We start from the raw sequence: 144,179 nt of genomic DNA on the forward strand, positions 1-144,179 counted from the left end.
ACCTTGAATACCATTCAAACTTCTCCTCAACACTGTGACATTACATAGTGTGACTGAAAGTCTAAAATGCCTCCAGCTTATCAGTTATTTCAGGTAAAGCAACCACCACAACTCCCTCAAAATAAATATGGGGTTGACTAAGTTGATATGCCTCCACTGCATTTTAAATATTTCCCCCAAATAATATCTATTCATAAGGCGATGCAACATAATTGGGTGATTTAAGACTTTTTCAAACCACTGGAGCGATTAACCAAAGACATCCTTCAAAGCTGTCAATCAAACTGACTGTTCACATGGAAACGGAACACCATAAAGCCAATGAGGGAGCCAGTTTACTTGTGAATGATGCTGTAAAGAAGCTTTCACTCAAATAGCCCACTTCAGGACTGTCAGTTACATCGTTATTGTGTTAAAATAAGTTCTTTTTCACCAGGAAGCTGTGCTGCCAGGTAATAGAAAGAACTCAAAGATGCAAATGTTTACATCTCAAAAGTGACAAGGTTTCCACCTGATGCTAGCGTTATGATGTCACTCAGTTGCTGTTCACAGACAACGGATATGTTCACAGTTTAATGGTACATCTGGGGCACATCTTCACATAAAGCTATCATTACCTCCAATTTAATGATCTGGCATAGTGATTTGTCTTTATTGGCATTCATAGACACACACATACATACCTGCATCTCCAGAGCATTCCTTGAGTAATAACACCGGCAAGAACAACTTGACACAAATTGGCTCATCATGTCAAGAGTGTTCATTCATACAGCGCATCTTATGAAGCTTAAAAAAAGTCCCAGTTTTGGAAAATGATGACACTGGAAAGCATCGCTGCCTGGATAACATTGAAAAATCTTTAGTGAATTTGTTTTTATTCATTTTATGAAGTAATGCCTATTTTATCTTCACTGTGACCCACCAATGCTGTTGAAAAAGCATTTCATGTGAAAAGTATTCTTGCAACACATCCTTGAACATTTTTTAAAAAATTGTCAAATTCTCTGTCAAATAAATTTATTTAAGAGTTGTTTGCATTTCTCATTCTTTTAGGTCAAATCCGAGCAATTTGCATTACATCAGTTCTATTTACTTATCGGGGGCCTTTTACCCTCCTTTGGTCCTAAGGGTTTGCTCGGCTCGCAGTCTAATTACCAGAGATAATGGAGGGTGAAGCTAAATGGTGCTGATGGGGTCCAGCAGAAGGTTATTAGGTGTCCTCATTAGTGCCCAACTGAAGTGACAGGAGCTTTAAGGTCTTATTCTGATCCTGATGGATGGTGCTCTTCCAAGTACGTCTTCACAGGGTGTTATTTGATAGCTAAAGGGTGGAGTGGTGCAGATTGGTATAAATTAATGAGTAGATAAGTAATTGCAAAAATTCTCAATGCATTGACAAATTTGCGATTCGGATTTTTGATTTGAACTTCATTCCTCTGTACACAAGTGAAAGAATAGAAAAAGTAACACAATGATCAAAGCAATGTATTTCTGTTTATTGTATTACTCATAGTTGCTCAGACACGTTTATATACAAATACAGATAAATTTTTGTCAGATTTTTTGTTCTTTATATACTGTAAAAGAGCAGGTTGGAAATACTTGCCACTGATGGCAAAGTGAGAGCAGGGTTCAAAGGTGAGCGCAGGACAGCGGTTGGTGTGATGGAGGTTTCACAAGCATGAAAAGAAAGGAGCGGGACATGTGCACAAAACAAACTCATCAGCAACAGGGCGGAGCTGACGAAGGGAGAGGCTTTGGCCCTCTACGCACAGAACTTGGATCGATGATGGGCTTTAACCTGCTAACAATCCACTTTAGGTTTGAGATGGAGGAGGTGCACTAATCCTTGAACTGTGCCCGGGACCTAAGTCTACCAAGACAAGATACTTAGGGTTGTTAAAAAGGGTAAGAAAGTGAAGGGCACCAGTTGTAGTCTTTTTAGCACCAGCAGCCATTCTATGTAAAAGCACAATGGCAGAAAACCTCTTGTACACAGATGGGGCTGCTGGGGCCGGGGCTGGAGGGCTAAGGCATGGGAAACACTCTTTGTTGCCAAAGAGGGTCGCCACTTCCCATTCACTGCTGCAACAGCAAATGAGTTGCACACACACACACGCACACGCACACACAAACTTCTCACACATTTTTCAGACTGAAAAAGTCACACACTAATGTTTCTACTCTTTAACACCTTTTCTTAGGAAAGTAGAAAGAGGACGTATAGTCAGAAGAGACAGGCTGCAACTACATGGGACGAATCCAATAGATGGATACATAAAGAGTCTTTCTTCTGAAAAACAGTAGCTTTTGAAGTACAAAATGACCCCCTCCTTTCTCACTGTAACTTCACAACAATGGCTTGTGTTATGTACATTTGTCATCTGTCACAGCACAGCATCATGACATTACTCAAATGGGATGCAAAAACACACAACATGAAAGTGACCCAGAAATCTAACACGTCTTAAAAGAAAAATAGGAACAAAATGAAAATCTTTTTCAAACATTTTTTTCTTTGTTTGGGTTTTTTTTTTTTTTTTTTTGCATGTCATCAAGTTCATGCGCATGCCACATAATGAAACAGGTGAGATCCCTCCATGAAAAGGCAAACAGTCCGCTTTCGACAGATCTGAGAGCTGACCGACATGCTTTCCAACACTGAAGGCAAAAAAGTAAAAGGAAGCCATTAAGCCTCAAGTTTTTCTTTCCAAGGCAGGATCTGGACTGTATTTGAAGAGATGAGGAAGGCTGGTTTGAAGCATGAAGTAGGTGAGCCACTGAAATGCCTTATGTCCAGCCTTCTGTACACTGGTGTACAGCTCCTATACCAGCTCAAAGTGTTAAACACACAATGCATTGTTTGAGGACGGTACATACTCCGCAAAACCCAGAGATAATACCGTGTTAATTTTTTAGAAAAGACATAACCAAATTAATACTTTAATATCAAACACTATTTACAGCAAGAAGTGTTCCTAATAATAATAATAGCCATAATCACCATCATCATCATCATAACAATAATAATAATAATTATACAGTTTTAACAATTATGTATCTCGTTTTTCTTTTGTCCTCCAGAAAGGTACAAAACAGATACTAACCTGACACTACATGTTTTGTGGTTGACTACCTCAGGATACACAGTATCCAGTTTATAAATTGATCCTTGTTCCCAGATTAAGGTGTGTACAGAATAAACCATGGTGATCAAAACAATAATGCCAAAGAGTAGTAGTGGAAATTATAAGAGTAAAATTAAAGCTGGTTTCTGATAAATGTCTAGCGTTAATCCGACGAGTGCTGCCTTCTGAGTCACATACAGCGCTCATTCCCACTGGTGTTCTCCTGAAAATTAGTACCTCCACCATGACTTCTATTATCGCCCATAACTGCTACTATTCCAGGGTAATAGCTTTGTTACTGTAGCACAGAAATCAAATGGCAAAGGGCAGCAATCATTTTTGGGGTGGGAAATCATAAAATGGCAGCCATAAAAATGACAAAACAGTACATACCTTTTCAGACAGACAGAACGACACCACTGTGAGTTTGTCATTGATTCAGATGGATTTGTTTCCCAGCGTTGCATTCATTTTCAGTTGTATTGTCTCGTTTTGTTAGGCACTCTAGTCAGATTATCTTCAGTTACCTCTCATATCTTTGCAATCTGTTCCTTTGTGTGCATCCCTCCCTTTATTTCACTTTGTCGCCTTCACTCACAAATTCTCTCAAATTGCGCAAGGTCATTGGTGCTTTAAAATCCCCCAGTGAAAATGTGCTCCCATCCTTCCTAGACCCCATGAGCCATCCACCACCTATTATTAAAACCAAAGAATAACGTCCCTTGCCACAACACGGAGTCTAAATGCTTGTCATTTTGAACGTAATTAAAGAGTCACTTAAACCAGTAATATTAGGAGCTGTGGGTGGACAAATAATTGCTTCTATACTCCTATTTACTCGCTCAATTTCTAACATCACTTTCTTTCGATTTCAGTTGGTGGTGTATTTTTTTATTATTCAGAAATCTGACTGAAAGGAAGTCAGCTCTGGCAGAGTCAATTTCTATATCTGTCCATACTTCTTTGAAAGCTGAGAAACAAGCCTCCAATGTGTGAGAAAAAAAGACATAATAGCGTTCATTATGATAACTCATCATGTGCATCCGTGGGAGCTGAAGAAGATGAATGCCATTAAAACAAATTGAATTTGTTTGAAGGTAAGTGCTAATATAAGGCTGGGTATAGCAAACAGAACTTTGCATTGCCTTGAGTTAAAAGGATGGTTTCTCTATTTGGGCAGTGTTTTCTCAAGAAATTAGTGCCATTCATCAGTCCTGTAAATGCTCCAGTAACTGGATGTGAGTACCAAAGTTGAATGTAATAATTAATGTGGATGCCAGAAAATACCAAAATGCAACGCTCACACTGCTTATAATGTTAAAGACAACATTCGAAGGCTCCATTGGCAACAAAAAAAAACAGAGAATGCAAATATTTATCGGAGTGCTAATATTGACTACTGTATTACTCAAATGGAACAGAGAGAAACAGTTGCTGTTCAGTTCAGTTAACATTGCATAAAATTACTCTGACTCTTGTCGTGAAATTGTAAAATCAGCATTCAAAAGATATTGATCTTCAATCACAATATGCCTGGAGAGAAAGTTTCAGTTTGTCAGTCAGATTGAACAAAATGCTTTTGAGAGATGTTTTATTGGGCAGACTGGCATGCTCTACACAAATAAGGACAAGGAAAGATTGCCTGATGGTTCCATGGGTTTTCCACTCACTCACTCAAGCTTTAAGTAGCTTATCCACCAATGAATGCATGCTCGCTGTATTCAGCAGAGAATTGGATGCTGTCTTTAAACCTGGAAAGTCTGGAGATCAGCTGGCTAAGGTGCATGCCGTGTAAGTATTTCTCAGTGCTGTGGTTTCCAGTCTGACCTCTGCCTAAAACCATTCCTCTTCTTTTCCTGCTACTTAATCCTTAACCCTTACTCCCAATAAAGTGGAGAAAGCAAAAAACATTTGCTGGTTATGATCCAGCAGAACATTATCTAAACGTATTCTGAAATATTTCTGGGGTGTTTTAATATCCTGGGAATTCCACTTCCATACCAAGTAAAGCTGGAAAGCTGCTATTTTATTCAACTAAAAATCCTACTGCCATTGACTGCTAGTGTGGAGACATTTCCATATTTGACTCTCTAAGCATGTGCATGTGTTTGTGAATAAAAACTAGTGCTCCAAGGACACGGACATGATGTAAAAGGGTGTTACAAAAAAAATTATGGGAAAATAGGAATTGCTCAATGTCAAAAAAATTGGGTTTTGGCATCTCTGTTGAAAGTTTGGCTGTCTCTCTCACTTCCAACATCAACTTTTTTTTAACTGACAGACAGAAAAAGACCACTTAAATATATTTCTGGAAAAAAAATAGAGGGTTCCTTGAGAAGCCTGCTCTGATGCCCAAGCAACAAGAAAACACACTCCACCCAAATCCAGCCCCTTCCCTGCAGCCATGGGCAGACTCAGGCAACGCTAGGTGTAAATGCCCTCCAGGCCAGAGGCGCTATAAAGTGAAGAGTGCTGGAAGGCAGACCAGCAAAAATGCCAGGAGTGGACTTGATTTTTGCAGGTCCATTGCAGCATTTGTTTCATCACTTCGGGAAGGCTCAGCTGGTTCATGGCTGGTATCGTCTGAATGACAAAAAAAGGAAATACGATCAATTATTTTTATATTTTATTTTGAAACTGAACCAAAAATGTTAGACAACATCATGCAATTAGTGCATTACCACATCATTAAGTTGAAATATGGTGATTGTACATTGAACAACTGGAGATTATTGAGAGTGAATCTGAGTTGCCATATAAACTTCGGTTGCTATATCATACTTTGACTGTTATCAGAAACATTTAAAATAAATTTATATATCTCTGGTAGTGACATCTCTATCTGTTAGCAGCCTCATTTCCACTGCAACATGGGAAAGTAGCTGAGACATGCATAGCAAAGGAACAGAACAGAGGTTTGAAAGTAAAATTTCGACTAATGATACAGGGAAATCTAAAAAAATTGGAACATGAAATAGCTCAATATTTCTATTATATTTTTATTACAGAAAGTGATTTTATTTTAGACATATTATATGAAAACTAAAAATATTTCAAGCATTTCTAAGACCACTCAGCCACCTGAGATTCCACAACAACTCAGACGTGCCACAGGCTGATTCCCTCCATGCGACACCATACTAATGCAGTAACGCATACAAAAAGAGCACCTAACAAATAATAAGTGCGCATATTTTATAGAAGTCTCTTTTTTTGACTGATGTAATTAAATATTGTAATATTTTGAGACACAAGAGTTTTTTTTATTTTCATAAGTAGTAAGCCATAATGATCTAAATTAAATCATACAAAAGGTTTAATAATAGTAAAACACACAAGTTTCTCACTGTAGCACCCACATACTTAAGCTGCTACACTGTAAATAGATTTTGCTGTTCAGACACTTTTCAATTTACACTTTACACTTTATACCGTATATCTAGCATTCTTAACTTTTCTCTGTTCTATTATTTATCTTACATTTTTAACCTATCTTTACTTAACTTATCCTATTTATCTTATTCTATCTTATTTATCTTATTTATCGACTGGGCTTACTGGGACCTTCAGAGACATATTTCGTACTGTCATATGTAAATGTGTGTCAGCATGACAAATAAAGACTCTGATTCTCTGTTCAAAATGTCGGACAAAAAAAACAACCTCTTCAAGTATATAGAAATTTTTTGAGATACACCAGTACAAGTCGTGTGTGTGTGTGTGTGTGTGTGTGTGTGTGTGTGTGTGTGTGTGTGTGTGTGTGTGTGTGTGTGTGTGTGTGTGTGTGTGTGTGTGGTTGTGTGTGTGTGTGTGTGTGTGTGTGTGTGTGTGTGTGTGTGTGTGCGTGCGTGCGTGCGTGTGTGTGTGGCAGTTGTGGTGATGTGTTGTTGTTTAAATTTCCCACCTTAAGAGAGTAGATCTAGGATGAGTCAAAGGAAAAGATGAGTCAAAGGAAGGAGGTAATAAGTGCCAATCAAACAGGGATGCAGGACAGCAATGTAGGAATATGGGCAGATAGATAGATAAGTGTTGGTGCGATGCTGTTCCTGCTATTTAAGTTACATACACTTTGGATTCATGCTTATTATTGTATTTTTAAAAAGTTTTTATACTGGTTGTATCATTTTATTTTGTTGTATCTATTCACCACACCTGAAAGGCCGGTTCGTGAAAATGCTGTCTAACGTTAAACCGGTCCATGGTATGAAAAAGGATGGAGACGACTGGTGTATGTAACTATAAGTCCCATTTATATTGAAGTGCTTTCTTTTTTTAAAAGAACAAATGTAACTTCTTTATTTAGAACTTAATAAACCTGGTTGTCAAAGTATTAATGTATTGATGAATGTTTTTACGTGACTCACGTCCTATGCGTGACTGGATTTCCTGGATTTCCAGAGGGGCAGTGTTTGTGTGGTTTTTCACTTCAGTGAATTAGACTGATGTAAGAAGATGAACAAAATAATTTTTTTCTGAACACAAAAAATAATTAATGCTGTATTACAGAGCCAAACAGCAGCTAACTGAGGAATGAAATAGAATAAATAACATTTTCCAAATGTATTATTTATTGATATTTATTTATATTGTCTAATGATGTATATAATGTTATATTGCCTATAAAGTATGATATTGATTGATTTTTTTGGATTTTGATGTATTAGTGCAGAATTATTTTTGCAAAATAATAAAATCAAGACAACATGCAGGTGAGGAACAGGTACATATGTACCGCGAAATGACACATTCAAGAACTGAATACGTATACTATGTGTATGTATAAGTATTACATGGACTACATGTAGTGTAGTGTGTATACAAGTATATACCAACATGCAATATACAGTATCCATTAGCATGGCAATGCATCAGAAAGGGATGCGGGTGGAAATTTCAGCCTCCAGACAAACAGCATAAAGAGGCATGGAGCAAGAGACAAATGCACAGATGTAAGGAGGTCATACTGAAGACAATCAAAAAAGCAGGAAGCCATACTAACCTCGTGGTTCTAATGTATTGTCTACTTTGTCGTTAACATCAAAAACACGGTCATGTACGCCTATAGTTTTCACACAGCTGTCTATAACAGAAAATAGGGAGAATGAGAGATCATTAGAGGCATATGCCAAATAGGTTAGTGACATTTGAAGCTCCCCTCAAGGCCCTGAAATTAAACATCCCAAGCAACAAAGCTCATGGCAACATTCAGATGAGAAATGAAGTGACCTGGAATTCACTTGATGTGATTTAAAAGAATCCTTCAAAAATAATACAAGTACAATTAAACAGGTACACTGGACTGTCAGTAAGATGTAATCGAGGAGGAAGTGATGTAACCAGAGAAGCAGGCATAAACTGTTTTGATTTTCAATCCAAACGTACACATCAATAAGCTCCATTACAAAGCCTTGTGTTTAGTGCAAACACTTACTTGATGGTCGGACGAAAACTTTGAGCTTCAGGCATGTTTTCCTCCCATTCTCAGCAATTGTGGAAGCTTAAAAAGACATAGGTAAATGACATGTTAATGTAATAATGTACATTCCATCACAAGTGGGTTAAGCAAGAAAAATACAGTTTCCAAGATTATTTTCCTTCATATAAAGGTTTGTATAATACATTTTTAATGCACACATTCTCCTAATTGAATATAAGGCAAATTTTTAAAAAGAAAATATAATGTGCAGATCATCAGTGTTGACTCTCAGTTGGATTTTGTAGGCTTAGTCAGGGTTCTTGTAAAATTATAGCCAGAAAGTATTTACAGATGTTGCACAAAGTGGAGTGCTTTGCTCACGGTTTGATTGTGGCCTTTTAGATTCTACAACTGCAGCAGCAGCTTAGTGAGGATAAAGGCACTTCAGTCATTTTGGTTCTTTGAAAAGCACTCAAACCTGGAAGAAATCATGTTGTACTAACTCTTAGTAGGTGTACACACATGTATTTGCCTGTTGAAAAGGCCTTACAAGGGACATAAAGTTCAGATGCAGAGGATACATGTGCTGAATGTGTGGATGGTTTGCGGTTGCTGTCAGGAAATGGATCCTTTCCTGTTAAGTCCACGGGGTGTGAATCTCTGAGCGTTAGCTACCATGGTGGTTGCATCACATGCCCTATAAATATAGCATGTGTGTGTGTGTGTGTGTGTGTGTGTGTGTGTGTGTGCGTGCGTGCGTGCGTGCGTGTGTGTGTGTGTATGTACGCTTGCCCGCTCATGGTGCCGCCGTGAGGAACAGGGTGCTCTCTCTCTTGGACAAGGGTCAAACATTTGTTTCTCGGCACTTGGTCTGTGTTCACTGCACACATCCATCATGACAGGAAATGTATAGTTTAAAAAATAATATGGTGTTTGTTACGTCAAGACCTCATATCAAATGGCAAATATTGCAGGCCTGTCCACATTATTGTGATATATTAATACTATTTACTATGAACCAGTTTTCATTTGTACTTTCCTCTACAGCTCCGGAGAGACCATTTTGTCTACGGAGATGTCTTTCGGGCATCGTTTTATGTCTACTATGGATCATTCCACAGTTGATGCAATGAAGCCAAGCTTTTCCAAAGGCTTCCATTTGGGATCTGTCAACCCCTTCTCCAGTGAACCTTTCCCTAACCCCTCCCTTCCTTCTCTCCCAGTCATGTCACCGTCTCTCCTCATCTGTTGACGTGGCCATATCCACTCATCAAAGATCAGCTGACTTCCGCAGAACAGAGCAAACATCTATAAATGTGCAAAAATGTAAATATGAAACACATTCATCTCAAAATGTTGCTATTGCTTTACCTAAAGTAAAATTATTACCTTTTTGTAATTTCTTCTCGCATTCAAAATTGTCTATATATCTGCATCTATTTTATGTCAAGTCTGAGAGAGAGACGGTAAACTTCCTCTGCAGCATAACGTCTGATGTGTTCATTGCAGACAAATAATCATGGGAAAAGGTCACTGATGGAAATCTACTCCTTTCTTGCATTTTGCATGTTTCAGCTCTTGATTACTCCTCAGATAAAGACAGCAGCTTTTATCGTATGCATGTTACTCACTCGGTTCACAAAAGCCTTCTCTGAAGCTCATGAAGCTCTCCCTCTGCTTCTCACCTCTCCACCTTGCTGTTACTCCTTGATATTGTCACTACATCAGCTGCTATCTATTTCTTAGTCATGTGTCAGTGTGCAAGAGATCAGATTCCCCTTTTTTTTTTTTACAGCTAAGCTAATATTCAGAAGCTGCAGAAAGATGAAGGAAGATTGAGATAAGGACAGGGCCTTGTTATCTCATTGTGGAGGCAGCCAATGACACCTGAATGAACCTTGACCACAACTACTCACCCACTCAATCATATATACATAATAGTACCCACACAATTTACGCCACTTATTGTTCTACTTCTGTTTCCCACCATGCTTCCCTTTCAAACCTAAGCGAATACACGTCCAAGTACAAGCACACATTCACACGTCTCGAGATACCTGATTTTCATCATTGTTGTGGGCAGAGATGAGGCACAGCCACCGACACCAGCCACTTAGCAAAGGCAAACTGACTGTGAGAGAAGTAGGGCCCTGATGAAAACGATAAAAGGTATGTGGGAGTGAAGTTGGTGCAATGTTTATAGATTTGGCCTTAACGCGTTATCTGCCTCCTACTCAAGGAGAATCACACACATAAGGTGCAAGAGTGAACAGACATCATGGTTATGGCTATCAAAGTAGCTTCTGCCACAACTAAATAGCAGAATTAATTTTCATCAATTTTTTAAAATTTTCTAGCTTACTAGAATTAGAATAAAGTAAAAATGGTCGATCTGTGCTTTTTATAAATACAAGTAATGACAGTAACTGAAGCCGAGTAATGGATGCGAACAAGTGTGTATATATCCACTGTGTTGTTATACTGCAGATGACAGGTATGTTGCTGTACATTCTTTACAAGAAAGGAAAGATTAAGCTTTAATCCTATTGATGATGATCTGTCCACCCAGGCCCAGGCCATCCATGCCAGTGCCTGTTTCCTTGGGTAAAAAATGGTGCTGAGAGTTCATTGTTCTTTTAGGCCCTAACATCAACACCTGCTATTCTGGTTCCCATCAGAACCCACAGCCACAGCAATCAATCTATCCAGACAGAGCAAGTGGCTGCTTTGAAGGACAGAGGCCCTGAAAAGATGTCCCACAGAGGAAGGGGGGAGAGTATAGCAGGGGAGGTCAGGTTACTCCTCCAAGCCCTGTCCCCTGGCTAGTAATGGCTGGTCCCCTCAGTACACTGCATTATGCATCAGCATTAAAGCAAATGGAATGAAGCAGAATCCAATTACGGAAGAACAAACAGGTGGGCTCAGTGCGGCTTAGGCGCAGTATTGTTCCAATCACAGCCCAAGCCAAGCTTTATTGCAACTGTAATGTTATCTGGAAAACACATTTCCTTTGCCTTTCAGTGAAAGAGTCAGCAGCACATTTCAGACATTTGGGCATAAAACCATGTGTCTGTGCTGATAGGAAGCTGGAAGGGAAGTTTACGCTGCCTAAATACAGTAGATAATATTATGTTAGGATGCTGATTTCTTATTCATCACTTCTGAGGAGGTGTAAAGTCCGAACTGGAAAAGAATAATGCAGAATGAGACAATCAAATTGCCACATGTGGCTTTGTTTACTTGTTTGTTTCTCGCATGAAATCAGGCATTATGTCATGCCTGCTCATAGCCACTGAACCATAACCAAAATGTGAATATTAGGGTATCAATGTGATCACAAATACATGGCACACATTGTCTCGTATAGCATAGTGTTAACAGGTATCATGAATAGCACCCTTTCAGTTTGTCGGGCTTCCAGCTGGTTTTAATAATAGGGATCTAATCCTTTTATCTGCTAGTACAGGACAGGTTAAACAGAATACCCTGTAATATTTTATCCAACACTAAACATTCCCTACTAACTAGTTCTGCCTCTGGTTCAGTTTTATGGTACTGCGGTACTCATGTGATCTACCCTGTACAAAACTAGTTTTTGTTGAGTCCAGGTATCATAATTTACATAAATCGAAAATGGACAAACACAGACAGGAACACACACACCATTACTTTGTAGAATCTTTGTGCCATCTTCTTCCCACATCCCCATCTAGCTAATTAGACAGTTTGCAGCCTGAATACATTTCCTCTATTTAACGTACATGAATCACTGTTCGGATTCATTAACATTTGTCCTTCAGTTTCAGTGTGTGGAATCAGTCGACAGAGATCTGTGTTGAACTAAACAAATGGAAGAAAACTGGGAATTCAAAATTAAGAGTAGCCAGAGTGTCATACAGACAATATTTATGTGACTTCTCCAAAAAGTAAGATCAACTGCAGCTGAAGAAGCACTTCAGTCCCTACAATACCACACACTGAATGCAGTATATGCAATAAAATGGAACACTAGTATAGGGACAAAAATATAAAAGGCATCCTACACTCACCAGCTTTCCAACATTCTAAAGCTAGCATGGTTTTGTATTAAAAGATGTAGTAAGTTTAAAAAAACAACTTAGAAATAACTGTAGAAATGATTTATTTTTATTTGCACATCTGCACAAACGGAACACGTAAGAAGACAGGAGGACACTTCAGAAAAACCAAAGAACCAATGTAAGGATAAATCAAGGAATTCAAGCAACAAAGGAGGAGGACATGGATTCTGGTAGCCAATTGAAAAGAAGTTCTACAAAACCCTCACCCCTCACCTTTTTTGTTCTTTCTTAGTGTCTTTCCAGCTCGACCAAAATCCAAAGTTAGTCTTCGTGCCGCTTGCTCTGAGGCGGTGAGTTCATGAGCAACAAGGACTAATTTTCTCACACTGTTCTGTAGCAGCCACATTTGAAAAGAAGTTCATGCTTCAACAAATGGATTTTCAGTGCAGCTAAACCTAAAAATGGAATGAGCCCATTCCAAAAAAATGACGAGAAGGTAGAACACCTAAATGTCAAACATTGGAATGTGATCATTATTCAGCAGTGTGATATAGTTATTTCCCTTTAATGTGAGATTTTTGTATAACAAGCTTCATCCTTTTGTGAGAGATCACATAATGTTCATCTGACTAATTACTGTCTTCTTGAAAAATGACAAGCAAGTGATTAAAAGTCTAAAAACCCTCAAATTTAATCAACTCATTCATGTCTTCATGAATGAGTTGATTCATGACACTTACAGGACACACTTAAAGGACAATAAACATGATGATTTATTAATCTAAAGGGGCATTGAGCTTTTAAAACTGCCAAAGAACAATAAAAATTACATAATAATGCTTCATTACAGCACTTAGTGCATTCCAAAGCATCCCAGAGAATCACAATATTACTGATACAGGCTATATACCTATCCCTCTGAATAATAAATGCGTGCGTGTGTGTGTGTGTGTGTGTGTGTGTGTGTGTGTGTGTGTGTGTGTGTGTGTGTGTGTGTGTGTGTGTGTGTGTGTGTGTGTGTGTGTGTGATACAATTGAGGAAGACTAAAACAGAATAAATAAATCAACAATAGCCAATTAAACATAATGACTAATGCATTGGGTTAATAATATATGTGTTAATGGTTTAATGGCTAAGGATAAAATGTCCTCCTGAAGATGGCTTTTAGATGCATGAATCATAATAGTCTGAGAGGAACCTTGTGAACTATAAATCACAGCTTTCGCCCACCCAACATTTTCTAGAATATCTTGAGTTCTCACAGCCTTTAATTTTTTTTTCCCATCAGATAAAGCGATGACTTTTTTACACTAGTGTCACACACAACTTATCTGGTACAATTCAAATAACTCAATTTTCTCTCTCACCTTTCTTTTCTCTGTGATGTCAACAAGTGCTCCATGGCTTAATTTACAGTCTATTATTAGGTTGATCTGGCCAGTGGACTAGGTCTCTGGTTGAAAAAGGACTCAGAACTTCAAGGAGTTTCTTATGGTCTGATCTTAAATACTTCACTCTTACCTGACCAGATATAGTCTTCTAAGAAACCTTCCCCTCATTTAGCATTTTAATGATATTTGTGAAGGCTGCTCTTGAATATGTAAACCAAATCTTCACATAAGCTGATATTTTCTGTTTGCGAAGATCGATGCATTTCCATTTGTTCTCTCTATTGCATTTATTTTCTCCAGCATGGAGGTGACTTCTTTTAGCTTGATTTGTGTGGCTGTCTCTCTATTGCCTCCCCAATTTCCATGAAACTTTGGTGGAAGGCTATAGCATTAGGCCAAGGAAGAACCCATTAAATCCTGAGTGCCTTTAAATCACAGGTGGGTAAGCAAATTATCTTTCACTTTGGTAAGCCTTGCAAGAGAACGGGTGAGTAAATGCTGTACAATCTGGGAGAGAAGTAGCAAAGCTGATTCATGACAAAACAACCAGTTTTAGAAATACTGGACATCATAGTCCATGTTCACAGATACTAGAAAAGCTCTGTCTATAGATGTAAATGCAGTCATGAAAGATCAGAAACAGTAGCAGTGGTTAAATTTAAATCCAAAAATGTTAGCGTACAGAAGAAGGAAATATTTATTTTTTCACAGACTTAATTCAAACACTACTGACTAAAAGTATTTTATTTACCATTATAAAAGCAGAGCTAAAATGATTAAGCTTGACATGACCATTTACTCAAGTAGTTTGGAAAAACATCCAAAGGTAGTAGTCTAATCTGTACATGTCCAGCACGCCTTTTTCTCTATAACTTGCTCTTTGGACAGGGAAAAATGTCTAGCTGATAGATATGCGGTGCAAAAGGGAGAGGTTTGGTTAATGTAGGTACTATCCCAAAAGAGAGATAAGATTAAAAGGAGAGACAAGAAACATTGTAGTAACAAGGGGAGACAGCGGTGGTGGAATGTCGATCCATCTATCAGGATTATAATAATGCACTCCAGACCTCTGTGTGGCTTTTCTTGATGTTTGCTCATGTGTATCTCTGTGAGTACACATGTATTTGTGCGAGTGTGTGTGTGTGTGTCTGTGTGTCTTTCACATTAGTCCATGTTGCCAGATAATTTCTGAATGCTGATGACAAGTCTCATTTTTCATGGAAATTAATGAAAGAGGCTGAGTTATGATGATGTCTACGTGTAGTTTTCCACCCTGTACAAGAAATGAAACAGGGCCAGGCTACCTACACCGTCTCCTGACTCTATCTAAATTGCCAATTAAAAATAATTTTCCTGTTGCTCTTCCTGCTCTGCAATCTCTGCCCCTCACTCTTTTTAAAAGGAGCTTGAAAGAACATGCTCGCATTATAGACTTTATTTTCAGACAAGACAGCCGTAGTATTAGAATTTGTCTTTGAGCTCTGCATGCATGTAGTCCAGCACAGATGAATTAGGCCATTGGAGAGGGAAAAAGTCTTTTCATCTATGTTTGATTGATGGTGATGATCCTCTTTAGTATTTTGCACAAAAATTTAACCTTTGTCAAATTATTTTCATTTCCTAATTTAAATCTTCATCTGTTCTCTGGATTTTCTTTGCTGCTTAGCATGTCTTCATTTTATATGACCCTCATTTTCCAATTTAATATTTGTGTAACGTTAAAGGTCCAGTACAAAACCCTCTACATAAATTATACAATTTAAAAATAGACCTGAACTCCCCCAAAATACTTGGAGTTTCTTGGCTAAAATACAACTCGATTATACAATATACATCTGTGTGTGTATGTGTGTGTGTGTGTGTGTGTGTGTGTGTGTGTGTGTGTGTGTGTGTGTGTGTGTGTGTGTGTGTGTGTGTGTGTGTGTGTGAGAGTGATAAAATGTAAATCAGTAGAGGCAAGCTGCTCCCTTTTCTAGAAGTGGGTGTGGCTTGGGCTTTCTGCTGCTTTGCTTCAAAGATTGTGTGGGCAGAGCAAACTCCGAGCATCTGTACTGTTTCCTACTGGGAGGAGATGTGATTGGTGGAACAAGAAAAAGAGAAGATAGTTCATCTCATGAGTGGGGCGAAACAGGCCAGGGATAGGAATTTTTGCTGAAAATTTGTTTATAAAATATACTTCTATAAAATAACTCTATCCGTGAGTGGGATGCAAAAAGCTACCATCCCACATAGGTGAACAAAACACCAAGAAAATGATATATTTCATGTCACAGCATGATCACACCAAGTGGCTTCTTATTTGTCACACATCTTCAAAACCACAATAGCTTGGCTCAGTCATCTTTTGCAGTGAGCTGTGCTTTCCAGATAAAAATCACTCAAATGTGAGATTGTGGATTGTATCCATATTAGAAAAATGTGCTTGCATCAGCAATCTATGAGATGGGTTTCACTTAAACCATGAATGCACTGTGAACTTTGACATGAAAAGTGGTCGAACTGTCCACTTATCTCCTCTGTCTGTCTGTCACTGACACATCTAAGCTGTAACTCAGTCACCGCTAATACATATTTTTTGCTGAACATGTAGTCTTTCCCTGCACTCCGTAAAGTTTCATATTTTATGTATCCTCCGTGAATTATTTCTGTCTAATGTTGACCTGTAGACAAAACTAAGATGAATGCCGTCTACCAAAGGATCAAGCTCCTGAATCCTTCTAGCTTTTGTCTTATCTCTAATTACCTGCCTCAGACAGAGAGGAGAAGCTGACACTGACAAAAATGAAAAATTATGACCTCCATTTGAGTAAATTCCCTCTGTTGTACCGGCATTGATTAAGCTGTTTCTGTTTCTGAAGCAGATGACAGTAGAACCCTGTCTCCTCTCTCTAATTTTATCAGAGATGCAACAAATCAACCCTCAACCTGCATCAGACTCATAGGGCGAAAATGCCATTAACAGGAATTTTCTCAGCAGAAACATGATTTGACAGCTTAATTTTCATCTACAAACAAGAAAGCTAATCAATCACATTGCTGAGGGCAGATTTTTCATCCCCCATTCTCTCAAGTCATTTGGTTACAGAAAGTTATTAGAGATGTGGAAATGTGTATATGTGACAATCTATAAATGAGTGAAACATTGAGGTGCTAAATGAATACAGAAGTGGAATCAGTGAAATATTGAGTGGGCATAAGTGCAGTAGTAATAATATATCTTATGAATTTTCATGAATACACTGTTTCAAGTACATGAGCCCATTCAGAGTTCACTGTTGCTAACCTCTGCCTGAGGTGGTCATGGATTGTGACCAATGCCTCAAGGCACATTGACATTTCAGATTAGTGCAGGTGTGCAAAATAGCCAGCTTCAGTGCATAATGATGTGTAAGATTTTCTCTGTTAGTTATGCCAGACGATCCATTCACACAACAGAGGCAAACGGCCTGTAAGGCAAAGTCTCACTTTGTGCTGGAAAGCAGACATTATAATTCTTTGAGTGGAAATGCTTCTACAGTGTTAAATGTTCACATTGATAGGCACATGAATTTTTAAACTTGACCTATGACAGACCTCATGTTGATAAAAAAAGTTACCAATATTACTCATATTCAATAGTTTGGATGTATTATGTATACAGTTTTCTTTTTACATTTTTTCCATTTCTGTGCATATAGGATAACAATATATGCATCCCTGTGGAAGACTTGCTTGAAATCTCGCCATGCACCAGGGCATGGAAGGCCACAGTGAGCATTTGTGTCACAATTTAAATGAGTTTTGTTTGTTTTTTTCATTTAAATTGAAGGCGATATCTTCCTTTGAATAAGCCCTATCGCATGAGTTCACATCTTTGTTGAAGTAATTACAATTTCAAGTAAGAGACATTGAGAACATTATGTTCATGCTAATGTTTTACTCAAGATATAGCAGAGTCACCAGTGTTCGCAGCCATGTAAAAACTGACAGATACCCCAGACTGGCCTATGTTGTGGCCTATGTTGTTAGATAAATAGGCATGCATCTCTCAAATTAACCTTTGCATTTAAGCTCTGAATTGTCATTAAAAAAAGAGTGTAGAACTGCCTGCACTTCATGAATCAGGTGCAGTCTTATTAGACAGAGGCAAACTACAGGTACTGTATCAATGAAAATGTTACAGCAGGAATAATTGCAGTTTCTTGTGCAAGTCTGTAAGCAGAGAACTGTCCTCCCCTTGTCGTTGGTGCTGCAAAACATCCGAAAACTACATTTATCTAACATTTATCTAATGATTCTGACAAATGACACTGAAATGAAAAGTACTGTATTCAATTTTTTTTTCTGTGTAACTCTTGTTTGTACTTAAGCAAAATTTAAACGAAACAAAGGTAACATAAGTAAACAAAAAATTAATGTCTTATTTGCATATTGCATCAGTTTTTTCTACAAGGCAAAAAAGTTATCCAAAACCAAAGTCAGTGTGGCCTCAAGAGGTTTTGCCTCTTGTCAGACCACAGTGGTAAATAAAAATTTTGTTCTTAACCTATTTTGCCTGGCTAAAGAAAGGTTAAATAAAATAAAATAATATAAAATTAAATTTAAATTAAATTAAATTAAATTAAATCTCAAATGTGTCAAAAGGTATTTGCTCAGGAGAAACTAAATCCAAAAAACTACCAGACTGAATTAATAACTTGCAGATGGGTGAGCCACACCCAGGCCTAATCACTAACAGTCCCTTTCAGTAAAATCCTTGTTTAAATAGACATTTTTCAGATGATTAAAATGAGAAAGTCTCATGATAGAGGCAAAGTAAAAGAAAAATATTTCTTAAGAGATGAGTATGAAGGTGATTGAAATAAATTAGTCTAAGAAGAGTCATAGATCTAAATCTTAGACTCTTAGATTCCACAGACACACAGTTGAGACCTAAAGAAAATCATCCAAAGGAAGCATTGAGGTCTCATTCAGTGAGTCACAAAAGATCCAAAGAAAGCATCCTAGAGAAGTCAGAAGGAATGTAATTCTGGGAGCTGAGGCTCAGGTGCAACTGGGTCATGCAGCAAGACAATAATCTTAGTAACACCTATTCTGAATATCTCAAAATGAATAAAATTAAGGCTGTTGAGTGGCTATGTCACAGTCCACACCCAAACCTGAAAAGAACTGTCTGAATTAATTACAAATTGTAGTGTACTGTGGCACAGTGGGTAGAGCTGTCGCTTCACTGCAATGAGGTTCCGGGTTTGAATCCTTTCTGTACAAAGTTTGTGTGTTCTCCCCTTGTCTGTGGGGGCTCTCTCAGGGTTCTCTCCCACCTCGAAGAGCATGGATTAATTAATTACTGATAATTTTAGAATCATGTATGGTACTTTGGGGTACGCTAATGGGAGCAAAAATCCTGTTTTAAATATTTAGTCCAATTCAGAGAATTACAACTCATTACAACTGATGCTGAACTAATGATATTCCGGAGTAGTGCGGTATTAATTTTGCCCTTTTAAAAGAAGATTAGAGATATTTTTTTAAACTCCTGAACATCTATAATAACAGTGTTTTAAGACTCAATGTAAGTCCGGAGAAAATTACTGAAATTATGTTACATTTGAACAATTATCTCTTTGTTTCTCAGTCATAAATATGTATTTATGGCAGCTCTTGACATATTGTTGCAACTGAATACAAACTGAAAAGTTTCATGCATTTCTTGTGCTACTGCTGAGCTATAAGGAAGACTTCCCTGTGCTTTTGATGATGATGGCAGTGATAGAAACTGATATTGCAGATGAAATGACAGGTCTTCCTCAGTCTTCCTCCTTCTAGTGGACACTATCTGTCCACTAGATGAATTCTTGCTTATCAATCAGGAGACATCTCTCCTGCTACTTATGGTCATTCAGGCTGGACAAAATCGTAGTAGAAAATCACATGTCAGATGACTTCATGGTAGATGACTTTAATATCTACCACAGTAGCCAGAAAGGCTATACACTAGAATCATTTCAAAGCCAATGAAGCCGCGGGCCACTAAACCAATATGGCGTGCTATGGCAGAATGGATGTGGTCCATGGAAGCCCTGTCGGTCGGTGTAATTTAATCCAGCCCTTAGGACAAGCATCTCTCAAAAGAAATGGGAAAGAAAATGTTGGAAAAAGAGACTTGAGGGAGTGGATGAATTGTAAAACCCTTTCCTAACCTCCATCTGTGCCCCCAGCTTTAGAGACTTAAATTTTTCCCTCATCTCATTTGGTATGAATGTCAATATAATATGGTTGTAAAAGCAAATTAAAATCTGGTTACTTTTTAAATTACAAATACCTTAATGTTGAAATGTCTGTAGAGAGCATTTCAGGCTATCTGTTGAGTGGACAAGCTTGAACATCCAATGAACATCCATTCAACACAGAAATTACGTCTAACATTAGGAAGGAATACTTTCATTTCATTTTTTAAACCCCACTCCTTAATTTTAAAGAGCAGAGTATGGAAGGATAGAAACAAAGTGAAATATGTGAAATGGTTAATGGACACAAAACTCAACAGGTAGTTGGGTTAATCACTTCAGGAAAGTTCAGGAAACAGATCACACCATTTGGAGCTCACCTCAACTTAATTTCTAACTCTTTGCCATCTCTGAGAGAGTAGAAAAGTAAGAATAATGTATCAACTCTATTGAATTAAAATCTGCTCTGGCTTACCCAAAGGGTGCTAATGAAGAAGTCCTAACTGAATGAGAGAGAATGGAGCTAAACGGCTACAAAATGGTCCAAATTGTGTTTTAGTTAATGGATGTATAGCATGGATAATATATCAGAATTGGTATAAAAACATACTAATATCCTTTAATTTAATTTTTTTTAAATGTTTATTACAAAGGAAGCAATTTTACCCATAAACCCCAATCCTGTTAAAAGGTGCAGATTGATGAGTAAAGAATTAATGAATGATTGCAAACCTTCTGTCACCTTCTGTCATTGTGTGAATTTTGCTTGTTTCCTGGGTTTTGCCTGTTTGCCCTTCTCTGCCTGATCTTCTCATTATCTGTTGTAGGATTTTGATTATTGAAACTATGAATGTGGGCTTCTCTTCTGGTGTATTTTATTTCGGTCCAAACTACACCTTACTTAAAGTCACTGAGAATCTGCACGTTTCTGAAACACAATTTAAGGCAAGTTAAGAATGACTCATTTATTTATAGACAGATGTAGGTCTTTCTTCTGTAATACCAAGGATATTCCGTATATATGAAATGTATATTGTCTCTATCTCCTTACCACCAAGTTTGTTTTTTTTCTGCACAAATATTACATTTGAGGACTTCACTTTCATAGAGTTCCATTCATTTTGGATTTTACATAACATTAAGTTCCAAGAGGGGTTTGTTTACTAAAAAGCTAAAATGTCTCTGGCTCAAATAAAGACATGGTGTACTGGAATGGTATAGCCAGCAGCATTTAGCATGAAGGTCTACCTTTAACTGCCAAAATCACCCCTCAGTGTGAAGTAATTTATCCATTTGCCTCATAGATTACACCACAAAGTGCATAAATCTTTTAATTTTCACCAACAGCTGATACACTCACCTATATGAGAACACAACCCTTTCTATTTTGTAATATCAGCGGATCCCTGTGACAAATGTGTTTGGAGTGAGAGGCGGCGACTGCGCAAACTGACAGCGACTCCTCCACCAACCATGTGCAGAATAGTCTGTGGTGGGAGGACAAATCCAATTCCAGTCTATCGCCTTGCTTTGATAAAAGCTAATTTCCCATGGGCTTTAACTTCAGATGAACTTGGTTTCTATGCCAAGAAGCAGACAACTTAACAACTAATGTAAGCTGAATGGGAGCATAACATAACACAGAGAGGAGGGTACTCCTCTGGAAGGATAGAGTAAGCAGGGGTTGTGAGCTATAACTTCCAAACTGTCTCAATTTAACTCCCCTGTGAATACCATTGCCATTTTAGGGAAGAGTTCGCCGCAAGTGATGAGAGCAGTGAGAAAAGCTTGGCTGAAAGTAGAGAATAAGAGCGCCTTTTTGGATCAATGTAATATAACTCTCAAAGATGTGCGAAGAACTTAAGAAAACACGAGTGAGAGAGAGTGTATGTGTGGGTGAATGTGTGGGTGTGTTTGTCTCCCTCTCTCTTATGGTCTGTTGTATTAAAAAAGAAAAACATTTAGTTGTCTAGGTTTTGAAATTCATGTCAAGTGAGGTCATCTTGTTTTCTGAAAGCATTGGATAAGTTTAGAAAATATATCAAACCACATAGAGACTAGCTGCAGTGTCTCTTGTGTATCACTGCGGCTCTTTCCTGCTAGGTTATTCTAGTACAGCCGTGTTTTACATTAACAAACACGTGATTGGGTTAGAGCCATCTGGTCTTGATCAATCAAAAGGAGTCAGTAATACACATTTATTGTCCTCTCACTAATGTTCTCCTTCACATCATTTTTGTGGATAAATTAAGCTGGGTTTTGTGAAAAAACTAATAAGAGTGATGTCTGATAGAGTGATTTTCTCTTCCTCCTATTTAATATGAAGCTTTCCTCTTTTCCTCTCATATAAATTAACATGTGGTGTGAATGATGCGCTTCCACCACATTTTATTAACACCAGTTTATAAAACCATTTATCCAAAAAAAGAGTAAATTGGAGTTGTGTTTTGATCACTCAACAATGGCATTTTTGGGTAAGGAAAATGCAAAAATTGACGTCCTCCACCACAACTGAAAAGTGGAAGTTTGAAAACGATGACATGAGCGCCCCACTATACATGCCTAATACATCTCCAGCTTATTTGCTCATGCAGAGAGCATGCTATGGCCCAAACAACAACTGTTAAGACTTGTTTAAAATTAAATTCAGTCACATACATGTGGCCTTGCAATGTTGAAGGGGTTTTTTTTCATCCATTTTATATCATTTCAAGTCCAGCTGTAGTCTGTTGTGAAATTAAAAAAGCAAAGCAAACAAAAAAACCTGATCGAAAACGTGGATCCTGATTCCCTTCAAAGAAATTGCAATATTTCTTTTTGAACCTCTCAGTGATGAAAAAGATCAAATAAATGAGAGGAAAAACATGACAAATGCAGATGTTTGGATACACAAAAGAGCCTTCTGGCAATGGTTTGCTGGCATCACTGCAAATCAATGCAGCATTATTATAAGTTGTCTGAATTAATGAGTACTAAACTGGTTTGAATCCTTTTCTACTTCCTTCCCCAAATTTCAGCAGCTTATGGTAGATTTTTGTGGAAATTGTGTTTGACAGTGAACCCCACTGTATAAACAACAAATGAGGCAACATCTTTTGAAGGAATGGTTTCCATCCCTCGAGCAGAGAATTGGTGCCAAACAAACTTGAAGCAGCTTTTTTTGTTCACCAGGCCTCAACACCTCACCAAGACTTTTTTTCCTTTTAATTTATCAAGTGATTGTGTGTTAAGTGCAAAGCAAACTCACAGATATAGTAGTATTCTCTTCCTGGTCTGAACTCAAAGCCCAAGGAGAAAGGAGTGAAGAGCTGGAACTTCTCTGAAAACTTAAGCGGCCCGTTTGGTGAGTGCGGCCGGTTGCACTCCCAGCGTTTGAATCCCTTGGCGGTGTGGTCGCACGTGCTGTAGCCATCGTAGTTCACCATGTAGAGGACGTAGCGTTCTGTCCTCTCCTCAGGCACTGAGTCTTCGTAATGAGGACAGTAGACATCCAGGTAGTCGTTTATGCACACATCGATGTGATAGTCCCCACGATGGAACCTGGTTACAAAACACAAGAGACGAACGATGGATAAAGGTTAGGCTTTCTCTGCAAAGAAGTATGAAAAATTACAAGAAACACTTAATTTAAGGCAAAAATGGCCCAATAGACAGAACTCTCTGTCTGTGAAATTCTATTGACTAGAAATCTTTAGAAGGGATTAGTTGCTGAGTCCAGAAATAAATAGGTTACGGTTTATTTTAAACATTATTATTAATCTAAAAACATGGCAAGTATTTATAAAATTAAAATTGAATAATGACTCCTACTTCAAATGTCATTTTAGTTTATGCATAGTAGATGGATGTGCCAATGCATCAACATCGCTTCAGTTATTATCATAACATTGTGTTTGAATTCAGAATCCATGCAGAGAATGCTGGTTTGATCTCTCAGCACTCCTTCAGTGTTGCATTGAAATTTACAAGCACCGGCACTCTCATCTCCTGGCTTTAATAAATTTGGTTGGGTTAGTTTATCTATAAATCTGTCATTGCAAGAGATATTTACTCACACATACACACATATGCCATCAGAATGATTGCATGAAAATACCCAAATCTGACAGTCTACTTAAGAGAAAACAGTCACTGAAGAAAAGACAGGCATTTCCCACCCAACCAAAAAGAGAGAGAGAGAGAGAGACAGATGACCTCAGGCTAAGTGGAAAGTAGATCTGATCACGGGGATATATGATACAGACAGTAAATGTCACGATAGGAAAATACAGAGCCAGGCTGTCTCTGAGAGCCGTATAGTAAGAAATCTTTACAACTGCAATAATCTGGAAAAGGTAACATGGGGTCAGAAGGCTTCAATACAGGCAAGTAAATTCATCAAGATACCATGCAATGTCACAACCTGTGTTTACGAATACACACATTGCTTCTGTTGTCCAAAAAATAGGTCTTTCAGCTAAATTTAGAGAACAATTCCTGTGCTATTAGTTTTAGTTTGGATCTGGTGTGGTATGACCCCAACCTTGGGATCACATGGGGGGGGTCACAGAGAAAACACTGGCCACCTGTAAACTTGGTAGGGTTGCCCTCAATTTAGCGCTCACACTTGAAGTACAGACACACGCAGCTGGTGCCACTGACACTTTTCAGCCACATGCCAGGTGGTGCAGGTTTATAATTGATACTGAGTCTTTAAAGTTGTAAGAGCACAAGATCTTTTGACAAAACTTTTAATTGAAACCTGCTACTGCTGTCTTCAAAAGGGACTACCGAAGACACAGAACTCACAGTGGGTACGGTGTATAACAGGCTAATATCAATTAATCCTGGGGATTTTTTTTTTCCCATGAACCCCTCTGTTTTGTGTAGATGTGTTTGGGTGAATCATGTCTGTCACCTGAAATGTGTGTCTTCCTGGATCCATATTTATTACACATGTTAATAAAAAAAAAATCTGAAAATCTGGATTAGATTTTGTATCAGATGCTCTTCCTGGGGTTTTTATTCTTATGAAGTTTCCGAATGTAGAGTTCGTAGAGGATGACTCCTGAGTTAATTCCAAATTAAAATAAATTTGTCAATTAGTCTAGATTTGCCTGTGTTGTTATTCATAACTAAATGTTTCAAACATGTAAAAAATTATATTAAAAACTATGTAGAATAATGTCTGTCTCTTTGTCACCCTTACCCCATATTTTTCTTTTGACTGACTTATTTCCTTTCTCTTTTCAAAAGTGCGTCCCTGCTTGTCATTCCTGTGAGATTTCCTGACTCGAAAGAATGGATTTTGTGAACTCAAATTGCTGTATATGCATGAAAATGCTCATCCTTCTTTGCTGTGTTTACTTCAATCTGCGGTATGTCTCGACAAATTACACAGAATTACAATCACAATGCAAACCAGACCCCTTGTTTCGGAGATCAAACAGCAATTCATACAAAAATCTGGTTTTGTTGCCTCCACTTGTCACTGAATTCATGTTGGGATAATGGAATGATTAATATAACAATCAAGCAACAAATTGAATCACAGTCATTTCTCATTTGTGATTGTGTGTGTGTGTGAGAGAGAGAGAGAGCGTGAGCTAGCATGAAATGCCGGTTTTCTGTGTTTACTGGTGTAGGGTAAATATCAATGTGAGGGTGTTTACAACCAAGGCATAGAGTAACTCATCTGTAACATCTCATTTAAACCATGTCTGTGGAGGTTCTAGAGGAGCCATGCATCTCCCTCACTGCTTTAAAATGTCACTGACTTAATGGTCACATCCTTCCATCCGCTCGTCCCAGCCTCTATGTGTGTGCGCGTGAGGGCACGCGCATGTGTGTGTCTGTGTGTGTGTGTACTGTACATACGGTGTGTGCGAGAGAGAGTGAGACAGAGGATGAGTGTGTGAATGCTTGTGCACGGCCCTATGTGTGTTTCTGTGATGTTTCAGCTGCCCTTCTCTCCCGGCCTCAGCAGTCAGAATAGCAGCTTGTGGCCCTGACTGCAAATGAAGCAGAGGATGTTTGGATGAGTGAGCCCATAAAAAGGGACAGGACAGGCATTTGTAAAATGTAACAGACCCACTCACACACAGGCATATGCAACAAAGTGCACCCGATGCACACCTCCGTTCGCATAAACACCCACGCACATACATTAGGTTTGTGTTATCAGTTCAGTGAGCTGCCTGGCATATTGTCAAAAGAACAGCAGTGAGATCGCCAGAAGCTGCTAATAATACCAAGTGAGAGAGTGAGGATGAGGAACATACAGAGTAGGAAAGAGTAGGGACCTTGTTCCAAAAAGAATGTGAGGTAATCAAAAATGAGAGACAGCAAGACCAGAAATTTCCTCAACCAATTTTGAGTGTGTTGGGTGGTTGATATGCATCTAAATATAAATAACTAAGAAGAAAAAGTAATAGAAGCACTTATTTAGTTAAAATCAATGCACAGTTAGTAATAATCGTCATATGCAATCTGACAATGATTTCACTCGATCTCATCTAAAACTGGTCAAAAACTGTCTTTTCATAACATTCTTTCTAGCTATCAAAATGCCCATACAACTCAGGAAAGTCCCAAATGTAGCAACCTGTTTCAGCTTTTAACTCTGTCTGTATGTTAGGGTATAAAAAACACAAATAAGATTACATCTTGTTAAAATGAGATATAATATGTCGAATTTTTTTTTATTTCTTATGAGACCATTCTTTTAGTTTGTGAGGAATTTTCACTTTTTTAATGACTTTCTGTTTTTTTGTTTGTTTGTTTGTACGTTAGGCATCAAGAATAATGCAGATATCATTTCCAGGTTACAAGTTACTCAGAGTATTTGCAGGGGTCATTGAGTGATGCTTTTATCATAAAAAGAAGGTCCATCAGAGCTGCATGTGCATGACATAACTGTTCAGACAAAGCTGTCAATATTTCTTCAAATTTATTCAATGGGGGATTATCATCACATTTCTCTAAAAACTTCTCATATGTTAAAAAACTGTTGCATCCTTGTTAAATGTTCCATCCTAATAGAAACCCACTTTTCCAGGGGCCTATTTTCAGAGTAACCAATCTAGTTGGGAGCTTTAATTGCTCGCTAATGTCTTATAAAGAGTCCTCACTTTGCAGAGAGAGGGAAAACATCACCTTGAAATGAACACGTGTTGTCCAACCCCTGTATAGGACACACAATCACCAAGAGATTGGCCAAATGGGATGTAAATCAAGGCCATGATCCTGTAGAATCCCCAGAGAATGAAATAAAATGCGCCCTCGTTCCTCATGGGTAATGCGTTCCAAGAACCGCACGCGATTAATGAATTCCATGATAGAACGACAAACTATTTATCTTATTATGTACGGTAATTTTAACGTTTATGAATCCTCCCCATACTGATGTTAAACCATTTCCTATCTGTTTTACCTTTTCCTACACTCTTATCGACTGTTTAAAGCACTTTTGTGTCTCACGTAAGTCCGAGACTCACTGAACATAGCACATTCCTGATGCAGTCAACCAACAGAATGTGTGTATGGTATCACGTGACTGCCTACCAAAAGTCTGCGATGAGGTGAAGTCGCGAACGTTGGTGCGTGAATGCGCGAGGGCGCACTGTACTGGCTAAAGAGACGGAGCAATAACATTGGGGTCGATAGAAGAGAGCAATTACAAAGATACTGCCAGATCAACTGATCCAGTGGGAAAAGAGGACATGGAAATTACGGCTGAATCAGAATTCTCTGTTTTTATGCATGCGTGTGTCAGCGCTGTCGTATGTTTGGAGAATGTTAACTAAATAATTATAGATTTTCACCGTGTTTGTAAATAACCAGTTAACAGATTGATTTCAATATGCAGTTATATGTTGATTGGTATGTAAATGAAAAATTAAAAATGATCTAATGTGTTTTGATTTATTTTTTGGTGAAAAGGACGAAGATTTTAAGCAATAATCCTTAAAAATTGCATCTATGTTTTTTTCCTCATCAAATATTAGAAAATATGTAAATGTAAAAAAATAAATAGCGAGACACAAAATATCTGCTGCGCAACTGTTATAATAGCTCTTAGTGTGTGTGCATGTGAGAACTGTACATGTACACTTGATGTTTCCATTCCACATTTGTGCAGATGAAATATTGGGCCAGGCTTTTACTAAGAATCGCAGTACTATATTTATAAGTACAAGTATTTATGTGTGTAACTTGACACACACATGCATGCTTTCTACCACATCTACAATTCCCTATTCTACAACACAGTGTTTTCAATACAAATAGCGGCGTCTTCTCCATCTTAATAAGTAAAAATAACTTGTAGAGAGTGGCAGTGAAGGCCTCCAAGTACTAAAATAGGTAATTAAGGAGCAAAGTTGGATGGTAGGCTAATTGGCAAATGGTGATAATTACATGTCTTTGTTATGGCACAGCTGTGGGTCACAGCACAAAGCCAGGAAAAATCAGCTGGACACAGCATGGGTGGAAGTGTGTGTTTGTGAGTGACTGAGCAAAAGAGAGAGAGGGAAATAATCTTTATTACCGACTGATTACATTTTCACACTCCTCAGGCCCTCAGGGCTAAAACTGAATAGCAGAGTATTGTCACCGCAAAAACACACACACACACACACACACACACACACACACACACACACACACACACAGATACAGAGAGATACATGCGCACACAAACACAGTCACAAACACAGTGAGTGAATTTGGAGGAGCTGGAACAGCGATGTGAAAGCGGGGTAAGGTGGCACACCACTGCAGTTGCTGATTGGCTCATTTCCATTTCAATTACACAGCCCAGTGACATTGCTGTGCATATCCTAGGTTCAGACGCGACGCGCACACACACACACACACACACACACACACACACACACACACACACGCGCGCGCGCGCGCACACACACACACACACTAAGAGGTGAAGACACACACAAACCCAACTACGCGTGTGGGTCCTGCGTGCACACACACACTGTTCTTAATGAACTCCCATCAGTCACTTCTCCAAACTGTGCACTGGTGGCTGCAGACAGAAAGCAAGAAGGACAGAGATAGCTAACCTAAGAGAAACAGAAAGAAAGAGAAGGAGAGCAGGACCTCAATGGAAGGTGGAGACGGAGAGAGATCCCAATCATCTAACTAGATGAATAAGCGAGATCCGATGGGAAGATCCACTCAAACGCCACAGCTCAATGGCGAGATCCATTAGCAAAGTCCAAAGGGGATTACTAACAGGATAGCAGAAGATTAAAATGATCTTGTAGTATTTTTCCCTTGTTTAGGAAGGAGATAACTAATTTAGAAAACCCCCAATCTTCACTCTCAGGTCTCCATGCAACACATTATAAACAGTACTATTGAAATGAATACACTTCTTCAGGCTAAACTTTGGGGCATCTCAGGATAAAAGTCAGACATCGTGTGGGAGATTGTCATTTGAGCTTCAACGGAACTGTAAGGACAACATTTTCACTTTAACAATGGGCAGCCGATGAATGAAAAGAGACAGAAAAAAAAGAAAGGAGACACATTAGATGTTAAAAAAGGTGTCTGATTCAGTACTGCTTCATGTTCAAAAACTGCTATGACTTTGACAAGGCCTGTCAAGAATTGCGTGGTTTCTCACTGCTGGCAGCCGCGCCCATCTGAGAGTGAAAGCCCCTCAAACTCTGTATAAAAGATCATCTTTGTTTGCCTCTACTTCTTCCCCTATTTCTGTTTCCTTGATTTCCTCCTCCAGAGTTGTTCACTTGGCCCAGTCCCACTCCTGACCCCAAATCAGATGTATTTACATTATTTCACTCCTCCTTGTCAAAATTCATACTTCAGATATATTCTCAATTCAATATCTTCAGCCAAAGTTCCATTCCCAGATAAATCAAATCACACAAGCCCAAAACCAAAAAAAAATCCACTCACACCTTAAAAGGCAAAACTCTGATATTCTGTGTGTGTGTGTGTGTGTGTGTGTGTGTGTGTGTGTGTGTGTGTGTGTGTGTGTGTGTGTGTGTGTGTGTGTGTGTGTGTGTGTGTGTGTGTGTGTGTGTGTGTGTGTGTGTGTGTGTGTGTGTGTTTGTGTGTGTGTGTGTGTGTGTGTCATACTGAAGTTTGTTTTTTTTGCTTTTAGGGAAAATACGTTCAACTAAGAGGGCTTGAACTATGACTGAACCCTGACTAAAGCACACATGCAACGGCCTGTTCGGGACCTTTCAACACTTATGTCGCAAGCCGTCATCACAAAACACTTCTCGATATAGTTTGTGCAGTTGTCTAATTACACATGATTGGTTTGGGGTCGAGGAAGTGAAAGACGAGAGCGACAGAAGGAAAGGAGAAGAGCACTGGCGATTGATCATGTTTGCTCTTAAAAGCAGTGCAAGGAATTTTATCAAGAGAGGTCATTATTATCGACAATGAAGTAGTTTAATGGAAGTGTGGAATGGGGTAAGGAACAGATAGCTGGGGTGTTTTTTCTTCACTGCAAAATTACATTCTTTACGGGGCCTCCATTTTAACAATTCTCTTTTTTTTAAGACCTGTAGATGGAAAACATTTTTCATTTTGTCTAAGTGACTGGCAAAAAAAAAATGACACCACCAGCTGGGGGATACTCATAACAGCTCGTAATACAAACCAGTGTAATTATCAGTCAGACCAAGCAGCAGCAGCCTTTGCTGTACGTTGGCTCAAACACAGCTAAAAAAAGATTACCTGTCAAAAAAGAGGTGATCCAGCTTTAAAATGATCATTCCAATTTAATGCAGCATGGTCAAACAAAAAAAAAATCTGATGGGGTCAGGAAGGGGTCTGCAGAGGCTGTAAAGAAGCCAGTAATTTGTCTAAATTGGATTAAATATGAGTAATAATCCATTGCACTTTGTCTTTCTTGTCCGTTCAGAGTTGGTCACTGGAAAGTTAGATTTTTAGAATTCACTTTGGAACTATGATATCCACCTAGCGCCAACATGAATGAAAGAATTAGAAAAAGCAAGCTGTAATAAATCGTGGTCATCCTTGATGATCTTGTTTCACGGCCGCAGCAACTTCAATCGACGAACGTGATACTCAGGGGGAAGAAAAGCAGCCCCGAAAATACCACCGGAGAAATGGCTAAAGAGACGGAGGGAGAGCATCCGAGAGTGTTGCTTGTTATGTGAGTTGACAGCCACATTCTTTACTGGCTAACCGGCCGATGGCTTTGAGCACTGGGGTGTTGGGACGGGGGGTGGGTGGGGGAACATGGGGTATCACATATTACTGGTACTGCTTCAGGGGCGTGTAAAATAGCTGGTGTGGGTGTGAATGTCGAGATATTTTAACTTATTTATGTAGGATATCTGCTGCAATGGACAAACACACACACGCACGCATGCACGCACACACACACACAGACACACACACACAGACACACACACACACACAGTAGTATGTAGCTGCTGGTCATGGAGCATTTTATTGTGTCCATCTGCTTTATGGAGGACGTACTGCAGGCTCGGAGCAGGTGGTCAGCCAGTATAATGTACCGACTGTCAGCAGTAAGGGACACATGGATGTAACCATGCATTCCTTCCATCTCTCTTTCTCACATCTAGTTTCATCCATCCACTCGTCTCAACCCTTTCTCCGACATTCCTCCTGTCTGTGTGTGTTCCTCACTCTCTCCTCGACATCTCTCCATCCCCTCTGCCTCTCTCTCCACCCACCACCATCACCCCTTGACTGTGATCTTACGATATTCATTTCTGCCATTTATGTCCATCAGCACTCATTTTGCCCCAGGGAGACAATGAATTAAGAGTAGTGACAGACAAGTTCTTGTTCTGCTCCCACTGCTGAGTGAAACAGTGAGATGTAGGGCTCCACTGAGTGTTTGATGTAGTCTGCATTAACATGCTGAAGCTCAAGTTCAAAACAAAGAGGAGGGGAAAAAAAAAAAAGACAGATACTTCCTCTGAGCTCATCTAGTCACTATTCTGCCAAACAACCATTTTTATGGGTGCATAACACTGATGTGTGTAAGCTATATATGTGAGTGAATGGCAGAATGTGTGTGTATGTGGGACTGTGTATATCTTTCTTTGTGTGTAAAAGGGTTTCTTTATGTCTCTGCTCGTCACCAAGGGAGTCTAGGAAAAATGACACATCCCCCAACATCCTGTCAGACCCCGGGGCCATTCTCCTGAATCATTGCTGCCCCAAACCCACTTCAATCCCTTTGTAAATACAGTATGTCCTGACATGTTTACCGGGACTGGGGGGGTTGGCACACCGTTAGATGCATGTGAGCTCATGCACGGTCACACATGGGCAGTTAGTGTCAATTTATTGCTATACATCATTGAGTGGGAGATGTGTTTGTCATTAATCATAAGTCATTGTTTTATAGTGACAAGATATTTGGCAGCTGAGACAGAACAGCAGCAATGAAATGGCTCGGAGTTGTGTACCATGTCCTCATGATGAGTGTAAAAAGAGAAAAGGACATCCAGATAGGGCAGAGCTGAAATCCTCGTCTGTTGGGCTTTCCGAAAACAGCACTGAGCTCTGAGTAATCTCTCTATTCCAAGCACTATAAAGTTGCACAGGAAAAAAAAAAAAGTTGCTATATATTTGTGAAAATCAATGCTTACATGAGTGTGACAGAACTATAGGTGGAGCAGCAAGCATGCATTTGTCTGTTAGAGGAGGAGGTGAAGCTATGGTTGAATTAGAAAAAGAAAAGCATAACTTGACCAAAATTTCCTCCTCCCCCATTTCTGAAAAGATCATTGCACCCAGGAAATGATTCTCTCAAGAAAATATAGTGAATAATCTTCATCTTTTTAACATTTAATGATTAATGTTCCATCCGGATTCCTATTGCGAGTCTTGGGCGGTTCCCTGTAAGAATATTGCAAATAATAATATGCGCTGAAATCTAATTGCAAGGGTAAATTCATAACAGCACAAAAGGTAGGATTCTAACAATATTGTCTTTAAAACAGAAATACAGCATACAAATAAAAAATAAATAGTAGGTTTGAAGATTTCAAAACAGCAACACATTTAGATCAACACAGGAGTGGATCTGAATGCGTTGGCACATCCTTTGTCCTTGCTTCCCTGACAACATAATTTTAATGCACAAAAAAACTAAACCCAGAACTATTCAAAACTACATCATATCCTCTGTCTGATGGTCTATTAATCCCATCCCCCTTTTATCTACTCCCTTTTTTTTTAACTTATGCGTTCTGTGACCCCTCACAGCAAATTATAGAAAAATGTCAGGCCACTTTTCTTCTGTTGTTTCCGTGTAAATTTCCACATCATGCTGCCTCTGTGGACAAATGATCAGCAGATGGATGGAGGAGTGAAATGAATATGAAAGCCAGGAGGAAAAAAAGGGCAGACATGGATGAAAAAAAAAAAATAAGCAAACATGTCTTGTGGATGAAGCAGGATAGATCAATGGCTGGAAGAGGGACATAGAAAACATGTATGAAGGTTTTTAAAGTTGTAAAAAAAATTGCAGGAACTCAAACAGAATGTAGACTGAATACTACCATTCAGAAAGAGTAAAAGCTGTGGTGACAAGGGAAATATGTTTGTGTGCCCTTTAAGTCTTCTCAGAAAGCCTTTGTGTTCACCTATTGTGCTGATCATTTAGACTCACGTCACGGTTGTATACAAACCCACGTCCATACACACACACAGGAGCCCTTGCAGTCTCCATGTATGTACAAAACACACAGTGACCTTCATGGCTGGCTTCCATAGAGCTGTGTCAGGATGCCATAATGTCACCACTTTCATAAAACCACCCCTTTCACAGTTCACAAACCACAGCCTGTATGCTACTTTACTGTATGCCACTGTGCATATGTGTTTGCATGAATGGACAGCATGACGAGCGTCAGGCTTTATCTGACCTCGCTGGATTCAAGCTGAGGTAAGACACATAAAGATGGAGTCCTGGGAAGCCAAATGGTAGCTGTTAATAAATGTGTCTGTGGGATGTAATGGCTTTACTGACTGAACGTAGCTATAGCTGTGCCCATCTATACATCACAGCTGTCATGCAAAAACCCATGTAGGTTCCCTCAATCCTTCAGGGAATCTTTCCATCAAGTGAGAGAACCGTACAGCCCATAATGATCTCTTTAAACCCCCTTCAGATAAAATCAACCCAATCCAGACTGAGCTGAGGCCAAATGTGTGTTTGCAGTCCTTCTGACAAGCAATAATCTTTATGAGATGATCAACAACTGAAGAAAAATACTTTCTTTCCTGACATAAACCTTTTTTGTCTGTCTTTTATTACTGTTCAAACAAATTCTAAGCTCATTTGACCCAGTTATAAAGATTACAGCGTAAACTATTCACTATACATCTGTCAATTCATTTAAAACTGCACATATGGATTCATTACTGCTCTGGCTGTATGCTGCAATTTCATACCAATTTATGTGAAAGCATATAGCTGTCTTTCAAGAGGCAGGTATATGACGACGTGCACTGATCTCATGGATGTAAACAGTCTTGAAAATGAGAGGTCTTTCGATTGGTTACAATATGCCTGGTGATTCCGAGATTATTCCTGAATGCCTTCACATTTCAGACCAGACCAGTTCAGATACACCAAAAAGGTTTTTGTAAGACATTAAGCACCACCAAAAGAAATTTTCCAAAGCATCAAAAGATTCCTATCCAAACGTTTAGCTGTGGGTTAATTTTCTCACAGCTTTTCTCAATAATCTATATCTTGTCTCCTCAAGTTCTCCCATGATTGCGCTCCTTGTAGAGGTTTAATGTAAGGGATTTATTGTATTCATTTAATGAGATGATAAGTCAACCATTAATTGCGATACTAATTGCTATATTAAGGCAGTGCAAGTAGACTGTGAAGCAAAAATAGTATAAAGGAAACGGTGATCTTAACTCTGGATGTCTTATTTATGCCCGATCTAATTGACACAGTAGAAAGCCGGAACAGAGTTTTCTCTTCTTCTTTTTTTTTCAGGGACACTGTACATAAACTTTCAGCTTACTTCATGTGATGACATGTTCTAACACATAATATCATGTTTTGCCCTCTCTCTTATCTGCATCAGTCTAGACAGTGTAAACCTGTATTAGTCATAATATCGTCCACATAATACAGCCTTAAGAGACAGTGTTGACATACACATCAGATAACTGAAAAAAAAAAAAAACAGCAATATTCTCTGATAGTGTCACAATGGCTACTGTCCAAAATTAAGTTTCAAGTATTGAAACGGGTCTAATAAACACATTCATCTTAAAATCAAAATCTATCAAGGCGATAGCAGTCAGTTGACGGGCTGCATGGCCCGGTCTTCACTCAAGTCCGACAACAATTTTCAAATTCAATCACTTATTTTGAGAACAATCGAAGTGCATCACCGTCCTCAACATTATGACTGTTATTGAACCGGAGATGTGGTGGACAGCAGAGGAAGGGGAGGGGGAAAGAGGTGGTAATTTCCAAAGCATCTGCTGATTGTAAAAAGCAAGAGCGTTTTAAAAGCAGATGGTTATGGAGAGATGATGGAAGTCCTTCATAATCGACCCCAGCACAGGCTTTTCGGTAAGCTACTGTTGTTTTTGACGGAACTTTGCATATCATTTCCAAACAACCATGTAAACATACATGTGCATTTATGCCAGCTATTTCAGCAACGGTTGCTTTCATTATCAGTCAATGTGTGACAACGTGAAGTAGCCATTTGGTCTGTTAAGTGAGCAGTCCAATTATTGTCATTCACGACAACATATGAAATCTTAATACACTGAACACTGTAATAATCAGTAACACTTTATTCATGAAAGTGAACAGTTACACACATTGATTTTCATATTTCAATTTCTGTAATTGCACGTTTTGTGTGCGTGCGTGCGTGCGTGTGTGTGTGTGTGTGTGTGTGTGTGTGTGTGTGTGTGTGTGTGTGTGTGTGTGTGTGTGTGTGTGAGTGTGTGCCAGAGGCACAGAAGGGCAGTTTGGTGGCTGTAACTCCAGCAGGAAAAACAGTACTTTGTCAGCGAGGGGCTGACACATGTGCCTGTGCTAATTCCTTATGCTTGTTTTAAAGCCATAACCTCCAGAAGGACTGTATACGCGCGTGTGTGTGTGTGTGTGTGTGTGTGTGTGTGCATGCGCATGTGTGTGTAAGTCTGTATTAAGGCAGCAAGCGGGCATGTGTGAATGTGTGTCACATGAACAAAGTGTTTTCCAGGACCTTCAGGGTCAGTCTCCCATGGAGAAGCTGTCAAGGTCTCAGGCGGGGGGTTAAGTGGTCTGTCGAGCTCTCAGCCCCGTGTCTTATTGTGAATCAGGATACATGCATGCACATGGTCCGCATGTGCTCACAGAAAGCCCTTTAAGTTAAACTGTACAGTTCCGGGACATTTTGCACTTATCCTGGTATTGGTCCTATTACAGGGCTTGCATTACTGAATCCTTGGTCTGGATATGTTTTGTATATCTATTGCAAACAGACCTCTTCCACTGTTCACATACATAGCCTGCTTTACCCAACACATAACTCTATAGTCTTCAGAAAACAGAATAGAAAAGCGAACATCATCATGACCTTTGGTTACTTAAAGTCTGATGGAAAGAATTTTGAATATCTACTTTCTATATGTTGAATGTCATCATGTTCGTACTTTAACATTGGTTTGATGCCGCAAATGACATCCAACTGAAAATGCTGTGAGGCACAAAGGTTTTTCCTTTTTCCTCTGTTGTGACGAGAGCTTCTTGTGGATAGTTTACATGGATGGTGGAACTCAGCTTCCTTTTTCTGTTTGCTCGTGAAAAGACCAAGTGTGTTTCTCTTTGCAAAGAGCAGCAAACAAGATCAAACCGTGCAAAGAGGGAGCAGTCGGTCCTGTCCTTGCTTTTGATCTCCGTTCAACCCCGTTTTAAAAGGCCTAGTTTGACAGAACAGGAAGTCTGTCAGTTCAACAGAGCTTTGTGTCATGTCAGACAAGCTATAAGATGCTCACTGTGTCTTTGTTCCGCTGTCCTGGTGAGCAGGACAGGGGCGATTAGTGTTACAAACACACTGCGTGTGGATGCGGGAGGTGGTATTACTGTATGTGCATATGGGTATTGGTGTATTTGTGTGGATATCTGTGGTCCGTTAATGACTGTTCCTCTCTGACTCTCATATTTGTAAAACAGTAAAAGCAATCCTTATCCGGGGCATATACTGGGAAAATAATTAAACAAAGCAACATGAACGTACATATTTCTTCTACCATTAAAATTCACACACACACACAAACGCAAACCCATTCCCAAATCATTCCTCTGACAATGGAGATTATGATTGATTCTCACTGCACTAAAACTAGTTCTGCTTCAATCTAATTGGCCTAGTTTGGTTTTCCCGCTGGAGGGACAGGAGAGGATTCTGGCATGGAAACAAGGTCTGCAGGTCATGTCTTGGTGGGCACAAGCTACTTTCTGTTCACAATTCCACCTGTGAGTTGATGAACTTTCCAACTTGGACTCGAGGAACAGGAAATTGAAACGATAACTTTCTGGGGAGAAAAGTGAAAACTCAACACAGCTAGACAGATTGGCCACGCTACTCAATGATTTGTCCTCTTTGTGCAGTATAGTTGGTTAGGGCAAACAGAGAACGCACACACTCACACACACACACACACACACACACACACACACACACACACACACACACACACACACACACACACACACACACACACACACACAGAGAGAGAGAGAGAGAGAGAGAGAGAGAGAACAGGGAGTTTATGGCAGCAAGTGGTGACATGCTGTGAACAGGTTTTGGAGGGTTTACCAACATGTGTGGTCTAAAGTTAGCGCAGTTGGAGAATGCCTTCCATCTTTGCGTCCAGGCGTCCCTGAACATACACTTCACCCCAGCTGTCTCGTCCATCTCATCCCTTGACCTGAACTGGCTGTCAGAACCTCCTGCCCCAACGTGGCACACCAAAGGTTCACTATATGCTAATGGCTATAATTTGCAAGAACCCAAAAAATAAAATTACTGTAAAATAATGACATCTAATGATTACTTAACACCCAAAAGTCATGTTGTGCCACATATGACTCATAGTGTACTGTATACTATAGACTGCAGTAATAGTAATAGTTTTGTTCACATTAATTATTCTTTGGTTTCGAAAGTATGATGTTTGTTCAAATATACTTTGCAGCCATGAGAACTTTATTGCCATGTAACATTAAAAGGCATATTTACTTCCATAATAAAAATAAACGGTCTATCTACAATGATCCCTTCTGCCTGTCTTCCATTTTGTTCCTGTCTCCCTCCACCTGCTGCTCTCTCATCAAACTCGAATGCTAAAGTGTGGAAAGCCTAAACTACTTGGTATTGATGTCCCCATCAGGCCACAGCGGGGGCCCCTTCATCGCGGACATACATGCAGATACACAGTTGCCTGGGTGAGATGTCCCAGTTGAGGCATTAGGCATTTGTGTGTATCTTCGCAAAGAGACTGTCCATATTAAATCAGCAGTGTAGCATTACTGAAATTGTCTGAAAAGTACCACAGGTGTTAGGTATCAATTCAAATGCAAATAATTTTGTACACTAATCCGTACTCACACCCTCACCTGCATGTTTTACTTTCAGACAGTACAGAGGTTCTAACATGTCCAGCTGTATCTCCTCCTAGATTTTCCACTGAAGATTTGGCCTTTTTCAAGACGTGAGATTAAAAAAAAAAAAAGGAAAGAAAACATGGATTCCCATACTGCTGACCTTTTGTTTCTGCTAGGAGAAAAAGAAACATCAGGCAGATACTTAGGGAGTGAGCAAAGAAAATGAATCAAGATAAGGATGAGAAGAAAAACAATGTGATCCAAGACAGTTTTCTTTAAATGAAAAAAGTACAATTTCAAAGAACATCACGGGTGAGAGCAGAAGAAAAGCGTTCTCAAAAAAGAGAGAATGACACAAGGTAACAACGACAAAATATGAAACCAGGAGCAGAGAGTGAGAATAAAAACTGTATTTCTGTATCTAATTGACCGTCTCTGTGGGTCGACGCATCAGCATGAGGGACACACAGGAGTCAGTTTAATATGAGACTCTGGTTTCATGCTATTTGGCTGAAATAGACTCATGTGAAACACTAACAGAAACAGAGTATGAGGCAGAGATGAGGCATCTGTTAAACCACAGAGAGCACTTGCACATCTCATTTAAGCAAATTTGACAGATGACGATCGATCAAAATAATAACAGAAGCGATCAGTGTCTCAGATAATGCTACAGAAATATTCATATGGCCATTAAACTCCCTGACTGATGTTCCATAGGGCGGTGATGATAATTGCACAATTGTAAACTTTACCATCATCATTGCAAATTTCTTTGTTGGGTCAATCTGAAGTTGTTACGATGAGTGATGTGTTCACGATAAGAGCTGCTACATCCACAAAGTCTGGAAAACAATATCTGATAGGTCGATAGATTTTAACCAAGGGCATCACAGTTGAATGGTTAAATACTTGACATGGATGCATCATGAATAAACAGGAAAGGAAATGATTGACTAGAATCGTTTGTTTATCCTGCTTTACTAATGTAGTAATTGTGGGGTGGGGCAATAGGATTTAATGTAAGGGATTGTGGGTAATATTTCCACTTGTTTCCGGGTCACAGTTGGCTGCCTTTAAATTAGGCTGGCACACACACACAAGAGGGCATACCAACACATCCAAACGTGCAAGTTTGTGCACAAACACATATGCATAAGAATTTAAACATACACAGATGAGCTTGGCGCCGACTCAGTCCACAGAAACTGTTGATATACCTACATCAAACTGAGATGCTTCCGATTTTTTTATTTGCCATCAAGACTAAACAAATTCAGTCAAAATAAACTGATGGCACAGTGAGGATAAACATGCTGAAACGTATACACTTAGGAAATGCTGTAATATAGCATACATACACTTCTTAAGCTGAGCGTGCTCTTGCATAAAACATCAGGCGTTGACCATTTTAAGTGCTTCTATTGTAATCAGGCCAAAGCAATAACAGCTCCCATAAACCCATAGTGTGAATGACTGAAGGTCCATTTAGAAGCCCAGAACAAAAAGCACCACTTGATCAATAGACAACCTCGTTATGGCAATATGCTGCGGCGGGCACATTTTGAGACACAGGGGGATAATAGGATGTGGGCGGGGCAGGGGAAGGGGTGGTCTCTGTGGTGTTCTTCGACACACTCATCGGTTCAAGCGGAAAAGCAACAGTGTGCAAAATTAATATGCTGATATGGATCAACATGCATGAAAGATTGTCCAACAATCACTAACAAGTGTGCTTGTGGAAAAACTCAAATGTGTGTGTGTCTGTCTGCATGTGATCGAAAGCCACTAAAAGCTCTTTAGGGGCACCTTTGGGAGCCATCCTTCATGACTTATCAACTAGGTAGACAGGCAAAAGTGTGTATACACAAATGCGCACACTTATGTGCACTTATACACGCTAAGTGGATCCTTAATGAACCTTTGTCAGTCTGAGGAGAACGTAGGTTAGAGGAAAGAAGAGAAGGATGAAAAGCTCATGGGTGGAGTAGAAAAAAAAGACAAGATTGGAGGTGATCCTCCTTGGGCTGTTTGGCCTTGAGATCGATCGCTTATCACTGTCACCTAATCTGTCCATCTCTACCTCTGTCTCCCTTTCTTTCTTTTTCCCCCTCTCTTTCCCTCCCCTCCCTCTTGGTCTGGTGCAGAAAGGTGTAGAGAAAATGAAGGGCAGAAAGAGATATAGGGAGACAGAATGATGGAGTGTGCATCTCTCATGAATAGAATTAGATAGGGGGAAGAAGTAAAGGAAGTCAGAGTGGAGATGGAGTAAAAAACAAAGGCAAATAAAGACCAAGAGAAAGTGACGCAGAATGACAGTAAGCACCAAGTGACAGAGAGCAGAGAGGAAGAAAGAGGCTGGAGATGGTGTGAAGCCTACCAATAAGTCGACGGTAAATCCTTCCAGAAGCAGCATATTGCAGAATCACGAACAGAAAGAAAAGATAAAAACAAAAGCACCAAAGGCACATCAAGGTTTTGGATAGGCAATGAAAGACAAACCCATTTGTGCCTGATCGTACTTGAGTTAAAATAATAATGATCAAATAATAAACCTTACTTTATTTTCAGAATTTTTTTAGACTGTTATCAACCATTTAGAGGAAACACTTTAAAATTCAGGGAAAATGTTAAAGATCAAACAAAAGCTTGACCCTATGGGGTATGAACGAGAGATGACTGTCAATACACCGTCAAGGGAACATAATATATGCAACACCAACAACCCAATCAAGCCAAAATACATGTGAGCAGAGGCCCCCTACCAAAAAAGGAAAAACATGGCTGGAGATTTTTTTTTCTGCACATCCTGCTTCCCATGCTCCATTGAAAATCAGCCGAATTGGAATGGCAGGAGAGTGTGCTTGGTGCAGGCACCTGCAGACCTGGGCAAATGATAATGTCTGCCTTGTAGCTATGTGGATGTGGCGAACAAGGACAATCTAAAACAAGTAGAGAATCAAAATCAGCCCAAAAATTTGTGTGGCTGAATGAAAATTAGGATGACGTTATAAAAAATTCTTAAAAGTTTTCAACTCTGAAAAAAAGACATGTACTGTATGTATCTGCAGCTGCTTCATGCAATGGTAGCATAGGTGTTGCAGTAAAACTGTGAATGGCAACAGAGCAGCAGGTGAAAACCATTGCTCTGTACTTTTCTCTGCTCACGTCTATCATACAATTATTACACACTGCTTCCCCTCTCGTCTCTATATCTTTCTTTCTATCCTTCCTTCCTTCTTTTCGTACCTGTTATTACTCCCGCTCCCATCCGATGCCTTCTGGCTGTCTTTTGGCAGCTTGGGATGGATGACAGATGAGAGGCAAGAAGGAGCAGACGGAGACATCAAGGAGTAAAAGAATGGGCAGCTATTGATTTCACTCCCATGCTCATATTCAAAGTATCATAAACAACGTTAATGCAATTGTGCCACATGCAATTTGGAATATTTCCAAATAGTCAACAGCTTTAGAAAAGTGATATATGTCAAATGTACCAATGTGCTAATAATCATGCGCAAGAGACAAGGGGGTGGGGGTGGGTAGATCATGGCCCACTGGACCACTTTATAACAATAGAGGATAGATGATGGTGTGAAAGAGAGAATAGAGGACATTACATGTGGTGTGGAAATTCCCTCTTTAGCTGCAGCAAGCACGTTCCAATTAGAGTGACAATTATCCCAAACACTTAACCCCTGCCAAGGAGAGATAGACAGAGACAGACAAATGAAAGCAAAGACAGACAGTCACAAGTTTGGAAAAAAAGTGAAAAATAAAATCCCCAGTTTTCTGGGATTAAAGATAATTAATGTAAACTTTGTGTACTCTTACCAGACATCATCCACTGATAAATGGAAAGAGCTGGCAAGAAGAATGAAATGAAAAGAGGACAGAAATTTAATGGCGAAATTATACAAACTGTATCCTAAGTGATCAAGCTTCATTTGCCTTATTTCCTGTGTGAAAAAAGTGCACAACCGCCAGCATGTCTCCGCTTCAGACTTAACTGCTTTTCATTCTGCAGTTAAATTTTGATATGACTGCTTTATTAGATGTCTTTTCACAGTTCACACAGAGAGGATTTGTTACACTTCTTGTGATATCTTTTTAAATCCTCACATTGATCCGAGGACAAAATTGGAGAATATTCTTCTGGCAGGGTGATGAGCACCCGTAGAATCCCTTGACAGCAGGAGAGGAAGTCTAGTTTGAGTCTTTCCTTTTAGTTTTCTTGTACTGTTCAATTGAGTGAAGCTTGGCGGCATTGACCCAAGGCTAGATGTATTGCTAAAATGCACAACACAAGGGAATGACTACAGACAGGACACAGATAGAAAGAAATGATGTCAGGGGACAACAAACAGAGTGGATGTATTTGTACATTGCATGTGATAAAAATGTATGCAACCAGGCATATGCATTCACAAGGTCTGCAAAACAAAGACATGAACACATACCCGAACAGTGCAACCCGATCATTCTTTCTGCTGTCAGTATATCCTGCATATTCCTTCTCTTTCTACAGGCAAAATGAAAAGACACACACACACACACACACACACACACACACACACACACACACACACACACACACACACACACTGAGTAGTACTTGTAGCTCTATAGCTCTATGCATATTTCGCACTAAAGCATGACGCATCAAAATTAACAAATATGTCTGACTTTTTAACTGTATTATTTTGTATGAGTGTAGAAAAAACAGATTTATGTTCTACAGTATAACATGATTAAGTTGTCAATTTCAGGCCACATTTACACCACAACGTTTTTGCTAAAAAAAAAATGCTGTTGGTCAGTTCAATCCTGCATTCACACAGCACCATCTTTCAAACAATTTCTGAATGCGAAGATCTCCAGAGTATATATGGCAAGGTAATAGTAGGTGAAGCAACTTGGGCATTACAAAAGAATTACAAACCAGGAAAGTCCTACATTGTGTTTGTGTTGTTGCTACGGCCATAGTGTGGCGTTTGCTGTAGGCATATGCAAATCAGGCCGGAAGGATCCATAAAGGTGATTTATTTTTGCCCATGAGTGCAACAGTGGCAGGGTGGTGTGTTCCCCAAGTTTCTGCGCTGGGGCCATGGTGACAATATAAATTCATTCCACAAAAAATGTAATGCTCAAAGTAAAAAAAATAAAATAAAGGATTTCATTTCTGGATGAAACATTGGGTTAGGGGCTCCAAAAAGATACACTATGCAACCCTGATCACAAAAATATTTACATCATAAAAAAATTGGAATATTATAATTTGGTTGTTGTTTTTGTCGTCTGAAAGCAGCAAAACCAGTCAATATATGTCTGTTTTATAACTCACTTGATTTCTGTAAATATATTCTGAATATGACGCTATAATATCATAAGAAAAATTGGACCATATTCTGAGGTGAATTCATCATGTAACGGGCAATCTGAGCGAGCTCATCACTGTGATATATTACTAAATACCATCTGGCAGGGAGGACCACAGTTAACTGTTGACAGTAATGACAATTTAGTTCACCGGCCTTATTAAATAAAGAGCTCATTTGTGCAGACATATGGCCAATCAGCTCATTGCATGGCACTTCATCATGTACACACACTGCCATGCATGTACAAGGAAAAGATTCAGAACAGACACTAAATGCATAAACGCACATAAACAGGCCTAAGACAAGATATTTAGATGTCTTTCTACTTTCTTTTATCTACGTTCATGTCCTGTTTGATGAACAAATAAACTCTTTTAAACCAGAATAATATGTGCGCAAAAGCATGTGTGGCAGTTTGAGGAATTCTGTCAAATGGGTTAAAATCCCAAGAGAAGCAGAAAATATTTCGCTACACACAGACCGACATATCACCCATTCAAGGACGCCACCAGAGGTTTAAGACCCTGTGGAGAGAAGACAGACAGACAGCTGGGACTCTCTTTATTAGATTCCACATAAACACTCTCGGGGAGTGAGGGTGGCTCTCTGTCTTCCACATGTCTGGTGTGTGAGGTGTTTGCAGGTGTTAATCTCTGTAAAATATCCATGACACAGCTCCTGTTTTCCGCACATACCCCTGGCATTCAACTCCTAGCGAACAAATAACAAACAAATGGATGAATGAAAGAACACAAGAGCTACAGAAAAAGGCAGGGGATAAGAAACAAATATAAAACCACAACATCTAATCTTTTTCTTTCTTCTACTGTTCTATCCCTCTTCTCCTCCTCCTTAAGCTTTTCGCAGTCAGCAGGAATGAAATGTGATAATCTATTAGCTTGTTCTCCTGGTGACAGAAGAAAGGACGTCTTATGGAAAGAAACAATATACAGTAAGACAAATAATACCCACAATAGACAGTTAGTTGAGGCTGAAACCGATTTTTTTGGAAGTGATTTAGTTAGAGATTTCTGTTTTTCAGGCTGTGTCTTCTCACTGCTTATTTAACTGGACGGGGCTTTTTGGGAAAAGATGATGTCACATAACTGCATGGACAAACTAATCAGAACCATGTAACGGCTTTTTTTCTATTCCATGCCATATGACTGACTAATCTAACAGCACTCAATGTGCCTTTTTTAATTTAATGTGCTTGGATGGATGGTGTTCTTTGTGATATAATAATCATTCATTCATTTTCTACCGCTTCATCCGCCGTAGCGGATCACAGGGAGCTGGAGCCTAACTCAGCTGACATTGTAATAATTTATAAAAATGTTTGAAAAAGTTTGAGTGCAATGTCATAATTTAAAATAACCTAGATTCGCCCAGTTTCTGCATAGTATGGAAAAGACATTTCCATTTATTTTTGGTCTGCTTTTAGATACAAGGCAGTCAGGTTTAATGTGGTTCCCTTTGAAACACTGTCATGATAGACACAACAATCTTACTAAAAACACCTACTTGTGACTGCATTACTGAGATATCCTCAATCCTGACAACAACAAATATTACCATTACAGAGCTTTCAGTTGTTCTTCTTAAACTATATTTCCCATTATTTCTGTCCCTGTTTCTCTTGACTTTTTCTCACGTCCTCTAAAGCGTTTTGTCGTTACCTATAAGCAAGTCATTTCACTCTTCCTACCAACTTTACATTACCTATTCTACATCAACCTCATTGTGCCTTTAAATTTATTTTTGTCTTTCTCTGTCCACATTTCTTTCTCACTTGTCCTCACCTCCCTTTTTTCTCTGTTTCCCCTCGGTGTAGTTTATATAAGGGCAGAAGAGCGATCCAGCCAGAGCGCTTCACCATGTTTGCCTTTGGCACAGAGGACAAAAGAAGTGGGATGTTTCCACCACTCTGCCATCTCTATTCACCTACCTGTGTGTGGAAATCAGCCATGGGAGGATACACACATACACGTGAGAGCGCGCACACCCTCACACTCACAGTCACCTGTGTAATGACTGTATCACCATGCCCCAGTTATGAACTGAATCAGCATAATCCCTTCACACTCCATTAATCAAGAAAAGGCAGGGTGTAGTTGCAGAAAAAAACGTGCGCGCACACACACACACACACACACACACACACACACACACACACACGCACATGAACACACACACACACACACACACACACACACACACACACACACACACACCCACACACACACACTGTAGGCGGAAATACAGCTCTGAAACATATCCTCACCCCGTGCGGTCTTCCAATTTAAACTGCCCTCTTCCGTGATACTCAGACACAACAGGTGTGTACATGATTGTACGTTAGCATATCTTCCTTCAAAGAATAGGACTCCAAGACAAAACGAAGACGACACGCTGTGCAGATATTGTACAATATGATTTTGTTGTCATCGGGGTCTTGCAGAGCTTAGCAGGTGGTTCTCATTACAGTAATACTCAACATCTCAGCTTTTCGCTGTGATTCTATTTTCATGTTGTTTCCTGCAGAGATGATTGGTCAGCTTGCACTTCAGTCTTTAATGAAGGCATTCAATTCTTGATCATTTGGGATACATTTCTTATACCCATAATCACTAGATTTGATGTTCTTTGGATTGCAATAGGATGAGCCAATCATGTGCAAAGTGACAGTTTCCTGATATCTGCCATTCATATCACCCCATCACTGTGGTTCATAGCTCAAACGTGGCAACTGATCAAGTATGCATCAAGTAAATGTATTCATTAGTGGAAAAAAAAGTCCTCGAGAATTTTTTTTTTGTATTGTAAACAACTCTTTGTAAAGTTCAATGCAGCTTGAACAGCAGTCACTGGCCTTAAGTATATTGTACTGCACATAAAAACGAATGTATAATGTGTGAGGTTTGCACGACCGTGCAATCTTGAAAAAGACATACCAAGTTAGCCACAGCGGTAAACATGAGTAAAACAAGTTATAAAGTTGGCTCGCATTTTATCTGAACATTTTCTTAGTGTTTAAAATGTTTAAACATTAAGAAACTGATAGCAAATAAAGGCACTATTGTAGAATATGGACAGGGTCAGACAACTATGGTTCTTAGTCATTTTCAACATTTTCAGTTTCCATTTATACTCCTACATGTCTTGAAAAAAGCATCAACCAGTGAACCATAATTCACTGTGCAAGCCAGTGATGACTAATCATAGACAATTACAGGTAGGCATCTCTCAGCAAGTGAAGCAAACATTGAAGCTAAATATCCACTCCAAGGTGTAATGTCGTGGTGAACTGTTTTTCAAACCGATGATACCACCCACATCCTTAACTATCTGCTACCTGTCCACCTCCCCATCACGCCCATCTGGTCAGAGCCTCTGGACTAAACTAAACGGTGGTCCAAACCAGACTTTAATCTGGAGATTTTATCATTGGGATCCACTTGTCTGTCTCTGTGATCAGGTAGACGGGGCATTGAGCTTTTGATCAGCCCAAAACTGGGCTGAGCTTTTGATCAGCCCACTGGGCAAAAAGCCACGGTAAAGAGACTCTACAATCAGTGAAATGTCACACAAATTCACAGTCACGAGCCATGAGAAAATGTGTACACGAAAATGGACTGATCCAGTGAGTGGGCACATAGAACATTGAATTAGTGAGGGAAAAACAAAAACAGAAAAAGAAAATATGCAACTGAAAAAAAGGGTAAATATATGTGTCTGGGTGTGTTTGCAGGAAAGATACCATGTCATCTGGTTTGCTATTGGGCGAGAGAGTGTGTTGTTTTCCTAGTGTTCACCTATCAGTCAGGGCCTGTGGGCTGGCAGCACAGCAGTGTGGGTAGGTGAGGTGTCAGATAATCTGCTGTGATTGATGTGTGAGTTCAAAACGGATGAAACTTTATTGTACACCGCAAAGCTGCGTGAGGCACCTCACACGTCCACACACAGATACATAAAGCACACCGCCACAGTTTCTGACTCTTCCTGAGGGATGCAGAAAATCATGCATACATGATAATCCTGATCCACTACACTCCCAGCTCATCTGTAAGCCTCTGTCTGAGCCTGAGATTTCACTCCATCGTAGGCATGCTCCCTATTTCACCTAACTGGCCATGAAAAATGGATGACAAATATAAACTGTGGCTATCATTAAGTGTGTGCCTTAGATGTGCATATGCGGAGGGTTTGTTAGTGTGTGCCCAAGCATTCATGTATGGAGAGTTGGAAGTGTAAACTGAAGGTATTCTATTTGTTTTTAAGCCTAATTGCCAAAATAACAGTGTATTTTCAAACAGCACCCAGATGTGGTGAGCCGGCCTGACTATCAGAACACCCACACAGACCTGAGGGAGAGGAGACGCAGAGACAGAGGTAGAAAAATAAGCTGTGAAGGAACCAAAGTGAATTTCATTGTTTTTTATTTCAAGGGGGCATACTCATTGAAAATGAATCAAGAAAAATAGAAAACAAAACATTCTTTTTTTCCCTGTTTTTCTTCTTTTGTTTGTCATATTCTTAAAAATCTTTCACAATTGCAACAACACAAAGCAAACACAAGAGATACTTCAATATGAATCCAAGTCAAGTTTAACATTTTGTTATGGTTGTAAGTTGCAACATTGCATTATGTTTCCATTTCTTTGGAATTTAAAGTATGTGCTGTATCATCAGTCCTCCTTACTACAAGGCATACAGAATCAGCATTGATTGTTTTGTTTTTTTTTATACATAACTATTTTAATCAAGTTATGATGGTAAATAAAAATATACATGTAAGTATTATCTATAATGGTATAGCCCATATATATACTGTATATGTTCACACAGATAAAAACAAATGAAGAAGGGAAAAAAATCTGTACAGTACTTTAATACTTCATTTAGCAAATGATTTCGTCTGGTCCTTCTGTAAAGCATTACAACCAAAGCTTAAAAGAAAAAAAAACACATACATCACTATGGGATTGTTACTGCAGTGTCATCTGTGGCTGCAGGTACCAGATGTGCAATAACAAGGGAAGAATTGGCATTTAGCTGATGCTCGTCACACGTTTCTGCCATACATTATTTTATCCTGTTAGGAAGTTCCCTCTGGGAAAATTGTTCTCTGTATTTGACCCATCAACGAGGAAAAATGGGCGTCCTTTACGTCATCCAGGGAGTACATTGAGGTGGAGTATCTTGCTCAGGGATACATCAGGATGTTGACCTTCCAGTAAGAGGACAACTCTCTTACCACCTAAACCACAGCCGCCCAGTTCTTCTGAAGTTTAAATGTTAAAGAAAAAAAGAAAAACTCACTAAAACTGGTTTGTCGATAATCAAAATCTAGTCTTAATAGCACAGAGCTTTACATTAAAAATTAAGATCTCTTAACCAGGGCTGTCATGTGAGAAACACAACAAAATCCACAAAGAATAGGTCATCACTTCATATACTACATGACTTAGCTTTGAAGGAACAAGTTTGAACAAATATCTTAAATGAATAGTGACAACATTGTTTAGTCTTTTTCAAAATCACCACTGCAGTCTTTACCAGAGGCTTCGAGTCAGAAACAGACTCAGTGCTGGAATGTAGTCGACCACTGAGCTGAACTCCACCAAACACACGCGGCCACAGTGTATACACAGTAGGTGTTGCTATTTAGACACAGTCTGGTAAGGTCAAAGAAAGATTTGCCACATTGTGTGGCAGAAATATAAACACACAAACTGACACGCACGTACGCGCACACACACACACACACGCACACACGCACACACACACACACACACACACACACACACACACACACACACACACACACACACACACACACAAAAGCTAAAGCAGGTATGTGAGGGAAATGTGAGACAAATTGATGTTTTCCATGGTGAAAAAAGAGTGTTCATGAGTGAAAGAATCTCATGCCTTGCAGCCCCGACATTCAAGTCATTACTTAATTCAATAATTTTCAATATTGACATTGTATTCCTGTTGTTGGGACACAAATGTCATTTTATGCAAATACATTGACATGTTCTTGCCTGTTATTGACCAAATATCAGTTCTCTCCATTACAAAAGAACATTCATTGCAAAACTAGGTTTAATAGAAATTGGGATTAACCGTCACATCAAACTATGTATCCATGTCCAACACTGTATACAAATACATAAGGGCCTTATAGGGGCTGTGACTTAGGAGGTAAAGAGGATCATCTAGAAATCCCAGGGCTATCCGTATGATCCCTTTTCCTCTTGTCTATGAGTCATGTGTCCTTGGATTAGACACTTTACCCTGTTTCCATCTGTGTTATATTTTATTATGTATATAAATAAATGGATGAATGAAAGGCAAATTACATAGCATTTCATCTACCATTTTGAAGGCCACTGCAAGCAATACAAAATCGTTAATAGTTAACAGTGAACTCTGACTGCTGCTAAACTCCAGGCTGTAGTTCTGGGAATTTACCCCGTGAGTGGAGTGGATTCTCCACAGTGGTTTGCTCGGAGTAAGTGAGAATTGTGGTTCACACTGTGGACAAAGGAAGAGAGCTCACCAACCTCCCATCAGAGCCGAACACAGCTCACAGACACCTCAGACCACAACTCTGACAGCAGGGTTTGTGACAACACAGCAGTTGCTTATAGACAAAGATGTGAAACAGACGTGAGTAAAGACAATCAAACACCACTGATGTATAAAACATTTTATGAGCAGTAACATCAGTATATCTTACCTGGCAAATTAAGATTCATTTGACCAGAGATTTTTGAAAAAGTGGAAAAACAAGCCAAGACTATTTTAGTAATATTACTTTGATTGTTGTTTAGTTTAAATCTAATCCTTTTCCCATCTGCTTCAACCTTATCTCTTTTATTGTGCTGTAACAATGTCACAAGCTTTCTTTTCATTCTTTTCGTCAATCACAAAAGGGAATTTCAAAACCCAACACAGAGATGGGTTATTTTAAGCATTTGGAGGGATAAAGGAAGGATAAATATAGGTTGTGTTGCACAATGTCTTTGCATGAGACTTAAAAAACAAACGTGTGAGAGCAGGCCATGAACTCTTGCAATCATTCTCTGACCTTCTTCCCCATTTGCTAACTTCAGTGTATTTTTGTGAAACAAAGTATTGAATGCTGATACTCAGAACTGAACATTATTCAGGAATGTTGTTGCTCTCCATTAGACCAAATAAGATTTCCCACCAGTACTTAAAAACTTTACAAACCTTACAAGCCTTACAAACAAATGTTTAGGAGGTCTCCTAAGTGACAGTGCTTGGGTTGGGATTCAATTCAAAGCACGTTGACATTCTACATGAGATTTGGTGATAAGCAGGTTTGTTTAGTGGTGCCAGTTTTGAATCCCTTATGAACTGAGGTAGTTATTTCTGAAGTATTTTACATCAATTCAGTTAATTCAGATGGAGTTTGGACTAACATCAGAGCTGTATCCAATCAGAGAAAAAAGCTGCCATGCATAAATGTCTTAAAGTCTTGAAAAAGCAAACAAATGCCCTTTATCGCTGAATCCTTTGCAAACGGTGTTCCATCTCTGAGTGAAACAGACTGGGAGCACTGCTCCTGCTGCAGGACAGCAATGAGAGGAAAGGGTGCCTCTTGTAAGTCTCATGAGGACCAATTTGGAATTACGAACCATGTTGAATGTTCGACAACCTTCTTCGCTGGTTTATCTCATCTGATGACTCTTTTACTCACTGGCAAAACTTGAGAAACAAAACATGAAAAGAGTGAATCATAGAAGAGACTTGTTCAGAAATTTAACAATTTAACAGATGGTAAAATATCCACCAGTTCTTAAAACCAAATATGGATTTGGATGTTATTTTGTTATGCTCATCAACATTTTTGTGTAACTACAATTGTGCTTATAGCAATGATTAGGAAGCATTGTCCTTGGTGGGAACACCATAAACTGGCAGCTTCCCTAGCAGAAACATTTAAGGTCAAGATACCCAGAGAGGTGATCCTTTATGGAGACCTAACTGATGTGAAGTGAAGGGTGTGGGAGTTAGATGAACAGGCAAAAGCAAGGCTGAGGCATGACATCCCTGCGGGCTCTGCAGCAGCTGTAAAAGTCAGCTTGGAAAGAATTTAGAAAAAGACCCCCAGGTGGAATCCGACATCACTACCAAACGGATCAGGTGAAGTTTCCTTCACACACTGTAAGGAGCACACCCAGGATGGATGGATGAATGGATGGATGGATGGATGGATGGATGGATGGATGGATGGATGGATGGATGGCAGTTGTGGTCCTAATGTTAGTCTGCCAGGAATGAACTAACTGTCCCCTGGACCAGACAATGGGGGACCATTAAAGCACGGTGCTGAATTCAGAATGCTTGAGTGGGAGGGCATGCACCCACCGAAGTTGACTGCAGGGGCTTTGCAGAGCAATCTTCACATCAGACACTCCATCAGTCCCTTGGGTTTTAGTGGGTTGCAGGAAAGAAGAGTCACCAAGGACATAATCAAAGATACAGAGAAGGCCTTGAAGTGATTGTGGATAAAGGGGGTGATCCATGTTGTGGCACACTACTTGGACTCACTTGAGACTGATTTCCTCTGGATGGATCATACCGTGCATGGTGTCTGACGATCACGAGACCCAAAACTTTCCATGACCCTGGGTTCATCAACAATAAAATGTGCACGTCGCACTTGTGTTACAACAAACATGAATTAATTGTCTACATTCCAAACTGTGTTGAAATGACTGGAGAAGCTTTGATCTGGGGTTTAAGACTCTTTCATGGTATTTCTTGTGGTACCTGCTGGCATCACTTCCTGGTGCAACAAAAGTAATTACCAGGGACCTCCACCTTGCCCAGGGGACAGGGAAGAGAGCATATGCTAATATATTATAACACACACAAAGACACACACACCATCAGAGTAATACTGTCCAATGCCTGTTCACTTTTTCAAGCTCCCCGGCCACTTAATGACAGCATAGCTAATTAGAATCTGATTTACCCATTTAATGAAAAAAGGAATAATTAGATAACTGAATAACAGCTGGGAGACAATTTAGTCTATATGCACTTTGTGTGTGTGTGTGTGTGTGTGTGTGTGCGTGCGTGCGTATGTGTGTGTGTGTGTGTGTGTGTGTGTCCGTGCATGCATGCGTGCGTGTGTATCCTGTTGGAATAGATTTGTTTTAAATGGGATGCCTGAATACACTGTCAATCTAACTGCATTCTAAATGAAATTATTCTTCATAAGATACACATATGCAATATTTATGTCTCCATTTTAGATGTGCGTGCGCACACACACACACACACACACACTCACACACACACACACACGTGCAGACACACTCAGTACATGCAATATGCACAGCCATAAACAGCAGAGCACTGATTCAAAGTGAAATGAAATGACTTCACTATTGTCTCTACTGTTTAACGACTTAAAGATGTCATCCTCCAGTGTCCATTTGTTTCCATATAAATAAATATTGAGACATTAGTGAGTATTTAATATCAGATTGTGATTGGACACAGACTAATTTGATTTTGCCATTGGAAATTAATTGAAGCTTATCACAACTCCTCCTTTGATTCTTTCTAAGCATCTGTGCATTTTCAGCTTTCTGCTTCATGAGCTGAGAATTGAGGTTTTTGTCATTACACGCAGGGATTTCCTAAATCCACAACTTGAATTGTATCATCACACCTCCCATGTGAATTGCTCGTGTTCTTAAGGAAAATAAGATTGGCATTATTATTGTCTCCATATCAGTAGGGAATTTCAAATGAAGTGAAGGGGGTGTGTATAACATTGCTCGCTCGGAAACATATGAAGTGTAACTGTCAGAGTTGATGTTTAAATTATCAATCCCAAGTGGATTTGTGTGTAGTTTTAAGGGATTAAACTGAGCTCTAGGCCCCTTTTTTTAAAGCTGTGACAAAGATAGTCAGAACCTTTCAAGGGGAGAATGAAATGAAAAAAACTTAAAGGAACAGCCAAGTTTTTTCCTTATCAAATTACAGCTCACAGCCATAACAAGCAAAGCATGTAGTTTTTGGACAATTATGGTACATTCCCATGCATTAAAAAATAAGAGATTCAAGAGATAGCAGCCAAAAAGAATTCATTTATGACATAAACTGTCAAACTATCAGCTCTGGAGTACAAACATACATGTTTTTCTAACATAAAATATGTTGTTTTAGAAGAAGAATCGTTTATTCTTGGATTTCATTTTCCAGCTCAGCCTATCAACATGGGAGTTTTCATAAATGTCCCAACTTAAACCTTGCACCATGTGGTACTCTGTGCCGGGTGGATATTATTCAGCCTAGAAAAAAAGTATGCATGATTTGCATAATTGACTGTAATATGTAAAATCTTTGGGAAAGCCTGTAAAGAGATGAAAGCCACGAGCGTTTACAAAGATTTGAGTAGATTTTTGTCAGCACAAATGGACAGAGACACACCTGCCAGGTCACAGTTCCCAGGTTTAAGTAGATAAGTGTGCATCAACATCTTTCTCCATTTGCAACCCTTTCCCTGAAACTCTATTGATGTGAAGCAATGAATCTACTAACATAAATAAAAACAAGTTTCAAAATCTAATGTTAGGTCAAAATTATTTTGGATGCGAAATGTGGAAAAGCTTTCTTTTACCCTTTTAGGTCCACACTGTCCATATGGTGTAAACAAACACAAAGGAACTCCACTGTTAATGAGATGGCACCGCTTCAGTTTCACAAGTTGTGGGCATTGGAGGACCTCTCTCTCTTTTTCTGTCTCTCTCTGTCTCTCTCTTTGTCTCTCCCTTTCTCTCTCTTTGTCTGTCTGTCTCTCTCTCTCTCTTTGTCTCTCTCTCTATCTCTCTTGGGGCCACACACAGCCTAACATGGAAGATTAATGTGTGAATGTGTGGGATAAGAAACCAACTGTCACCGCCATGCAGAAACACATAAGTTTGCTATGCCGTAAACCACATTGCATTTTTGGGTCACAAGCTTTTGTTCCTTTGTGTTGCCAGATGAAATACCTGTTATGTCGAAATCATATCAAAAACCAGTGTTTCGGTATTCTTTTAAAATTTAATCACTGCATTTTGGAGAGACCAGTGGACAGAGGAAAAAAGCCAAGACGAGTCCGCTGACCTGAAAAGCAAAAGCGATTTGCTCCCATTCAAAACCTATTGAAGGACCACTTTCTATGCTGTAAGTTGGAGTGTTCTTCTGTTGAGAGAGAAATGTCTGCCCATCCTCAGAGAGTTGATGGAGCATTCACCTTATGCTTCATTGAGCTGATTCACTGTAGCCTTGCAGAGGATACAGCATATGGGAGGAAATAAATAAACAAATGCTTCAAGTGTCCTCTCTCCATCTTGGCTCAGTGTCGGCTCGCAGCTGGGGGCTGTTTCCCCTCCCTTCGCTCAGCACTGGTGAGAGCAGCCCTAAGCGGCTACTGGGCCCTGTGTTGATCCATCATGGTTCATCATTATGCTGGATCAACCACCATCCTGATGCCTGCAGAGTTGCACGCCTCATGGAAAAACCTGTCACACTCATCTTTCTACTCCTCTCTCTGTTTTCAGTCTCTCTTCCTGTCTCTGTGCTTCTTTTTCTGCTTCAAATACACACACAACTATAAACACACCAGGTCGAAAAAGGCACCCATTCTTCTTGCAATGCCCTCCAGCATGCTTGGTCTGCCTGACAGGGAACCGTCTCACACTTCTAATGTAATATACTACCAACATAAAAATATCCAAATTAACCCAACGGAACTGGCAGAACAGTTGGAAGACAGTTTCATGCTTTGGTATGTGTGAGGACATGTAGATAGACAGTTATATCCTTTGTCGCTGAATGGGTAACTTACTGCTGGCAACTATGGCGGCACCTAAGTTAACAAATCAAGCCTGTTCCCATCATGGTCCCATGTTCCCAAATGTTGGTTTATGTATACACAAATGAAACCTGTCTGCATGCATTAACAATTTTCCTGCATGTGAGTGCAAGCTTTGACGCAAACCATGAAACTTGCCTGGGGCGGCAAGGTGAGAGGGAAAGAGATTGATTGGAATGACGGTGTTTATCGTAAACAAGAATTAAGGTTGGCAGACCAGCTATTACACAGGAATTCACCCTTGTCTCATCTTCAGTTTTTTGTTTTTTTTTTACATTTCTGCCTGAAACACTAACAGAGGAGCGTACTGTTAGTCTGACTTATAGATGAATGATCTACTTGGTATGCACAAATGACAAATCTGACTATGTGTGTGGCACCATGTTGAATACAACATCTGTGTTTAACAGAGGAGAGGAGAGGAGAGGAGAGGAGAGGAGAGGAGAGGAGAGCAGAGGAGAGGAGAAGAAAAATACTTCAGTAACATTTTAAACTTGTTACATGAGTTTCTGGGGTCCACAGATGTTATTGTAATTTGGTGCAATTTGGTCATGCGACATGCTCTGTATTATTTTTATTTACAATAAAACACGGTGTCCAGCAGCAGGTTGCAGCTTTCAGGTTCAGTTAAAATAAGGCAATACCTTCAGAGAGGGTAGGGGACAGTGTAACTGCACGGCATGAAAAGCAGGTATGGAAACAACAGAGATGAAAAAAGTACAAGGTGAAGCAAACCTCATGTCACCATGTGTTGTTGGATGTTTCCCTGTCAATGTTTGATACAGAAACACCTTTTAACATACAAGCAGTACTGTATTGTGTTACAAGCCATTACGTTTGCTGCTTGATGTTGAATTTGATACATTACTGACGCATGTGAGGTCACATTAAGAATGGTCACTCCACTTGTTTTCCTAACGTAAGCAATGCAAACCTTTCACGCCCGTTACTCATGAATATCCTTCTGATATCTCTTGTCCTTTTCTACAACTGACAAACAGGCAGCAATGTTGTCATTTGCTATCATCATGTGTTCTTCTTTGACAAGTGGCTCTCAATCATATGTTTAGATGTGCATTCACAGACACACACAAAAACACGCAAATGCCTTTCCTTTGGCTCCCACAGAAATCCATGTGTCTAGTCACTTTTTTATCCATCTGTCTACATGGAGGGCTTTAATTATCGTGAGTCAAGGGTGGCACCACTGACTCAATTTTACATGATCTAAACTCTTCTTTCATCATCTGCTTCTTCCTTTCAATCTGTCCTCCTCATCAACACGTGACATATTGTTTTAAGCAGTGACTTGGATTATCATTGATATAAAGTGTTATTTATAGTGAGCTGTACTTACCATGTAATTTTTGACTCTGTAATTCTTTCAAAAGTCATCCTGTGCCTCATAAATGCTGTTTATTGTGCACTTTTGTTGCTATTATCTATTGTTCGTCCAGGAAACTTTTCTCTGCTTAGCTACACTTTTCCCTCAGGCTAGATGAATACTTAAACACACAGACAGTGATTACACATAAGCTTACTCATATATACAGACAGTTTTGCACTGATCTTGGGGTTCGCTGTCCCACTCATGGTGCTTCACTTGTACATTGTGTTACAGAAATGCTATTGTAACAAAACAAAAAATTACAATGTAAATGCACATTGCGTATACAGTGCGCCCTCGAGCATTTGCGCATCAAAGCTCGCAACTCCACTTCATCGCAAAATTTTAGTAGGCAGTCACGTGATACCGTACGCTCATTCTATTGGCTGACGGTCATCTGGAAGTTCACTCTGTTCCATCGGACTTTCATGAGACACAAAAGTGCTTTAAAAAATTGATAAGAGTGTGGGAAAAGGTAATACAGATAGAAGGTGATTTAATATCAATGTGGGGAAGGTTCATAAATGTTTAAATTACCATAAATAATAAGACAAATAGACTGCGATCTCGCTCGCGGATTCCTCAATCGCGTGTGATTCCTAGAACGCATTAACCGCAAAGACCGAGGGCGCACTGTAGTTAGATACAATACAATAGCTTGAAGCTAAAGCAAAAATGTAGGCAAATGAAAAACCATACACAGATGTTTGTCCTCATTTGCCTTGCTGACCAGACAGTAGTTTTGTCCACACGGCAAATCGAAGATCACCAAAATGTACTGGCTGCTTAAGGTCCTTTTGAAGCCAGACAGGCACAATGGTTAGTTCTCATTTCACCTACATGGATATGTAACATCTGCTCCTGTGTGGTGCAACCTGAACAAGGCAGTTTCTCAACTTCTCCTTTTGGACGTTTCCCTCAATCGATCCCTATGCAGCTTCACGCTTTAACTTGACCCTTCCACTGTTTTAACCCTTGTTATTTGCTGACACTAGCCTGGTATCATTCTGGGGATGCTGAGCTCAACTGAATTGAACAATGATCACCAGCTGTACATTCTTATTCTCCATTCTCACCTCCACCCATTTTTCATTGCCCCTTCGATCCTGATTGTCTCTTCTGGTTTGCTGTCTACTCGACATTCCTCTACTTTCACATCATCCCAAATCAGGTCCAACCCCTTTCTCACAGGCGGGTGTTTTCTCCTGATTGTGGGCCAGCTTTATCAGTTATTTACCTTTGTAATTCCTTTCTTCTATACTGCCAACTCGCTCTTTTCCCTCACTCTATTTTCATATAAAAACGTATTTAAAGGAGCACCAAATCCCTGTTGCTCCTTTGCTGTAAAGAATGAACCATTCTCTTCATCAAAGAGTATTTTCTCTTTTCAGTCTACGAAAAGGATTCAAACAATGAGAAGAGAAATGCATATCAAGGGGTCCACACTCCAAGCAGCTACAATCTTCTATGATGGTTTTATATTGGAAACTGCCGCTTGACCAAAGGCATTGCATTTTCATGCTGTCCATTTGTCCATCCACTATCCAATGTTTACTAAATTTGGAACAATGTCCACTTGCTTTCAAGGATGAATGATTGGTGATCATAAGTTGACTGTCACCTTCTAAGGCATAATTCAGTACATAACCCAAGAATCCACGATCTAATTACGACAAAAAGAGAAGAACCATGTCCAATAGGCTGAAATAATGTGAAGACATTTTTATCCAAAAAATAAATTTTGTTCTTGTTCTTTCTTTTCTTCTTCTCCTTGTCGCTTGACTGCTTCTAGTTGCCTTTTAAATCTTCCTTTGTGGACACATAAAAACACACGTCTGTATTTTTTTTCCACCTCATGTATTTTTGAATCCAGTTGCTACCTCCACTGCCATCATAGAGGTGGAACAACTTAGGGTCCTCATTATGTGTTTATTGTGATTATACAGTACAGCGTCACAAAGTAATGGTGCACCATCTTAAACAGACTGTAACAATGCTGTCGACCAGTTATCTGCAAGCCTCCATAAAAATAAATGAAGACAAAGCAATACTGACAATTTTGCCCAGTTATTAACATTTATTAAATTTATTAAATTTATTTTTATATAAGCCTGTACAGACAGGGATGTAAGGTGTAAAGGTCTTGGGTAGTGGAGGCATCAAAGCATGTGGCTGATTTATTATTTGCTTGTAAACAAAGGCTCTATTATAGTAAAATAAATACAAAGGGAGCTAATAAGAGAAAGATGACTCTAAAAAGGATTTCTCTTGTTGCTGAGAGCAGAAGAAAAACTTAAAGTGGAGGAAGACAAAGTCAGACTATTGATTTTTCTCTTTCTTCCTCTTATCTCCTCTTTTTTTTGTCACAGCTTTGGAATTAGAAGTCGCCAAATCCTTTTTCCTCCTTTTTTCCACTCGGCCTTTAATTTCCCCCAAACTCAGTATGTTTTTCCTTACCACTCTTTTGTTTCCTTGTTTCATTCCACCTTTCAGTACCACAATCTCTTGGCCTCACCAGATTTCTTCCCTTATCTGTTTCCTTTCTTCTTCCTTCTCTTGACCCATCCTCCCTATCTATTTTTCGATTTGACAGCAGTATCGTGGGCCTGGGGCAGGTGAAAGAAGGTGTGGCAGCCATTAGCCAAGGACCTTCAGTATGCTACAGGCTGAGAAGATGAGGAAGTCAAAAAGGAATAGGAGGAGGCTGCATTGTGGCTCATCCAAGATGATCAGAGTTGCACGTTTCCTCCTCTTTTCTGGTCAGTCCTGTTGTGTCCTTCTCCTGAATGCTGCTAATGGTTTCCTAATGACAGCTTGCAGGCACCATGCACCAGCCATTTATAACAATCAGGACAGTTAGAGTGTGTCTGTGTGTGTTGAGATTTTAGAGAAAGGGGGTACATTAAAAAACAGATGCACCTCATCTGCAACACACGTACGCTGTTAGCCATGAGCCTGTTTAAACAACAGCAGCTCAAGGCAGCTCTACATGAACCTGGAGGTGAAACGAAGAGTTTTAGCATCTCACTATGAGTCGTTCTAGCCACATGTTGTACCATTAGCAAAGACTAGTTTTATCTAAACACCTGCAGGCTATTTCTCCTTGCAATTCACAATCTGGCTATCTCCCATTCTTATCCACACATCTCACACAGAGGTGCAAACAAACCAACAACTTGGCACCAAACTGTCAGATTCTTCAGTACCGGCTGTGAAAGCAAATGTTAACCCGTGTGATTAAGCAAGAGGTGTGAATTCCCTCTCGCTTTAGTTCTCTGTGTAAATCAGCAGTTTCATCAAGAATCAGGTATATATGGATTTATTTGATGATATGTCCCCTACATAGTAACTTAATTTTTTCAGAATCATGCAAAATATTTAAATCCCCTCCTAGGGGTCAAAGAAGACAACATGTCACTGGCTTATTATTGGCATATGTATTACATAAGTTACTGGGAAAAGGAATTTCTTGGTAAAAAGGTGTTTAATCAGGGAAAGGACTCTGGGATGCAGTAGGCAGACACCAGCATATCTGTAAGGAAATTACACGGATCACTGAAGATCAGAGTATTTTGACAATTAGCTGACAAATATGCTTGGCTTTCCACAATGAGGAAAGTGTGTCTGAATTCACAGTGTTTCACTGCCTGAAGGCAGAAATGAACTTCTTGCTGAAGTGTATTTCAGGTTTGGGGTAGAAACAAAACAAATTCAAGACTTTGGACCACCCAACAAGCTTTACCTTGACAAAATATTTCTTTGTGGATGTCTTGGGCAGGTTCGTGGGCCTTTGTTTATATCTTTTTACACCTGGAAATGAGGGTTGAGCATGTCACCATTTGTTAACTTAATAGATTGAACATCACAAATATAACCCCATTCCGAGGAACAGACACTCATAAACGTACACAAACACAGACACGGAGCTATATATCGACTCAATGTCAATCTAATGCTTACCTGCACGGTATATGTGAGACAAGTGAGATCCTATCTGTCTGAAATCATTAACCGCATTCCTCCTTGGCTGAAAGGGAAATCCCTCAGCAGCTAAAGAGTGTGTATGTCTGTGTAATGTGTTTATTGGCATTGCAAGTGTGGGATCAAATCAGCACCTTCTCACAGACGGATAACTCTGATGCCTGAGCGCATGTTGAAAAGGTAAGCCATTCAAGTCAGACAAACTGTGACCACACACATTTTCAGACTTGACTATTTTCTAACAGCAGGATAAAGGAGGCTAACCTAAGATACTTATAGTTTGTTTTTTAAGACATCAAATCTTTTGTAATATTAGTAGTCCCAGTGCAAAATAGCTCATATCACACAGTCTAACCTTATGTCTTTGTAAATGAATCAGTTTATCCCTATTTCAATCACATTAATCTTATAATTTTCTCCTGAGAAGTCAAAATGCAGTCTTGTATCCTGAACTGTTAGCAGAGCTGGTAGCAATCATATGATCATAGTGCTGACTGATATTCATGACCTCATTCGTTTAGGTTCATTTTTCACCTCAGAGGCAAGAGAAAGATACAAGTGGATGAAGAGAGAAATACAAAAAAACAAAAAATACAGAGATTGTAAAAACAAAACCAATGAACCAATGAACAACATAAGAGAATGATAAGGGGAACAAGAGAGAGAGGTATACTGGAGAAGGGAGAAAAAGCACCTGGCAGTCAAGAATAAAGCAGACACTTTAAGCTGGGATCAATGAGTGAATGCTGCAGAGAGACAAGGTTCAATGAGGTGACTGAGAAACTTAAACTACACCTTCAAAACGAATGTGAATTCTCCTGTGCATCTGAACAATCCAAAGAAAAGGAAATAACTTCTCAGAAGATCGTGTGTGTGTGTGTGTACACACTGTGTGTGTATGATGAAATTATGCAAGTCCAAATAATGTAATTGAATTTGACATATGGACAAAGAGTGTGATAGTTATTATTTTGTCGGACGTTTGATAAACACTGTCTTAATACCCTCTTTAAAGTTGTGTCAGCTCCTCGGGCGGCCTGTCTTCTCTTTCACTTCTAATTCACTTAACATGGCTAGGATGAGAAAAAAGAGTTGATGGGCAAGATAATGGAGCTGACTCGCAACTTGTCTATTTGCCAGTGTGTACATGAGGCTGATGCACACACACACATACACACACACACACACACACACACACACACACACACACAAAGACATGCACATCCGTTCGAAGATGTACAGATGTGTGCGGCCACAAGACGGAGATCAAGATGGAGTGGATAATGAAACTGCTTCTGACCCTCTTCACTTATGATCCTCTGTCCATTACCTAAATGGACAGAAGTCTCCCCTATTGATCACAAGCCCTTCTCTTTCACTTCTCTGTTGCTCCCATCGTTTTTCATATCATTACCTCTCCTCTCATCTGCGTCGCTGCACTGATGGTTTCCGTGGCTGTTGATGTGACGATAAATCAGGGGCCGTGCCCAGCGATTATCACAGTGGAGACCAACTGAGCACACGCTCCTTGACCCCAAAAATCCTCAATGTCCTCATTCGAAATGATGCACAAGTCCCAACTGCCCAATAGATGGGTGGGTGCAACTTTAGCCCACCCTTAAGACAGACTAAAGTGTGTGTGTGTGTGTGTGTGTGTGTGTGTGTGTGTGTGTGTGTGTGTGTGTGTGTGTGTGTGTGTGTGTGTGTGTGTGTGTGTGTGTGTGTGTGTGTGTGTGTGTGTGTGTGTGTTTATGTGTTTGCGTGACAGAGACAGACAGAAAGAGAGCGAGTGAGAGAGAGTTATGACTTACAAGATCAGTAATGGGATCCCTTTTTTTGATGTGAGCCCACCCAGCCCATTCAAAGTCCTGTCAACCATGAAAATGTCAGCCATGATGTAGAGGAGCTGCAGCAGGTTTATGACATCATCAGTGTGCTGCCACAGCAGAGAAATGACAGAGAGTTCTCAAAAACGTTGGATCTATCCACAAGCTCTGAAGTTACATCAACAGTGATAAAATGTTGAAGCAGGACTTGTTAGTAAATGCTTTGATCATACTTAAATAGAATGAGATGCTTCAGATACTGAAGCGTTATGGACTGCAATCAAAATTATACACAGTGCAAAATTATACACAGGAAAGCTTTCGAGTGCTTTTGGATACAGGTATTTTAGAGCGGATTTGGACTATAGCAGGGGCATTACTATATCTCTGGTGCATGCCTATGCTACCTGCTGTGCCAGTTTAAGCAAACTAGTAAAGCTCCATTCTGAATGGGAGAGTCACAGGAGTGTAATACTGGTGTAAAAGTTGTCATACCCTGACCTTGAGTCAAGCCACAGATTTCTAAACATGCTTTTCTCCATTAAGTCTGTGGAAAAGCAAGAAGGCAAGCTAATGGAAAGGATGTTTCATTTTACATCAAGGGGCTAATGAAAAGACATTTGTCACAAACCTTCAAGCCCCCAACAGGTTTGGGTTTAATGTGTGGAGAAAGGAATGCTTCTCTGAGCATCTTGGACAGACAGATCATGTTGGCTGTTTTTCAAGGCTGTTATCCCATTTGAAGTTTATAAAAAATTCCCCAAAATGAAAAAAGTTCATACTGCCATTATTGCTCAAAGATTATGGTAATCCATCTTTTTTGATCGTGAATGCAAATGCAGGCGTACAAGTGTGAATGACCTTTCACTATAAAACAAGACTTGTATAGAAATCAAATTTTTGTAACACCTGGGACCATTGCGAGGATGAAACATGATGCTGAATGCCTCAGAAGTACCACAGGTGGAGAGGCTGAGACATATAAATGAACAGAAATCAGAAAGACAGCAGAGAAGTGGGTAAAGGGGGACAAGAAGGAAGCAGGAATGAACAGGAAAGAGAGGAGGAGTAAAAAGAGCGCTATGTGGAGAGTGGTAAATCATAGGGTATAACTAAATGAGGGTATGTAATTTGGGGTGTTTAGTAATTGCACTGGTTTGACAGAACCATGTCAAACCATCCCTTTGTTGATCCCAAATTGCTTGGCTGCCTGCTTTTCTGCCAGAATCCTCATGTTTTCCACATTTAGCTCCTCTCACTCTCTTTTTCTCCCGGTCTCCCTATCTTGCTGGTGCTTTAAAAGCTCCACTCCAGTAAGCAGGCATCAGTCAAAAAAGTTTTACCAGCTGTATAGTCCTTCTATTCCTCCCTCTTCATTTGACATGCTTGAAATATAAAGGGAAATGATCATGTAGTGTGTTTTCTAGTCACTGGCTAGTGCTATGAAATTCATTTTTATTGGTGGATGCTGTGCCAAGGACTCGGCGGCGGGTGCATGTGATCTTGTGGTGATTTATTTTATCCCAAAAGCATATTATTCTGAAGTGTGAATGTGGTGGGCGGGTGTGTGGGTTTGATTCTCAAAGGGTGAGGGGGAGAGAGTGGGGGAGAGAGAGAGGGAGAGAGAAAGAAAGAAACAGAGAGAAAGAATCAGTGTTTATGTGTTTGTATAATGCAGGACTTCAGTGTACGTCTGTCCAAGAACAGATTCCTGAAGCTCACACACCAACTGTGTCTTGGAAGGTTTAAGTTGGAAAGTTTCAAAAAAAGAAAATGTTACTTTTCATTTTAAAATCAATATCCACGTGCTGAGTTGATAAAATCCACATTAGCAAGGCAGGAAGCCGGCTATAAAACCCAACACATGGAAACAGTCAGGCTCCTGTGATTTTGTAGCAGTATATGGGCTCTCCAATGACTAGAAAGCATGGTATACCTATGATGAAAGACCAACTAGAGACTGAAATGGGTATACAGGGATAAAGAAATACACAGTATAAGTAGAAGTACTGTGTCAAAGTTCATGTCTGGTTAGTTTAGATACAGGAACAGTGGGTACCACAAAGCACCAGGGTCACTGAAATACAAAACTTTGTATCTATCGGGTGGTTTCCAAGTTTTATTTCCTTATAAATAATGAACACACGTGGGTTAGTTTGGCTGTGTGATAATCCCTGCAGATAATCCCTGAGTCTCTGAAGCCCCCCCCCCCCCCCCCAACCATACATACACACACAAACACACACACATACAAAAGGCCTTTTAGGTATTGATCAAACATAAAACTGGTATTAGTTGACTAACCTGCCCCGATTACATCACATACTCACATATTTATAAAAACACAACAAGCAAGCATATAAACAAACATCTACATATGCAGGTAAACACACATGAGTTAACACAGAAAAAACACATGCACTCTGCCGCTGACAGTGTTTGAACCCTGACCTTGTCATATACGAGTGGGTCCAAGGGAATGAGGGATTCCGGGGGGATTCGATTTTACATGGAGGGGGTCATGGACAGCTCAACCCTCAAACAAAAGCTGGTTGTGGTGGGTGTCTGGGGGTCATGGTGGGTTACGTGACAGCAAGACACCCTAAGCTTTTTTCAGTCTCTTTCCTTCTTCTCTTCCTTCTCCCTCATCCATCTCTCTTTAGGAAGATTTGAGAAGAACAATGGCCTTCTTCTGCCCCCACCATCATCCAAACATAGATATGCATACTGAACAGGGGCCATGGTGAGCACAGGGGTTCCTCTCTAACTGGTATTTTCTCCTCTTTTCCAAGCTTTCACCTCCCTTTGCCCATTTAAAATCCCGTCCATCTCTACTTAATCCTCCCCACAATACCCTCATTCTGCCTACACTTGTTACATTTCTTTTCTGAAATCACCATCTGCTTTTTATGTGTCCTGATTTTAAAAAAACATTACAGGATCAGATACCAATTGTGTGCAGCGAGGTATCTGTATCATTGTGCATCATTTAGTGCGACCCACCAGAGTCTTCACTTCTTCCTTAACCTTTCATTCATTCTCCAGCTTGTTTTGTGTTTTTGTTTTGTTTTTTTACAAATAGGTCCAGCCTGTAGGCCTCCGAGGCCTCTCTCCAGCTGGCACAACAAGCTGACCTTTGCCACGACAAAACAGTAAAAAACACACTCTGTCTCTTCTTAAGAACACACACACACACACACACACACACACACACACACACACACACACACACACACACACACACACACACACACACACACACACATATACACACACACACCCAAACACGGTTAAACATGCAGACCTAGGACTACAAATGTGAGTGGAATGCTAGCAGGAGCACAAAAGAGGCCATGCTAGAACACAAAATGACAGCTGTGTTCCTCTTTCAGTCGGGAGCTCAACCTTCAAGTTCCTCCTGTTCCTCCATCAGAACTCCATTTTGTGCAGGTCTGACCCCTCTAGTCCTTATGGGTGAACCTCAGTAAGGGGGCTCACACTGGAGAGAGGCAACCAATCTGGGTCCAAATGTGATTAATTAGCGACATTCAGGGGTTGTGCTCCACACACAATAGAAATGAACTGTCTCGGAGTCCATTAAAAAGCCCTACAAGCCAGAGGGCCCCCATCCTAGGTACTTGGCAACGACCAGAAGGTCACACACTGTGGCAAGAATTTTTTAAAGGTGTGTGTGTGTGTGTGTGTGTGTGTATGTGTGTGTGTGTGTGTGTGTGTGTGTGTGTGTGTGTGTGTGTGTGTGTGTGTGTGTGTGTGTGTGTGTCTGTCTCTACTTCTTTGTCTCGTAACTCTTTTACTCGCCGCAGTTTATTTAAGCAAAGAAATAATATTTTCATAGCCTGCCTCTTCAAAAACTCTGACAATTATTAAATACAAAAAGGGTTTCTTTGACCACCTTAAATTGAATTCCTAAATCATGAGATCCAATTAAAGCAGAATCTTCTGACAATTTTTTGAATCACGAAAAGCCCTTTTCCAAGTTACATTTTGTGATTTTTAAGTAGTGCCTGTCATTCACTTGCACGTAATTGGAAATGTGAAAAAGGAATATTATTTTTTAATTGAAAACCATTGACATCCCAAACACAATGCACTGGAAGATAAAGGCACAATAAACTACAAATTCAGTTAAAATAATATTAGACAAAAGAGGAGTAAACAGGAATGCCTCCAAGGATTTAGAAACTACACAGATGGTGGATATACTGTAGATCGTTTTTAATACGTTGCACATTTCAATTGCATTTGTATTCCTCTGCTCTGTCTCTCTTTGCTTTAGCTCCCTCTCCCTCTCCTGCATTTGCTGAAACAAAGCTGAGTGCTAAAACGATGTCATAATTATCCCTGATTGATGTAGCATATTAAGAAGCCAACAATTAGCATAGAGTATATTGCTACAGCGGCCATAAGAGAATGACTGATGTGTCTGACCCTTACCCAGTGCAGACTCAATAATGCAGTGAGAAAAATGCACACAAACACGCAGGCTGGGGGTAGGAGTGGGAGTGGGGGGTGGGGTTCACAAATTCAATCGCATTATGTTGGACAATTTTGTTCTGCCATTCTCCCACAAACAAAACAATTCAATTTGTGATTTGAAGGGTTGAAAGCTCTCATGAGTGATTTTAACTCTGAATTGAATGCTAAATATGAATGTTTTTGTGCCTCACTACACTGCAGAGGTAATTTTTTCTCCCCTCTGCTTAGGCTTCAGATTTCAAGTATGATTTTCACACTTAATTATATACTTAAATTGTACATACCGGGGGAGAACAAAGAAATCACCAGGATTTAAGTGACCATAAGAGATTAGGAGCAACATTGAGTGTAATATTTCTTTTCTTTCTCTTAGATTGTGGTCTATCAGTAAGCAAAAAGAATAGTGAGGGATTGGGAAAACCCACCTATTGTGAAGCTGTCCATCACAGCTGAATACCTGAGCTGTATAATAAACCAGAAAAGTTTACAGGGTTTGTATATCGAGCTACTGAGAGGTACTCAGCATATCAGTGAAAACTCCCCGTGTAAGCAAAAGAGACACAAATGATGCATAGCTTACATTTACTCACATGCTGTTTCAGTTGAATCAATGTGAAGCCAGTGTTTCTCCTTGTCTTGGAAAGAGCGTGACTATTTGTCAGTGCATGTGCACACATGAGTGTATAGGAAGTCGTCTGTGTCCAACAAGCCATGTGAGCCGCGCTAACGCCACTGAAGGAAGACAATTATCCAGCTTTGTTCTTAGCGTGGGACACCATCTTATCCCTACACAAAGCAGATGCCAAGACAGGGCCTCTGAAACCACTGTGAGCAATTGTTCTCGCTCTGTCAGACAAACGGAAGGGGTTTATACAGTATGCAGGAAAGGTTTAAAGCTTACGTCCATGCAGGGGGGGGGGGGTCATATTTCCCTTCCAGCAGTGCAGATTGACAGCAAAATGCAATTGTTCACAATGCTGGATGTGCAAAAGAAAACCACTTATTCCCTGATTTTCTTTCCTGAGTCATATTTCCTCAGTCTGGCTCACGCTCTCTCTCGCTCTGCCCACTTTCCTTCTTCATCTCGCTGGTGCATTACTAGATCTTGTTCAGCTACTAGAGGGTCTCTAGAGCTTGTAAATCCCCATGAGGGCTCCTGCAGCAGCTACAAACCCAGTCTAGGGCTCCCTACCTGGTGCTCCGTGTTTTGGATGTTTCCTTGGAGAGCCGGAGAAATGGGGGAAGCAGATTGGAGGGATAAACACAAATTTAATACTACTGGGAGGATTTAAGAGGTGAGAGCGTGGAAGGTTATGGAAGCAGATAAAGTCAGAGAGACACGGAGTCAGGGAAGCAGAGGAAACCATTGTTGAGAAGAGAGTACAGTTATCCCTCGCGCATTCGTGCGTCAACCCACGTGACTTTACCTCATCGCGGATTTTTAGTAGATAGTGACGTGATGCCGTACGTGAATTCTATTGGCTGACAGCATCTGGAAGTGTGTTAGTTTACATGAGTCTCGGAAGGCAGCGCACTTCCGTGAGACACAAAAGTGTTTTAAACAGTAGATAACAGTGTTGGAAAAGGTGATAAAGATAGAAGGTGGTTTAATATCAGTATGGGGAGGGCTCATAAACATTTAAATTACCGTAAATAATAAGATAAATAGTATGTCGTTATTCGCGTATGACACATCAGTGTCGGTGTGTTGTGTGATGTCTAAACATATATGTCTGGCAGCGCTTTGTAAGCTCAATCATCAACCTTCCCTGTTACTTGATGGCTGATCGACTCAGGAGCTACTGGACCTTGTGCATTCATGTTAATGTTTAGATATTTTCTGGTGATTTTCTTTTGAGTTTGCAGTTAAATAACATGTATATACTGTATATATAAATGTGAATGAATTACTGTTTCTGTATCTGCCACACATCTGGCTCTTGATGACTATGTCTGCATATTTGAGCATGTGGGCGTATAGGTGTGCTCGTGTGTGCGTGTGCGTGTGTGTGTGTGTGTGTGCTTGTGTGTGTGTGTGTGTGTGTGTGTGTGTGTGTGTGTGTGTGTGTGTGTGTGTGTGTGTGTATGAGTGAAACACCGTGGTGTTGAAAGAATGCTGGCCCAAAGCCATAGAGGATGGAGGGCACTCCACATCTCCCGCCAACAGAAAAGGTCAATCTCCTCAATATTAACTCCAGTTCAGGTCATCACGCTGATTACGCTACAATAACCGTTTTACACACTGCATCTATAGACCCCCTACACCCACGCACACCTCACATATGTAGACTTCTTACTCTGCCCGTCCTCACACGTCCATTTGGAATCAAAACCCATCCCAAGAGAGAACCCTGCCGGCGCCCCATGCAGACATACATAAACACATTCTCACACAAACGTATGCAATCACGATCCTTTCTAATGGTCTTAACACAAGCCCAGAGCCCTCTGAGACCCCTGCTCCACCACACGGCGGATACATAAGCTGATATGGTAGAAGTGTGTAAGTACACACATGCACACACACCCACACACAAACTGCAGCAGGCCCAAATGCAATACACCATCATCACTAGTAAAACCTTGTGGGTTCACATCAGGGACTTGACCTAACCTGCAGCCACAGCCTGATCTCAGCATTTCCACGCATGGCACCAGACTGGAGGTAGATTGGGCCAAGAACTAAACCCCCTCTCCCCCCTTACTCCCCGATTCCCATAAAACAAAACTTTTCCCTCACCAAACTTCTACAAATATAAATTCTGCGTGCTGTAACATTTTGGGAGATATGATGCAAAATGGTTTAAAATTCATCTTTGTGCTCGCTGATATGCTCACACACAAAGCTCCTGAAAAGTCATCACTTTTGTACCACAGCTGTAAATTATTTGACATGATGTATGCTGTCTGAGTGACAGTAAATCATGTCATAGTTTCTTGGCAGACCTGTTGACAGAACAAGCCTCTGCAGGCTTCAAAGAAACCAGTAATGGGTGTGTTTGAGTGTTTCAAACACACCCCAACCATCCCCTCATGTCAATAATTACAGAGATGAAATAGCCTAATTTTCTTGCAAATTTGTGGTATTTTGATTGCAGCCACATTGGGAAACAAAGACGAGAATTAAATAAATCCATTAAAATGCTGGGGAATGGAAATAAAAAGAGACAAGGGAAGAAATAGAACACAGGGACATTTCTAAACAAAGAAAATGAAAAGAGTATAAGTCATTTTGAGTGAATTAATTTTGGTTCACTGGTGGAGCTGTACTAAATGACACCTAATGAAACATGTGGTTTTAGTGTGTGCTTCCTTTCTACACTGAATCATCCTAATCCTCTCTAATGCTGTACTGCTAAAGGCCTACCCTTGCTGCTACAAACGTGTTCATTAAAAAAATATATTAAATGTAAGTACCATTACTAGGAGATATAGTGGGGCAGCTACAAAAAGAATACGATTATTTCAAAAAAATTTTAGCCAAAAAGGGTCCAAGTGACAGTAAAGGAGCGATTTGGTATCAAAAATTTAGTGGGGTTTTTTCTGTAGTATTCCAGTCTTCCTGCTTCACATGCAGCATTTCTTTTTGCAGACAAATTACAGTTACTGTTACAGTCAAAGTTTTGAGTTCAATCAGAAGCATCTTCATTAGTAATAATTGCTCACATGGCTTCTTCTACATCCACGCCAACCACCTCAAAACGACAGCTTTGTGGGTAAATCATATTTACTCATCAAGAGGTGCCTCACAGTCTCCATCCCCCAAGCTGAAAAACAAGTTCCAGGTAGAAAAAAAAAAAGGGGGGGGGGGTTGAGACGGATCTCCGCCCTGGTCTCATATCTGTTCCTTCTGTGATCTGTGCTATCTGTGGGTGAAGGATGAAACTCTAGGAAGACCGGAGAAACACTTTGTCATCTCTGACAATCAGAAGAAAGGACAGTCAGTTATAATCAGAAAGGTGACAGGGTGAAAGAAGAGAGGGGAACAGTTCTAGGATGAATGAAAGGGTGCCGCCGTTCTTCTTGTTAATAGGAATTATTAATCCTGCTCTGTTGGCTTCGGGGTTCAAAGTGGAAAAAGCAGGAAAGAAATATCAGTCACCGTTTATGTTATTCTAAAATATTTTTGAGTTTCTCTGTTCAGTGGGGTTATGCCATTAATCAGTAACCACTTAACCTTATTTAATTTAGTGCCTTTAACAAAGTGTGAGTCAGGAAATCACAAGCCAGACCAATGTAGGATTCATAAATGATTTTTAGGAAAAAAACAAACAAACGAATTGCCGCAAAGCAGACATTTGACCAACTGACCAACATACCCCCCCCCCTCCCACACACACACACACACACACACACACACACATCTCACAGTAACAGAAACTTTTCTTACCACTGTCATGGTACCAAAATTGAGATAGCATATAAATGAACTGTAATATTGCAATAACTCTGGAACAAAATACACACCTATAGATAACCATAAGGATATTCGTACAAGTATACACACATACTTCAAATCTTCTCGATAACCTGCGTCTCTGTGTTGAACAATGTGTGTGTTCTTGCAGAACGAGATCTGTCGTTAAAGTTGTCATCCAAAGCAGTTCGAGCTGGATCCCTCATGCTGTTGCAAGACACATGCCTAAATTCCTATTAACTAAGGAAGATTGATGAGATCAGAACAGATAAACAAAGTTTTTAGCTTTTTGTTGGGTACAGCTGGATTTTAGTGCACTGTGTGAAATAGGGGAGGGAGAACGAGAGAGAAGGAGATGGATAGAAAGAGATTTATATCTTTTCCACTTGCTGACCTCCAGATGGAATCAGGAAGCCATTGTGAGGCATAGTGCCTAAAGACGGCAGAGGTATCTGGGCTACCTTTTCACCATGTGGACCCTTCAAATAAGTCCCCTTGTGGGAATGAAAGAGGAGAGACAGATGAAAGCAGCAAAAAAGGGATGAGTCCCCTGATCCCCCCTTCTTCTCTGTCACCCACCCAGAGGAGAATTTAATAAAGTCCACATACCAAGAACCACTAGAGAGAGATGAGAATACATGAAAGGAAAGATGGAGTGATGGAGAGATGAAGATGGAGGAGAAAGAGGAGTGGCAGTGATGACTGACCCCCTCCCATGGTGTCATCTCTGACCTTCAGAATAGCCAGTGAGCATTGAACCCTGGGAGAAAGGATAAAACACAAAGATGTCACACATATACTTGTAAACATACACACACACACACACACACACACACACACACACACACACACACACACACACACACACACACACACACACACACACACACACACACACACACACACACACACACACACACACACACACACACACACACATACACACACCAATATAAACAGTTTTGTCAGATTGACCTTGAAAAGGATTTGGTGAGTGTGTGCCGAATGAGTGTTGAGTGAAACAAAATGAGCCATGTTGGCATCATGGGCCACTCAGATGGTGACACACACACTCACACACACACGCACATGCACAGAGCAAACAGTTTTAGCTGTGGTAACATTAATGTTTCCTTTCATAGATGATTACTCCCAGCGGGACAGGGGGCATTTCTTTAATGACAGGCTCTCACAACAAACACTCCCAGAAGGGAGCAAGGAAGATTTTTAAAAAGGAAGCAAAAGTTGAGAAGAGAAAGAAAGATGGAAAGATGGAGAGAGAGAGAGAGAGAGAGAGAGAGAGAGAGAGAGAGAGAGAGAGAGAGAGAGAAAAGTAAACCTTAAATAACATGAAAAGGAGCAACTAAAACAAGGAAATACTACACAAGATAAAAAGATAATATTGGCAATATTTTTTAAGGACAGAATGCCAGCAAACAATGTAGTAAAGACAAAGAATGGATATCATATGCATAATGCTTTGTGTGTGTGCGTGTGCGTGTGTGTGTGTGTGTGTGTGTTTCTTTGTGTGCACAAGAAGGCTAAGCGTTGATCAAGTGCCACCCAACAGATGGTGTCTGATCTATGGAGGGCACACCCCCTCTCAGGGCACAGTGGGAGCTAAAGGCCCCAAGTGGTGCTCGAACAGTCATCACCTATCAATGGACCTGCTAAACTGTCTGAAAAGAACAACAAAAAAACACAGGCATTCACACACTGAAAAAACACCACACACACACACACACACACACACCAACACACACAAAGCTCGTGCATTCAATTGTGGAGAAACAGTTTATATAAACTTTGCATTTAAATTGTCAGTCATTAATGAATAACTGTGTAGATATGCTAATTAAAGGGTCCGTGAAACCAGAGGACAGATTAATGTTTTCTTTGCCTCTTGTGGAATGTAGCTACAGTATTTGTCCATCATTTTGCAGAACAATAAGATTCTGCTTTCTATGTGATGCTCAACTACTCTGTATGATTTATTGTCACTATTATTTTGCAGGACAGATATCTACGATAGATTTGTCAGGGTTATCCAGACTGGCAGTATTACATTTCTTTAAATGTGGTGAAAAAAATCACAAATCACAGATCTTTATTTGTCTGCAGTTACAGCAAGTGATTAAAATGAGCCAGAACTCACCTGTACTGAGTAAAAGAGCATTTTTATCCTTTACTTTTAATTTGGCGTCGCTACCTTTTGGAGAGTTCTTTCTAAGTGAATAAGGGCAGCTGGATCCTCAAGAACCATCTGTCACCTCTGATGTAAGTGCAACAGTGTGTCAGGCTAGTTTAACACTAATAAAATAGAACTGAAAATGTCCCTGTTAAAACAGATTTTAATAAAAGAAAAGCACACTGGGGTAAGGAATAAACTTGACCAACAAATGAGAGCTTGTCTGTGAGTGCTGCTGCTGATGCACCTGTGCCAGGAGTGGATGGATACAGTGTAAATGACAGACAGGCTGTTTGTAAATGCACCACCAGCACCTGTCTCCCCTGTCAGCTGCTAACCACTGAGGTGGCACGCTTTACATCATAAGCACAGCGCACCTGACTGCCGGACAAGGAACTAAGTTGACTACGTCTGCAGAGCAAATTATTGGCTCATTGAGAAACTTACAAAGCTTGAATGCCAGATGCGCAGAAAAAAAGTTAAGTCATATGGAGTATACTGGACAAAGACTGATACTCTTGGCTGAAAAGAGGTGAGTATGTGGTACAGTACTGGAGCAGAACAAACAAAAACGTAGCCTGTCGTGGTTTGGGGTTTGTTCAGTGTTTCCTGTATGATTTTGAAAGTTTGTTATTGCTACATCTCAGCATATCTTGCTCACTTTCCCTCCTTACTCGACTGTTGATCATTTTGGCGTGTGTTTCAATGTCTTCTCGCAGTGCTTCTACTACATGTTTTCCTGCTGTCCATTGCCAGTCTTTGCATCGCATGTCCAAACCCTTCTTCCTTAAGTTTCCTGATTTTCCTGGATTACCCCTTGTACTGTATCTGAGCTGCCTAGATTTTGGACTTCTTCTACAAATAAACTTTAGACTGTTTGCCAGTGCAGATGGCTCCATGACTTTTATTGTAGTTTGTAAGACTGAACTATTAAGATTATATTCTGAACCCTACACTTGTCGTATGTCCATATAGTAAATAGGTATTGTGGAAATGTGTGTTATTTGTAAAAAGAAATACATTTGAAGTGGGATATAGAAGATATACCTATAAATAATGTATACAAGCGATCATGTCATTCAGCAGCTGAAATAGTGACACCACTTTTTTTTGTCATATTCAGGGAATGGTTTTAACATATTGCTTGGTTTGAATACAACATGACGTGACCCCACCCGTGCCCAACATATGCATCCTAACATCTACAGTATATGGCTTTGCAAGCTGTCTGCCAGGCATAAAGCCTTCAGTGCTGATGCTGCTCTGACAGCTGTCTGAATCAGCAAGATCCAAGTTTGCTTGACTGACTGGAGCTGAGAGTGGAAGGTGTGTGCTCGTGTACGCATGTAAATGTGTGTTTGTACTGCTACACGACTGCTCCAGCTGTGGGTGTGTGCAGCTATAATCTGATATGTGGGTGCAAGGAATGTGAAAAAAAAGGGGAGAAAATGAGAGAGGGAATAAAGAGCCATGTGGGTTAAATTATGGATTTCTGTTTAAAAATGGAGGTCTTGATGGCCTGATGAAAACTTTGGCATGAACAAAGAGGAACTGTTAGTCACACTAGCCCCCTTTGGGCTGCCCCTGTCTGTGACAAGCAGTGAATTAGAGGCCATTTACTCAGAAATACACAGAAATAATAGCTTCTCCAATCAGTGGCTATTTTAATGGTCCTAAATTACTTACCCCCCGTCAATTTGAAGTTCTTTTTATTCTCTTCCAAATTTCTAATAGGAATCTTTTGTCTTTTTAGTTATGAATACCTAATGGATTCGAACTGTAATAATATATTCAAGCTTTCAGTAATGTGTGTGTGTGTGTGTGTGTGTGTGTGTGTGTGTGTGTGTGTGTGTGTGTGTGTGTGTGTGTGTATGTGTGTGTGTGTGTGTGTGTGTGTGTGTGTGTGTGTGTACTAGGCTCACTTTGCAGTTGCACACAGTTGGCAATTAAGTAACGTAATTCACTATATCAAAATGTGCACATAGCAATTTAAAATAAAAGTGAGTAAGGCTGATGTCACTTCAAAGGGTTCATGTCTCACAAATCTGGGTCATACCTGTTTTTTTAATTTTTATAAACTGCCTTTCACCAGTGTCTATTTTAAATTCAGCCCATATAACTGAGCACTTTACACTATTAAACCCTCCTTCGCGCCGCCCCTGTGGCACCCCCAATGCCTGATCTAGAGACACGGGTCATTTGTCATCAAAGGGGTATAGCTGAAGGAAACAGCAAGTCCAGCATAGGAGCACCACACCAGCTCTAACAGCTTTCAATGCTGGAAAGCAGAATTGCCGAATGTAGTCAAAAAGTCAAGAAGAAAGACGTAATGTAGATGGAAAAGCGGTGTCAGTGTTTCTGACCGCGTTTCGATGCTTTTCAGCGGGTACCTTTAACACTTTGACCTTTTTATGTTTTCTCTCAGGACAATGTTCAACTAGGGATAAAAAGAACTTATAAAGACAGAGTACGGCAGAACTCTGCATATACTGTATAGTGTAACCTACACACACACCACACACACACACACACACACACACACACACACACAAACACACACACACACACACACACACACACACACACACACACACACACACACACACAGAAAGGCACCTTCACTCACATGCAATATCCATAAAATGTGTGTTGGCTTTCACTGACCCCATAAGAACTGATATGACTCTCATTGCTAAGACGCACATGCGCAGACACAAACATACACACACAAAAACACAAACACACTCACAACACACACTTACATGAATTCAGACTAATTTTAAACCATCCCAAGGAAGACGAGGAGGTAAAAAGTAGAAGAAGTGCATTATGAATGTATTCTCAGTCTCTTTCTCTCATTTACAAGAGAAGAAACAGCAAGGAAAGAGAAGAGGGAGACATGTGAATAAAATAATCAAGTAGAGGGAAGTAGAATGCGGACAAACATGAAGTAGAAAATCAAGGCACTGAGACAAAAAGATAAATGGTTAAAAGGGGACTCTTGTTCATAAAGATCGAGGGAAAGTAATGCTGGTTTAACACTAGCCCTCCCTAAATTGCTGTTATAAGCTCCATTTACAAAGAATGTTCAAGCCGTGCCTGGTGTGCTTTTATTCCACTCTTCCATTCTGTATAAATCCAATGAATGAAATGCACTGGGGTGTCTGTTCGGTACAAAACTATGACGGCATCGGAGGCAGTAACAGCGAAGATTTGGAGATATGAGTAGGCGGTACAGTGGGTTTAGGGTGTGACAACCTTTTATATGTCTGACCAACAACTGCAAACCAATTAGTAGCAGTTCGCAATTAAGTCAGATAAGAAGGAAGTCAACTGAAAAAGCTTTCAAATTGAGAAGACAGCGCAAGAGCCCCTACCTTCTGAAAAGAGGATGAAGTCAGTCGTCATGAATCAAGGAGAGGTAAATCATTGTTTTGTTTTTTCCATGATAATCCATTATTTTTGTGTAAGATGTCAGAACAGACACCAACATTACTTCATTATGCATCAAGCCTCTTTTGAATGCTGGCTTGCAATTTGGGTCTTAGAGGGTGTTTTTTTTTTTTCAATGTAACTAAACAAAGGCGTCACAGAGAAGGGACTTTGCTGCAAGATCGTGGCGAGATGTCTGTGTAAAAAGGGTTCCAGTCCATGCTTGTATTTTATCCCAATTTACATGCAGAAACTGTATTGATTTGGGCTGTGAGAAGTAGGCAATGGCAGTGGGGTATTAAATAAAAGAAACAGGGGGAAATCAATTCTCTCCGTTTTAATGGTAGACATACCTCTGATAAACAAGAGAAGAGAAAAAGAAACTAGAAGGAGTGAAAGAGACAGAGGGAAAAAAAAAGGGGAAAAAAGAGTTGGTCAACAGCCCAAACTAGTTATTGTGACCCAGACCAGTTACGGTAAATCCACTTTTGCCACACCCCTTCCCCATCGCCTGTTTTATTGCTGGATGTTCTCGTCAGCACATTCTGCTTATTTGTCTGCTTCGTCTTTGCTTCTGTCGTCAATAACGGTATTGCTACCAACTGTGGGTGGATGGATATTGAGGTGGTTCACTAGAATGAACTTGCCCACGCGTGCAAATACACACACACACGCACAGATACACAGACACACATGGACAAACACAAAAAAAGACAAACAATTCACCAATAGGCGTGGAAACAAACAGGTGCGCAAAATGCACCATACAGCTGACACATGTCTATCTGGAACAGTTTGGAGGCCAGAAAAGTGTGTTTTATAAGGTACATACGTGTTTGCACGCGTGTGTGTATTTGTGTGTGTGTGTGTGTGTGTGTGTGTTACTCTGAAAAAATTTCATGCCAAGAATCACCCTTTTTTTTCTGTGCCCCAAGCATATGATCCAACCAACCCTTGCCTACACCCACAGCCAAAGCCAGACATCGACCACTTATCTACCGGCCGCCACCCTCCTCACCCCGCCCTCCGCCCAAAGCCCATCAACGACACAGGACCAGGGGAGCGTGAGAGAAGGGCTGGTGATAGACACGAAAAGTGGCATGAAATGCAGAAACGGAGCCCCTCAGACACACATAGATTTGAACACACAGGCGTCTCAGCCTTCCAGCCAGGCCTACAGTGTGGTTAACTTCTGGCATGCCATGCAGGACCAGAGGCAGCTGTTCTTAAGAGAGACGCCAAGGCTGCATGGGAAAAAAATCCTCCTGGTGTCAGAGCAACCGAGGGCCATTTCACTTACAACTAAAATTTTTGGAATAGCGTATGCTACGATAAATACCCTCTGCGCATTAAATAATAACATGCTGTAGCATCATGCACAATCTGAAATTTAAGGACCATAATTTCTGCTATATATTTCAGAGCATTTTAAAAATATGGTGTCACTTAAATGATGATGGAAACCAAGCTTTGGCTTCGATTTAAAATTAGATTTCTAGATGTGTTCTACGTACAATATTCTCTATCCAGATGGCTAATATAATAACATGAAAATTACATCTTTATGTCTGCGGGTGGGTTTGGATAACCTTTAAATCTGCAGTACACAGGTGATCTCCTGCTACTGCAGAACATGTCCCTCTGACCTTCCAATTACGGCTCACTACCCAACAGCGGCAGCACGCTAAATCTTCCCTCGGCTGCAGGATAGAACACTGGTATAAAACAGCCTGCTATAAAATCATTACTGGGCTGTAATACACTGGAAAAATTCACAATTAAAAGACCGACAGAAATGTAGAAAAAACAAAGCCAGAAGGAGGGGAATTATTCCATGTCTAGGTATTTGGAAGTAAAACATTTGCACAACAGACTCAATAATATACAACTCCACCGGGAGATTAGTGTGTGCAAATGCAATGTTTTCTCTACATGTTTCAAGGGCACGAACAGCAGAATTTACCACTGAGATGTCAAAAAAACAGTAAGAATGAATGTGTCTGTACATAAATCCATATGATAAGCCATGGTAAGTAAATAATAGCACATCAATCACAAATCAGTAGCCGTGTCTTAAAGTGTCCTACATAAGACTCTGCTTTGTAAACTAATAAACATATGGCTAATCTGTGCTTTTTTCTCACATTTAATTAATTAGCTGTTCACATAAAAGTTACATATAAAACATGTTCTGACAAATGCATCAAATTTTCATGCTATTTTGGGCATTAGTGGTTCTTGATAATACAGTAATTATCTCAGTGCATTGCAAATTGAAGAATAAATTCAAATGACATTGCTGCCGACTGTAAATATATAAGGCCATGTAGAATAATTGTGCAGTTAGATGTAAAAATGCAAAAGAAAACCATTAGCGGAATAATTAGTGATAGAACAGAGTGATGATAAGTGTATTGGCAGTGTAATCAAATTAGTGATCCTTTTAAAAGTCAACACATCATATTCATGTCATTACATTACTGTAATGGTGAGGGCTTGTTACAGATGGAGGGTGTAAAAGGTCACCGAGAAATGATTTATCGAGTGCAGTCACGTGAGATTGGAATCAGAAATCGTCAAGTCAAATTAAAAGTGAAACTGCAGCGCTTTGTAAGCTGAGTCTGCAAGTGTACAGGAGACAGACCCGGTCCAGCGTGAGAGCAGGATTCCCTCATTTAACTTCAATGTCAGACAGAAAGGAGTCTAATCTATACATGCTAATTGCAATAGTATTCTAGCTCTTGCATGCTTATCCAGGCGGTAAATAAATACAGTAAGCGTATGAGCCCAACTAGGCGTCCACTTCACTTATTCTTCTGCTGGACAACCAAGAATGTATTTCCCAGCGGACTGCCGTAACAGTTTCTACTCAACATAAATAGCATGCTATACTGTATGTTGATATGTATATGAGTATACGCTCTGTATGTGAGTTGTGTGTGTGTGTGTGTGTGTGTGTGTGTGTGTGTGTGTGTGTGTGTGTGTGTGTGTGTGTGTGTGTGTGTGTGTGTGTGTGTGTGTGTGTGTGTGTGTGTGTGTGTGTGTGTGTGTGTGTGTGTGGAGAGTGAGAGCTAGATTCAGAGAGACATATATAGATATACTGTATGTATATAGATGAAAAAAAAATTTAAATTAAAAAGGTCGGTGTAACATTTAACCCATGGGAAGAAAACAATGATACAAATCAATAGTAAGCTTGTAAATGCTACAATTTTGCTTTGTAAAGGAGTGTCTCAATTGGAAATAACCTGGTAAAGTCCGGGATTAAAAGGTCCTCTATCACTTATCGATCCACATTTATTACTTTTAAATGTGGGTAATTGGGGGGAGTTTGGTGCAATCTCTGTCTGCATCTTTATAGAATGGCTCCAGTAGGTGTATGGGCTTTAAGTGCACTCGTAAATTGTTTTTATGAGTTTCTGAGACATATCGCTGCTAATGTTTCCACCCGACAGCTTTATGGCCACATTGTAGCGACTCTGGTGAAAGATACTTTCTAATATATGACAAAAGTGATGTTGACAAAAAAAAAAATATAGCTCACACATAGAGGCTTCGTTATGATGATAATGTTTGGCAATTTTACTTTAATGTACAAGTTCTTGTTTAAAGAAATGAAAAGGTAATTATAGGAAAACAAGAATGCCTCTTTAACTTTCAGTGAATATCAATAGGCCACAACTTACTCAATTATTAGTGACCAGACCTATTTGCATTAATGTACATATCTGAATTAATCAAGCAAATTATTTGCTTTTGTTGTGACTGGAAAGGAAATATTGAATTAATCGACAGAATCAGAAAAATATAAGTGTTACTGCTGTGTTACATACTTCGGATGTGTGAGTGACTGTCTCCACATGTTCTTTTTCATTACTCCATAACAGACCACTAGCATTCAGCCGCCATTCAGTTTTCCGTCATTCCGTCCCTCCTGCTCACACCATCCGATCCCTCCATCAAAGCAATCCACTTTACCAAACATGATCCCTGCCTGTTGTGCGTTGGTTTGGTTTTCGAGAGGCGGATTAAACAGTTCCAACCAACTCTCTGATGTGGACCTTATCTCAGGTTTCTCTCGACACCGGCGGTGCTGTGGTGTTATTAGAAGCTAAAGGGCTTTGTTATGGAACACAAAAGGCAGAGCAAGGTAGCAGTTAGTAAAGCTTTGTTAAGGGTCAGAGAGGTGTTAAATAGACTACACCTGGGGCTGTGTTAACACCTTCACATGAGATGTTCAAACTTCCATGGAGGGTTGTTTCATTCGATTTGGAAGACCTCATGGCTGAATGGAAGATATAAGGATGCAGGGGAAATAAAATTGCATTCTGACTGAAATATCCCAACATTAATGTACATAGATCTATAAAACAGTAAGAATGAAATCTTTGGGGAATTAAATGAATATGAAGCTCTACCACATGTTGGGTCAATGAAACAAAACATTAAACAGTATCAGACAGCATTTTTCTTGTTTCCAGGTCTGAGTTAGTATTATCATCAAATGGTCTCCTCACTCTCCTTAATATTGGAATGCAGCCAATCATTGCTCTTCTCTGGAGGTTGCTGCTTATTGAGCATTGTATTGCATGGCTGTAATGAGATGTCGATGCCTCTCTTATCTGCCTGAGCAAGCAGGTGGTGGGAAAAAAAAAACTGCTGGATTATGTTGCAATGAAAATCAAACCTATGAGAACAAATCAACCATGCAGATAACAGATATGCTGTGATTACTACTCCCCAATTAATTAAAAGACAAAAATAAACATTTTTATCCCTTCATCAAATTTGATTGTGTCTGAAAAATATTTGCCAAAAGAAGAGTCCCAAGGTAACTTCAAGTAAAAAACAGACCACATTCTGTGACAGCTCAGCGTCAGGCCTTGTTACTCTGGATCCCTCAGGATCGCTAACCCTTCCCACCTCCTTTCATTCCCCTCTTATCCCCCTATCCTCCCTCTCCTTCCCCCCACGCCCCTCAAACTACTCTGGCTGGCCAACATGCACGATCCTCACGCTAGCTTGGGCCTAAGCCCCGTAAAGGCTAACACAAGCGCAGTGTAAAAACTCCTATAGGGGCCCACCTTCATCCCTCCATCCCCTCGCTACCCCACCAATCTCCCTGTTCCCTTCATGTGCTGCCTGACTACACTTTCACTTCACATTACTTCTGCTATTCTAACTTTTCCACTTCTGAGCATTATCAATTATGCACTAGAATAACAGTGGGGCCAAGCTTGGCAGCAGGACATAAAGGCCAATTATGGGTGTGAATAATTCAGCCATCTTTGTGCCATGTTCCGCTAACCAGTGATACAGGCGGGACGGCTTTGCTGCTAATGTATGACAGCAGACATAATCTGACCCAGCCTTAATGTAAGGACAGCTCTCTACATCCCAGAGATAGAAAATGGGTTAGAGAGCGTGAGAGGACATAAAAAGTGTGGCTATAATGTATTATTAAAGCAGCTGTGAAACTGATGTTGCTGAAAGATTGACAGGACTGACACGGCCAGCAGCTGAACCATGTCAATCTGGTCAGTATCCAAGGCAAGCTATCGGACACATTCATCATTATAGTTATATCATAGTTATTCATCGAATTTAAAATAAAAACAAAAATATCTAAGAAGAGAAATATACTGTATACAGTATGTATTATATATTGTTAAAAATCTGCAACCACTCTCAAAACCATACAGGGTCACCAACGTTATGTGTGCAGCTGATCTGGGTTGAGGTCACACAAACCAGAGAAACAAATAATTTTCTATCACCTTAATTTAAGTTAAAGTTTGTCTTTAATTTTTCATGAAGTTTACAAGTGTTACTCTTCTGAGAGATCACAAACAGTAATGATTATTTCATCACTCCACCCGAAGCCACTCTAATAAAATATGAGAAAAAAGATACATAACTTTTCTGAAAGATTGGAAGTGAATTTCAACTCTGCGGCACATAAAAAATCATGAACCAGAGGCAAATGTATATTTTCTAAAGATAAAACAATATTTCAAACTGAGATATTGTTAAATCTGTTGTATTAGACAGTATATATATATATATATATATATATATATATATATATATATATATATATATATATATATTCTTAATACATATGCACATACATATATGTATGTCTATATACAGTAAATATATTTAAAAATACACATACATATATAAATATATATGTACAGTATATACATGTACATAATGTGAAATTAAAGATTAATTATAAGAAGAATAAAGAATTAGATAAAAAGGTTGGTTTATCACAGAAAAGTATTCTTTCAATGAATTGCATTTTCCCCGTAAATGTCATTGTCAAATGTATATAATATATACAAAATATATGATGATACATATTGTTATTAAAACTGAACACATTTTTTAACTTTAAAAGTTTAGAAATTATTTGTTTAAATTATTGAAGTAGCTGGTACTTATTGTAATCAATTGTATTTTCATTTTTTTGTTTTTTACTATTTTATTGGTTATTACTTTGAGGTTAAAGTACTGAGTTAAAATATAAATTTCATTCTAAAAACAATATGACTGCAATGTTCTAATTGTGTTGAAAGCGAATTTTGCACAAAAAGTAGCAATGTCCAAGGTAAGACCATCCGTAGGGAGCCAGTGTAGAAACTCGTCTATGTAGCTTCTGGAATAAAAAAGTAAGGAGAAAACCCCTTCACCCCCTCTTATTTTTGCTTCCGTTTGCCATGCATGCTCTAATCCTGGCTGGAATGTCTCCGGTCCTGGAGTCCAGCGGCCCTGAGGAACAGAACAGCAGGTGAAATGAGCTCTCTGAGGGCTTGTCCCGCCTGACAGCTACTCACATAGTTCTAATGCATAGTTCAATCCTCTTATCAACAAGAGCCCAGATGTAGAGCTAAAATGTTTTTGATAATGTTTTTGAGGTAAGTAGTTTTACATGGGAAAAAAATATATATATATAAAATGAAATCAAATTCAAACTTCCCAGAACATTTTTTCACAAACTGCTTTTGTTTTGATATCTGTATTTGTTATTCCTATTTCAGGGGATTATTACATATTGCCAGTCAATATATCAATCAAATTAAACAAACTGAGTATTGTTAATCACTGATGCCTAATTAAGGCATTTTCTAAATGTCAAAATTCATCAAAAATGTACCCACACATCGCTGCAACATTTATCTCTTTGTCTCACTAGTGCCATTTATTAGAATTTAGTTTTGTTTTCAACACAAACACACACACACACACACACACACACACACACACACACACACACACACATACACACACACACACACACACACACACACACACACACACACACACATTTAAGCTCTCTAATTGCTTATAAAACAGAAGAGCAGACCAATCAAATGGAGGAAAGAGGAAAGATTCAGATAACTGACAGCCATGTGCTGTGACAGTAATGCTAACAGTGGGCATGCTGGGTCACTTCAGTAGGACCCCCACAAGGGCGCTACGGTTAAAGATCTAGCAGTCCTGAATACGGGAGAGATGAAGGGAAGACATAAAGAAACAGAAAGAAAAGATGTTAATGCACTACGAGAAAGGTGAGCGGCCTATATTCCAGAGACATTCAGTGGAATAAGAAACACGGAGCATGAACCGCAAAGGGGGATTAGGATAAAGATGGGAGTTATCAAGGAAAACACCTGATGTTAGCTAAATCCACGGTTGCAATATCACGTCAACCCCTTAACAAACCGTGAGCCAAACCAAATCATGAAGCTATCATGGCCATTACCCCTTCATTAACCAGGAGAGGGGACTGTCTGAAGGCAATGTATTGGCCCTCAAAAATCAACAAGGTGAAGGGCATCAAATACTTTTACATGCATGGCCATGCTGCAGAAAAAAAACACACACTCCTCAGGATGTAACCATAGGCAGCACTCATCACCTCTGCTTATCCAGAGGGCTTAGGCTGCTTTGGGACTCCTCTTAAGTCTCACTTATCTCATTAGACCCTTAAAACTGATTAATATGAATGCCAGCAGAGGCCAGCTTGAGGCTTTCTTGAGAAAGGAGGGAAGGAGGAAAAGAGGAGAGAAAGATGCGGGGGTTAGAGGAAGGGGTTTTTTGTGTCTCTGGACAATGAGCTGATGGCTTTTTAAGCCTCTCAGTGGCTCTGGGTTAATACCCAAGGCTGCAGTCATGGGATAGGCCGCGGTTCAAAGACTGCTGCATTCTATGGCTTGCTGCTTACTGATTTAAAGGAAGAAAATAAACATGCAGAATAAATACCATATCTTCTGCAACTTGAACCTCACTAAAGAAATAATGAACTGCCTTTCCAAACCGGCTGATGTGGATGCATGAGTGTTTTTTTGTCTGACTACTTTCTTTGGGGTGTCGTATTCGGTTGTGTGGGATAATGTTTGCAGTAAACCAGACCAGTCAAAGCTGGGCTCAGATGAGAGGAGAGGGTGAAGATGGGATTTAACACACATTCCGTGGATCAATCATTTTCCCTTTAGGCAAAAAAAAAAAAAAACATGCTCGGTACAGTTTCACACAGGAATACTAACAGCCATATGTAAACAAAGTCTGACACACACACACACACACACACACACACACACACACACACACGCACACACACACACACCTATACAAAAACCATCATGTCTCTCTGGAAAGCAGAAAGAAATAGGTCAAGAATAGTCCCGTACTCTGCTATAGTAAAGGCTGTGTAAGGTCCGCTCAGGATAAGTACGCACAAAAAAATAACCAATGCCAAAAAATTCATTTGACTCAACAGTGAAGTGGAAATACAACTGAAGACATCAAGTTCGGTTTTGTGTTATAGATTTTAAAACATGTTGCATTATCTGTTGGATTCCAGACTCTAATTAGAGCTGAGATCAGCTGAGCATCTGTTGCCTGATTACAGGACTGAAGCCAGAACTGCAAAGTAGTGTTTGTTGAGATTAATTTAATTTGATCTTTCCAATTGAAACTAATGTTTTTCAATTTAACGCAAGATAGAAAGAAAAAAAATTCACTTGATTTGAATATTTTCTCAACCTCAGTAGATCTCCAGTCTTTGGACTGATGCTGCGAGAGAGTCAAAGAAATATAACAAGAGATGTGTTAAAAAATGAGAAGTCCATGATTCAAATTGTAATAATCATTATCCACTGAAAGGAATGTATGACTTCATAACTTTTCTCTATCTGAAGCCAAAAAAAGCTCATTATTATTATACCAATTTGTCTCCACAGTAGAGAGTATTTCAGAATGAAATTCTCATTTAATGGTCAGAGATAAACAAACCAGGTATTACCTTAGAAAGGGAATTTGAAGGGCATATCGAGCAATGTGTCATAGTATCTCAGAGCAAGATGCAACATGGTGCTAGAGCACCAACCCCCAAGTAAACACAACCCTGAGTGTGGGAGTCTTCAGTGTCAGAGGAAACAAAGCAGGGGTCTAAACCTGAGCAGGCTTAATCCTTTCTCTGTGGAAAATAGCCCCAGCTTCACTAAACCCAGACCGCAAAGATGATACCTCCTCAGGGTGAAGACCCGGAGTCTGTCCTCGGGAGAATTGCCACCAAGGAACAAACCAACCACGGTCACCCCCACAGAGATGGAGAAACAGATAGAGATCCACCAAGCCACATGCATCTTTAAACCTCAGCAAGGCCAGACAAAGAGGGTACTGGGCTGTTGATCGGGTCGGTGTGGAGAAAGGGCAGACGAGAGACAGATAGGATGGATAAGGTTAGCTGTAAATGAGAGAAACTGCCTCCTCTTCTTTTCCACACAGTCACCCCTGGCTGCTACATGCCTCTCCCCCCCGTGTCTGGCACTCACATTAAACTACTGCTCTCCTCCCTTTTTTTTTTCTGTCTGAAAATGTACTACATCTTCAGCTGTGCACGCTCCCTTTCCTCTTACCATTCACACCATTCTCCCTCTCTCCTCTCCTTTGCCCTCCCTTTTTTTTCCTCCCTCCATTTGAAGTGCATGCATTACTCTCAGCACTGGCTGTGTGGAGTGGACAGAGAAAAGCAGAACAATGGCCGCCTTTCAGTCTCACGGCCCGGCATTGGGTGGGGGGGGCATCGGCTGGTAGTATTTTTCTCTACTGTCAATTCAAACAAGTGAACGCAGCTAGCTTCTTTATCCATGTCTTGTCACAATGGCGAGCCGAACAAAGAAAGAAACTTTGTTACATTGTTTGTTTGTCCATGTTTACATCAGTGTAATTTTTTTCCAGCAATGGAATATGTACAAAGAAAATCTCATATTAAAAACAAGGACTGTGCATCAATAAGCCCTTTCACCTGAACTCACTTCAGCTTTTCATGACTGAGCCAATGTAAACATGGGAATGGCAAATGAAAACGTAAGATGTCGCCTAAACCATTGAAGGATATTCACCACATGCTAGTGAAGAGGCGATAACACCATATTGGTCTAAAACCAGCACTTTATGATGTCTAGAATTTCTATTTAAGGATATAAAGGTTTGGAAACAGACCAAGTAGACAGTCTAAGTTCCAAAGAAGAAGGCAGACCATGCAACTGCGCAATCCCTATGTATTTCTCAGTCTGTCTGTAAAGACGAATTACCTCATGAGTCATTTACAACTGGCTACAACTCATCAATTAGGTCTTTATTCACAAGCTGGAGATGTGTTCTCTTCTGGGATCTATTCTCCACACTGCTGCCCAGCTAGAAAAACATCCACTCACTCCCCCACAGCCCCCCAAGTTAAATAAGGAAAACGGCAGTGTAAGGTCCGCAGCCAGTCTACCATGAAAGGAATTATCTGTGGAAAATGTTTCTGGCAAAAATCGAACAGTCTCAATCGTTCCTGTCACATTTTCCAGTTCAACACATGGTGACAGAAGGAGGAAAAAAAAGAATTTCAAAGCCATCAGTTGTTTTGGCCTTTACATGCTGGCGTAGTTCCTGTAAATATAAGATATTTGACAGTAAACGGGTTTAATGAGGTCATACCATCCAAACCAGAAGGAGCTGTTTTATGACATAAAAATGTGTACCCTTTGCATCAACTGCATCTTTAGAAATGGTTTAGGTTGACGGATGAGGGCACGCTATCAGATGCCTCTCAGTAGCGCCCCTCTCTGGTCAGGGGTGATAGATCAACCAAGCGTTACTACAGTAACAGCTGCCTCTAAGCCTCCATCTTACAGAGGAGCTGAAGGAGGATATGGTAGCGCCATTTCCAGCAACCGATGAGGGCTTCAAAAGCACGATGGTGAGATATCTCTACTGGCATTTCAACTCTTATTCAACCTCGAGAAAATCTGTATTCCTGTAAATCAAACACCGATATTTTTTCTTTCTTTCTCTACTTTGTTCATGTTAACACATGTGCTCAGGTGTTTACAATAAAAGCACAACTTTGGACCAGCAGCTCTTTTCCTCTGGGGTGGTTACATGGTCACAATATAAGAAATATAAGGAAACAAAAAAAGAAATTTGAAATTTTGCTTGAAACAGGTACAGAGGGAGCATGGATAAAGAAGAAATTGGGCATTGATAAAATAAAAAGATGTAGAATATTAACAAATGAATGCTTTTATTGTTCCCATGCCAGAATATGATTTGTACATCAGATTTAACGTGTGGGTGAAAGAACTAGTTAATTCTTTATAGTTTCCAAGTGCAGCTATATGAAGAATTCCTCTGAAAGCCACGGGTTGAATGAGGGCTAGGAGACAGATCACTCAGCTGATAGCAGTATTTCAGCACTCCGTCTGACCTTGGAGTAATTACTCTGAAAACAAAAACCTGGACATTAAAGTTTGGATCCCCAGGCAAGGGAGGGAAACATGTGAAACCGAACTTAAACTGCCATTCAACATTTTCCATGTTTGTCAGTATAATAAGAGATCCTGTCAGTGCTTTTTGGGGTAGCCAAACATTAAAAGCAGTATTTTAAAGGCGTTTAGTACCATTTCACCACCTTGGACAGGTGGAGCGCTTTGTAAGTAATATGGTCTGTTCTGATAAATAATCAGTCAACCACAGTTTTAGTCATTCAAATGAAATGAATGCTATATGGGTGTTTATATAAATCATCACACTACAGCATGACCATCAGGCGGTCCCGGCGACAGGGCTGCCTCTGTCTGCATAGTAAGTCCAGAAGGGTCACGGCCAAGAGTCCTCCCCCTCTTTCACTGCTGGCTGAAGAACAGCTGCCTTGCCAAGCACATTGACTAAGCATTGACTACTGCCTGCTGGGCTCATTTTCTAGTTAATAGAAAAAAATCCAATTTAAATGGAAAGTACATTTACAGGTCTGGTGAGAAAACACAAAGTGCCATTTAAACCTAATAGAAGTATAACATCTCACAACACCATCATTACAGTTTTGCTAATTTTCCATCAAGTCCGGTGTTTATTTCCCTTTATCTTTTGCATCGCTCTCTTTGGGTTTCCTACACTCGATTCTCCCGAAGCTCAGTTGGTGCTCTAGCTCGCCAGTGCCACAGGCATAAAAGAACGACAGAGCAAGGGGTCATTAACAAGAACTAATCAGCCCTCAGACTGTGAGACAGAGGGATAAAGCCAGAGCCGGAGCGGTGAAGGGAGTAAAATACAAGTTCTAGTAAGTCAGTATAGAAAAAGATAAAGGGACACAAGCAACTGGCATGGAGTCAAAAAAAAAAATACAATCACATGCAATATAAATCTAATTTAAAAATTACAGTTTTTCAAGTTTTGAATTATAAATATATGTTACAATTGTAATATATCATTTTCACATCTGTTAGAGCCAGATGGGAAAATGGAATTACTTTCTGCACCCATGCATACTAGGCTTTGTTAGTGTAAAGTCATGTTTTGCACATACACCGATACACACACATACACACAAACAAGCACAGATTGACAACATGTTTATGCATATCCCTCTGGTCTGTGACAAGTAATGAGAAGTCCAAGGGAGAAACGTAATTATTCCTAAACCTATGAGCCTGAAGGAGAGGAAACAACATGAACCTATGGCTCGTTGAATACGTACGCAGACAGATGCAGACGTGCGCTAAAAACAAAAACATGTGTAGACAACGACGACTCAGACTCCTCAAAAAGAAAATCTTCGACAAGAGCTGCTACTGTATCTGTAGTCCTATATTAACGGTACATGGTAAGAATAAAATTTAGAGACTACAAATCAATGTGGCATATAAAAAAAAATACTATCACGTTGTTGGTTCAAGAACAAATTACGTAAGGAAAAACAAATCCCCAATTTGCGTGACCGATGTATCATCAAACTTTTTATGGTAATAACATCCTCCACTTCAAGCAGAGTTCCAGTTACTAGTTTGCCATTCACAGGCCAGCCTTCCGCTTTGCTATTCCACCCTGTATTTGTGTGACCTCTCCCTGAGCTCCTTTAAGTGCGTGCTTGACCTCTGCACGTCCGTCTCTACCATCAACCGTGGTGGGACTCCCAAAATATCTAATTGTATTCATTCCTTTTCTGTCCCCGACGAGGGGAGACAGCGGGAGAGAAAGAGGTGAAGAGAAGCAGCGCGGCGAGAGGCAACACAGGAGAGAGGCAAAGTGGAATCTAGGCATGGGAGAAAGAAAGGAAGGAAAGGGCCGTCTCTTCAACATTACAGCTGAAACATCATTTCAGCCACTGCCTGTCACATCTGAGGAATGAATGCTTGAATACAAAGACAGAACGAAGAGTTCCTTGAGCTTATGATAACTTAAAAGTACAAATGTTGCTGTGTTTGAAGTTGTTTCGAGCTGAAGGAACTGTCTGAAAGATAAAACCAAAGATTTCCAGTGCGCCTTCGGATGGCCGCTCCCTATACTGAACTTAAAGACTGATGCTAACGCCACTTTTCAAGCTGTAAATCACTCCAACCAACTGTAAAATACTCCAGTACGCAATCCGCCATCACACTCTGTCACTAAAACTTGGTTATTCTGAAAACTGTACGCAAACATCATCCCACATAAAAAAAGTATACAGTGCTAGATTGTTATTGTTTTTTTATATCATGCACATTATTCATCTGTCTGGTTATTTCAGTGTTGAACTGACCCCGTTTATATCGCCAAATACACATGATCAATAAAGCTTAAAACTCGACCTTTGCTTGGCTGCGCCTCAAAACTGATAAAGTTGATAAAAGTCTAAACCAAGAAAAGTTAACTCAAAGAAAGAAATGCACATGTATAAGAAAGAAATAGATGCAGAAAACTGCATTCAAAATAAATAAGCAAAAGGAAAAACCCCAGACACCAAACTAAACACCCAGCAAGAACAACCGTAGAATTGCTAACTCACGGTATGATACTCCAATACAAAGTTCTACATAAACCTACCAGTTGCTTATTCTTCCAACCAAAGGAAAATAAAATAAATTCTAAACTTCAACAACATTTATCAACAAAATGTTTCATTTCTAACACAGAAGCTTTGCTTGTTTGTTTGTTTGTTTATTTGCATATATGTATGTTTGTTTGTTTGTTTGTTTGTTTTATCTTCATTGCTGCTGGCCAGTAGTGTGTTTGGTCTAACTGCCAAGTGACTTCTCGACTTTCTATCCTTTTATTTATTTTGTCTTGATCTAATTAATACTTTATTGATCATGTTGAAATAAATATTTTGTGCAATGAGGGAATTAAATGTTTAATTTTGTTGTCTCTTTTAAAGACCTTTTAAGACTTAAAATGAAATTATAATAAACCCAACTACAATTCTGTAAATAAATTAATTAACAGATGATATTTCATGTGAAGATTTTTATTTCTTTTTGTGCATTCTGGGTGCTCAAAAGTGAGTCAACAGAGCGCAACAATGCACATGCGGAACCAACTTATACAATAAAGAATTAAAGGATAAAAACAAACCCTAACTGTAGCTAGAATGTGATGATTGCCTTGCAATGAAAACTTAAAAGTCTGTGGAAGGCGCTATTTCATAAAGTGCAAAAATGAATGGTGACATGTATCTTTCGCAGTTAAAACAAGCCCAGAACTACGGAGTTCAAACAAGAAAGACTGTGAAGAGGGTCAAACTAGAGGCAAAAACGTGGACATAATCCTTTAAGTTCTGCGCTTCATAACAAATTGCATGATTAGTTTTAATTTATTGCTGCCATAAATTAACATGCAACTTCAGCTCAAGTTACTTTTTGTGCAAATGAACCGTTTGCACAGTAAATTCTTGAAGCAGCCGTGCTTTTGGTGTGACTGCTGAGCCTCAGAGCAAACCACACCGCAGGCAAGAGCCACAGAGCCACATCAGCGCTCCACAATCATACATGAAGAACAGGACTTAATATTTCCTGACTGAGTCATCAATAAGACAGTTTACTATCTCTGTTCAATCTCCGTCCTCTCTTCTGTTATGTTACCGTTGTGACTTCCTGTCTCAGCCCTGCAGGGGTGAGAGTCGAGCTCTTTTTAGACTTACAGAGTAACTGGTGTCAGCAGCACTACAGTTTCTGAAGAAGAAAAAAACAGTTTCCTTTCCTCGGGCAAGTCAAAGCTTCAGAAACAGATGAGGCTAAGGAAGTTATTTATTTTTTAGATTTTACTCGAAACCCAAGGAAAGTAAAAAAGCAAAAATGCCTGCATGAAAGTAGATCAGTATTTTCTCCCCTTTCAATGTTTCACCATGAATGTGTCAGAGCAAATATTAGGAACAGTTTTACGCACATTTTTTTTTTTCAAACTATAGATTTTCTCACTGAAACTGAGAAAACTTGTCAGCACATCTGGAAGATATCAAGTTAACTGAGCAGTCATACAAGTCAAAACTTTTTTTTTTTTTTTTTGGAAAAGGAAAATGCAGTATTTAATGAAAGTATCACGAGCAGAAATCAAGATTGAGCTCAAAATGTGTGTTTGCCTCTGCTGAAGAAAGCAGTCCATAAATAAACAACTGGGTTAGAGAGCTAAACCACAACAGTCATGGTATACGGTATATCAGCTAGAGAATCTACACACTGCGCTGGACTGGCCCCGACTTCACGAGAGGACTTGCAGTCAGCCCTCCTTTGGTACCCCTGACCACTAATTGCTTCATGCAATAAATCATGTTTTCCAAAACTTCAAACTGAATATAAATAGTTGTGCAACAAATTCAGTATGTACTATTAATGGCTTTACGTGCACTTTGAGGGTAAGCTCAGGATTTTATTCAGAAATACTAAATGCTGTTGGCAGCTGAGTGAAAGATCTCTGTAAACTCCACCAGAAGTGTTTAGACCCGACATTAACAACTGGAACATGGCCCAGGACAAAACTGTACAGTAACTCCATGAGGGACCTTTGGTTGGGAAGCTCTGTCTCGACAAACTTGGACACAGAACATTAAATCAAGTCTATCTGAGCAAACACACTTAAGGATTGTTTTTTTTAATTTTGTTTGATATTTGAATGTTATTTGTTGTTATTACTTAAATTTAAGCACACATACATATATAAAAATAAATATATCTAGTGTACATTTATATAAAATATATCTGTGTATGTAGAAACACCTACTCCACACTGCTGCATTACCTAGAGTAAAAGTTTTCCAAAGCCTTCAATAGAAAAGTTCAACAAAATACGGACACCTTAGGCTCGGTGGAATAAAAAATGTAACAGTTAAATATAATTACACTGCAGGTTTTATGTTTTATTGAGAATTTGGAAGTACTTTTGTTTTTTTTGGTTAAAAAAGAAAGTCTGTTATTTCCTGCTTGAGGGTTGAAAAAAATAATCCTTGAGAAATAATTTTGAACTTCACAGCAGTGTGCTTCGTTCCAACGCCAATCATCCTACATTATAATGTAACATAAATTTACAAATGAAATACTAATTTCCTCAACTTCTTTAGAGAAATGTTTATACACACAAAAAAGCGATTCAGTAACTGTTTGTAGAGATAAATCTGTCTGATTCTATTGGGTTCTTCAAAATAAAAAATAAAAATGACTGTTTTGTGTTGCACGCTGCCGAGTATCCAGTAATATTAATAGACACTCCTCACCGAATGTACTTTTAGATAACCCGCTCTGAGGCTGTTGCATGCCCATAAATTTCTTAATGGCAAGTGCGCTGAATTTCATGAAGGTGCTATATAATAAAACAATAAATCTCCTGAACACAGAAGAACCAGTCCTCGTCCCCGCACAGGTCGCTCAACCTGTTTGTGCGTCTTCAACTTGAGTTAGATGGGTGTGTGTACTTAATGGACTTTGTGCTCATTTCAGGGTGTTTAGCCGAGTTAAGACCTGTTAAGAAACTGGTGTTAATGGGTCCAGTGGGGCCGTGCAAACACACGGACAAAGAAACAACACAAGATCAAGCTCCTAGTTGTTCAGCCTTTCCTGACATTTTCCCAGAATAATTCGGATTTATGTGCAGCATCCATTTAAATGATAAAACTGATATCGGATAAAGAGATACAGCAACAGAAGATGGATTTTTAAACCCGGGCATCATTACGCATGGTTTTAATCTAAAAACTCGGTTCCTTAGGGGACTCGTCGATAATGAGTAGTCGTTCAAGTAAGAAATATAGTCTTTTACACTTCGGTCCCTATCCTCATCCAGAGCCGGTAGCTGCTGGCATTATGCCCTCACTGCGGAGAATAAACACCGATGTGGTCCAGCAAACCTGCGACCCCCGCGGTTCAGGCAGACGCGAGGTGACAGAACAGCGCCGAGTCTCCGCGGTAACACTGGATTGGGGGGGGGGGGGACTTACTTGGTGTTGGTCCGGTTCCAGAAGACGGCATATCGGTCGGCCACCACTTTGGAACTGGGCTCCTGGCTAAATACACACATCAACAGCATCAGGCAAACGAAGAGGACCATTTCCATTTGCAGCATCACTACAGCGAAACTTCGGCACGTATTCCTCTTCGGTGTCAACGTCAAGTCGGTCGAGTTTGTGCGCTTGAACCGGGACAGGTCTGGTTCACATGTGGCCCTGTGTGTCTGTCGCAGTTTGAGAAGGCTGATCAAATTCAAACGCACACAACATAGAAAAACGTGAGGAGAATGGGCGACAGCGTGACCATTCGAGGGGACACTTGAGATGACACTTGTTCAAGGATGACAGAAATTTAAAGTTGAAGGGGGGGGGGGGACCACAAAAAAAAAAAAAAACAACGCCTCACGATGTTTTCTCTCTGATGCAGATATGTGGTGGTGGGGGGGGGTCCAGATGAATCGCATAGGCTTTATTTCACGCAGGATCTCAGCTCCGTGATGGGCTGACAAAATATTTCTCCCACCAAAGCAGCGAGACGCGTGGAACTACGGGCAGTGTCTTCTGTGGGGTGATTATGTCCCGCTTATACAGGGAGCTACTGGATGTAGCCTGTGTCAGGACAAATGACAACTGCTCAACACTTCTTCTTACACCAAGCTCAAGGCACAGGGGATTAGCCAGTCCAACATCTGATGGATAGGAGAGAGAGAGAGAGAGGGGGGCTCAATGTGTCCAATGACGCGGTGAGGTGCGCGTCAGATGCCCATGTTCTCCAGGCAACTTTTTAAAGCCATAGAGTCAATCAGTCAGTGGCAGATGAATGGTAATGCCCCGGTGCTGTCAACCCCGTTATCCTTTCTCTGCGACTCACCCAAAGGTGTCAGAGCCGAGGTGGGGAAGGGTCCTTCCCGGTGCAGGAGAGAGGACGGACAGCGTTGTGTTTTCGCCGCTGAGTCGCTTGTTTATGCCCGCATCCCTCCAAAGTGTCCTCCTCATATATAAGTCATCGTGCGACGCACAGAAATGGAGAAAATCACGCGTTGTCCCATAAGCATGCCGTGGAAGCCTCTCCTCTTCTTACGTTTTGGGTTTTAAACGCCGGGACTCGCAGGAAGGTGAGCGGAAAGCCAAGGCAGCTCCAGACAAGCGACTGTGAGGGTGGGTTTGGTTACGGCGGAGCGGGGCATAGTCCCATTGGTTTGAAATTATTTGAATGGGCGTCACTCGAACAAATCCAAGCCCCTCCCCGGCCTAAAACCGAGTTAATTCAATTACCGGAGGTAGAGCTGAAGGGGACGATGGAAGAGGTGCGCAGGGAAAGAAGCGCGATGTCCGACGGACAAGCGCACACGACGATGTTTAATTAAACTACTGTAGATGCGGACGGACGCAGTGGAGAACAGAAGAATGGACTCCATCTCTCTCACTTCAATTCAACTCAGTTCAGTTTAAAATCATGTTGAGGTGGTTATAGTCTGGGTTATTACAACCGATTAATTATTTTTTTAATTTAAATATTATCTCAGAGAAGAACAAACAATCAAGACAGATGGAACTTGTTAAAGTGGTGATATTATCCAGATTTTTTTTTTTTATGGCAATAATAAAAATATTGATTTTGAGATTCATACATAAGATAAATTCTACTTCAGGGAGGCCACGACAGTATTATGACGAGGTGCTGATGCCTCACAACCTGGTTGTCTAATCCTGCGCGCTGACGGCCACGCAGGGCTCCACGGTGGCAGTGACAGGGAAGCCTGTTGCGGGGGGCAGACGAAGGAATTGAAGGCGCCGCTCCAGCGCCCAGACGCCCCGCAGTGGCGAGCGAGCGCGATAGCTGACTCAGTCCGGGGACAAACGCAAGTTGGAGTGCACCAGGGGAACAGCATCTGTCGTCGCCTTAAATCAGACAAGTGCTTACAAGGAGGATATATGAAACTTTATAAATTGAGCACCAGGCCTCAATTCAGGTGGGAAATCCCCAACTTAAATGACTGAAACATGGATTCAGGATGTGTGTGTGTGTGTGTGTGTGTGTGTGCGTGTGCGTGTGTGTGTGTCTGCGCGTGTAAATGTGCAGAAAGATGCGTTAAAGCGAGCAGTTGAAGTGGAAAATTGTAAGCGATTACACCCACAAAGCAGTGGGAGTTGAAATAGCCTACAGATGTAATATAAAATAATAAAAGCAATAAAAACTTGAAGTATAAACAACAATTTTGAAGAAGCATGTTGAGTGATTGTGTCTCGTACTTTTTTTTTTTCTGGATTGTGTCATCAACAAATTATTTGAAAGTTCAGACAACATAGACCATAATGTTCACACAAGAGGGCACAAGTCAGTGTCTTATTGTGCCGGTCCCAAGCCCGGATAAATACAGAGGGTTGTGTCAGGAAGGGCATCTGATGTAAAACTTTTGCCAAATCAAATCTATGACTTACATACCAGATCAGTTGAGGCCTGGATTAACAGCGACCGCCATTTGTGCTGTTCACCTAAAGGGTACCGGTGGAAATTGGACTACTGTTGGTCAAAGAAGGGCAGGCATTGAAGAGGATGAAGAGTGGAAAGGCACTTGGTCCTGACGATATACTGTATCTGTGGAGGTATGAAAGTGTCTAGGAGAGGTAGCAGTAGAGTTTCTGACTGGGTTGTTCAACAGGATCTTAGATAGTGAGAAGATGCCTGAGGAATGGAGGAGAAGTGTGCTGGTGCCCATTTTTAAGAACAAGGGAGATGTGCAGAGTTGTGGCAACTACAGAGGAATAAGGCTGATGAGCCATACAATGAAGTTATGGGAAAGAGTAGTGGAAGCTAGACTAAGGGCAGAAGTGAGCATTGGTGAACAGCAGTATGGTTTCATGCCAAAAAAGAGTACTACAGATGCAGTATTTGCTTTGAGGACGTTGATAGAGAAGTACAGAGAAGGCCAGAGGGAGCTGCATTGTGTTTTTGTAGATCTGGAGAAAGCTTATGACAGGGTGCCCAGAGAGGAACTGTGGTATTGTATGAGGAAGTCTGGAGTGGCAGAGAAGTATGTTAGAGCGGTGCAGGACATGTATGAGGACTGTAAGACAGTGGTGAGGTGTGCTGTAGGTGTGACAGAGGAGTTCAAGGTGGAGGTGGGACTGCATCAGGGATCAGCTCTGAGCCCCTTCTTGTTCACTATGGTGATGGACAGGCTGACAGACGAGGTTAGACAGGAATCTCCATGGACTATGATGTTTGCAGATGACATTGTGATCTGTAGTGAGAGCAGGGAACAGGTGGAGGAGAAGCTAGAGAGGTGGAGGTTTGTCCTGGAAAGGAGAGGAATGAAGGTTAGCCGCAGTAAGACAGAATACATGTGTGTGAATGAGAGGGAAAGGGAAGGAAAGAGATCAAGAAGATGGAGGATTTTAAGTACTCAGGGTCAACAGTCCAGAGCAATGGAGAGTGTGGAAAAGAGGTGAAGAAGCGTGTGCAGACAGGATGGAACGGGTGGAGAAAAGTGTCAGGTGTGATGTGTGATAGAAGAGTTTCAGCTAAAATGAAAGGAAAGGTGTACAAAACTGTGGTGAGACCAGCGATGTTGTTTGGTCTAGAGACAGTGTCACTGAGGAAAAGACAGGAGACAGAGCTGGAGGTAGCAGAGATGAAGATGCTGAGGTTCTCTTTGGGAGTGACCAGGAAGGATAGGATCAGGAATGAGTACATCAGAGGGACAGCACATGTTAGAGGTTTTGGAGATAAAGTCAGAGAGGCCAGACTGAGAGTGTTTGGACATGTCCAGAGGAGAGATAGTGAATATATTGGTAGAAGGATGCTGAGTTTTGAACTGCCAGGCAGGAGGCCTAGAGGAAGACCAAAGAGGAGGCTTATGGATGTTGTGAAAGAGGACATGAAGGTAGTTGGTGTGAGAGAAGAGGATGCAAACGACAGGGCTAGATGGAGGAAACGGATTTGCTGTGGTGACCCCTGAAGGGAAAAGCCGAAAGGAGAAGAAGAGGAGGAGACCACAAAGACGTTGCTGTATCAGAATTCTTATGCTTGTAAAGTCAAATCAGATGACGTTTAACTTAAAAGTGTGTGTGTGTGTGTGTGTGTGTGTGTGTGTGTGTGTGTGTGTGTGTGTGTGTGTGTGTGTGTGTGTGTGTGTGTGTGTGTGTGTGTGTGTGTGTGTGTGCGTGTGCGTGCATGATAGGTGCTGCTGTTTACCTTCAAGGGTGGACAAGAAAAGAAGGAAAAGAAAGAAAAAAAAGAATGGAAGAGGGAGGAAATGGGTGAGAGGGCAGCTAATATTTTAAGATAATCCTCTTGACCTCTTGCCGTTGACTAAAGTAAACGGTTAACGCTATCATAACATTCGCACACACCCACGTATACAAACACCAACCCCACCACACAAAACAAGTTTCAAGCGCTATCATGTGCCACAAATTTTCTCAAGGATTTTTTTTGGTGATTTGGGTTCATTCTGTCACGCGCACACACACACACACACACACACACACACACACACACACACACACACACACACACACACACACACACACACACACACACACGAAGAACACTATCAACTACTGGAGGAGGGGGGGTGGAGAGGTCAGCTTGCAGGTCACTGAACATAGCTGTTTTCACACCCACTTTACAACCATGACTACATTCGTCTCCTGCTGCGTCCCGACTGCGTCTCTCTCACACACGAATACAGCAACAAAAACAGAATTGATAGCAAGCATATATGTTCTCACTGTGCACGGAAGCATATACCCCCAGCTGCTTTCATTTTCTCTGGCATAGAAACAGAGCTTTCCCTCTCCATCCCCTTCTTAACCTGCTGTCTCTGCCATAGTGCGCTGTGTTGATTACTTCTCATGTGGGCCTATTTTCTCCTCCAACCGCACCCGCATGCTCCAGCAGAGTGATGCAAAGATGGCTTGAACTCTATTTTCAGAAACCTGGGTTTATTTTCCTATTTGGCTGACTAGTGATGAGGAAAAAACACTAACATAGACCAATCAGGTGAAGTGTTTTTCAATGAAAATGTGAATTTGACAGACTCCCCTGGCAAACACACCTATTTACATCTCTTTCAGCTTCCTTTTATATTCCCATAAATTGTATGGAGTCCCATATTATGAAGGTAAAGTGGCTTCTAATTTTACCACAGTGTTTTTGAAGAACTCTCCCTGAAAAGTTATTCAACTTGGAGGTTTTATTTATTGTCCAATTCAATTTTGCTGCTTTTGATACAAGATAACTGTTTCATCAAGGGATTACATTTGAGGTATATCTATAAGTCATTCTGGATGAAATGACAGGTGTCTGGCTTCAAGCCTGAGATATTCGTCCTCACACGCAGCATTGTGTTTGCTCCCGCAGCCAGGGTCACAGCAGGGTACGATGGGAAGGCTGACTGACTGACTGCCTGAGTTAAAACTACTTGTTTCAATATTATTTTTCTTTTGCCAACGGGGAATTCAGAGCCTGCATCATAACAGAGAATAATTTAAGAGATGTGAGAATGTAGTGTCAACATGACAGGACAGGCTGCCAACAGGTAATTACAGACAAGGAGCCTTTGAATGAGTGCTCTTGACAATATCTGTCAGTTAGAGGCGTGTTACAGCAGAAATCACATCACACTCTGTCATTAATTAGGAAATGTGTACAATCAAATCACCTTTTCTGCATTGAAATCAAATCGGTCGATGATTCAGTCAGTTTGAAGCCCCTTACATTTAAACAGATGTAAAACTAATCCACAGAGCATGTACAGAACAAGTGCCACCTCCCAGGTATAACGGTTTGCTTTTAATGCCATAAAATGTAAAAGGGAAATATTAAATTTGCTCTCAAGAGATCTGTAAAATCATCCTCTCTCATCATCAAATTTCTACCCAGCTTCCCCGTAGTTTTACTCTACATTACTACTGAACATACTGCATGGTATTGCGTTTCCCTAATGCTGGGTTTGTTTACTGAAACAACAAATCCCATTGATATACAGCTCACATATCCATGAATATGATGCTCTCTCACAAGCCCAGGCAATGGGGTAGTTGTCAGTTAGAATTACTGAGAGCATTGTGCATGCAGTGTGCCCTGTAACCCCATTCGCACCGTCATACTGTATGTTTCAAACTGCAAATGCAGATTAGGCTGGGTTACATATGAGGAGAAAATGGGATTTTACCTCCTCGGGGCACGGATGTGAAATTTTCTTGGCCATTTCAGGAGACAATGATAATATTTCTTATGGATGCAGAGGGAGATGGGTTTAACAAAGAGTTTTTAAAAAGTATTCTGTAGTTATTTATTATTTGATAACTAAGAGGACTTTGTGACAAACCATTAAAAGACACATGTTACGCATGAAATCACACGTTCATCAGTCATAATTAAAAAGCAAGTGCAGCATTCAGGACCTCAGGCTCTTATGCATCCACTCATAAACTTGACACAAGCCTTTCTCATTACATCTGAGCTCATCGATAACATTACCCTGTCTCTCTCTCTCTCTCTCTTTTTATGTCTCTCCCTCCCTCTCTCTCTCTCCCTCTCTCTCTCTCTCTCTCTCTCTTTTTATGTCTCTCCCTCCCTCTCTCTCTCTCCCTCTCTCTCACTCTTACTCCATCACTCTCTCTTAATTCTCCCCCACCTCCCTCTTTAGGATGCATATTAGATTAAAGATTTTATTGTCACACTCAATGCACTTAGAGCATTGGCAAACTAAATCACAGGGAGACAGCATGTCAAAGAAGAGACACCTTGGGTTGACTAAGTCATGACGAGCCAGCACAAATCGATGAAAGGGACTAATCGGATGTATCTGCTGGGACGGGCGCTGCCCTGAATCCAAATGATGGACACCAGATGGGGACTGATGTTGCCATTAGTACACCATCAGTGAGGTAGACAAAGTAATGTAAGGACAACAGTTTCTAATTCAATGAGGAATCAGGTTTACTGTGGGGACAGCCAAGGTCCTTTCTTTCTTTTTTTAGAGAAGAACCCTGTTTGAGCATAACACTTTGTTATTATGGTTATGCACCAGACAACCATAGGCAGAAATATAAGGAAAAGGTTGTCAATCCTCACAGGACTATGTTGTGAAGTTGTGAACCATATATTTAATCCACAAAACAGGTCATCTGAACGAATGTGACTGAGTAGACAATGACTCATATGAGCGTCCTCGAATTCAACCTTTCTTGGAACAAAGCTTGCTTATGTTTAGACAACTGAATCCACTTGGCCAATATTTTGGAAATGCCACAGTCATTATTAAAAGAGACCATTTGTAGGGTGAGTGGGGGTCACTAGTATGTCACAGTCACTAGTATGGAAATTAAGTTGTTAAGCCAAACTGTAAAAACATCAGATTTTTATGGGAGGGATATGTATGGCTGGTTGCATCAGGCTGTCTTTTTTGCTATGCTAAGCTAAGCGGCTGCTGGTGTATTTACTGTGCGGGCACAAGCACGCTATGAATCTCCTCATGTGAACCTCAGCAGAAAGTGAATAAACTCACTTCCTGAAATGTCAAACCATTTCTGAAAGGAATTTCCTCCCACAATCACAGAAAATGTAGAGAATTTATTTGTCCACATCATTAAAGGTCCTCACAAGTACAGAATGTGAAAGAACTTGTATGTGTTCGTCTTTATTCATTTCTGTGGGAGTCTTTCTGTACATCCATCCATCCTGTATGTTTCATTGGGAATTCTACTTTTGAAGCCTGGACTCTTATCTCTTATAACAAATATTCCAAAAGGCTGTTTCACAGGCGTGAACCTATGAGAATGTCCATAGAGGTTTATTTCTCCAGGAGGTTTTAAGATATATCATCAGCAAGATAAAGATTTAATAAGAACATTATTCAGTTTGACATTATCAGCTGACACCGGTGAGAAAACAGCTGTTTTGTGTCTGACCCTGAGCCAGCTTTCATCAGCTTTACAGTAATGCTGGTAGTTTTTTTTCTTTTTAATATAGTCAGTCCACATCTAAATGTGTAAAGTCTCGTTCATACAAACAGACAAAAACAGCAAACAGCTCCTTTTCTCATTAATTTCTTCTGCTGCAAAAAAGCTGTTTGTTTGTTTATTTATATTTTTCATAGATTGCATTGCGTGTTATCACACCTCCAACCGTGCTCCCAAATTCACAGAGAGAAAATGATGCCGTTCACATTCTTGCAGCATACACACAATGCATGTGTATTTGTGTGTGTGTGTGTGTGTGTGTGTGTGTGTGTGTGTGTGTGTGTGTGTGTGTGTGTGTGTGTGTCTGTGTATTCGCATGTTTAAATTGAAGAGTTCAATTGAATATAACAGTATTACGTTATTTGTTCTTGTGTTTTAAACCAAACTCTTTCCATTTGTTACACTTAACTGTATTGCTTCCAGTTGGTAAATGCAGGGTTAATGAGTATATTGCATGGTGGCATTTTATCCCTAGATCTAATTCAGAGTAGTCTAACTCATCCTCATTACTGGGACCTGTACAGGAGCGAATGACAAATCATAGTATGTGATAATAAAGGTGACACGGTGAAAATCCCTTGGCTTGGATCCATCTCATCATTATGAGAGCATTATGAATGGATGTAATAAAAGTGAATTAAGACAGGACACCACTGATACAGATATTATGAGCACATTGTCCCTTCCCTAATGTGAATGGTGCTTCAGCTGGCTTGTGCAATAGGCTCCCAAATTTGGAGAGGCTATCTTCAGCCCTGAGTAATACTTATATGCTGTACAATCATTATCCCAAAGCTTGTAGGAGAAAGGGTGGGCAACTATTGAGTCCTCTTTTGTACTCTCTCTGCTCTTTCATTATAGCAATGAATGTAAAAAGTCTTTGATATTGCCGGCTACAGCAGTCATTCGGCTCTATGGGGCCTCCTGTCTGGCTTTGAAGTTCCAGGAAGAAATTGATGTTCCACTGTCCCTTTATGACTGTTGTCGAAAGGAAATATAGATTCATACACCCAGGACAAAGTTAATAGCCAGACATGCTCAAAGCAAAGGAGAAAAATAATAGTGCCATGTGTCACTTCAAGTCAAAAACAATTAATCTCTTATTAATACCATTTATTCTCCTTTCAACCTGTACTTTCTTTTGCTTCTGTCTTTCTGTCTTTGGAGGGTGTTGCTCTGTGCAAAGGGCCACCACTGAAGAGCTAAGCTATACATCACTGATGAGGGTACAATAGCATTAGTGTATGCTTAGCCTGCTAATTCACATCGTCTTTATGGAAAGTTTTCTAATTGGGCCATTCGTAATTCTGAGCATAAAAGGATAAGCAAAGATCCAAGCATGCAAGTGGGTTTATGGCGCTGATCAAATTAAGATCATTTTCCCCCAACAGGAATACCTGATAATGAGAAATACAATTGCCATGGAGAATATCCCTGATAGGCTATTGAAGAAAAGATTTGGCCTGCAGGATTTGCCATGCACGGTGCGTGTGCGAGAGTACAGCTATAGACCATTCATTCTCATTTACAGAGCTTTTTCTTTCCAGGGGTGTCATTACAAACATCAAACTTCAGCAAAATGTGTTTTTGTGTGTATTTATTAGTGAATGGTGGCCCCATTGTGTCAGTCATACGATCCTAACTATCTGAATGAATGTGAGAGTGGTTCACATCCCCCTGACGCCACAGTAATCCTTTCACTTCAGATATCACTCAGTCAGCGGGACGGACAGACCATTTCCTTCTCATGTTCTTAATTTGTCTTTATTAATGGAAGAAATGAAGGACACATAAACTGAAATCTATTTTCCTGCCAGTTGTGCGCACATACATTTGGACAAAACTGGCAGGAAACAGACACAAGATTACACACAGCTCGGATTCATTTTTGAAAGATTGTTCCCAGCTAAGCACACATTGAAGAAAAATGTGTTGCATTTTAAAACTCATAGACAAAGAGACATGAAAATACAAACACCTGGAATTCAAGGGACTTAGTTTAATCAGAGAGGAAAACTGAGAAACCACATGAATTGGTGATGAAATGCCGCTTTGCATGATGAATATGCTGTATTATGACTGCACTGAGCTCTTATATTCCATGCACTGAGCTCTTATATTCCATGCTGTGTACACAAATACATAAAATTCGGTGTTGAACTGTGAGGCGTGGCTTTCTGTTTTTCGGGAGTGCTGCCTATCACAGCTTCATAGTTATGTCATTAATCTTCTCCTCCAGTCTTTATTAAATATGATGTCATCATTCAGCGTCCTGTCCAATGATACAATCCAAGGAAATCTGAGGTCATTTCGCTTTCCCCAAATGTAACATCAATCACAATGACTTCCAAAAAACCAAATCTCAGTCCAAGGCAGGGCTGCACCTTATAAATGCAGAACCTCCCTAAATACATGGATAAAGAAAATAGTTACACCTATTCTGATTTCATGATTGCATAGGCATTATATTAAGGCAATGTGACACTTTAATTACAGCAATTAGTAAAAATGGAGCATATATACAATATTTGTTGTCCTCAAGTTTCACGGTAACAACCCCAAACACATATTTCACACATTAACAGAGAACATGTGTTTAAATGAGATGTTTAAGGTTGAAAAAGGGTTTAAGATACCCCACCCAAATACTTTTGTGGTGAGTGGACTTCTGCTAATAGACACACTGAGTTCAGTCCCTCAAAATACAGCTAGTAAGTCCCCAGTCCCTGGGGAAATACAGCTAGTAAGAATAAACAGCAATATTTGTGGTTTGTCTACAAAAATTAGATCTATGTTGAATTTTTTTTAGAACTTTGATTTTCAGTGCAGTGATCACCAAACAAATTTCAATTCATCTCCATTGTATTGGCCTGGAGGCAAAAATTTCAACAAGCGACATGGTGGCATAGTGGGTAGCGGTGTCACCTCACAGCAAGATAGTTCCAGGTTCGAGTCCTGTTCTGTGCAGAGTTTTATATGCTTCCCAATAATGTCTGCATGAATTTTCTCTGGGTCCTCCAGTTTCTTCCCACCTCTAAGAATATGCAGGTGGATTGTTCGGTGCCAAATTGTCTGTAGGTGTGAGTGTGTGCATGAATTGTTTTTTTTATTTCATGTGATTCTATAATGCACCGGCAACGTGTCGTGAACATGTCCCCGTGTCATTCACATATTTCAGCTTGGATAGGCTCCAGAAACCCCTGTGACCCTTGCAAGCAGAAAAGTGATTTTAAAAAATTAATGAATGAATTAATATTCACCTTAAAACCAGAAAGAATGAGAGTAAATGAAAGTTAGTACTGTATCTGCATAGCTCGATAAGTGGAATGACGAGGGTTTTTTTTTTTTTTTCATTTCTATGAACCTTGCGTTTGCAGAGTTCTGAATGGTTTTTGCAACTACAGTGTATATCTGACAGTTTCTTTTGGAATTGCAAATGAGTCATTCCCAAATGATGAGTAAGACTCATGAAACAACATCTGCGTGACAACAACCCAGCCATCCCTGTGTGATAAGTATCAGCATTACACATCCAGCCATCAGTCCCTCACACCTGCTGACCAGGAGGCTGGTGGAACACAGAGCCGCCCTCTGAACCAACATGTTTGACTAATACCAACTTGTTAGCACTACATATTCCTGCAGCTCAGGATATTGTAGCAATTATCTTCATACAACACCCCCCTATGATTACAGAGGTCGTTGGAACCCAATTCATCCTCAGGTCCCAGTCAAACAGACCTAACAGCGCCAACAGTGACTTGTTAAGGAACATGGAGCCTGTCATAATTAGCAATGACATTTGCTGACGGAGAGGCCAAGCAAACCTGGCCTCCACTGAGATGTTTTAGCATAAAGACATAGACAGAGAGATCTATCAGGTGAAGAGAGGTCTTTCACCTGTCTCTCAAGCGAGTTCTGTTGCCTCAGGGTCCGTTGTGCCAATCAGCAGTTCTCCAACTAAATAATTTGCATCATAGTCTCAGAATCTCATGATGATCTTTGAATAAATTGTCACCAATGTAAATGCCGGAATTAAACTAAACGAGCAAAAATCCTTTCAATCAGGCTTTTATGTAATATTTAGGGTTTTAGATATTTTGATATGTTTTCATTGAGATGTTCTCAAAGGCATAACTTATAGACAAGTAAGTAAATTAAAAACCAGTATTGACCAGCCAACACTAATAAAGAGGCACACTGAATAAGTCACCACTTAATCACAGATTTTCATTTATGGGATATTTAATATCAGGAATTAACTATTTGGACTGTCTGAGGAACTGAAGCATCTGTGGGGAACCCATTCGGACATGGGGAAACATCACACAGAAGGGCCCCAGCTGTATGACAGATTCGAACCTGGAACCTCCTTTCTGTGAGGCAGCAGGGCTAACCACTGTGTCACCCTTCATTTATATCCTCCACCACCAAAAAACATAAACAGCCCTTTGGACTCCTTAAAAGTCACGATTCAAGTGTTAGTGCTGTTGGCAACTCCAGTGACAGCTGTCAGCAATTGTGCTTTGTAATAATCATCCCCCAGAGAAACAGCATAATGCGCCATAACACAACATAAAGCACTGTCTGTGTTTTGTATCTTTACCTTCTCCCCTGCCTCATCAAACAACACCATTTCCATGGATGGACCCATATGAGAGAGGGGTATGAAATAGAGCTCAGTGATGTGCCAGATAATGCTCTGATAAATACAGGTATTGTTAGCCTTCTGTTTCGCAGCACTGGATTCATCTGCACCATCCAACCAAAAGGAAGGGATGAGATAATATTGCTAATGGAATCAAGAGAAAGAGAGGAAAATGAGAGTGCGGTATGTATCATAGTTTGCACTGCGCACTACCGCATACATAAGAAGGCTAAATGCTTCCATAATAACACATCTGGTGCCCATCAGAAACTTTTTTGTAGGTCGGAGGCCGCAGGATATTTAAAGTATCGATCAAAGAATCCAGATGACAAGGTAATGTGTGGAATTGGCACGTGGCCTCATTGAATTACATACATTACCCTTGTCTCTTGTGATTTTAGAGGATATGTGGCAGTTATCAATTTGGATATTATGTGAACATTGTCACTGCCCAGAAGATACATTTCCCCATAGACATTTTCATGTAGTTTACAAGTTCATGCAGGAATAAATTTTTGTATACCACCAGGTTTGCCTCAAGGCAGAAATGTGATATGCAATACAGTTGATATAAGCTAAATATGGGGCCTTACATCATACATTTCTCAAGCATCTCTGAGTAGCAGCAAAACAAAACAGGTCTTCTTCCATGTCAATCACGGTCACATTTTAAGAAAACAGGGCAATGAAAGGAGACACGAATCATTTTCAAAGATAAATGTGCACAAGCATGTCTTGATTTGCTCATTGTCTGCCACCCATGAAGTATATACACTTCCTCACCTAAAGCAATGTCTCTCTCCATTTCACCAGGGACCTCTCTCTCATTTCCTTGCCCTAGGCAGGACATGGGACCACCTGCCACTGGTGAGGCAGGAACACAGGTTGGAATGACAGCTCTCCAATGGATTTGCAGGCTGCTGCAGGCCTGGAGGCCCTGTGGCGGAGGGCGAAGGGAAAGAGAGAGTGAGAGAACAGAGTAACAAGGTTAGAAAGAGAGACCGAGTGGGAGATTGCTCCACTGCCTACAACTGAAAATCTTGACAATTTTTCAGTTTGTGTGCACAGATTTGTGATAAACAGCAATATGTCTAATGTGGAGTCACTATTCACTCTAGTTCTGTCACAGTCACGAATAAGAGAATAAAAGTATATCTTAAATTTATTGTGAAAATAAGTATATACTTTGGCACTTAGACCCTGGCAGGAAATTGATCACAGAGGGAAGCCATCTGGCAAATTAGGCACCTGCAGTGTGAAGGAGACCACCCCCCCCCCTTGGAGCCTAGACACTGGTGGTGGTGAGGAGGTGGACAGGTGTTGTGAGCTGAGGTAGTGAAGGTGTGGAGGTGGGTTGTAAATCTTGAAGTACTGAAATGACAGCTAAACGACAGCAGAGAGAGAAAAAGTGAGAGAGCTCATGTTTAAAATTTCACTGCTTGTACAGGATTGGTTAAGAGGAGAACATGACAGATTATGACTGGATAAGAGAAGAACGAGGAGAGAAATTGGAAGTAGATACTCGCTATATTAGCTCCATTCATTCCACTGAATGCCTATTTTACTTTTATTCCACCCCAACATTCTGACTGAACATAGGCATAAAATGATTTCTTTTCATAATCAGTAAATGTGCACTATTGTCTCTGAGAAGGATAAAGTGTGAAATATTTGTTCACACTCTGCTTACTTCTTACCATATCATAACATTACAGTTGTTATTTTTTTCCCCTGGACTTGCAGGTATATTCTCTTTCTTTAGTACCTTTGTCCATGTGAGCCAGTCGCCAAGGTTAAGGATTTGTTTTAACAGCCTTCATCATCTGTGAACATCAAACTGAATATTTTCAGCTTTTACTTCTCAGTACGTCCACTCTGAGGCTTTTATTGTGAAGTTGATTCAGGAACTGAAGCAGGTTTGTCACAGTGTTAGTAGAATTTTGTGGTTGTTGTTCCTTACTAAAAATTTACCCATGCACTAAACCAGGAAAAGGTTTGAGATGTTTTCTTAGTGGATCAAAGCAAATCACTGTGGATTGCAGCCTCCTGGAAAACCATTCACAGTGTAACAGCATGGTTTAAGTGCTTCCAGAGAGAAATTTAAGAAATAATAATGATTTTTAGAAAAAGGTAAGGTCTGTAGCATTAGCCATTACATTTTGAATAGAGCCATGCAAAAGCATGGCTGGTGGATTACAGGTGAACACCACCTCACATACACCCCATCTAATGTTGTTTTTATGGAATGAAAAGGAATCAGCTCGGGATTTTCCTTCTGGTGCTTTCAGGATCTCAGAATTCCATTTGGCTCATATATTTTTGCTGGACACAAGTGTGTGTGTGTGTGTGTGTGTCTGTGTGTGTGTGTGTGTGTGTGTGTGTGTGTGCGTGCGTGCGTGCGTGCGTGCGTGCGTGCGTGCGTGCGCGTGTGTTAGTACCCATGTGCTAGTATCCATGCATTTATGCTCTCTATGAGGGTTCTCCATGATGACACGGCAGCACTAGTAACGTAAAGTGGACAAGAAAATGAAGACAGACAGAAAATTAGGCAATATATATGTGCAATATATGGACACGGCTTGAGTCTGAGAGAATTGAAAGTCTCTGATCATAAATCAAACACACGCATCTTAAAAGCACTGCATGGGAAACATAAACCCATCCTGAATGGGATCTCCGGTGCTTTCTGTAGTCATGGTGAATCAGATGTCTGACTCCAAAAAGGGGACAATGCATGAATACCTCAACAAGGGCTGCATCCGCATCTCAGGGCTATGGTTGAATAGGAGAGGACAGATTGAGGAGAGTTTGATGACAAAAGGGGAGTTGAGGCACGGAGAGTTCATTGTTTTGTTCTGGCAACATACAATGAGTGGGGTGGGTGGGTGGGTGGGGGGGGGTTATTACATGGAAATGCTCAGAAAGTCCTTGTAATTTTTATAATTGTAAATAACATTTTACATCCACAGATAACAGATAAACAAACACTTCAGTTCACACAACCCCCCTCCCTTCCATGAAATGTATGCAACAATGTGTTTAGGGTAGAGACAAGAGTCGTTCCATATTTCTACTCAAATCCTCTGTTGCGAGTGTGGAAGCTAGAGAGAGGGATGCAATGCTGTTGTTGTTTGTTCTCTTCTTGTCTTTCTGCACAGGCATCTATGCACCTGTTTGGGGGTGGGGGTGGGGCGTCAAATGAATATATTGTCTGTGTGTACACCGTGCAGTCAGTGCAAAAACGGCAGGAACAGACAGATTGGAGGTCTCTGCACAGTAGCACCAGAGACAAACCATTAATTAAGCAAAGAGATAGAAATTGACCCAGCTAGTGGTAAAAATCTATACATATTAAGCATGCAGAGCACACATGCTGGGGTACACACATACATGGGTATTTACATATTCTACGCCTGCCAAATCACACATTTAAATGATAGCACACAAAATAGCATTAACATAAACAATGCATCTTTCTGCATGTGCATGCTGACAAACTTGCTGATGAGAGACTTGCAGCTGAGAAATAACTGGTCATCATGCAAAAAAACACTTGCACTAAGCTGTTTCCCATCATCTGATTGTGCTTCTTTTCTTTATGGCTTTTTTTTTTGTGAATGGTGTAACACACTTTTTAATTGCTCACCCGTGTCTATTTCACAATCAAACCTGCTGTTAAAATATTAGCGCGTGACTGTGTTGCATAGCAGGCCTGCATGTATGAGGCTGGATGCAAAACAGGAGAGGGGAGTTTTACGGCTTGGCTGAGGGGCTCCCTGGGAGCCACTGGGGCTTCGGATTATCGCTGACTTTACATCTTTGTCCCATTCATCATGTCAGAGACTGATCGTGAAAACCTTTACACACATGCACAGAGACTCCTCTGAAACATTTCTTGCATCTACCTACCTATGCCTAACCTGTCTCTCTCTCTGTCCACACACACATGCAAACACACAGTCATACCGTAGAAAAGTTCAATCAGGTTGTTTAGATTGGCTGTCTTAGACTAAATCCTCACTGCTGGACCCTATGGAGTGAGGTCATGGAACAGCAGTCAATATAGATTAAGCAAATTGCTGGGTTGTCTATGGGAGGGGATGGGGAGGGGAGGGGAGGGGACGGGGATGAGAGGTTTTGGTTTCCAAAAAAACATTTATTCTCACCATCTATCACGAAGGTAAATCCACTACAACAAAAACAAAACCATGACAAACCAAAAACACCAAACATTAATAACCAAAGAGTCATCTTCCTCCACAGAGCATAACCCCCAACACCCACTCCACAACACTCCGTATCATTTTGTAATACGAGTATTCCACTAGCTTTCACAGGTCCCTCCAGCACAGGTAAGACTTCAGTGCTACTAGCACCCTGAGTCCGGTTCCTACTTGGAATTCAGATATTCAAATTGGCAGCAGCCGACAAAAAATACAACAAAAAATAACAGACTTGAACCCTGTAGGAGGTCCTCGTGGTACTCTATGCTGCATGGGTCCAAAGAAGTTAGTATAGAAGTCCATAGCATGGTTCGTCATCTCACATGGATCCCCAAGTTAAAAACATCAATCAGTGTGTTTTGGGAGTTAATTCACTCATTAGAAGAAGCAGAGGTTCCAATGCTGCTATGAACCTTCTTTTTCTATCACACTTGTTTACAATATCAGTCTTTGATCATTTTTTGATTTAACAGTAATCCATTACTTTGTTTCTTGTAGGGCAGCAGTGGAGAACTTGATGTGTGTGTTCCCTAATGCACCAAGTGAGGAGATTGTCCAGGCCAACCGCTCTACCACTATACAGCTAGAAGTGGTCGAGGTTCTTCCTTTGACAATATATTGCAGAAAGATTTTTCCAGGGGCCTACAGCTTGTTCATCACATCATCTGTGATACCAGTCTCTCTTGATGTACTTTCAAAAATAAACATAATCCTGTCAAGGATACAGAAAATGATCGCCGTCTTCCATTGATGGTACAGTGGATGCATATTGCTTTTCGATAGACCAAACTGTGTCAGAGGTGACCCAGATTGCAATTTGATTTTCGTAGTTAATTTAGAATGCGGATTATCTGAATCTAGGGCGCAAAAAAAAAACCTGGAAACCTGGAATTTGCAGAAAAAATTGACTTGGAGGGCTCGAAATACACTTTTTTGGCTTACTTGCACAGGTGGACATGGCAAGAAGTGACACCTGCACAAATAAGTCCTGGAGAAATGCACAGCTTTCTAACAGTTTATAAAAAATGGGATTCATTGTTCAAAAATAAAACCTTGCCTTGTTCAATCTTGAGACAAAAACTATTTTATCATATCTTACCTGTTCACCCACAGCCAGCAGACCCTCCTCCATGCTGACCTTATTATCCGGTAAGACTACCCTTAAACGGCGGTGGCATTTCGGAGGATGCCATCTCCCCGAAAACTGCTACAAACAACTAAATACTCAGTCAAAAACTCAATAAACAAAAATAAAACTTGTCTGATCGTGCACATAGAACAGAATAGAAAATCTGAAAAAAGTGACAGCAACCTTATCAAAGCTCCGCGCCGTGAGGAGAGGAGAGGAGAGGAGAGGAGAGGAGAGGAGAGGAGAGGAGAGGAAAGGAAAGGAAAGGAAAGGAAAGGAAAGGAAAGGAAAGGAAAGGAAAGGAAAGGAAAGGAAAGGAGACAAACGAGACGAGATCCTTAATGGGGAACTTCTATGACACATTTAGAGCTTTGCTTATGCTTTTGTAGGCGATACCTGAACATGGATCACAAGTCAAACACATTCATATTACAGTGAATAACAGCAGAAGAGAAACACACATCTACACACACAAACACACATACACATATCCTGTCACTTAGGAGACAAATAAGCCTTAGCAATACTTAACTGCTTATCTTAACACCTGCTCACCCTCATGCTCAGATCACACACCTGCACCCACACAGGAACTAAAATATGCTTACACTCAGACATACACAACCAAAATAACTACAAATATGTATACCAAGTCTCCACGCAGTCACTAATCTCTCTGACACACACTCACATACACAGAGAGAGAGAGAGAATCACATGCTCCCTGTTCCTTATTATTTTATTTTAGAGCTGACATTTCCAAAGATCTGTCACTCTTTACTCTTTCAACTGCCCCTCTGGAATGTGAAGCACTACTTTTTAAAAATGGTTCCCTACTGTCTTCCCTTCACACGTTCACAGAGCACCATAATTGTAATTGCTCTTCGCATCATGATTAGAACATATGCAGCCAGTAAATGGCCAACAGATGTGCCCTGGTAATCCTGTGATTTCTGCATGAAGACAATTCTAATTTATCCTTGAATACAAAATTTTCCTTCATTCTGGAATGTTTTTAGGATGTGATGAATAGTTTCATTATTATTTCTGTTTTAAACATGAAGACGTACCCCAGGAGTTTATTTGCAAATTTGTTGAGGAATATCATTCTTAAAATATGATACTGATCGATTTTTTTCAGACCGCATTTTCAGTGGACAATCAGCTTTGCCTGACCTTATCTAGTCCGCATCACTCTACTCATTTTACAAGCATTTTTGAGGCTTGTTTGTGTTGGCCAGTGCTGCCATGTACAGTCATTTCCTGATGTTTCCTGTTATTGTTGAGAATATTCCAATTCTTGTACCCAAATCAGACCTATTGAATGCTCAAAATGCTTCACACAGACCTGGAAAATCTGTTTATGCAGTGTCACCCTCATTTTTCTTACATTTTACCATTGATTGTAAATAAATTACTCATTTTTGGACATAAGGTTTGACATGTACAGATAGTCCTTCAGGTATGAACAACCGACTTAAGAACATTTGCAGATACGAAGTAATGCATGCCGCCATATCCAACTACTGCAGTTCCCCTTTGACCGGCCAGCGTCGCTCCTCATGCACATCTCGAACACTCATCTCCTCCATGTTGATCTTGTGAGTGTCTCTGTAAGCATCTCAGTGCATCAAGCTTCATATTTTGGATATTTTACCGTTAATATCATGGCTGATAAAGTAAAACCTAGTGCTAGTGGTAATGGCAAAAAGCATAAGGCAAGTGGTGATAGAGGTAGTGGTAAAGAAATGCGACAATATCTCCGATGACAACTCTGCCTCTGAGTGGCAATAGATCCTTCCTCCCCTTCATCCTTTGCTCTGAAGCAGTGGTCTCCGACCTTTTCAGCACCAATATTTAAGGCATGGTGGATAAATACAACAAAATAAAATTACCCAAGCAGCATAAAAACTGGTATTTTGCTCCTTTCCTTTTCTTTGAAGTCATATGTTCTCTTTCCAAAGACATTTGTTTTTTTGTTTTTCTGCTACAGTCAGAGTTTCAATGTAGCAGTAATGCATAGTTATTTTGTGCTGCCAACCAGAGCAGCCCCTCTAAGAAAGTAGCGATTTGACTAAGGCAAGCATCTTGAAAGGCGTCAAGAGTGAGTCAAAGACTGATTTGGGGGGTGAGAATCCAGTAATTTTCCAAAAAAAACTCATTCAGAATCAGATAATAAATAAAACTGAAATAAGTTACATATTCTTTCTGAGCGGCCCGTTACCAATTGACCCACGGACCTGTACCCGTCTGTGGCCTTGGGGTTAGGGTCTGAAGGTAAATGACATTACGGTACTACAGTATTTTAATTTATGTGTTGTTTTATGTACTTTTATTGTTTCTAGTGAATCTTTGGGGATGGCACTTTCATATTTAGGGTAGTGATTAAATTTAAATGACCACAAATGCCGATTATAGATTGAAATTTTATAACGACTTACGAACAATTCACCTTACGAAGAACCTCTTGGAACCAATTGTGTTAGTAGGTTGAGGACTACCTGTACTGCAAGCAAGTTGTCAAATAATTTCAGTAAGAAGATTTGAATGCTTGAATGAATAGGCAGGTTGTGCAGTGCAGGTGGGCAGTTTACCCTCTTTTAAAGGATCAAATTACATTCACTGAATCCTAATCTGGCCAATTAAAGGATCACATGCCGAACTGGTTTTCTATCAGCATGTGACTGACATGGTGCCACAACTCTCAGGAAGGGCCTTGGGCTCTATCGAATAATGTTCACTACCAATCAAATACCACGGCAGTCCTGCATTGCCCATCACCACTGAAACCATCTGCCAGTTTCCATCTGCACTCTTTTTCTTCATTATTCTTGGACAAGAAATAATACTTCCACTCTTCTTTGCCCTCACGCTCAACATGTCTTCAAAGAACATCACTTGTTACTCCCAGCGTTTACATATTAAGTTGACATATTTGCACACAGTCATTGTATCTAATTATGTTGTCGCAGCTTTTAAAATCCTATCATCTTTCCACATTCTGGTTTATGTGTGTGGTCATTCATAAAGGGAAGTCCTTTCAGGCCCCACTGTATGTGTGACTGAGAGCGTGTGTGGCTTAGCGTCTTGTGTCTTTCAACATCTTAATAAAGATGGAGATTGCATCGCATCCCAACCTATTAATCAGTTTCCCAGCTTCATCACTCAGCACGTCTGCATGTGAATGTGTGCGTCTCCATATATTAAACTCCATAAAGCACAGTCTTTTATCTGATTAAGTGATTAACATCTATTTAAGCACGAAGTGGCCTTAGGTGGTTCATATTCATTAATACTGCACATGGAGAATATTACAGTTTGCCTTGCATCCCCATTTTTATCTTATATTATTTATCTTATATATCTTATATATTTATCTAATATTTATCGTTTATCTTTATATTTATATACCACCACTTAATCAAAATTCAACAATTACAAATTCTATAACGCCACACATGGGCAGGCCCTGCTTCAGACAACAGGTCCAAATCCTCATCAGTGTTTTGGTTTTATATCTCCTTAACTCATCAGTAATTAGGATGCAACGAGTGCAGTCCTGAGTAATCACTAATGTCCTCATCCTTGATTAGCTGAATGTTTCAGATGTCCACACAAGCAGTGTTTGTGGCAGAGCGGCGTGATTTAGATATACTAACACAGCTCCTTCTTGGCATGCTGAAGATTTATCTTTTAATTCTCATTAGACCGACTTTAAAGAAAATAGTGTTTTCCATTTCAGACATGTTCATTTTGAGGTGGAGGCGTAGATGTGCTGATGATGTATTTCAACATCTGGAAGAGGGGAGGATGGATAGTTGTATATAATAATGAATGAGTAGGCATGTAAAATTGTATCAAAAAAAGATATGAGCAGATCAGATTGATCGGGCTGTTTGAGGAATTTTAGGCATTTTGTTGAGATTGCCAAAGTCTTAAATGAGTTATATGAAGATGGTAGAAGCCAATTCCTTACTTTGTTTGCTCAATCTCATCCTTTTCTTACCAATAATTTACTTTCCATTTTAAGTACCTGTCTATATCGTCCTTTCCTTAAATCTTTCAATCTTTCTTTCTATGACTCCTCATTCCTTCATCATGAAACTGCACAATAATAATCCATGTCGAAATTTTCTATATCTTTTATGTGTAAATCATGCTTGAGCCAAATATTGAAAATGACTAAACAAATAGGAAAAACATGTGTCTATAAATGATCAAGGCGTGTGAACATGTGTGCTCCGAGAAAAAGTTTGGAGATATTTGTTTTAGAGTGTGACATACAAGAGTTTTACGGCCTGGGCTGATGACTGTGGGAGTGTTTTATTAAAGTTAATGAGAGGGAGAGCCACGCCCTGTCCACTGCTCATGCCCACTCTTAGGTGCTTGTTACCCCATTACTCTTCAGAAGGATAAATCTCTCCCTGACTCTCTTTTTCACTCCCCTCCTGTCTCTTGTCTTCCTCAGATACACTCAGATGTGCAAACAGAACTGATGGGTGTGTCTTGTTATGTTTATAACAGCAGAATGTTCAGCTTTAAGCATTTAAAACTTGACACACATACACACACGCACACACAGTCCAAATTGCTCTGATTGACACCCATGACCTCTTTCTGTCAAATTTGATTTGAAAACATTGGCCTCTAATTTGAAACTGTGCGAGAGAATATAGAGAAAAGAAGTAAAATGACAAAGATTGTTGAATGTAAAAAAAAGAAAATGCTTTGTTTTACAGTGAGATGTCCTTTTGGTCTCCAGATCTTGATTCACAGGTTATTGAAGTTGTCTCTGCCTTGGTGCGCTGGAGGTGGATGCTGTGTAAGGCCTAAAGAGAGGGGGTCAGATCAGAAATCAATAAGGCGTTAAATGACACCATAAAAATACTAAAGTACAAAGACTAATGTGTCTCTTGCCATTGATGCATATTGTTCTTTCAGTCTAATACCAACATATTAACTTGTTGATGAGTACTGACAGTCACCAGGGAGATTTTTTGGAAGTCAGAAAATGGAGATCTTTCATCAAGAGACTTATCCACCTTTTAGAAGAAAGAAAATTTGCCAGTAAAGCATAACGAGGATGGAACATTAAAGCAAGCATGAGCAGCTACACTGAGCCAAACATTAATGCGTAGGTTTTTAGCTGTGGTGGCTAATCCAGAACATTGGTTTTATATTGTGTTAATGTTCTCCAAGTTGCAACAACAGTAAAGCAGCTGCAGCACATTGGTGCATTCAGATGACTTTATCGCTATTTTAAAAGCCTGTAATAAACCACATAACAGAAAGAAATGGTCAAAGGCATATTTTAGTAACAGCACAGTTGCGAATGTTATAAAAGCAATATGTGTAATATTCATTGTGCTCATGAAGGGACCTCAGGCCATCTTGGGTTCCAAGTGGAGTTGAGGTACGCCTCAGATTTTGGGCTCAGATTGAGCCGTGCATGTTTACAACCAAATTTGTCAAAGTTCATATTTGAAGCAGCTTCTCAAAAAAACTGTTTCTCTCACTGGCACACACACACACAAACACACACACACGCACACACACACACACACACACACACACACACACACACACACACACACACACACACACACACACACACACACACACACACACACACACACACACACACACACATTTATTTACTTATTTATTTTAAATGCTTAAAAACTTGGAAAAAGTCTGGAGGGCTTGGAGAACTTTTAGTTTTAAAGGTAATGTTGTTTCTGCATTTTTAAGGTGAAGGACTCTAAACAGTAATTTGGCAATAATTTGTTTTTTATTACAAACATGCACCAGAGACTTACATGGATGGCATTCTGAACATAAAATGTTCATGGCCAGATTCTTGACCTTACCACTGGAGCCCTCTAAAATATTATTATTCTTAGATAATTATTAATACTTTCTCAACAGCAGACACGTTTTTGGTGCTTGTTTCAACGTCAATGATTTCGGCAAATCATACTGAATGATGAAGTGGGTTTCATAATCCTGCACAATACTGCATGCCACGTGTTTTTAAGGAATAGAAATGTGATGCACGTAATAAAATATGTATAAATACTTAAAACATATTAAAATGTTGTGCTGCATGTTTATTTGTCATTGATTTAAAGGCACATGTGAACGGCATCAGATCAGAAGCACTGATTGAGCATTATTGTCAGCTAGGATTGTTCCAGAGTGAAGAAACAAACTCGTAGCAAAGTTAAAATTAAAAATAAAAAAAAACAGTATAGGGGGCAGAAGAAAGGGCCATGTTGGTGGTATCACCTTCTTTCCTGTAGAGTAAAGAAAATGAAGGGTTGTAATTATATTTGCATTGAGGCAGTCAGTGTAGACCAATCTTGAGAAGAGACCTGGCAATCAAATGTTCATTCACACTTCTGTTGGGGCTGCTTTCACGCTCAATAGGAGCTCTCTTTCACACGCATCTCCCATTGCACCCTTTCTGCATTGGTTTGTGTGTTTATAGCCGACTCTGTGTTGTACTCAAACTATAGATGTGGACGGGTGTTTTTTGGGGTGCCGGTGAGCAGGTACATATAAGAAGCATGAGGTGAACAAAATCAAAGACAGAAGAAGAAATCAGTGAGGAGCAGAATAGTGACAGGTGGAAAACAAGTTGCGTGTTTGGAAGAAGCCTACCAGACAGATGGGTGGGAAAAGGTCAGGTATTTTAGCTTTCAGCACTTTGCTTCCCCTGTAATTTTGAGAAAAAGACAAAGGAGGAAACAAAGAAGAACAAGGAGGAGATATGATGGAAAACAAGAACGAGGGCCTCTAGAAGACCATGATGAAAAAACAGGAGATGAGAAAAGTTGAAAGGACCATGATGGAATAATTGTGAAAAACTGTGAAATAGACTGAAAGAGAGGGCTGGGGTTTTTCAGCTAGATGTGATCAGATTTGTGTGTGGGTTGAAGAGAAATGATGAAGGAATGGAAAGAAAAGAGAAGAAGGGTGGGAAGTGCAGAAGTCATTGGGTGGAGTATAAATACAGCGGGGATTATAAAGTCACCCTGTTCTGCTCTCTGCTCCCCATCTCTTGTCACAGAACACAGAAAGAGGCTTACGACAGTGTTATGCATTGCAAACAGGGTGTGTGTCTGTCTGTGCCCATGGCCATTAATAACATCTTTGAGGGCTCCAGTCAGGCCTCACCTTGTCCACAGCACCCTGTCCCTGGCTGCACACTACTAAAATAATAGTTTCTCAAGGTATTTATCCACCCTGGCAGAATGAAAACAACTGGGCATTACTGTCATCCTTTTTTCTCTGCTCCGGGCTCATATTCACACACACATCCACGCACAAAATCGAGAGCATACATACAATCATATTAGCTTTCTCCACATTCAGCTCAGAAGATGAAAGCCTGCCCAGTGTCAAAAATGTAATTTCACTTATCAAAATGAATAATAAAATGCCAAACAGCCGATAACAAGCCATTGAGATGCTATTTCATCTCAGCAAGTTGGTGGCTGTCTAAAATGTCTGGATAAACGACTCTCCATCAGACCTCTTAAACACTCTCGGCCCTGGTGAACAACGTCATAACAAATAGCTGGCTGGGCTGAGACGCCACTCAGGTTTATTTTGAAGATATCGATTTTATGCCATAGCAGCAGAAATATTACAGCTTTACAGTTAATATCATAATCATGTATTCAAATGGTTACTCAATAACAGTAAACATTTTTTAAAATTCAACAAAGCTCAGGAATTTAGCAGCTGAGTGCTGAGAGCTGAAGCAAGATGCGTGTAGATTTTTTTAATCAGTTATAATGATGCAAAGGGGAAGAAAGAAAGTCATTGATTTGTAATGGGAGTTTTGATCATTAATGAAATTCAACACCTGCCTGTGATCAAATCCAGTTACTTGTGACTGGAGAGATACAGTAGAGGAAGTTCATCAAGGGGATAGACACCGGGTAGATTAGTGGCCTATGGCAACAAATTACTCTCGCTAAACCAGATTAGAAGGACGGTTAATTTTCACTTTCTCATTCCCTTCAGAAATAGAGAAGCCTTTTAAGAAGGTTGAGTTTAACGAAATGATTATAATATTACGTTCACCCAAAATGTTGGACATCGAATGATGTGATTCTGCATTCAGAAGTTCAGAGAGTTATTTAAAGCTTAATTGTCCTCATGAGACTTTGATACTGAATCAACCAATGCTCTGTAGGTGGACACTGGAGTATGTTCTGTCCATTTTAGATCAATGTAATTTAACCACAGCAGGAGAAATGTAAATCTAATCTAATCTGAGAGAGGATTTAACCACAGGTTTCACTTTCCTCATCTCCACACATCACATACTTAACACCAGAGTAAAATGTTTAGACACAAAGCTTCCCTAGAAAAAATAGCCTGAAATGTATCATTTTGACTCACCTAGATTTCCATTTTAAAAGCAATTTGACAAAACCTGATTTATATTTTGTCTCTCTTCTTTTCTGATTACAGTAACTAAAAATTCCAGAGAAAGGAGCATCGAGCCACAATCCACTTTGTTATACTTAAAACGTAATTTTAAAGTTAGGAACTACTGCCTTATGTTCAGTAGTTCCTGTGAAGGATTTTGTCTTGTGTGTGTTTGTTAATAACATCTTGGTGCTCAAGAGACAGGGATCAATGTATCTGACACCTCTCCTGTTTATGGCCCTGATGACGAGTGCTCTGTTTCTCCCAGTCAATAGCCAATATTATCAATATGGTTAACTAATCAGGCAGACTGCATTGACGAGGCTACCTTGTCAATAGGAATATCATTGATAGCCATAAGTGTCCTTACTTCGTACACTCTTCTGTCAGTCCTGAGTCATGAAGAGGGGTGGATTTGGACGCCACATCAGACACATCAGTCTGGTTGTCGCTACAGCTGCTTTGATCACTCTGTTGATCTGTATTAACAACTGAATGGCATCCCTTTTACGAGCACAACACTGTGAACAGGAGCAAAAAATAACAGCTTTAAGTCACTGACCTCTCAAAATTAATCTCAGACATGACCTTCAACCCCAATACAAGATCAAACAGATAGCGCCTTCACATATTAGTATTCATGATGCTGACATGAATGTTTCTCATAGCCTTATAGCGGCTGACTTACATGGGGGTTTGGGGGTCCTCAAAAATTTGCTGGTAAACTTGTAAAGGTTTAAAAGAAAGCTTGACTCCAGAATTAAAATTCAGTCATTGCAGTGTTCATCAGTGATTCATTTAAACCTCTTTTCCAAACCCATCAGAGAACAGAAAGTCAACATTCTAAATGCAGGTCATTCAGTTAAGTGTAGACTACCATCAGACTATTTTGACTAAAAATGTGCTGAGCATCGAGCACTTGTGGATTTTATTACTGACTATTATTTGAGCAGTTTTGTGTGTGTGTGCGTGCATGCGTGCGTGCGTGTGTGCGTGCGTGCGTGTGTGTGCGTGCGTGTGTGTGCATGTGTATAAATACACATATACATATACATACTGTATATGTACAGAATGCACCATGGATGTGTGCATGACCTAATAAATAATAAATAAACCTAATAAATTTGAAAAACGACATCTTGCAGGTAACTTCTCCACTGCATTTGGTGAGTATAAAGTTTCCAGCATTACAGGATTGAGTTTTTGGAATACTGAAATATGATGGCGCTGCAGAGGCAATTCTGCTTCATGTTTGTGTTTCGTGAGAGACGACAATGGGAATGTGTAATCAACAATTACGTTTTTATTTGGGGGGAAGATTTTTTTTTTAAAAAGAAATAGAATGAAATCTATCATATGTATGTGTGGACTCCCCAAAACAGCGACCCCCCGAGACAACTTGGGACCAGATTCATCTCTGTCTCACCGATCTGCAGAAAGGTTCAAAAAAGTATGACATGTCAGTAATAGAACTGTCTCACAATCAACTGTTGGAAACCCACTTTGGTACCTTGGCACTCATTCCTCCCACACAATCCCAAACTAACCCTCGGGGACAACACTTGCCATCCAGAAACAATAGATTGGTCACAGTCCTTTAAGAATGTTTCCTTACCTCTTCTTCTCTTCCACTCCTCCCTGTGGGTGGATGACAATACATTATAAGTGCAAAATTTTATTTTACAAGAGTCTTTTCAATTGATAGCTGTTAGTTTCTCTTTCAATGATGTTCATCTTTAGAACAGAGTGTCACTTTGAAATATTATCATTTTGACGCCCTAGAATGAACTGTTTCATCTCCTTGTCAATCACAAGACCTGTCCATTCTCAACCTGTCTTTTCATTTCTTTGAAGGAAAACAACATATAAATGCATTTTTTTTCTACTCTTAGTAACTTTCATTCTTGCTCTTTCCAGCTAGCACTTTTCAAGAACCTGATGGTTATTTATGCCTGGCGTTATATCTGCCAATCCGATTGGGACTAAAAAACATGCAGATATGGACAAAAAACCCCACATCAAACCTTTGTCACAAATGTCAGAAGACTACTGTAAACATAAGCATCATATTCATGTTGTATATTTCTGTTTAAGTACTACTGTTTTGTCCTTTATTATTCACTGCTTTCTCAGTGAGAAAAGAAAATGCATGAAGAAATCTTACCATGATAGTGTTTCAAGGTAGGTGCAAGATAACACTCACCTCCAGCCACCTCAAGCAATGTGCAATCCTCCAATCACTCATCCCAGTACTCTGTTTGCATCCCAAGTTGTTCCACTAATATATTAATGTGTTTTTGTACAGAATACAAGCCTTTGTGCGATCACTTGTGATTTTTAGTGGTATAAAATCCTTGCTTGCAGGATTGTGAGTACAACTTACCACTCTTTCCCTTTCTCTCTCTCTTTCCGTGCATGTGTGCGTGCGTGCGTGCGTGCGTGTGTGTGTGTGTGTGTGTGTGTGTGTGTGTGTGTGTGTGTGTGTGTGTGTGTGTGTGTGCGTGTGTGTGTAGGGTTCCTGGATCCCAGGACTGCCTCCATGGGGATATCACCTCTACTCCTCACTTTCTGCTTGGACAAAATGTATCCAAGCTTAGACGGAGTCCCACAGCAGCTGGACGTGCAAACACTTACGGCACACAGAGGTATACAAGCAGCAGAGCATTCAAGCGCATTTTCACATTCAAGTACACGCGCATGCATTACTCATTCAGTGGCTCTAAGGGATGTATGACTGACAATACCTCACAAGAGTATCTGCCAGAGGTGTGGCAAAGTCATGAGTCAGTTTTGAGTGTCAGGAAACTCCCAGCCATGCCCATAGCATTAAAGTTTGGGTTTCAAATGCTAAAGGAGACGCAATACATACTTCTACATCCTTTAAAAAGAAATGGCGTGCTATAAATGGCACCTGGGCCACAATGTATTTCAGAGAGCACAGTTAATAAAGAGGATTATGACATTTTGACAGTTATTGCATTCACTACTGACAACTACATTTGTAAATGCCTGTCTTCAAAGATGCTGTTTCCTCAGGCTCAATAACACAACTGTCAAATACACTAAACAATGAATAACCACTTCTTGGACATGTACATGTACTCATGAATTCCATAGGGATCCAGCCAATCCATAACTTTAGAAAAACATAAATGCAGTATTCTGATAAGACTGTACACACATTACAGATTGAATTTTAATAAATGACTGATGAACAATTCAGCTTACAACCAGCCTCTTGGAACCAATTGTGTCCGTAAGTTGAGGACTACTCCTATACAGTCACAGGCCCCGTCCACACGATGCCAGAAATTTTTGAAAACGCAACTTTTTTGTTGCGTTTACGCCTTCCGTCCACACGACAACGCAGATATCTGGAACGAAAACGCAACTTTTTGAAAACGCTGGCCGAGGTGGATTTTTTCAAAAACGCCGGGTCTGCGTTGTCATGTGGATGGCGTATCCGCAACTTTTTAAAAACGTTTACGTCTTGCCTGCGATGAAAACATCTGTGACGTCATTTTTATGGGACCATGTAGGAGGATTCCTATTGGATAAAATTTGACTTAATACTGCTACCACATGGTTTGGCATGCTTGTAGCCATCTTCGAAAATGCACTGATGCGTTTATGTGTTGACAGAGATATTTGTTTTGAAAACGCTGTCGTGTGGACGCAAATCGTTTACGCTGTGTTTTTAAAAAGTTGCATTTTCAAAACAATCCGTCATCGTGTGGACGGGGCCACAGTGTACATCCTGGGGATGGTTTGCTCAGAAATGTTTTGTTTATCGTGTTACAGAGAATTTATAAATGTATACGTATATATAAATATAATTTCTTCATGAAAAGATCTTCAGCTTGGAAGTATTGGACAGTTTAAATACAATTGCCTGCGTGACTGATATTTTACAGAAAGCTGTACAGATTACAAACATTTCAAAAATGAATGCAATTCCCAAACAACCAGAAAAATGAATGCTTGGGTTTAAGGTTATATCCTTCACCCTATTGCATTTTTTCTGCACATATCGCCATCGTCAGTAAAAGTCTTTATAATATGTCATCTGAGGTTGTGTGTCAGTCGCAATAGAAAGTTATGACTAATGCTCCATGTTTGCTGTCTACTGGGTATTTATTCTGATACCAAGCCGAGTTTTTAAAATATCATGTGGGATTTTATATCTGGAAATGAGATACAACAGTGATGTGGATTTAAACGAGTCCATGCTTCTACCAGTTAATCACAAGATTTTCTTCCTGACATTTGACACCATATAGTTCCTTGTAATATATTTCTTAAATCCACCCTGCCACAACTTAACTGTAACCTGAAAAGAGTTGGAAACATGAGCAGGTCAGACTGATAACTTGCATCCCAGGACTCTTTCTTTCCTCATTTCCAGCCATGAAAAACAGTGGTTAACACGGAAATGGAACCAAAGTTGCATTTCATTTCACCCGTTCCTATCCTTTAGGCAGTGATTGAATTTTCCTGTTGCCTGCACAAAGCCAGTTCCCACAGGAGTGTTGGCATAAATGCTGTTGGACGCCTGCCTGTTAATCCGCTAAGGAGAAGCATGTGATGGGATGTATCATGTTTGTCATGCCTGTCGCATCAGACACACACAGACACTCACACATCCGTCTGTTCAGCGATGAAGGGATGGGCATAGAGAATTCCCCAGATAGTTGAGAGCAGGCATCAGCTGACCTGTGGGAAAATAGTCTTCTCTGGTTAGTCGGACCTGTGTGTGACACGAATCTCTGTGTCTGGAACTGTGGATTCAGTGGTTCCCTTACTAAGTGGCTTTACTATCTACATGGGAAAGCATGGAGGAAGACACCAAGAGGGAGTTGACTGGAAATGGATTAACATGGGTGCAAGACGACAACCAGCACTGTTCTGAACCCCAGATAGATAGATAGTTGAACACACAACAGTCTTTCTTTCTAAATATCTGTTATTAATGTCGACACATAAAATAATGGTAGAGACTAGTAATACTGCCGATAATTGCAATAATTATGTGAGTGATTCTTCACATTACAACAGGTCTTTGAGGTGATTGATGCAAATGGACGTGATACATTCTGTCATGAACCTCGAGTAAAGATGCAAAGAATGAAGTCAGATATTGGAGCAATAGTACAAATTAGGCACTTAGGTACAGTCAGCTGTTTTTAGTGATCGCCTAAGTGTGCTCACAGTTATGGTGAGGATGTTTTTGCATAAAGGTTTATGTTCTGTTATACTTAATCTTTCTGAGATGTAAATATTTATAGACATTTTCAGTTTTGTCGGAAAAAAACATTTCATGGACTGCTGCACATCCAAGCCTCCCACCAAGTTCCATAAAAATCTGTCAAGTAGTTTTTGTGTAATCCAGCTGACATAGAGACAAACAAACTGGACTGATAGTTTAACCTCCTTGATGAGGTAATAATATGTCATTACAGTCATGTTTAGACAACATAGAATGTAAGATGTAGAAAATGTGCGGTTTTGGTTAAAGTTTGGACTGTGGGAACAAAACATGACACTAATGTACACTTTAAATCTTTACCCCATATAGAGTCTTACCGTGACAAACTTCTAAAATGATTAACTATATAGGATTCAAACAGCTATAGCATTTAGTATGTAAAATGAAGTAGTAGTTGAATGTGTGGTGGGAGGTACGGTTGCATTAAAGCTTCAGATACACACCGAAAGAACTGACACACAAAAATTCCTATTTGCTCGAACATATTTCTTTAGTCTACAATATGTTTTCCACATTTTTACTCAATCCCAGTATCAAGTCCCACCAATCTCAGTGGAGTGATGGTTTGATTGTTTTTCACTTATAAGCCTCAGAAAAATGCTGACCTCTGACCCCTGAGAGGATTAAAATAGTTACAATTGGATGCCACCATCACACCCCACTGTTTACCAAAAGCCTTGAGTCTGACCTGACATGGGCTCTCATTCCAGTAGTTACCACCAACACTGTAGAGGGGAGGGGGGGGACGGGACACTGTGCATGTGAATTCTTTCACAACATATGAATCATGATTTCCCTACAAGGTCTTATATCTTGTGTAAAAGCAGGATGCAGTCACTCTGTGTGGATGTATGGTGGATGTGGGCCTCTTCACATCCATTTCACTGAGGGCCATACAGTAGCCCTCAGGTCCCCTTTGTATATGTGTTAGAGGAAATATCCTCCTGCCAATGTTATTAAGGAGCCAGTGTGTTTGCTCCTCATAGAATAAACACTATCGCTGCTTTGATAAACCATGAAGCCTTCATTTCACTTTGTATATCTGGACTCCAGCCAAAAACTCATCCGCAAAGAAATTTGCTGTGCCGTTCCAGGAAGATTGGTTTGGCTGCGTTACACTTTGAAAGGAATGGGGCTAAACACCAGTTCTGCATGTTAAAAGCCAGAGTGCTTTCCTCCAGGGAGGTCCCTTAGCTCTTAATCAGCATTTTACTATGAGTTTCAATTTACTGGACAAAAAGCTTTTATTCATTTGAATAATATGAAGAAAGGCTGTGAGGTCCCTCCTGGCTCAGACTGCTCTTACAGTGTACTGTCAGCTACAGGTTAAAAACATAGCGTGGGTGTGACGCAGGTGAGTGTATTGTATGTGTCCTTTGTTACATCTGCAATCAAAAACAACATGGACCTGAGTTAGTTGAGATCAGACATATCCTCCATGGTCAGTACACTTGATAAAGCTTTTGAATGGGACACAAAAGAGAAATGATGACATGAATTCATATCGCCAGAGTTTGGTGTCTTAAAATTTATGTGAATACATGGGTGTGCATATGCACGTGTTTATTAACCTTTTGACCCCATCTCTGTCTTATATCTTTCAAGTCCCGGGGGGGGGGGGGGTCGACGTGATCACACAAAAATACACACTCAAAGAAGAAAACATGAAAAAGCATTACAAAAGTCTGACACAAAGTGACAGAAGGAAGCAGCATATTGAAAGCATGAAATTTTGTTTGAAGATTAATCAACACTTAAGTAATACTGAACAAAGTGTAATTATGTCAAGCTATGAAAACACTTCTCCTCTGGGAAACCTACGTAATTATGGAGTTTAAACAATTTCCAATGTGAACTCATTTTTAGTTTGGATTAGAGACAAGGAATTTTTGGGGGGGAACAATCATAATCCTGTCCTTTCCTGAGTTTTCTTGTTGTGCAGAACTTCAAATACTGACGAGGAAACGTTACTCAGTTCTCATTTTGCACCTCTGTGTGTGCTTGTGTGTGTGTGTGCGTGTGTGTGTGTGTGTGTGTGTGTGTGTGTGTGTGTGTGTGTGTGTGTGTGTGTGTGTGTGTGTGAGAGTGTTAAAAAATAAAACCTTTCCAAAATATAAGTTCGCCGGAAGCAAAGCAATCAAGGACTGAAACAATGCAAACAGATGGAGCTATCGTTTTCCAACAACACACACACACACACACACAGACACACACAGACACACACAGACACATACACACACACACACACACAGACACACACACACACACACACACACACACACACACACACACACACACACACACACACACACACACACACACACACAGATGTCCAAAGGTTGCTATCAAAGCATCTACTGGCGTCGCACTCTCCCATTAACAAGGCAGATGGTCTCACACCGTTTTGTTTCGACTGACAAACACCCAAAGACAAGCTGTAACACATCTTAACACCCATCCACATTTGCACCAGGTACTTTAGCTTAGTATCCATATGCCACACTTCCTCTCCAGTAGAAGACAACAGTGTCACCTCTGTTTTCTAATTAAAGGTAGAGCCTGTTTCCATTTCATTCCGAATTAAAATAAAACATGTGAAAACTCTCTGCTTTGTCCAGATGACTTGAAAGAAAAACTCGCAATCAAGTTTTTCTTGCAAAATTTCATCGTCTCTGTCCATCTCAGTGAATCACATCAAATTCTTTCCTGATCTTCAAACTTGAATAAAACTTTGTGCTTGCGATGACACGCAGACCTATTCACAAGCAAAAATGTCGTGGTTTTAAAAATTATTATAGTTACCACAAGACAGGAAATACTGAGATGGTGACTACCTTCAACAGTCATACAGCTCAAATGATAAAAAGACAGACACAGTTTAATAGGATTTTGGTGGTTCACCAGAGGAATTGTTGTAATATTTCCAAGAAACTTCCAGTCTCTTAGTTTTCATCAGTGTCAAGAGTTCATCTAGTCTACCCATGTCTGATGAGTCCCAAGAATGTATCAGGTTTCAGGTCTGCTTTGGGATGTCTTGGTCTACTGCCAGGTGATTAATAATACTTTTTTCCTCAACGGCATCGGTCTGTGTGACTGTGAGTGGTGACATGCTGTGAGTAATACTGAGCCAGAAAAATCAATTTACCTCACAACCAAATGTTTTCCCGTGCGAGGCAGAGGGGTGGGCATGTCAAGTGTTAACAAAAGCAAGCATGTCCATTTTAACCATAAAACATTATGACAGTTATAGTTTGTTTCACTTGTCCGCAATATGCATTCAGTTTGGACATTAAGTGTTTGGTTTGGGCCATGACTCTCAGATCTCATGTTTAAAACTGACAGAGATCAAAATAGAGAGAATGAGGTAGTTCTGGCTCAGCTCTGTTCAGTAGGATCTTAAAGTTACACAGAAGTTTGTCGGTAACAAACAGTGCACGCTGGATGCTGTTGAAGGAATTTAGGTGCAATGCCAAAATTATGTCCTGAAGGAATATTCCTTTGATTATGTGAGACACAAGGTCAAGAGGTCAGGTAGAAGAATGGACATGTACCATCCAATTATATACAGTTGACCAAAGTCTGTTTTTGTATATTTTACTCAAAAAAACTATAGCATAGTTTTCAGTTTTGGATATTGTTGAAATGCATATTATAAAAAAAAATCTTGACTACAGACTATTCAAAATTTTACAAAAATGCTGTCTCTACTTTTTTCCTATATCAAACTTCTGACAGGCTTTTGAGTGCTGGACTGGAATTTTAATAATGAATTTGGAGAAACTAGAGGGACGTAGATGCTGACTTCAAACCGTCTTTCTCTAACAGATTTCATGTTGATTCTGGAGCAACTGGAATGCTTTAGATTCATATCGCATAAGAAAATGTTTGAATACATTTCAGTTGTCAGCCAGCATTCCAAAGAAGAGAATACAATGAATTGGCGGCAGTGACTGTTAGACCAATTACAAGGCTGGGTTCAACAGGAGCAAGTCTCTGCTCTTGTGGATGAATATGCTGCATTGTTATACTATGAAAAGGCCGTGTATGTTATAAAGCAGCTCTCAATAACTACATAGTTATTGTAGTGGTGACAACAACACAGTGACATTATGAAGTGCATGCATAATTTTTCCCATTATGACCCCTCTGCTCCAGCAACTCTTTGTGGGTTACTGATGACATGATGCTCTTGACGTTCATTGATATTCTGTGCCATGTACTCCTGAGGTGTCGAGAAACTTTGGAGCTGCAGTGGGTCAAAGAGCACCTCAACCCTGGACCAAAAGGTCAGGTCAATGTGTGCCAAACTCTCCAGCAGACTAGTTTGTTTGTGTGCTTTTGAGAGTCAAGCGCCACTCGCATTCTGATCAAGAACTCACCTACTCTATTTTTCCCTCGCGCTCAGTAGCTCTATACCTCTCTCTCATCCCTATGGACTCCAGGTGGAGTGGTGTAAGTGGAAGGCAGGGTGGGAAGGGGTACATCGAAGACGTTTGGAGAGGAGGGGGGGCTTGGCAGAGTAGAGCTCAATCAGTGAGCTTGGTGGTTGCTCCTCAATAAAGGAATGCCAGGTCACTGTTCCATTCTTTGTTCTGGGAAGTCTCCGTCCAAGCTGCAGCTCTGCTGAACCCACTGGATTACTATCAGATGGCAGAGTCGACCCTGGTGGTATGGGAGAGGAGGATAAATGAACAGAGACAGAACGGGGGGGAGACCATTCAGCAGCAGAGGGGAGCAGGTACTGCTAGGCCCAAACCTCAGTTCAGACATTCATAACAAGTCCCTGACAACACCACTGATTTACTGGATTCCCCTGACCGGTCCAAGTCAGCTGCACTGGAAACATTGTGTAAACAAACAGAAATGGTAAAATGTTCTTGCTGACAATATCTGTGGAACATTCAGTGTCACACATTTTTTTGTTTTCTCTCCAATAACCACTTCTGGCACTCGAGGCTTGGTTACAGCGTACAAAGTAGCACTTGGCAGAAAAATACAATATTTTCTGCTGACTTAAACAATGAAACAGGATATTTTGACAGGAAATAAATAATCTCTGGTGTCATTATATGTCCAACCATCCAGCATTGCCTTTTTAAGTCAAATCATGACTTTTATTGTCATTTGAACCATGAGATGAAACATTTCTCCGGGACCATACTGCTACTTATTGACACAGCACTATATAAAGTGAATAGTTTGAAACAACATGTGCAAGACACAAGGACGTAAAAAGTGCATGATTTAGGACAACATGTGCAAGAGACAGTGGATAAGACATTCCTTCAATCAGTTTTTGTAGCTGCTGGAGCCTTTCTCCGGCTGACTTTGAATGAGAGGCGGAGTTCACCCCAGATAAGTCGTTCAGGGCCTCATAGCGAGACAACCATTCTCACTCTCTCACTCACATTCACACATACCTCTCTCTTTGTGGTGTCAGTGTTAAATATGTCACGAGAAAGCGAAACATTGTCAGCAAAAATAATTCAGTCAAGTTCATGTCCTACAAAATGGACTCTATCTGTCAAAGCAAATCAGCAGTATATGAATATATTTTGGAAGACACGAGCTCCCTTGGTGTCTATCAATCACCGGATCTGCACCACTATCTCCATCCCTATCTATAAAACGTGTACTCCTAGCACCTTATTGATCACTTTCAAGCATAATTCAAAATCTTTATCTGTGAGTGATGTTTTGAGAGTTGGGAGAGAACCTGGAGGAGAAGATGTCATTCTGCAAAGAATCAAAAGTTTGAACAACTTAAACTTTCAAGTACACTTACTGAGCTACAGTTTGGAGGTCAACGCAAACTCCTGGGTTTTGAAGAAATAGTGTGGCGACTAATTATTTTGGGTTCAGTTAATCTATCTGTGTAGAAAAAGTTTAACAGAGCAAAAATTCTGAATGAACACAGATAAAACGGCTAATTAAATTTTAAGATAACAAACACCAACACAAAAAACAGTTCAAAGACAATTTGAATATAGACTTCTGCATCTCATATTAATTCAAAATTGCTGCACAATGCAACACCAGAAAGGCAGGCTGACTCTTAAAACCAGAAATGATTATTCTGACTGAGACAACAAAATGCAAACAACAAGGCATTTGTTTTACCTGAATGACAAAAAATAGCCTGATTACATCAACTTTTTAAAACCTGCATATTCGTCCCAAAGGTCAAGTTGTTACTAATGGCTTGTTTGTGAACTCCCTGAGAACATTCCAGCATCATTCCAGCATCTTCTTCTTCCGGATTCTACTAACAGGGTTTCAGAACACACCATTGTGATGTAACTAAATGTCCTGACATTCTTGAGAATGAGATCACGTTGGTCTGAATCTTACTGTCACATCTTCCTCTGACAAACAACCCATCTGACTACCAATAGATAGCATGCTTCAAACTACAGTATTGCCTTGGTATACTTAGTACAACTGGACTATTATTTAACTTAGCCACATAACAAGCAACTAGTTACAAAATGCCAGAATATTTGCATCATGAAACCCCTGAAGCTCTTCTGAAAGCCATAATTATCAATTGGATCTGCTTTGAGGGTCAACGCACTACATTCAACTCAATTTTGTGTCTTATAAATAAGATTAAGGGCCAATAAGCAATACTCTCAAAGGATGTTAGCATGCTCTCTTCGACTCTCTACTGGGGCATTGCTCTTTTTGTACTTTGTTTGTTTTGTACTTAAAACACTTGATGTTTTGCCAATATTCACAGTAGAAACAAATAAATTGGGAGTTGCTTTTCCCTGCAACAATAGTCAATACAGAATGAATTTCACAAGTCTCAAATCATTCCATTATAAAAGTAGGGACATGTCTCTAAACAGCTGCTGAACAGTAATCAGGGAAGTCTAAAAGTGGAGCATGTCAAAACCAGAGGATTTCCCATTATTCTTGTTTCCCAAGGACTTTATTTGAAAAAAAAACAAAAAAAAAATCCGAAAATGTCACATAAGCTGGTTTGTTAAAAATGGTTTTTCAAAAATGTAAACGAAAAAGGACAGTTTTTGACTTTTTAAGCTCTTGACAGGCTGCAAGAAACTGGTGAAAAGTTCTATGAAGATGTATTGAACAGCTTCAAAAGTGTGGTTTTCCAGGTGCGACACATAGAGGAAACCACAAGTAGGAAGTTTTAGCAAAGTAAGCCTGAAATACTGCAATACAGCCATTACACTAATAAAAATGAAGCTCATTTGAAATTTCACATTTTAAGATAGATAGATCTTTAAAAAGTGCTCTTTCAATCCATTGCGATGTCAGAATAAAATATCAGAATAGACTTTAGAGAAACAGTGACTAAAGGTCAATTTTGGCATATCTTAAGTTAGAGTTCTTTACAATTCTCTTCTCTGCTGGAAAACTTATGCCGACTTAAAATTAAAGAATTTTTTCATCTTTAACATCAAATAGAGAAGGTAAATATTCATTCCAAAAGTAAATGCATGATTTAATAGATAAGACTATCTATTCATCAAGCTGTTCCAGGAGGTTTGCTGCATCTTGACTAAAGGCTTTCTTCCACACAGACACATAAAACCGAAGCAATCTGCAAAATAATATCTGTCAGAGGTTGATATGAAGGCTCAAAACACATCCTTGGTGGTGATGTGGAATTTAAACATTCAGTTATTTTGTGAACATGTGCTCTTTCAAAATTATGTTATACAGCACAAGCCATGAAGTACACATTTAGACACGTAGCTATAGCAAATACACAACTTACAGATAATAATGAAGTCAAAATGCTGAACATCCGGAGAGTTTTCCATGCATCTGGTAGTGGTTGATGGTTCAATCCCCAGATCTCTTGTTAAAACACAATGAACCCATCAGCCTAGATAAACCATTGGCCAGCTGAACTTGTCAAGTGAAATATAAGAAGAAAAATAGGAGACAAAGAGTTAGAGACAGATTGATGAAGAAACAAGATGTGAAGATGAGTTTTGAAAGACAAAAGAAAGGCATTAAGAGAAGTTTGTAGCAAAACTATGGCTGAAGAAACTGAAAAACTAAGTGAATGACAAAAATAGAGGGAATAAGGAGACGATAAGGGAGACAGTAGAGACTAGGCACACACATAACAGCCTGGGCGCCAAACCATCTAAATTAAGTGCAAATAAAGAACTGCAGCAGTGTTTGGCAACCTTCCAATTGCCATGCAGGAAGTGTAAAGACTGGATGATTGAGTAGTTTTTGGACTAACAACATTCTGCCTTCAGATGAGCACAACCCTCATCCCTCATTCCCCCAAAGCAGTCAGTTATTGGAGCCGTTATGAGTGATGATGTTAATTATGTATCTGACTATTTTTACACCAAGAAACAAGGGCAGATCGGATCATTACCGGGACTCTGGTTGCAGACAGGTTGGCAGGTAGACGTTGTGATTTGAAAGTATAGCGGACAGATGGGCTAGTAAGCCTGTGATTACCACAGCGTAGGAGATGATTGCAGTAGAGATAGCCACTGTCATTAATCAAACAATGGTCGATATGTGGCTCCACAGCAGTGGCCTTGATGCATAAACAATATTTTGAGGCTAAACACAGCCAATACAAAATGAGTAACAATCACCACCATTTTTTACCAAAATTCAGGAACCGAAAGACAGGTACAGGTTTCTTCTCTTCAGTACAGTTTTCTTCTCATAGATGTTATTGAAAGAACATGTCATTGAACTTTTTACTAATAGAAAAATTCAAATGTGATAGATTTAGATTCCTCCATGAATTTTCCGATTTTACTGTAAGGGAACACGACTGACGGATTTAGTTTCTGTGTCATTTTGAAGAAGAGGAATTCCTCTATATGATAGTAAGAATACATATGGGTGCCACATTGTGGTTATTCTTCATAAAAGCCATGTGCAGTGTAGTTTTAAATCATTGTAATGCTTCACAGATCTGTAGCAGTGACTTGCTTTGGGTTGCCAGGTTTGGAAGCATCTTTTTGGATGGTGTGTAACTTTCCTCAGCACAATATGCTCTGCCCTTCCGTCTGATGTTTCAGACAGACATGTTCATATTGTGGTAATTAACACCAATACATTCATTCATCATCTTGACAATGTCTTCTACTTTTGCCGGTCACAGAGGGTTGCTGGAGCCTATCCCAGCTGACTTACAGGGGAGAGGTAGGGGACGCGTGATGCCAATACACTATGGATACCAAATACATATCGATTGTTTTTTGAGCTGGGTGGGATTGATTATATCAGGACTATGTGTGAATTACACATAATCTCTGAATTTCTTCTTCATTTTGTCCTGATTCTGTTTTGAACATTCTATTTTTTTTTCTAACCAGGTTAGGGTTAAAAATCAAATATTATTTTGTGGCAGAATCCTCTTTCATGTTGAATGAAATCATGAATAATACAGTACACAGGCAGACTCCACCTGAGTGTAAAGTTCCTATTCAGAAAAAACTTGAATGTTTGTGCAGAAATATTTGAAACTTTATACCAGCCTTCTATGTGAAGCCAGACAAGCCAACAGCTTTATTTCTTTTACAGCCTAATAAACAAAGTTGTTTTACAGCAGAGATATAATTGAGCTCTTTCACCGACATTTTGACTAATCATCCAAGCTGAATGTTTTCATCATTGACTTGATTGCAGCAGAGATTACAGAGATGAGATATTTCTCCATGGTGTAGTAAACGGACCTGTTTATGGTTTTGTTGTTGCCTTGACCGTCGTCTGACAAAGAACAGCCTGCTCAGACGGTGTCTCTCAAAGACGTGTGTTGATGCTCACATATACACAAGCTGAGACCCCAGATCGTTTCAAGGTCAAACCAGTGAATAAGCCGCATCCCCTGTCCCCCTCATCTTTTTCTCCATCTTTCCCCCCTCCCTCTCTCCTTTCCCCTGTCTGAGCGCGTCACCTTTCTGCCCCCATCCACTTCTCAGTCCCTTTCCCTTGCTCCCCTGTATTTCCATGTGTCAGTGATCCAGGTTCTTTCCTCCCATATCGCTTTCCTCCTCGACTCCCTTCCTCTTGCCGTCGTCCTCTCCTGGTGGGTCAACTCCTGACCTCTTGTCCTGACCCTTTGGCTCCTTCTCTGCTCTTCCCAGCACCACCAGCTGCCAATCTACCTTGAACAAAAAAAAAATAACAGCAATGTGGAAGCCCATAACTGGAATAATATAACAAAAAGAGATCACAGCTGAAGACTTGAATTTTAAACATTTCTTATTTATCTGAACAGAAAAGATATCTTAAAAACTGGGGGGGGGGGTTGTTGTAGTTGTTGTGCTTTCAGATTTCTTTCCAGAGTAGCTGCAAATATACCTTAGAGCTGTTTCTTCTTCATTGAGGTTTGTTTTTTAAAGCTAATATACTCTAAGTGGATTTTTGAGTCAAAACTAAATTAAAGTCTTATGTGACTCATTTCCTGGGATATTGAACAAAACTATCGAAGGGGTTCAGATCAGTGCCTCATTTAAGCTAAACATAATTGTCAAGATTATATATAAATTAGTCATATTAGTCATTAGTCACAATTCAACTAATTGTCACATTTTGCCATAAAGCCTACACAAACATGATTAAAAAATGGGGAAATTTGGTAAATAATCAAAGTAGATTATCTTGGAAAACATGAAAGTCTGTAGCCTAAAGTGTTAGAGATTTTTAATATTTTTATTTTCATATAAAAGCTAATTTAGGTTGTCTAAACGCCTTCAGCTCTGAGTTTATATAGTTCTGTTTTAACCCAAACTACAATCCTGTCTTAAACGTAACCAAACTGCAAACCTCAAAAATGAAAATAGTTGTTAAAAAAATGAAGTAAATCTACTATCAATAAATCAAAACTATAAGTTAATATTTCTTCCCACAGGACTCAATTCCTGGTCTCCCAGACCCGAGTCTGGCAAGCTCAGTAATCCACTCATCCATCTCGATCTGCTCTGTACCTGGACTGTGTCTCTTTATACATCACCTTTCTGTCAGAAAGCCTCCTATAAAACCTCTCACATATAAAAGTATATAAAAGACCCTGTATATTGGTAGTACAATAAATTTTACAGCTGAAAGGGTTAAAGGGTTTGGAATGAAGATTGAAAATCTTCTGGCAGAAAAGTTACTAGTCAATCTCAGGACATTAATACTGGCCAGAAAACACAAAAGAGTGCAGGACTGTGGGGAAATGTCTTGGAGGAAAATAAAATGATTAAGCTTAACTTTGAACTTAAACTGTCAAGCTATCTTGCATGACCGGACTTGAGGCTTGCCAGACAAGCTATGACTTGACCATGACTTGTATTGATATCAAATTCTTTCCCTATAGATTTAACGCCTGCTCCGCAAATAAGCTGTATACTTTGCTGAAATATCACATCTACACCTTTTTGTTCCAGTTGACTTCACCTTTCTTCCCCAGCCGTTTATCTATCTGGATGTTTTCCACACAGACCCCAGAACCCCTCTTATCCGTCCAGTCCAGCCTGGTCCAGACTGGCCAACTTATCACCCAGGGCAACCCATCTTCTCTCCATTACACCACAAACAAATTGGACTGTTACACCTCTGTCTGGAACCAGATTGCATTTCTCTTCTCATCCCTCACTGCCTAAACATGCTTTCTTCTTTACTGTGACATTTTAAGCTCCCTTCGTCCACGCTTTCACTTTGCCCTCCCCCGTCAGGCACCCTCAGCCTCTTTATGTGTGCCCTCACTGTTAAACTGCTTTTACTTGTCAAGATTGAATCACATCTATCTTTTGCTCACTCTTTCACGCAAACACACACACACACACACACACACACACACACACACACACACACACACACACACACACACACACACACACACACACACACACACACACACACACAATGAAAGAGAAGATTTTCAGAGACAAAGACAAAGGTAAAAGCTGACAGCACAGCTCTAGAAAGGTGGGACGATATCTCTCCACGAGGAAAACCAAGACAACTGTTGCCAATTTTTAGACACGTAGAGACTGAGGATAAACTAATCTGAGGAACTTCTTAACAAAAGCGCCTTTTGTGCATTCCTGTTTGGGGTTCTGTCACATCTGAGGGACCATAAAGACAGCCGATCAAACAAATAACACTTAAAAGCATCTACGCAGAGTTACAATTTTCTCTCATCACAAGGTAACAGCTATATTATGTTTACCTTTTACTGTATGCAGGTGCAAAATTTAAACATCTATTACAAAGGAGTAAACAGAGGTGGAGGGAGACAATGAAAACACCCTGGGGCCTCATTATAGAAACTTTCAAAGTCTGAAATCCTATCTCAGTCTAGGATGGCATTTACTGTTTTTATTTTTACAGAACCGTGTTTTCGTAGTTCCATTGAGAAAATCCATTTCTAAGGATGGGAATTTTACCATCACAGTATTAATAGTGGAAGCATTTCCTTCCTGAGGAACAGACAGACTCTATTATAAGTCCCATAGTCGTTCTTAGGTCTGTATGGCAATGGCAGGATTTGAAAAGGATGATAATCAAACTACTATATGTATCCTTTATATTAATACATCTTTTATTTTTATTGATATCCTTGTTAAGGACATAGGTAGTCTCAAAGACATTTTGAACACAGATGCAGGAGTGACAACATTTGTAAGGCAGTGATGCCTCATTACTTGCGGTTAACGCGTTCCAGGACCACCTGTAAATAACAAAAAATCCACAATATTGCGATGAACTATTTATTTTATGATTTACAGTAATTTAAACGTTTATGAACCCTCCCATACTGATATTAAACCACCGCATTATCTTTTCCCACACTCTTATAGACTGTTTAAAATGCTCTTAAGTATTTCTTTAATGCACGGAAGTGCGCTGCGTTCCGTTAGTGTCGGGATGCAGCGCACTTCCGAATGCTGTCAGCCAATAGAATGCGTGTACAACATCACGCGACTACCTACTAAAAATCCACGATGAGGTGAAGCCAGGCATCCTGAAGTGCGAATGCACGAGGGATTACTGTGTTATAATTATAGTTCAGGTTAGGAGGTCGGAACAGCGTAGGAAACAGCCATGACTGTAGAATGTCACTGTGTAAGATGAAACAAGAGGTTGAAAATTTGTTTTACAATGATGCTCCATTTTTTTTCCAAGAGTAGATGTTAAATCAGTTACAGTTTGTGGCTTTACAGGGAATAGTGTGACGCAGTATTCCAGCAAACAATCCAGGCAGTGACTTAATCCCATCAAGAAATAGTCCAAGTCCAGATTCAGGCTGACTACCCCTGCTTACGTTTTGTTTAAATTCTTTATGATAAACTAAGCTATCCTTTCAGTTCCAGTTTTCAGATACACATAAAATCAGATGGCTGTATCTAGACTAAAAACTAAATTTAACAAAGCTAAAAATAAAGGTGTAAAATTATCTCCTGGTGAGAAACAAGTCAAAGTATTCATAGAAGGAAAGAGTCCTATTTTTAGTATTGAATGCTGGGAGCAGCAACCCATCGAAAGCCCAGTTATTCAGAGGAACTTCATCTGGAGAAGAGACTTTCTGCGGTTTGCGCACAAATTTCAACTTTAAATCCTTTAAAGGAAAACATAATTTTAGTTTAAAAGAATGTTTTTCTGGACAAGTCTTTTCAGTAGAAATTGACTTTGAAGCATTTGTAATATGCACTTAGAGACAGCTGATGCCCTTGTGTTTGTGTGGGCTGCTAGCGACTTGAGCTTTTGGTTTACACAGCTTGAAATCTCCTGAAATCTTTTTCCACTCATGTTCCCTCTGAGTTTTTGACCAGTCATGTCATTTTTGAAGTCTTAACTGTAGCTTTTCAGTTTCTTTCAATACTTTCCACTGAGTAAAATGATTTAACCACACAGCTCTATTGGCTCTCACTGCGGGTAGAGACACCGAAAAAAAGAAATGCTCCACTACTTACCAACATACTGTATATCAAACCATATGCCCGCTTAAACACCCATGATGTGCTCATGTACCCTCAAACACATGCTCACCTCCTCCCCAAGTTTGATGACTGTCATATCGAAAAGTGCCTATAAGAGATTTGTTCTTGTAAAGTCAAATCTGTTAATGCAGCCTTTTAATAAAACAGTCTTGTCCTTTTACTCTCCCTGCCTCCCACATGCTGTCGGCAAACAAACATATCGACTGGGAGGATAAGGATAAGAATGGAAGTAAAAACCCAAAGCAGTGGTGGGTGATGAAAGTCTGACGGACATGAAAAGTCAATTTTAGTCGTGTGAAGTGCTGGGCATTGGATTTGAGCTGGTTCTGTGAGGCTGCATTAATGTTGTGACCTGAGCAATGTGCCTCATGTCCTCATATTTGCGTAAGCACCTGAATGTATTCACATCAGTGTGTACATGTTAGGGTGGGTGCTCCATCACATCAGCATCTTCACAAAGGAGAGAGAGAGAGAGAGAGCTTCTGCAAGCACGCATGAATCTTATAACAGGCACTGGCACGTGAAAGGTCAGGAGGGTTAATACAATATGGGACTTGAGAGTTGTAGAAAGTATGGAAGGAATGCAAATGTTTAATTTCAAAATGTCCTTGAGGTATAACAAGTATAATAAAGCAAACACGAATGTTGAGGTTCTGAACTCCTTACCAATTCAGAATGTATGACTAAAAAAACAACTGTAACAAACACGATGCTCAACACACATGACACACACACGTATGTGTATGAATGTATACATATATACTGTATATACTGTGTATATATATATATGTACTAAATCACAAGACAGAAAATTTTTAAATAAATGTTCACGAGAGAAACCTGACAAGAATGGTGAAGACTGAAGTGATATCTACTTTTCATTAGTGCACCATTCAATTTAGCCATAAAACACTAACAGTGTAAGTCTACAGGCTGTGCCAGGATCCCGCCAGCCTCGCCACACCGAATAAACACAAGACACTGATGTTTCTGTAGGAAGGGTGGCTATGGGGCTGCAAGATAATCAACACCAAGGCTTCCTATGGAAGCTCCACTGCCAAAAAAAACTCAACATGTCACAACGTATCAACGACATAAGGCAAGACGAGTCAATCATCAACACGTCAATTCTTTTTATGTCTAAAAAGGAAAGAAATTCCACAGTTTTGCCATCAAACCCAAACAATATGAAAACACGTCCTGGCTACAACTGCTTACTTTTCACAGAATTCATTGGAATTATTCGGCCTTAAACAGATACAGATCTGGATCACGATTCCGTACGGATCCACTTGTTCATAGTGGTGGAACAGTTGTGAGTATCGCTGTAAACCCTGGACAAGAGGGATTATACTTGTCTCTCTGGGACGTTTCTGGAATGAATCCAGTGTAATTCCACACATGCTTTCACACTGGCAAAAAGTGTGTATCACATAATTGGTTGTTTCACTGTAATTATTTTCATCTTTGCAGCCACAATTGAATTTCAACAATTTTCATGTTCATTTGCTCACATTCACCTATGTTAGGGGTTATTTTCTGTCCACAGTCTTTCCATTTATGGCATTTTTTCCATGGTCTATCTATCTACTGTTCTAATCCTTTAGTATTGTCAGACATAGTAGTAGCAAAAGATGAGAGACCAAAGTCAGTTTACATTTTTTACCATACTTTTGTCATTTGAAAGTGCCTTCATAATTACAAATGTAAAAAAAAAAAGTGTTTGTTGGAGTGAGCCAAATACCACAAGCCCCTATACACCAGCATACCAATAGCACCACAGAACCACATTCTTCCATCAATTCTGCTTACAAATCTGCTTCTCCCCATGCAAGACGAAATACTGAAGACAGATAAGAAAGGCTGAAGGCGTTCCCACCACATCATTCCAGTTTAGTTTCATAGTGACATAGTGGCCAGGTGTGTCATCTGCAAAGGCTTTTCTATTACCTTCCTGTGACTTAGATTTAAATAAAACTGGTGGCGTGTTTAAATATTCTTGCGTTTCAAATGAACCTCTGGGATTTGTTGTACCATCACAACCCAATTTAAACGTAAAACGACTTTGCGTAACAAACAAGACAACAACACTTAAAATGCTTCTGCTGAGGCACTGATTATGTTTTTTTTATTTGACAGATCCATTTTCAAATGTTCATTCCTACGATGCTTGGATGCACCTTATTCTCATATTTTCCCCCGCTGTGCAATCCTAACCTTAATGTTATGCTGTGACAGCAGACATTCAACTTATGTGATTCGTGTGTCAGGAAACTTGGTGATAAAACTCTGTTTGCCATACTGAGACTTTAAGTACCAACAAAAATGTCAAACATTTACCTCTCCATAAATGTTTGCATAGTGTATGAAGAAATAAATTACCCTACCTGTGTTTCTCAGCGTGGTTAGAAACCAAACCCCATAGGTTGCTGCTGCCTGGAGAGACAACCCTGCACTCTCACATTTCAACCCCCCAGTCTGACAGCGATGGCTACAGCTCGCTGTGTGAGATGGTGCTGATAGCAATGATGAGCACAATAATAGTGAGACTGACAGTGACACTTGCGTTGGCGGACGATCATAATGATGATCATGTGCTATTGGTGCCAATGACAACATTTTGCACTTGCCATATCTGGTTGACAGCAGGGGTGTCCGAACCATCTGCAGCCAGATAGGTGACATCACACGAATGTGATTGAGCCCTGGGTTACCATGGACCTCCAGCTGTGTCTGGATTACATCATGGAGGACAGCAAAGACAGATCCAAAAATTGCAAGCAATTTACTGGTAAGTGTTTGGAGGTATGTGTGGATGTGAATATTTGTGTATTTGAATGCAAGAATGAAAGTTTCCCCAGCATGACAAAAAAATAAATACATGAGGCCTCCTGAAAAAGCAGCGGCATCAGTTTTAAACTAGGAGTGGATGTTTTTTAACACCAACAGTGAAGACTTTGAGCTTCAGG

At 40.0% G+C, this 144,179-nt stretch overlaps 1 protein-coding gene across 3 annotated transcripts; it reads right to left on the reverse strand.

Annotated features, from left to right (window-relative positions):
- Positions 1 to 4,705: 4,705 nt before the first annotated feature.
- On the reverse strand, positions 4,706 to 96,727 carry efna5b (ephrin-A5b). 3 transcript variants are annotated; one of them, XM_068311586.1, is made up of 6 exons: positions 96,454 to 96,727; positions 95,574 to 95,639; positions 23,433 to 23,725; positions 8,563 to 8,628; positions 8,131 to 8,211; positions 4,706 to 5,714 (listed from the first exon to the last, which is right to left on the reverse strand). In XM_068311586.1, exons 1-6 carry the CDS (start codon positions 96,576 to 96,578, stop codon positions 5,587 to 5,589), a joined length of 759 nt encoding a protein of 252 aa, XP_068167687.1. In that variant the 5' UTR covers positions 96,579 to 96,727; the 3' UTR covers positions 4,706 to 5,586. The 3 variants fall into 3 exon arrangements, with proteins under 3 accessions (XP_068167687.1, XP_068167688.1, XP_068167689.1); XM_068311587.1 differs by lacking the exon at positions 8,131 to 8,211; XM_068311588.1 differs by lacking the exon at positions 8,131 to 8,211 and having other exon boundaries at positions 95,574 to 96,595.
- Positions 96,728 to 144,179: the final 47,452 nt, after the last annotated feature.

The sequence above is a fragment of the Antennarius striatus genome, chromosome 3 (assembly GCF_040054535.1).
Source record: "Antennarius striatus isolate MH-2024 chromosome 3, ASM4005453v1, whole genome shotgun sequence".
In the NCBI taxonomy this organism is placed as follows: Eukaryota; Metazoa; Chordata; class Actinopteri; order Lophiiformes; family Antennariidae; genus Antennarius; species Antennarius striatus.

Coding starts and splice junctions, on each gene's coding strand:
- efna5b (XM_068311586.1), bottom strand. CDS start 96,578: ATGAGGAGGACACTTTGGAGGGATGCGGGCATAAACAAGCGACTCAGC. Junction 23,726..95,573: donor TGGAACCGGACCAACACCAA/GTAAGTCCCCCC, acceptor TTTTGTAACCAG/GTTCCATCGTGGGGACTATC. Junction 8,212..8,562: donor AGTTTTCGTCCGACCATCAA/GTAAGTGTTTGC, acceptor TTTCTGTTATAG/ACAGCTGTGTGAAAACTATA.